Genomic DNA, 144,179 nt, shown 5'->3' on the forward strand with positions numbered 1-144,179 from the left:
GCGCGCCTGATTGTTTTCTTTTATTTCACGAAATCAAAACGTTTTCTTGTTATTTTGAGTTTACTCAAATAAAAGTAGTTGCAAATTATGTATTATTATTTTCTATATGACCTTAAATTATGAGCATTTTAAGTTGATACCACTGTTGATAGGAAAATACAAGTGTTCGCGCCCGCGCCTCCGTGCCACGCAGTGCGCGCTCCACTCCGAACAAACCATTGGATATGCGTCAAAATCTTGTGTTGATTTGTGATAATCAAATAAAACCCTGTATTATTATTGTCTAACCTGTATTATGACTGACATATGACGAATTGCTTTGTTCCTTTTTTGATAAAAGCGTCTTGTAAATATTGTTTGTTCTTATTTTTTTATTTATTTTTTGTCATTGTTATAAATAACAACGAAATAACATCAGAGAATCTTAGAATATAAGTGCAATAAAAACTCCATAAAGTGCAATCCGTTATATCACCAGTCGACAGGGAAATAACAATTGTATAAACAATATACTATGGATTGTGAGATGTAGAAAATAGTACAGCAATGCATTCCCAACTATTAAAGTTGTGTAGAGAGAGAATTTTGGTGTATGTGGTGGGGTGGGTATAAATTGGAGGAATATTTTTTTCGGCCCGTCCTCACTAGAACAGCAAGCGGTACGTTGTTAATTATTGTATATTGTGTATTAAGTGGAATACTTCAAATTGTCTTAGCGTGCATGCTTAAAGTGATTCTCAATTGTAGTGGGTACAGGAAAAACGAGGCCCTTAAAAAAAAGTTATCTTCATTACCTAGAGATAAAATTAGGGTATACAAAATACAAAAATTAGTCAAAACGCATAACAGAACATAACTTTCTTTTTTTTTCTTTTTTTTTTACAATATTATGTGCTTATTATTTTTAATTAACGAAATGTCAATCTTCATCTTTATAACAGAAGATACAATACAACAATCTTCAAGATACAGTATAATCTTCACGTAGCCTAGATTGCCACCTTTAAAACAGTCCTTTTCGTGTAGGAACAAGCAATGCAGAAATACATGGTTAGCATATTAATTTAATCTCTTTTTTTCGTTCATTTACTAATTAGGCTATATATGTTAACTCAACTAATGTAATGTAAATAACTGGATAATTACTATCCAATAAATAATAAATAAAAAATGTTAAATAAATGTATTGATTAGAGTTGCCATAGACTAAAGATTTTTGTAGTCAACTAGTAGTAATTTATTTAAGCAATTAGTCGACTAATCGCACGTTTATATTAATTAAATACTGGGTGCATGCATGGCTATAGCTCAAGCGCACGCATAAATCTTGCTGCAAAGCACCAGCAAAAGTAGGCTAATTATAATAAATGTGTCTGAAAAAATAAAGAGACATTTTAATTGTTTAAAGTGTTTTTTATTTTTTTATTCGTGTCTGCAAACATATCTCCTCCGCTGCGGATGCGCCTTAGAGAGAAAGACACTTTCGATTTGAACTTGTTCATTTAAAAGTAGCCATTTCAAACTATGTAGCCTATATTCCTCAAGTCTGACTGTGAGGCAGTGGGGCCTACACTGTTTCAGTTCATTTTTGAGACGCGCTCCAGTTCACGGAGATCATGCGGCTGATTGTTTTATTTTATTTTACAAAAGCACAATGTTTTCTTGTTATTGTGAGTTTACAGCTATTACAGGCTATTTTAAGTTGCTCCCACTGTTGATAGGAAAGTGTTCGCGCCCGCGCCTCCGTGGCATGCAGCAAGCGCGCTCCACACTTCGCACAAACACTGGATATGCGTCAAAATCTTGTGTTTATATGATAATCTTATATTATGACTGACATTTGACGAATTGCTTTGTTCCCATTTAGGATAAAAGCGTCTTCTAATTATGTAGCCTAGACTAGCCTGATATTAATAATTAATTATTATTATTTGCGTTTTTACCTATGTAAATGAGTTCAGTAGGCTAATGTTTTTCATGAAATAATATATGAATGTTTTATTTTTATATAACCTAGCCTAACCTTTTACAGTTTTGGAAATGTTTAAGAAATTCAAATAATAAATAGACACACCGTTTTATGATACTTTACTGTCCGAGCAGGACATGAACTGATCGATTATCTCTTTTAGTTACAGTGCATGAATGAATATCAGGATATGTTGACAAGAAACAATGGCAAACAAATATTTTAACATAAACATTTGGAATAAAAGCTATACATAAGCAAGGTAAAATCACTTAATTGCTAATAAAATACAACTGAAGATCAGTGGGAAAAAATAATAAAGAATGAGTGTGTGGAATGTGCTGGAAACCGCCCTTGCAGCAGACTATGGCAGACGCAGACGTCACGTTCGGCACACGAACCAGTGATGTGGCAGACGCAGACAAGACGTTCGGCAGACGCAGACGTCACGTTCGGCAGACGCAGACGTCACGTCCGGCACACGAACGAGTGATGTGGCAGACGCAGACGAGACGTTCGGCAGACGCAGACGTCACGTTCGGCAGACGCAGACGTCACGTTCATTGAGACGAGTGCATGTAGCAAAGTCATAATAAAGAGCCGATCGGAACGCCATAGCAGCGAGCGGGTGGTGTGTGTGTGTGTGCGCGCGCGCGCGTGTCGACGACGCCGACGGTAAGTTACCAGGGCTGTCTCTCTGCCACATACAAAGGCCAGAGTAAAACATTTTAATATTCCGTTTTTTGCCACTTTTTGTACTTTGCAGATAGATCAGCTATGCCACCCAAGAAGAAGAAAGGGGACATACGAAGCTTTTTCATAAAGCAGAGTGTAAGTAGGCAAAATAACTAGCCACACAAATAAACTAGCAGTAGTGGTGACTGACCAGGCTTTCAAATGCAGATTCTACTGTGGAAAATAGTATTGGTGATAGTATGTGTTACCCAGGAGGAATGTTGTTACAGTTAAACCTAGCAGCAGCAATCTTTCAACTAAGGTTAAGAGTATTGATTAGGCTGTGCAGCACAGGACTGATAGACTCATAGAAGTCGCGCTTTCATGATAGAATGCTACGTTAGCAAGTCACTGAATGTTAATTAGCTGACCTTAACTTAGAATCTTGCAGTCAACATAAACAGTGGATCTGAGACATTTTTCGTTTCTACATTCTATTTATGTAATGTATTTGTGAGTGAGTGTAGCCTAAGAATTTAATATTTAAGAATAGAATATATCAATAGAATTTGATATAGAATAGTAGATACAATTTTAGTATTAATGGAATACTGTAATCATGGATAATAATAATAGATAATAATAATGGATTTGTTGTGTTGAATGCATACTATGATACGTGTGTATTTTATTCATTTGTTCATTATTTAATTACATATAGAAAACTCAGACATCTTGTGAAGATGTCACAGAGCATGTTTAGGAAGAAGTAGCTGGACCTTCAGGGCTTCAGGTGTCTTTAAGTCTTTATGAACTATGTATGAATTATTAAAGCGTGATTAAAGGAAATCATGCATGTTTACACAGTCTCAGGTTTTTATTTTTTGAGAGTGCATTTTTGAGATTATACAGTTATACTAGCTCTTTAGGGACAGTATACAGGATGGTGTATTGGGGTCAGGATACAATATAATGAGATGAAGTAGATTCACTTCTGTATTGCCAACAGTCTGAAATCGCCATTAAAGCACTGGTATCTTACAACAAAATAATTCCAGGGGGAGGGGGAGGGGGGATGTCCCCACCAAAGCTGAGGCCAAACCTACGCCCTTGCTTGGTTTACATCTACCATGTAAAAAGGAAAATAAATTATTAACCTCACCTCAATAAGCCAGATATTGCAAAACAAAAAGTTGTGGGATAAGTTCAGATGATCAAAGTTTAATACTTAGGTCTGGTTTCACAGACAGGGCTTAGATTAAGCCAGGATTAGGCCTAAGTTCAATTAGGACAATTAAAGTAGCTTTTATAAAAAGTAGCTCTGCCTTAAAAAAAAACATTACTGGTGTGCATCTTGAGGCAAAACAATGGCACTGACATATTAAGATAAATAAGTGCAAGTTGCTTTCAGTTAAAACAGCTCAAACATGCATTTTAAAGCAATAGACTTAAACATTGTCTGTGAAACCGGGGGTTGTTCAAATCACCCTAATTTAAGTACTCGCAATACTAATACTGATTTTAGATTTTACATACCTCCGCTGCAGAAGACTCTCAAGGGGCTCCCGATGCTGCACATAATGAGGTGATATTTATAAATGACATTTTTGAGGTTGAGAGTCGACTTATTTTGAGAAGAGCCCTTAATACCATCCGTGAGTCACCCTGACTGAAGAAATACCCAGAATTCCTCACTGACACAAAGGAGAAAGAGTGCAAGACGGGGAGATTTCTCTTATGGATTTCCTGTTGAACCGCTGCATATCTCCGACAGATACCCTTGGAAGAAGCTGAAAAAGAGGAAAAGTGCAGATCCAAAGACAGACCACAGCACCAAATGCTCCGGCAAACCGCGAAAGATTCGTCGAGGCACATTTAGGTTTGTCTGGCCAATGACACCTAGTGGTGTGGATAGAACATCATGCAAAAGCAAACATTGTCAGTTACCAGTGAAATACACAACCATTCAAAACACATGAGAAATTGTATTGGCCTGGAAATTGGAAACTGGAACCACTTAGAAAATGTGCAAACAGTAATTTCTTCAAGTGTTAAACTCGTTACTCCACCTTTTAATATCAGTGTGTGAGCAATGGCACACAGGCAGTGAACCACAGAAGCTTAGAAATGAGATTGGAGTGAATCCTATTTTTATGAGGCTAGACTTGTATCTCAGCGCTGCTCTGAGAGGCGGACGGGGGATTTAAAAGCACACCGACTCTGTGCTGTCCAGCTGACATGTTAATCCATTTTAGCAGCGGCCCACGACAGGAGCCGGAGCAGCTACACGGAAACTGTCTCGCGCCCCGACGACAACACGGCGAAACGCAATCAGACACCGAACTTTATTATTCAGTAAATCCCTTCCTATTATCTCCACCTTGCTGAATCACTTTCATAACAGACAGGGGGGAAAAAGTTTGCTTGAGTTCTTAAAGGGATAGTTCTGTCATCATTTATTCACCCTCGAGTTGTTCCAAACCTGTATGAGTCTCTTTCTTCTGCAGAACACAAAAAATATATATTTTAAAGAATGTCAGTAACCAAATTTCAATGCCCAGTGACTTCCATAGTATTTTTTTTTTTTTTTCTAAAAAAACAACTGGTACAACACAACTGTTTGATTACCCATATTCTTCAAAATATCTTCTTTTTTATGTTCGGCAGAAGAAAGAAATTCATACAGGTTTGGAACAACTTGAGGGTGAGAAAATGATGACAGAATTTTCTTTTTTGGGTGAACTATCCCTTTAAGCTTCCTCATGAGCGCTAAACAAGTTACAAAGAAATAACGTTTAGATGTCATATCAACTTCTAATCACGGGTTAATCTGAAACAAAGAGCAACAACAAAGTAAGTGAGCGTCATGCACCAATATTAAAATGTCGATAAGTCAATAACATGCCCTGATAACTGTTAAATGGCCAATATTAAAATTGTATAGGCTACTATGTAAATCTCAAAATATATTTCAAATAAAATAATCTAGAAATAAAATTAATGGTTTTATATGCTACACAAGATTGCTATATAGCAGAAACTTTACAATTAACAATAAAGCAAACACATTTATCAGTGTTATTCAATTATTAGTGTAATGATCATGCTACGTGATGGCAAAGGTAATCTAAATGTACAAATAGATTGAAAACAGGGCACACAATTAAATATCCAGTATCAGCTGATATACACTAATACTGTTCAAAGGTTTTGGGCTGATTTGTGTGTGTGCCTCTCTAAGGCTTATTTATTTAATCAAAAAAATAAAGTAATAACAGTAATATTGTGAAATATTATTACAGTTTCAAATAACTGTTTTCTATTTGAAAATCTAATTTATGGTAAAACTAAATTGTCAGCATCAGTGTCACATGATCCTTCAGAAATCATTCTAGATTTGTTGCTCAAGCAACTTTATAATATGCTTAATATTGTTTTGTTTGTGGAAACCGCAATATTTTCAGGATTCTTTGATGAAAGCTCAAAAGAACAGCATCTTTTTGAAATATGAATCTTTTGTAACATCATCTTTACTGTCACTTTTGATCAATTTAATGCATCCTTCCTAAATTAAAGGTATGAATTTATTTACAAAAAAAGAATATTTTTTCAAGGTTGAGTATGTCAAAATAAAAAAAAAACAATCTAATATCATATATCCTATACATCATGCAACACCAGAGAGAATTTACAAATGAAATACACAAAAATATGTACAGTATCATACATAATACATGGATCTGTATTAACACTCCATTACAATTGCATATATTGGATATCTATTTTCCGTCTCATAACTCTGAGCTGCTCTTAATAATAGATGTGCCTTGTAGTATCTGTGAAAGCATGTGTCTCGGAAAAGTTTTGCAGGCTCGTATAGACAAGGTGCTCCGAGGATACCGTAAGACAGGACCGAAAACTCTTGAATAAAGTGCTTTAGGTCGTTCCAGCTCTTTGAACCATGTGAACTACAAACAGAATATCTATCGACGGCCAACAGAGCGGAGTGTTTTAACCTACAGCATAAATAATACATCTCCCCATATAGAATGACCTCTCATAACTTGTTTCCCACACAAGCCGTGGAACACCACAATGAAAAAATATTAGCATAGCCGTGTGAAATCGGCGCGGTTAGGCGAACATCAGCTAAGTTTCACCTCTCTCTCTAGCATCAGCATTGATCTCAGTGGGAAAAATTAACTCATCCTTAAAAAGACTCCCGGAGTAAATGGCAGCGAGAATGGCTCTCTCCGTCAAGTAGCAATCTCCGCAATGGAAGGCATTTCATGCTGCAAATCCCCCGCTTAAATTGGACTGGTGTGACAGCGTCAAATTTTCTCCCAGGGCGATATCAAAATGATTCAGATTTCTGCCAAGTGTTTGAAGCCTTTCACATTAATGCATACTTGAGTCTCGCTCTTTACAAACCCGGATTCGCCGAAAGTAAACACTGGCAGGAGCCCTGGGATCGCTATTCCAGAGGACAAGATTGAGGGCAAAGTAGGACAGGGGCGTTTCTAAATGAGAAGTTCAGCACAATCTTATTGTTATTAATGTCAGCGCTCAAACGCTTAAACAAAGCATCCGAGCTGATTCATCAGAGTAGGGAAATGTATGCGCCATTAAACAGAGGGGAATACGCCGCGACGATTTGGAATTCAAAGGGAGCCTCGGAGGTCGAGCCGGCGCAAATAAAAAGTTCCGGGAGCCGCTGAGACCGACTGGATGTTTTAGCATTTGATTTGCATAGCGAGTAGCCTGGCTGCTCTGATGAATAGGTAATACCACCCCTATGAGGCAAACAGGTTGCATTGTGGGACAGTAGCTGCGGGGTGTGTCATTCCAGTAGAGTGGATTTGCCTGACACTCCAATTTCATCGAAATCCTCCCAGTTTTGTCCTGGGGCTACAGGTGACAAAATTATACATTATGTATTCATTCATTTATTTATTTATTTGCACTTTTTTTTTTCTGTCCCCGAAACAAAAAGTTGTAAACATCCCTAACTCTGGCTGTCATGTATACACTAGGGCCCGCATTTCCAAGACGCAATAAAGCGTAGGTGAGCTGCAATAAAGTTGTAGCGTGCTGATATTGTTTGTCGTACCTAGTTGGAACTCTCACAGCAATATAAATCTCATTTCAGGCCTCACACACATCCAGAAGATTCACAAAATACAAGAGCGTAGGTGACAAAAACTCTGGCCAGCATTTGAAACACAGCTTTACTAGCGTATGTTGCTGTGGACGTGATATGTATTGTCTGCCAAACTACTTATAAATCAAAGCAGTTCAACTACAGTCAAGATATTCTACACGACAAACTGCAAGAGAAAAGCAGTTATCTTTTAGAGTCGGCATTAAACAGAAGTTGCGATAGTCTTTTTTTCCCCTATTGTGACGTATATCCGAGTGAAACGGCTTCCGGAACAAGGATAAATGTAGGGCGGGGCTTGATTTTGTACGTGGGGAATTGATTGGATGGTTGTGGTTTGCTATTGGTGGATCTCATGTGAGTGACAGGTTGCCCTCGTCATCAGAGAAGAGAAGCTGATTTTGATTAAAGATTATGAAGCACGTGAAATAAAAACAAATAATGATGTGCCTAGATAAATCACTTATAAGAAATACTGCAATATTACATTTAAAACAAGAATTGTCATTTTTGATTTCATGGTGGATTTAAAAAATATAGGCCTCCCTATATTATCTCTTAATTATAATTACATAATATAATTTCTTTAATTTATCTGGCACAAAAAAGCAATGAGAATTGAAATTAGCATCAAAATATAATTTCATAACTTACACTCTAAAAAATGCTGGGTTGTTTTAACCCAATGTTGGGTCAAATATGGACTAATATGTTGGGTTAAAAAATGCAGTTTAAAAATGGACAAATTGCATTTTGGACAAAATAAAAAATGGACAAAAATGCAATTAAAAAATTGACAAATTGCATTGGTTACATTAAAAATGTAACCCAACGGCTGGGTTTGTCCATTTTTAATTTGCATTTTTAACCCAACGTTGGGTTAGTCTATATTTGACCCAACATTGGGTTAAAACAACCCAGCATTTTTTAGAGTGTAGTAAACAGAAAAATGTACTGTAAAAAAAAGTTGTTGCCTTTAAATTTGTAAGTACAATTAACTTGGATGTTTAAGTCATTTCAACTTAAATGACATTAAACTGACATAAAAAAAAACATTCCTTAACTTATTTTGATGAGTTAAAGCAATGTAAAAAAAACATAACTTATTGATCATATACTTTTTTACAGAGTGCACGTAATAAAAGTAGGCGAAACACTAAACTCCATAGGCCCTATTTTACCGATCTAAGCGCTTGGTCTAAAGCAAAAGTTCACTTAGGGCGTGTCCGAATCCACTTTTGCTAGTTTTACGACGGGAAAAATAGCTTATTACTAGCAAAGCTGCACTGAACCACCATGACTAAATGCTAAATGACTTAAGGTATACATTAAATACCAAGCTACTTAGCTGCATTGTTACTTTAGTTAATAACTCCCCAACACTGGTCTCCTCAACCTAGAAATATGGACAGAATGCCTTCCATTGGTCAAGGGCGAAGAATATAATGCCCTCCTAATATAATGAAGGATGGAGAATCTAGATTAGATAATTAAAGCGGAAGCATTCTAATATCAGACATGCATGATTGGCTGGGGCCGCAGAGGTTAGAATGACGCAAATCTTCGAAGACAAGAAAGGTGACATTGTTCTCCATACTTAGCCTCACTGTGAGAGTGGGAGAAGATAAAAAGGTGCAGATTTTTAAATGAATGAAAGAAACACCGAGATCACGGTCTACCTTTTTTCCGAGCGGCTGCCGAATGAGGTTAGGCGATGTGAAGTTTCTATTGTGGAAACGCAGCTTCATTTTCATGGGCCATCTGTTTGAAAGACCTGAAGATGTAATTATGCTGTCTTCGTTCAGACAGATCATGCACAATCAAGTGCAATTAGGTGGCCTTCTGCTCCAATTCCCTCGTGTTATGATGTGATGGTACCTCATATGGAGTTTTGTGGAACGCTATTTATGCAAGTAAATACTTTTGTAGTGCAACGGCTTACACACATGATAAACGCCTTGCAAATGAACTCCTTCCTAAACTATAAAGAAAAAATTGTAACACTTTACAATAAGGTTTCATTTGTTAACATAATGTATTAACTAACATTGAGCAATACATTTGTTACAGTTTTTATTAATCTTACAACTATTCGTTGTTTGATCAAGTTCACAGTGCATTAACTGTTAACAAATACAACTTTTGATTATCTTAGGCCATGTTAACTAATTTAGTCAAATAATGTTAACAAATTAAACCCTATTGAAAAATGTTATTAAAAAGTTAAGTTAAATTAAGTTTTTTGTTCCATACAATATGATATATATATATATATATATATATATATATATACATATATACACACTCACACACTATACACTATATTTTCTGTAAAATATTTTATTAATATTTTATGTATTTATCTATTATATTTTTCTAAATATATATATATATATATATATATATATAAAAAAATATTTTATATATTTTTACAAACCATGATTTTTTACTAATGCTTAAATGTTACAGAACCATTTACTATATATATATACACATAGGTGCAAAGGTGCTTAAAAATGCATTATAATTATTAATTATATAAATATTATATATATATATATATAATTATAATGCATTTTTTAAGCACCTTTTCAAAAAATATTGTCATATACCTACTAAGCTAGTGAGCCAGAAAAACACAACACATATACAGATATATCAACACATTCCAAAGAATCAGAGAGATGAATCAGAAGAAGAGGTTTACGTCAGTGGACTGCTGAAGACTGGAAGAAGGGTTTGACCGATGAATCAAAATGTGAAAATCTTCGGTTCGTCATGCAGGGCTCGAGGAGGCGAAGGGACGGAGGAGGAACCTGTCAAACATGGAGGTGGAAGCGTGATGGACTGGGGCTCTTTTGCTGTACACAAAGTCTGAGAATGAGTGAGTGGCACCCTAAGCCAAAAGCATGACCAAAGCATTTTGCAGAGCCATGCAATGCCCTCTGGTATACGCCTCGCTGGTCAGGGGTTCATCCTACAGCAAGATAATGACCCGAAACATTCCTTCACGCTGTGAAGAAACAACCAAGTCGGAGCGTCCAGCACAGGCTACAGATTTAAACTCCATTGGGCTGGTTTGAGATGAACTGGACAGAAGAGAGCAAGCAAAGAAACCAAAGAAACAAAGTGCAAATGTGAGAACTTCTGCAACAATGTTGGGAAAAACTTTTCAAAAAAATATTTGATTTCTATTGTAGGATGTCACAAGTGTGTTCTGAAAAAGATGCAACTTTGAATAAAAATACAGAATTCTAACTCAAATTTAAAAATATATATTTATTATGCATATTTTTACTAAATATATAAAAAAAAAAAAATATTACAGTAAAATAAAATATTGCATATTGTTTTACATAGTAATTTTTTTCTCTTTATTTGTTCTGTTTTACTGTTACTTTATATGTATATATAATTAATATATTGTGTGTGTGTGTGTGTGTGTGTGTGTGTGTGTGTGTGTGTGTGTGTGTGTGTGTGTGTGTGTGTGTGTGTGTGTGTGTGTGTGCAAAAACAATAATTCCTTATTACATATATGATTTACTTATTACACTTATATACTTTCTAATAAAAATAAACCATTTGCATATAGTTTTTACTAGTTCTGCACGCGTGTGTGTGCGTGTGTGTGTGTGTGTGTGTGTGTGTGTGTGTGTGTGTGTGTGTGTGTGTGTGTGTGTGGTTCCATTAGACATTAATTTGATTCATTAATATTAACATTTAAACATAATTGGCCCATAATGTGCTCGTCCTGTCAGTAATGTCGTTAGGAGTATAACAACCTCGTCTGATGTCAGACATTGTTTGCTTCAGCTTTCATTTTGCAATCTAGCGAGCTTTTTCATCATCCTACACCTCTAAATAAACCACAACAGTGCTGAAGACGACATTTTGGGTTTTGCAGGAGTGGTGTGTGTGTGTGTGGGGGGGAAAAGGCACAATCTCAGCTTTTTTCCCAGACTGTTTTGGAAGAAATAGGGCAGTTTTATGAACACACGGCAGACTCATCTTTCCGGACAAGAAAACTTCTCTTTTCTGCTCCTTTGCTCCTGAAAGGTGCCTCGGGTCTCCTGAGAGAGCGTCTTCCAAGACAACAGCTGTGTCTTCCTGATTCTTAATTTAGTTCATTTATGCTCGGCCCGCATTCATCTGCGACGGACCAACGAGGTTACCTTGCGTAGATCTTCATTTCCAATTCAATAATGCTCTTCAGCTGTGTTAATTAAACAGTTAATATTGAATCTAGCAGAAATTAAACCAGAGTCCACAAGAACCCTTTGGCTCTAATGCGCGCGTCCCCTTGAGAGATTAGTGGCATTATAATGAGGTGGAAAAACAATTATTTCAGGTGCTTTTCATATACCAGCTTGATATCGTCGGGCGCATTATTGAGTTTTATTTCGTCTGGCTGTTGTTGTTGTTGTGCTCGTCATGTCGGTAATGTCATTAAGAGTATAACAACCTCGTCTGATGTCAGGGATTGTTTGCTTCAGCTTTCATTTTGCAATCTAGCGAGCTTTTTCATCTCATTCATTTCAATTAAAGAAGTGAGAGGACTTAATTGTTCTTGCTTAAAGATGGACTACGACGAGAATCACATTGATGAACAGAAGATGTTTGAGGAGAGATGGAAGGCTTCTGACAGCGGTTAAAGAGATGTGAGATTGGCAGATGCAACCCCAAAACACTGCCTCTGGAGGGATCGCTTTTCTCAGAACTGTAATTGAAATTAGCTTTCACGGTTTAGGAAAAAGTCAATGAATTCATTAAGGCGATCAAACGGCTCTGTGGTTTAAAACACGTGGCTAAAAAAAAAAAAAAAGAAATGACCCCTGTACAGTTCAAGTTGAACAAGATGCTTAAATAGATAGTAGTTTCTGATGTTTTACACACTAAACAAACAAGCAAAAATAAAAAAGCAAATAGCAATAAAAATCTAAAATATTATATATAGTATATATGTAGTATATGAAAATATAACTATATGTTTTAATATATATTATAGTTATTTTTATTTTATATTATATTTTATATTAAATAAAACTGTATATTAAATTTAGATAAAAAATAACAAAACTTTATATATATATATAAATATATATATGTGTGTGTGTGTGTGTATATATATTGTTTTTTTGTTTTTTTTCCATTTAATACAAATATTGATATGAGAAAAATTCTTGACATACATTTTTGACATTTTGTTTCCCAGTTAGTTATTGTTATTTTATATTATATTGTATATAAAATAAAATTTTATATTACATTTATTTAAAGAATTTAGATAAAAAATAACAGCACTATATATATGTAAATGTGTGTGTGTGTGTGTGTGTGTGTGTGTGTGTGTGTGTGTGTGTGTGTGTGTGTGTGTGTGTGTGTGTGTGTGTGTGTATAGTTTTGTTATTTATTTATTTTTCCATTTAATATAAATATTGATATGAGAAAAATTCTTGACATACATTTTTGACATCTTGTTATTGTTAGTTATTGTTATTTTATATTATATTTTATATTAAATAAAACTGTATATTAAATTTAGATAAAAAATAACAAAACTTTATATATATATATATATATATATATATGTGTGTGTGTGTGTGTGTGTGTGTGTGTGTGTGTGTGTATATTTTTTTTCCATTTAATACAAATATCGATATGAGAAAAATTCTTGACATACATTTTTGACATCTTGTTTCCCAGTTAGTTATTGTTATTTTATATTATATTTTATATAAAATAAAATTGTATATTACAATTATTTAAAAAATTTAGATAAAAAATAACACTATATATATATATATATATATGTGTGTGTGTGTGTGTGTGGGTGGGTGGGTGTGTGTGTGTGTGTGTGTGTGTGTGTGTGTGTGTGTGTGTGTGTGTGTGTGTGTGTGTGTGTGTGTGTGTGTGTGTGTGTGTGTGTGTGTGTGTGTGTGTGTAGTTTTGTTATTTATTTATTTTTCCATTTAATATAAATATTGATATGAGAAAAATTCTTGACATACATTTTTGACATCTTGTTTCACAGTTAGTTATTGTTATTTTATATTATATTTTAAATAAAATTGTATATAAAATGTATTTTAAAAATTACAACACTATATATATATAGAAAAGAAAAATATATAGAAGAGAAATATTCTTGACATACATTTTTGACATCTTGTTTCACAGTTAGTTATGGACAACAAGATGAAAACTTTTCCTCTACAAAAAATACAAATTCACAACCTGAATTACTGAAATCCCATCTAATTTGAAATCAAATTCAGGCCTCATTATTCAGACCATCTTGACTCATAAGATTTTAATACAGAAATGAAACATTTACCAGCAATCACAGAGGCGGGTTTAAAGCCTGGCCGCTCTGTCCAGTTCCGGCCGCAGGTTTTTTTTTTATTAGATTTTTCAATGAAACATTTATTAACTTTTTACATCTGAGGCCTATTAGATTTAATTAAATATGACGGCCTATAAAGATTCCACAATGAAGTTTGGAACCGTAGTGGCCAAAAACTGCGACACTGACATCATTCATTTCACTGGCTCTTACGGTATTCATGGGCCCGGACCGCAGCGCCTGGCAGTCTGTACAGTAACTCAATAGAGGGAACAGCAGATGCCTGTGGAAATACCAACCGGCCAGTGCAAACGCTCGCATATTCCAACCATCATATGGCCTCACCGCCAGCCAACGGCGTGATTCGGTGGAACCGGAAAGACCGAACGTGAGACACAGCTCAGCCATTTTTAATTTCCATTTTATATCACCCACTGACATATCTCCCGAATTAACTAATTCACTTTGCGGAGGTAACAGCAGTGCCGACTAATCAAATCGGACAATGATATTGCATAATGTCGTAATCTTCCATCTCCCCCACTGCTGTTCAGGGCAGTTAATGGCTTGTATCAGTCATGAATTCTGCTTGTTTAATGAGGAGCAGCGATGAAAAAGGGAAAAAGGCCAATTGGACGGTTTGTTACCCTCTTCCACCAATCAAGACGGGGTAAAGTGATGCCCATTATGATGTCATCAGGTCAAATAAGACACTCAGACAATCTGTTCAAGCATCTATCTAGAGAAGCAAACGCCAGAAACGGAGGGATTCAGATGATACTCGTCTTTCTCTCAAACCTGGCTTGTTTTGAATTCAGCCCACATGAGTAAAATGTTAAAAGCTGTCAGCCCTGAAAAGCATGACACAATCACAGGACGAAAAGAGAAAAACAGGCTGACATTTGAAACATGTTCTCAGAGATGTTATGCAAGAAGTTAAGAACGATTATATCCGCCGAGTGCGTTACTAAACAACTAAATGCTATTGAACAACCGCTGTGGTAAAATCACATCTTCTTCTATACATCAAGGGCGTCTGATCTGCCGAACTTCCACGTCCAGAAACCCTTTAAAATCTATTATATTTGAATTTACAACAAAAAAAAACATCATTTCATAAAGCATATCAATATAACATCAGATCAAGTAACTGCATTTTCTTCACTGCGCCGCAACAGCTCGAGGCTGTCTACACTAGACCCGACAAAGCGACCATTGCAAATCCTTTTGTTCTTCGTGTCAAACGAAGCACTTTAAGTACATCAGAAATAGAACTTGGCTTCAGTTTACTGTCTAATTTTTATCCAGAGTAGACAGCATGACTGATTATAATTGCTTTTGTCGCGTCGTGCCGCTCACATCCTGTGTAGGCGCGGTATTTGAGTATGATTCTCTTAGTAAACAACACTAATTGACAGATAAAGACAACTAGTCTTACATCTCACGTAACCTGCACTAAAGTAAACGTTACTATGGGAAGTAAAAAGGGGTCACTTGCGCTTCAGCCTGGTTGGTGCTCACGGAACAGGACGCAGAAATCAAAAGAGGAGACCCAAGGTCTAGCTAGGACCAAGGAGCAGGACCGGAGCACACAGCGTTTTAAGTGATTTTTATTGGTGCAAAACGACTAACGACGCACTCAGATGTAGACAAAAAAAAAAAAAAAAGTATAAGTATCAGTATAAAAGTATACATACAGACCCGCTAGCAACATGTATACAAGTGCCTCAAAATGTGAACTATAAAAAACATGAGAGGCCCAGGTTTTTTTTTTTTTTTTGAAGGTGTTTATTTATATGTATACACTTATTTGTGTGTTTGTTTGTTTTTTCTTCTCTTTCTTTTTTGTCTACATCTGAGTGCTTGTATAGGACTGGTTAATTGATGTACCACACCCACCTAGGCCAGTGGCCAATGCCTTGAATTTTGATTATTTAAAATCTGTACATCGTTGCCATTGACTGTTTGACTCTGAAGACGACACATGGGCGTCGAAACGTTAGTCGTTTTGCACCAATAAAAATCACTTAAAACGTTGTGTGCTCCGGTCCTGCTCCTTGGGTCTCCTCTTGGTTACTATGGGAAATATTTACATTTATGCATTTAGCAGATGCTTTTATATGAAAGCTTGTTTCCGCCACTGAATGAAAAATACAAAGTAATTATGACTTTTTATCTCACAATTCGGACTTTTTTTTTGCATGATATAAAACTCACAATTGTGAGATATAAAGTCAGAATTGCATGACAATTGTGAGTTATAGAGTCAGAATTGTGAGATATAAACCCGCAATTGTAAGAAAAGTTGTAAGAGGTTTTTCCCTCAGAATTGGACTTTATAAATCTCAATTGCAAAATTATATCTCACAATTCTGAGAAAAGTAGTTAGAATTGCGAGATAAGAACTTTAGCCTATTCCTCACAATTGCAAGTTTATATCCCGCAATTCTGACTTCTTTTCTCAGAAGTTACAGTATATCTCGCAATTGTGAGAGAAAAAGTCATAATTGTGAGATAAAAAGTTGCAATTGTCTTTTAAATGTTTTTATTCCGTGGCGGAAACAAGCTTCCAAGCTTTTATCTTTCCAAAGGAGGAACAAAAGCAATTTTTCAAAGAGCCAACAATATTCATAAAATACAATGGAAGGTTTACTGTCTGTCTTTCTGTAATGTGTGTGTGTGTGTGTGTGTGTTACTAAACAACTAGATTATGAAACGAGCTAGAGAAGTAGATAAATTCAGCATACAAATGCATGCTAAGCCAAGCCTTAAAAAAAAAAAAAAAACAGAAAAAGTTAAGAAAACAATGAATTCATGGACAAAAATATGTTAATAATGATAACTATCAAAAGAAAAAACTCTGCTTTTGATGTCAACACCTAAACAGACATGTAAATACCGGTAAATAGCTGTGAGTAAAAATTGACAAAAATCTAGGTTTAGAGATATTTTTTTGCTTAACATTTTATTATCTTCTCCTGACAACTGAACACCCACAATGACTGCAAATGGTTCCAACTAAAGAATGTTTGGTTGCTGCCAGAAAAATATCTACAAGTCTCTAAAGGTTCATTAAGACAAGCCCAGAGGATTTCTAGTGCAGGTGTAAATGAGATGATATTTAAAGATTATTTTTAGACTGCATTATCTACAACAGTATCCTTAAGCAGTGCTTAAATAACATAAATCTGCCTTGATAATGTCGGCCAAAAAGAAAATATTAAAGGTGCATTACAGAAGATTTGCTGGGGGAAAAAAATATATTTTTTTTGCTTTTCAACCACAGAAGGCAGATAAAGAGGCTAAAGTTCCTTAGTGCACTTTTTACAGCTTAAGAAGCAGAGCAAGTTTTAAGAAAGATTACAAATACTTTTTTACGTGCATTAAGAAAGTAAACACTTCGATTTTCCCCTGACTTCAAACAGAGGAATTGGATATTCTTGTACTTACCAGTATTTACCAACGACAGACTGTAAGGAACTAGATTAACCCCTTATGATTTACTAGTCTAAACCGATTCCTTAAAAGATATAAAAACAAACCAGTGACATTGAGAAATGCATGCGCAGCCTTTCAGACCAACAGCCTCAGGTCTGTTGTATATCCTGGCTTTCCATTGATTTGTTTCAGTAATTGACTGTCTTGAGAGTCCTCTAACCTGGAACTCACACCATAATCAGTTTGTTCGTGGATAATTACTAACACCTGCCCTCGAGCCCTTTGACTCACCTCGCCAGCTTCTGCGGGTTGCGTTGAGTCTTCGCAGGCCTCCGTGGATTCCTCTTCATCCAGAGGCGTCTCTGCGCAGCTTAAGTGGCTCCCGTGTTTGTGCTGATATCATATCTGACTCATGTGATGCAGGTGGTTGTCACAGCTATTAGATTTGGCTCTGCCAACATGGTTGATCTCTCATGAGCGCTTGGTGAGACAAGTTCAACAGACCTTCTGTTTGAGTTCAGCACAGGGAGCCTAGAAAAAATAGAAATCACAGGGTTCAATTTATGATTACAGGTATCTGTACCCTTGATCTCAGGTTCCCTCCGACTTTATTTATATAGTGCGTTAGAGGATTGTTTTACAGGGATAAACAGGAACATGATGATTCAATGAGTTCAATAAATAAATTAGTGCCATTGTTCAGCTGAAGTCGGCTTAGTGTTGATTCAGTTTCGCTAAATAACTGTGTAAAGAACATTAAATATGAAATGGGTTAAATCATCAAATTAAATGAGTTCAAATGAGTCAACCTGGTTGAAACTGGTAGAATACCTTGGATATGCTGGTTGGGAACAGTTTGTGCTGGTTAATCATGTTTCAAAACCTTGTACTTTCTAAATACACATTTTTGGTAAAATATTATATACTCCTTGACATAAAATCCTTAACAAAAACATTGAAACATTAAGTCCATTCCTGAAGTTTTTGCTTATTCATAATCCTGTTTCCTTTAATAATACATTCATTAAAGAAGTAAAGTGGGTTCATGTTTACTTGAAGTTGATGTGCCCTGGTTTTTCCGGCTGGGTTATGATTTTATCCGCACGCAAAGTCTTACAATAACAGGACAATATCTTGTCTAAAGCTTCAGTGCATTTCTGTATATCTGGTACACAAGCAAACACACTCCAGCACACTGAAACTCTTTAGCTGTGTCAGGCTTTGGATTACACGAATGATGAAACTGCTTTGCTGAGTAAAGCGAATTTCTCTATTTGCTATTCATGTTGGCAGAGCAAATGCTTTGTACTAGGACATGGCCTTGACCTCCAATGCTCTTGGATCATATATACAGTATATATGTAAGGAATAATTGACGACGGCCCGTTGAATTATTCAGAAATAATGCATACCCCAGGTGGTAATGCGGACACAACGCGAAACGAACCTCGGGTGTGAATTATATATAAGATTATATAATAATTCAACGGACCAGAATCAATTATTCTGCTTATACTTCTGTTACCACACCTCAAGACATTGTTCAGATGTTGTATTTCAAGACACTAGTCCTTAAAACGCTCTTGTGTGTAGAACTAATTTCTTACGCATCTAATCTCAACCCTCCGGTGCTTACTCCAAAACATATTTTTTGAGCTTGTAACGGAAGCTTGAGCCACTGATAATAATAATAATTCGTTACATTTATATAGCGCTTTTTCTGAGACCTCAAAGCGCTTTACATACTGTAGATGGGGGAATCTCCTCAACCACCACCAATGTGCAGCATCCACTTGGATGATGCGACGGCAGCCATATTGCGCCAGAACGCCCACCACACACCAGCTTACTGGTGGAGAGGAGACAGTGATGAAGCCGATCAGTATATGGGGATGATTAGGAGGCCATGATGGACAGAGGCCAAGGGGCAAATTTGGCCAGGATGCCGGGGTTACACCCCTACTCTTTTTCGAAGGACATCCTGGGATTTTTAATGACCACAGAGAGTCAGGACCTCGGTTTAACGTCTCATCCGAAGGACGGTGCTCTTTTGGCAGTATAGTGTCCCTGTCACTATACTGGGGCATTAGGACCCACACAGACCACAGGGTGAGCACCCCCTGCTGGCCTCACTAACACCTCTTCCAGCAGCAACCTGGTTTTTCTCAGGAGGTCTCCCATCCAGGTACTAACCAGGCTCAGCCCTGCTTAGCTTCAGTGGGCAACCAGTCTTGGGCTACAGGGTGATATGGCTGCTAGGCAGTCTAATACAGTTAATAACGAGAAAGAGAGAGAGATTAGGCATGTGTGAATTACCTGAGTCTGAGCGTCTCTCAACAGTGTTCCGACAGCAGCGTCTCTACGAATAGCAAAACTGTAAGCTTTCCGTATACTAAAACGTAATTTTTTGGCAAAAAACATGGAAATAATTTGTCTTTTTGATCCTATTGTTTACTATATTTATTTGTTTGGTCAGTGTCGTTGTGGGGTTTGGTTATTTTGCTGTTCTAGGCTGTACAGACCTTTGAAATAACTGAAATCATTTGGCGAAGTGATGCCTCAAAACCTGCCTAGAACTACTTTAGCCGTGCGTTTCCCTGGAAATAATTACATACGTTTGTCAACCAATCAAGATTCAAGCATTCAACAGTCCCGTATACAGTTGTCACTCCCTTTGTTTTCTTCAGCGGCTCTTTCTTTCTCTGTTATTTCTGCCGATGTGCCACTGCTCTTCTTTTCTTTGTTGTTTCTGGCCTTGTATTTCGCCGGAATCAAGTTGAATCTCTCCCTCACTGACCTCTGCATAACCCTGAATTTAAGATCTCGAGAGCAATTCAGTGTGTCTGCTATTGTAGACCAGGCCAACACTGCCCTTCTTGTACCTGTATGGTTCTGTGAGCAGGATTTCAGAAGTAGGGGAGAAAGTAACGCGGGACGAAAGTAACAAAGCGATTTTCTCAGAGCCCTGACTATATTAGCATTTCAAGCTATGACAGCACGTTCAGTACGCAACCCTTGACGGAGCTGCCAAATATCACGTGATTTCGTCATCGTTTCCCGCGGTTAGGTCCGGAAAGCAGTTTTCGAGTACGATAAGTAAATTACTGAAACGGTACTTTTTTTTCTAATTACAAGCTGTGTCTTTCGTTTCATGTGTCACACAGTAATGATCAATCTACAGGTTATTAAGTGCTGTGACACATCCTGAAGTTTGCCTGTGCTATGCATAAGTTTAGACACCCATGCTAAAGTTGACTAAAAAGAGGAATAAAAAATCATCTTTTGGAAATTTTACTTAATGCCTTAATTAAAAAATTTTGGAAAAATCCAGCCTTTAAGGACACCAATTTTCTTTGTGAATAAATAATGTATCGTAAATAAATAAATGTTTTTCCTTAAAATACAGGGTGCATAAGTTTGGACACCCCTATGTTAAATTCCCATAGAGGCAGGCAGATTTTTATTTTTAAAGGCCAGTTACTTCATGGATCCAGGATACTATGCATCCTGATAAAGTTCCCTTGGCCTTTGGAATTAAAATAGCCCCACATCATCACATAGCCTTCACCATACCTAGAGATTGGCATGGTTTTATTTCAGTTAGCCTAATAGCTAGTTTGATTTGCATTGAGAGATGATCTTATGGAAAGTACTCCATGCCAATCTCTAGGTATGGTGAAGGCTATGTGATGATGTGGGGCTATTTTAATTCCAAAGGCCAAGGCATTGCCAATAAAAAAAAAATATTCTAAACAATTCAAGTTTGTAATGTTGGGTTACTTTTGAAACACTGATGAAACTGAAATTTTAAATGTAATTTTTTTTGCAAAGATAAAGGCCAAAATATGTTTGCAAGGTCATACTCAGGTATATTTAGGCTAATAAAAAACAACAAGAGTAACACAAAAAATCTAGCTTGTATATTGTTGTGTTACTTTTGACCCACCTGTGTGTTACTTTCGTCCCAACTGACAGGGTCGAAAGTAACATGGGCAGTCTTAAGTTCAAAGTGAAATTATACTGAAGTCGTTCAAAATACCACCTGGTATTGATAGACCACATTTGTGAGTGACTGACTACAGCAAAAATATATCTCTGTCTAAAACATCATATTTTCAAATTATGTTTTTCTGAAAAAGGTTACTTTCGCCCCTGCTCTTCCCTAGATCATGTTGCTCTGTCCACTCCATAGGGGCTCTAATCAACCAGAAACATGAAGTAGCTATAGCTAATTTTTAAAAAGTATAATTAACGGTCTTGATAGATAACTAATAATAATAACTAATCCATTAATCTAGTTCTAATATGTTAATCTACTTTACCCAATATGAAAAATATTTGAATAGCATAGTAATACATTTAACATGGATTTTGAAAAGGATTATGCAATACTTATATTGTTCGCTACACATCATCTCTAATCTCAATGCTACCTGAGGTGTTGTTGCTAGCAGCAGACATACCTTTGTACAAATGGAAAATTATATTGTTACAATTATCTTAAGTTTAAAACATTTCAACACAGATTATATAAAAGACTAGTGGTACAATCAAAAACTGATGCAATTACAATGTCACATGCCATAAAACATTACAATCTATTATTTACCTAATCTTTCCATTGTAGCGACCACGGCAAATCAGCTGTTCTTCCGTAGTAGCATTTAAAGTCACACATGCGCAATACAACGCCAGAATGCCGTTGCTAAAAGGGGTCATATAATGCCATTTTTGTACAAGCTAATATGATTCTTTGGGGTCTAAATTAAAAGTTTGAAAAATATACTTTAATTAAAAAATTCTCATTAGTATTGTAAGAAAACACTATTTTTACCTGGTCAAAAACAGCTCTGTTTTCAGCATGCCATTTAAGTGCATGTGTCTTTAAATGATAATGAGCTTTGCTCACCCCGCCCCTCTGTTCTGTGCGTACACCGTTTGTAACACAATAACACAATAACTATAATGCCTGGTTCATTATAAACGTGGGATTCTGAATTATATTGAGAACTTTGTACATAGAAAACATGCCGTAATGTACCCTGAGTGTAAACAGCCGCATTCATCGTGAAGCGTGCAAGCGATTTGCAAAGATTAATATAAATATTAATATAAAGGTTAATAAAACGTTACACTCACTTCTTCTTCTGGAGGTTCAGCAGGAACACGAATAGTTGGTACCGATCCTTTTTTCAGGAGCAGCTTCTTAGCAAAACCAGCTTTATAACGTTACTGACCTCGTTTGTAAAGCAGTCTGGTGTGTGAAATGATTAGCGCAAACATGAAAGCATTGACATTGATCAAAATCAAAATGACTGCTGTGTTGCTTATTACACCCAAGAACAGAACACCACAATCGCTTAGACGCCATTCTGCTCATAGACAGTGCTCCAGCGTATCAACAATGACCGCGCCGGTCCGTGCGGACTATGATTGACTCACGAGCGAGGGCGGGTCTGTGTTGAAACGCTGCTGTCAATCAACAATCGTGGGAGGGGCGTCGATTTGAGACAGGGGAAAACATATAAGAAGATTTAAAAAAAAACACTGGATGGATTTTTATCATTTTATGATGGTTGTGTACAGGCACTGCCAACACACATTTCAGTACAATCAACTTGTAAAAGTGCATGTACAGTACCATTATATGACCCCTTTAAGGTGATGAGACACAGGGCAACTTTTTGAGCAATGTTGCCGTCAACGGGCAACCAGATGAGACACAGGGCCCACAACCGATTGATATATACTATGGGGCTGTTGAATGCTTTATATATATATATATATATAGTGGTTTGAAATTAACACCCACTAACCCGCCAAATGTGGGCAAAAATCAACTGTAGTGGGTAACGCTGTCAAATCACTAGCCAATTTGGTGTGTTATTATGTTTACTCACTTTTCTGGGGAAGTTCGTGTAAGCCAAACCTGCACAGATTTAGCCCAAATAGGCTACTCAACTCTTGAGTCATCATGATATATTAAATACAGCGTATTGGGCAGAATCTTGAACATGTACGTCACTATGCAACAAATAACGGCACAAAGCATTTGGTTAACAGAAAATTATAATTTTGTATGTTCTTTGTACTGTATTGATCTGTCTGTCCACCTAAAATTACACTACATTTTTGCGTGATGAGGATGAAAGAGGAAGGGAGGAGATGGCTGGATGACAGGATTTTGTTTAAATAAGAAATAAATGTATAAAATCCACATTTTATAATATAAAGTGATGTAAAGTTTCAACTTTGACATTCATACATTTGACATAGCCTACATACTTTGACATACAATGACACTGAACTTGACTTATGTGTATGTGAGTTTGAAATGGCAAAAATCATAAACTGATGCATTAAAGCAATCGCCAGGACTTTCTCTATTCTAATCTCAAATGCATGTTCCAATCGCCTCGCTATTATTTTCCCCATGTACACCTTCTACTTTCTTGCTTCTTAGCAACCTCGTAATAGTCCTTCGGTGAAGCTGTCAGCAATGCGTTTCATGCTGAGGTCAAAGCTGCACGTGAGAGGTCCTCGAACCCTGACATGACTCATGTAAAGGAGCCTGAAGAGTTCCAGGGGTTTTCTTTACTCATCATTCCATGTTTTCCTGTTTTTATCAGCATTTGATGAAATGGCGGCCCTGGGCAGTACATAAATTATGATTTATATTTTAATCAAAGTAAAGCCTGGTGAATTTATGTGGAGGGAGTGCGTGACATATGGGTAGCCACTGGCAGAAGGCCATGTTTGTGATCTTATATACCAGGGCACAGAGGTAAAACCACAGCCGTTTCTTCTTTTGTTTGGTCATGGACGTGTTAACTTTCACTCTCTCCATCAGCTGATCCTGTGTGACTGTGGGATGCAGGGCCTAAAACACACTTCTGCAAGGACACCTGAGCGAAAGAGTACAGATGCTGAACCAGATTTTATAGAAAACATAACATTAACTACAGCAATGATACAGGTATGAAGGTGTTTTCAGTGGTTGCTCATTCTCAGTGAATCAGATACAGAATTTTCAACTGTTTTATCATCTGACAGATGAAATCTTACGGTGTAAAATCTGATTGCTTTAAAAACTAATAGCATGACTTGAAGTATCAGTCATGACAGTAACATTGATTTACACACTAGAGTTTGATATGTAAAGTCAGCTAAAAGTAAGTCTGTGAATATGTGGTGCTTTCAAAACACTGACCTGTTTGATTCTGTGTCCCGACGCATCAACTTCTGGCTCGTCCAGTGGCGTGATGTATCGATGAAACAGCAGATGGGAAATCTGTTTGGAAACAATCATTACTGCGTTTTGCAATTCAGTGGCAGAAAAATGACATACTTAACAGGATCTAATCTAATATTCTCTTCAAATGATCTGTAAACAATATCTTTAATCATGTAAACAATATTCTCACAAGATAATAGTAATGACTATCATGGAAGCGTAAATCAGTTTGTAAAACAGATGTTGCATCAAGTAATTTCATTTAACAATAGCTATATATCATCTATCTATCTATCTATCTATCTATCTATTATCTATTATCTATCTATCTAGCTGTCTGTCTGTTTATCTATCTATCTATCTATCTATCAGTCTGTCTATCTATCATCTATATGTCTGCCTGTCTATCTATCTATCTATGTCTGTCTATCTATTATCTATCTATCTATCTAGCTGTCTGTCTGTTTATCTATCTATCTATCTATCTATGTCTGTCTATCTATTATCTATCTATCTATCTATCTATCTATCTATGTCTGTCTATCTATTATCTATCTAGCTGTCTATCTATCTATCTGTCTGTGTGTGTGTGTATCTATCTATCTATCTATCTATATATATCAGTCTGTCTATCTATCATCTATATGTCTGTCTATCTATCTATCTATCTATTTTAATGTACTTTTTATTATTTATTTTTTATTGTTATTAAAAGTTATCTTCATAATTTTCTTTTATTTGTTTGTTTATTTTTTATTCTGATTCTCTTGGAATTATGTGAGCTGATTAGTCGTGTACAGTAATACCATGAATGTGTATTAAAAATAAAATAGGTCTGATTACATGTTCTCTTTAAACCCCCTAAGAAAATCATCTCATTACTGAAAAATAGTTACGTTTTCACCTATCAAACATGTTTATGTATTCATGCTAGTTATTGCATTAATATTTCAACAGGCTTTGATGTGAGAAATGGCAATATTTCTTGGACATTAATTCAGAAATCCACAGTAATCATTAACTAAATCCTCTCAGGGGGTGTTACATTTTGGTTATCTCAATTAACTATTCAATTATTGATAAGTTAAAGTGGTTTAGCTGCCATAAGGTATTCAGGCTGGTCTTGATCAATAAGTAGGAACACACTGCCACCTGCCGGCAGGATCTATGATGACATGTTTCTAACAGGTGATTAAATGTTGACAAATTTCAAGATACTGTTCTTCGAATAGTTAGGCCAGCTATAGCTATTTTACTATCATTATGAAAGAGATATTTGGACAAAATAATAAATCTCATGTTGCATTTTTAGTCCTAGAAGTGAAACTTTGGCTGGAATCTTATGTTTGGAATTATTATTATTATTTTAGAATAGTGGTTTTCCCACATTTTCTGCATAAAATACACAGATGACCCACTACATTTGCCAAAAAGTTCAGTATACAATCAAAGCACACTATGATGGCATTCGCAACCTGATAAATGCTCCCTTCGCAGGCCGTAAAAATTAAACAAGTAGTGAGATCATGTGACAACAATGTAGGATACCACCATATGAAATGAAGGCTTAGATTTCAGACTTTTCTAAAAGTAGTCACAAATATGCAGCAGAAACTGTGCAATATGCAGTACACTAAAGTTACACAATACACAGTGAAAGCCTTTGTTTGAAATCGTTCAACTTGTGCTAATTAGGATCAAGGGAATTGCAATGAAAATCAAAAGGCTCATAAAGCTTTTGTTTTGGTCTAAATCAATTCACTTGCTAAAAAGACCTGGGGATCCAGATCCAAGACATGCCATGTGTTTCTGTTTAATAGGAGAAATTGATCTTTATGGGCCATGTCATACAAATAATGCCTCTGGGCTGCACTACCTAGCACACATTCAAATATATTTATTCTGCTTTTACAGCTTGATACTAATTTGTTTTAGAGATACAATTTCAGTTAATGCACTATTGCAAAAAATAATGCATTATTGGTTAATCAATAGCCAGTCTGTGATTTCTCATCTCTTTCTTATTGCTTGTTCTCAAAACCGTATCATCTAAGGTGTGGACCGGATTTATGGAAAACCACAATAATCTGACATAATGTGTGTGTATATATAGATATATAGATATATACACACACACACACACTACTGTCCAAAGTTTGGGGTCAGCAAGATTTTTTAAAAGAAGTCTCTTCTGTTCTTAAAGCTACATTCATTTGATTAAAAATACTGTAAAAACAGTCATATTGTGAAATATTATTACAATTTAAAATACCTGTTTTCTATCTTAATATATATTACAATTATTCCTGTGATCAAAGCTGAATTTTCAGCATCATTACTCCAGTCTTCAGTGTCACATGATCCTTCAGAAATCATTCTAATATGCTGATTTGATGCTCAATAAACATTTCTGATTATCAGTGTTGAAAACAGCTTCATATTTTTCATTCAATAAATGCAGCTGTGGTGAAAATAAACTTCAACTTAAAACATTTTAATTATAACTTAATTATGTATACTAGAGCAAGAAAATAAATAGGATGTAAATAAAGATCTAGTTAATGAGGGGTTGAGAGTTTACATGTGGACATCAAGGTCATTTTGATTTTAAAATAGTTTGAAAATGTTGATATCAAATCCATTTGTGTGATTTTACCAAACAGGTTTGGTGACACAAACCAACTAATGGCACAAAACAACACATAATTCATCTAACCCATTGCTAATACTTACTAATGTTGGTGCTGTTGATTTCCCACAAAAATAATGTCACTTCCTGGAAGATGATGTCATCAAGTAGGCTAACTGGTTTTCTTAGCTGAAAGGATTTTACAAAAGATACGAGTTAAAGATACAAACATTCCAAAAAAAACTTGTAAATAGATAAACCGTTCAGTAGAGAAAGGAAAAATAAAGACACACCTGGAATATTTCTTAATAAATAACCAATATGTTTTATCTCAAAAATGCAGCACCCAGAGACAATCTGCCAAAACAGTTGAAAATCTATATAAATTCATACTTTAAAGTGTTTCAATTCACGATATAAGTACAGGTGCTGGTCATAAAATTAGAATATCATCAAAAAGTTGGTTTATTTTAAGAATTCAACTTAACAGGTGAAACTAATCTATTATATAGACTCATTACATGCAAAGTGAGATATTTCAAGCCTTTATTTGTTATAATTTTGATTATTATGGCTTACAGCTTATGAAACCCACAAAATCAAAATCTCAGAAAATTAGAATATTCACACAGTAACTACACAGTGATACCATGGTCATTGAAGCAGGTTTTGGTTCTTTTGGCAGTGTGGGCAGGTGCAAATCCTGCTGGATAATGAAGTCAGCATGAAGTGCTCTGAACATGTCCTGGTAGACGGCTGCGTTGACTCTGGATTTAATAAAGCACAGTGGACCAAAGTCCTCTTTTCTGATGAGAGCAAATTTTGCATCTCATTTGGAAACCAAGGTCCCAGAGTCTGGAGGAAGAATGGAGAGGCACATAATCCAAGATGCTTGAAGTCCAGTGTGAAGTTTCCACAGTCTGTGTTGGTCATCGGCTGGTGTTGGTCCACTGTGCTGTCCACTCAACGCAGCCGTCTACCAGGACATGTTCAGAGCACTTCATGCTTCCTTCAGCAGACAAGCTTTATGGAGATGCTGACTTTATTTTGATTTTCCAGCAGGATTTGCACCTGCCCACACTGCCAAAAGAACCAAAACCTGGTTCAATGACTGTGTGATTTCATGTAATATTCTAATTTTCTGGGATTTTGATTTTGTGGGTTTCATAAGCTGTAAGCCATAATCATCAACATTATAACAAATAAAGGCTTGAAATATCTCACTTTGCATGTAATGAGTCTATATAATAGATTAGTTTCACCTGTTAAGTTGAATTCTTAAAATAAATCAACTTTTTGATGATATTCTAATTTTATGACCAGCACCTGAATTAAATCTGGACCTATCATCACACCACTTGAAGAGACTTTTGCGTTTGGATCTAGCATAAATTACACACAAGAATACTAAATTACAGAGGGAATTGGTTGTCATTATTAGGGGTGGAGATATCAATTCACATACATACCAAACGCGATTCTATCTTCTGCCGATTCGCATCGATTAACAAAAAAAAAAAAAAAAAAAAAATCGATATTCTAAAGTGTTACATTTCTTAAATTTCGCTGTACTGTTTCAAGTTATTGACACGTTAGAGTGTTATTAATAACAATAAGCCGTGAAAATGCGGTGTTCGCCCTGATGAACACAGCTGAAGCGTGCGCACAGATTAGATGCCGCCTCTCAGATGCACACGGTTCCGAATTAAGTTCTCTTTCACAGTTTATTGCTCTTGAACGGTCAAATACACACACAATTATGTCAAAATGCACATCGTGTGGAGTTTTCATGTAAACACAGTCTGTTATGACCTATGCGAAAGTAAACAGGAGTACATTAGGTCCGTGCATTTGTTCTTAAAGGGACAGCAGCCTCATAAACTGTTGCCATCCGTTTCATTAAGGATAGTTCACCCAAAAATGAAAATTGCCATTATTACTCACTCTCATTTAGTTCCAAACCCGTAAGACCTTTGTTCATCTTCGGAACACAAATTAAGATATTTTTGATGAAATCCGAGAGCTCTATTCATGACCTCAAGAATCGAATCGTGAGATACCAAAATATTCCCACATAATTATTATTATTATTTTCTTTTTAACTCAACTATTAGTATATCGTAAAACCTTCCGTTTTGGCCTACAAATTGTCATCACGACTTGAAGGTCCAGTTCATCCAAACAGCTGTGGGGGCCATATTGATTTCCATAGTGGAAGTCAGTGGTTCAACTGTTTGATTACCCATATTCTTCTAAATATCTTCTTCTGCGTTCAGCAGAAGAAAGAAATTCATACAGGTTTGGAACAACTCAATATTATCCATATCTATGATGACCAGGGGGCCAATGTTTCGTAAAATATTGAAGCTTCCCCGGGCGCCGCCATTGATTAGCGGACCCCCACCTGCTGTTAGCATTCCATTGACTCCCATTCATTTTGGCGTCACTTTGACAGCGAATAACTTTACATCTGAGGCGTTTAAAGACTCCATTTGTCCATTATTTATTTCTAAAGAAACACGAAAATGTATAAAAGGCTCCATTACCTTGTATCTTACATTATGGCCCCGTAGAAGCAGATTTTGTAAAAAAATAGGCTAACGATTGCGTCATAACCACGTGACTCTCTGTCACACAGTAGAGAGATTACCGTATGGACAGGAGGAGAAGCTCACGGGCAATCGGGGGGACGTGGAGGCAAAATGACAAAATAATTAATCAGAATACTTAGCAAAAGTTTCTCCTGCTCCTGGCTCATGGACACCTCCTACTCACACTCTCCGTCTCTGCAAGATTCGGAAGGGAATGATTCAGATTTCTCTTGGCACAGCTACTAGAAGACAGACGGGATGCTCACGTCACATCAACTTCGTCAAGCTCAGTTTGAGTCTGCGCAGTACGCTCAGCCATCAGGAAGTAAGAGCTTTTAATTGACTTCACTTTTCTCCATTGAGTCCAATGGGGTCGCTGTGTCCAGTTTATATACTGTCTATGATGATGATAGACTTTTCATTTAGGGTGAACTATCCCTTTAAGTATTTATCTAAAAAAAACAATGTGTTTTTGGATGGTGGCCGCGCGAGGTCGCTGTCGGGCTTCGCCTTCTTTGCGTGAGTCGTGACGTCACCGGATCACGCACAACCAGCGCGTGTGTGCGGAATGATAGAAGAGCTAAACACGCTTCTGTACGGAGGGAATTATGAAATCAAACCGTATTCCAGCACTGTGTTAAGAAAACAAACATTCTCTTGTTAAAATATCTTTATGAAGTAACCGAGTCAGAGGAAAAGACGCTTGAAATCAACATCGAAAAATAAACAGGCCCAGGACTGATTCAGATCCAGCCCAGCATGGACGGTATATATAAGCAACTTTAATTTCGCTATATTAAATATGATTCATGCAGTCACGTAATGTTATGCGGTGTATTGCGTCGCTTAGAAAGTAAAGCTGATATTCCCGACACGTTTTGTGGTCTGAAATGCTTGGAGATTGTTAAATGTGTGTATGGTGATTGTGATTTAAAGCTGCTCTTGAATCGCGAGTCATGGTGAAGCAGAAATAAGGTCCCACCTCTGTGTCTGATGCATGTGTAGATCGTCAGATGTTTGATGCTGCTGTGCTCAGATGTTTGGCACACACTGCTGGACACAGTCCTGATCAACAGCTCGTTCTCAAATCCATGTGAACTCACTGGATATGTCTGTGTTTCATGAAGATTTCTCGATCAGAACTGTTTGTTGAAGTGGACACAGATAAAGGGGGGTTTTAATGTGGTCCTCGTGTTGGACATACAGTGTGAATTTGTCTTCGGTTCCAGGAGATGGAGACGGCCAGAGCCGCTGGTGTCTGTCCCAGGTCAAAGGAGCCGTAGATGATGATGTAGCTGAAGGTAAGACACGTCCCTGACACCACAATAAACCCACAACCCCAAAACACCACAGTTACTGCTGTAAAACAATATTAAATTAACATAGGATCTTCAAAATTTCTTCTCAGTATCATTTTTTGTGTGACAGTGCTGGATATTATCCCAGTTATCAAATCTGTAGTTTTGTAATGAAATTGTTATTATTTTTCTAAGTCTTTTACCATCTTTGGTCCTGAATTTTATTATTAAAAGAAATATGATATATCATATCATATTATATCATAAACTTCACAACCAAAGACAAGTAATAACGAATTTATTAGTGCTTTCAAATCGATTAATCGCATCTAACATAAAAGTTTTTGTTTACATATGCGTGTGCATAAATATTACTATATTTATTTATATAATATATATATATATACCAGTATATATGTGTATGTATGTATGTGTGTGTGTGTGTGTGTATATATATATATATATATAGACACATGTCATGTGCACACACATATAATATATATACACACGCATATATTATGTAAACTAAAATGTTTATGTTAGATGCGATTAATCACGATATTAATATTAATCAAATATTTATGGAAATCTGTAAAAACTTGACATTTAAAATGAAATGTAACATGACAAGTGGAAATAATATTTGTAGATTTGTACATAAGATTTGTATATAACTTTTTATTTACTATAAAATATTCTATCAGCTACAAAGTGCCCTTTTGAGTGCTATATTTATCAAATGATAATTTAGTAAGTAATTATGAATAAACCTTCAAGAGCTCTGAGAATGATGTTCTGTAACAGTTTTTAAAGTTTAGTGGCGTTTCAGTTGTGAATTCGGACCGTTCGTGTCAAAATATGTTTCGTTATGTTTATATATATTTATATATGAGGTTAAATTGTTGTAAACATAAAGGATTTGTTCTCTGGGTTGAGTCAGAACATGGCACGGCCCAGCACCACGCTGTTGCCCGTCACAATAATACGACAGACAGACAGAAAGAGAGAGAGATTGTTATTCTTGGGGAATGCTGGGATGGGGGGTTGCTGGATGGCACTGCGTGTGCAGATGCCTGAGATGCTTTTAATGCCAGGCTCCGCATGTGCCCGCCCACACACGCACAAATACAAGAGTCACTTATATTCTCAGAAACATTCAGCGAAACAATATGGTCTCATAGTTGATCTTGTCAATTATTCATTATTGTGTGTGTGTGTGTGTGTGTGTGTGTGTTGCAGCTGACATCATTTCTGCGGTGGAGTTCAATCATTCTGGGGAGCTTTTGGCCACAGGAGACCGGGGCGGAAGAATAGTGATCTTCCAGCAAGAGCAAGAGGTGAGATGGATTACTGGTCATTACGCAGAACAGTTGAAGGGTGGAGCGTAAATGGGCTTGAAATTGTTATTCAAAATGCAATAGGAGGCCATATTCAACCCTGGCAACATACAGAATGTTATTGGTTCTCACGTGCCGACACGCCGGGTTTGAATATGCAATATTAAAAGCTTCATTTATGGATGGATTATGCCTTTAATAATATGCAACGCAGTGGTATTTTAGCGTTACTTGTGTACCATTATTACACGGCTCTGTGGAATACTTGATTCTGATTGGTTAATCGCATCCGGCAATATTTTATCCCCCTATAATAACCGGTAAACACTAATAACACAGGCTCATCTGGGTAACTGAAGTTGGCGCTTTACGCTTGCCAGTAACGGTTGTTCCTCGTGGAAGTTTTGCGTTTGGTGAGCTAATAAAATATTAAAATTCAAATAAATATTTTGTATATAGTTATTTAATTATGTCATCCGGTATTGCGGATTCACTCTTTCTTACGATTGTTTTGTACACTATAATGGATTATAATATAACAAAAAAGTATGATTTTTAAACAGTTTCATCTCAAATCAATATCTCTTACTCTCATAATTATTTATGTGGTGAAATACCGTGTAATAAGTTGAATGAATGTACCATATCCCTTAAATGTCCGTCTAGTTTGAGCTTACCGCTTGCTAGCAACTGCTTTTTACATGGAAGCTGTGTTTAAAGAGCTGATAATATATTACAACTCAGATCAATATTTCTTATTCATAGGCAACGGTTTTATTCAGAGGCTGTTTAACTGAACAGTATCACCTGAATTTCTGTCTAGTATTAACCCTAAAGGCATAGTTCATCCAAAAATGAAAATTCTGTCATTAATTACTTACCCTCATGTCGTTCCAAACCTGTAAAATTTTCGTTCATCTTCGAAACACAAATGAAGATCTTTGATTAATTTAAACGTGCTGCGTAACACGAGAATGAACCTCATTGGTTCTCGCAGAAGCTCAAACGTGCTGCGTAACACGAGAATGAACCTCATTGGTTCTCGCAGAAGCTCAAACGTACTGCGTAACACGAGAATGAACCTCATTGGTTATTGCGGTAGCTCAAACGTGATGCGTAACACGAGAATGAACCTCATTGGTTCCTGCGGAAGCTCAAACGTGATGCGTAACACGAGAATGAACCTCATTGGTTCCTGCGGAAGCTCAAACGTGATGCGTAACACGAGAATGAACCTCATTGGTTATTGCGGAAGCTCAAACGTACTGCGTAACACGAATTAACCTCATTGGTTCTCGCAGAAGCTCAAACGTGATGCGTAACACGAGAATGAACCTCATTGGTTCCTGCGGAAGCTCAAACGTGATGCGTAACACGAGAATGAACCTCATTGGTTCCTGCGGAAGCTCAAACGTGATGCGTAACACGAGAATGAACCTCATTGGTTCTTGCTAAAGCTCAAACGTTCTGCGTAACACGAATTAACCTCATTGGTTCTCGCAGAAGCTCAAACGTACTGCGTAACACGAATTAACCTCATTGGTTCTCGCAGAAGCTCAAACGTGATGCATAACACGAGAATGAACCTCATTGGTTCCTGCGGAAGCTCAAACGTGATGCGTAACACGAGAATGAACCTCATTGGTTCCTGCGGAAGCTCAAACGTGATGCGTAACACGAGAATGAACCTCATTGGTTCTTGCTAAAGCTCAAACGTTCTGCGTAACACGAATTAACCTCATTGGTTCTCGCAGAAGCTCAAACGTACTGCGTAACACGAATTAACCTCATTGGTTCTCGCAGAAGCTCAAACGTGATGCATAACACGAGAATGAACCTCATTGGTTCTTGCAGAAGCTCAAACGTACTGCGTAACACGAATTAACCTCATTGGTTCTCGCAGAAGCTCAAACGTGATGCATAACACGAGAATGAACCTCATTGGTTCCTGCGGAAGCTCAAACGTGATGCATAACACGAGAATGAACCTCATTGGTTCCTGCGGAAGCTCAAACGTGATGCATAACACGAGAATGAACCTCATTGGTTCCTGCGGAAGCTCAAACGTGATGCGTAACACGAGAATGAACCTCATTGGTTCTTGCTAAAGCTCAAACGTGATGCGTAACACGAGAATGAACCTCATTGGTTCCTGCGGAAGCTCAAACGTGATGCGTAACACGAGAATGAACCTCATTGGTTCCTGCGGAAGCTCAAACGTGATGCGTAACACGAGAATGAACCTCATTGGTTCTTGCTAAAGCTCAAACGTTCTGCGTAACACGAGAATGAACCTCATTGGTTCTTGCAGAAGCTCAAACGTGATGCGTAACACGAGAATGAACCTCATTGGTTCTTGCTGAAGCTCAAACGTGATGCATAACACGAGAATGAACCTCATTGGTTCCTGCGGAAGCTCAAACGTTCTGCGTAACACGAGAATGAACCTCATTGGTTCTTGCTAAAGCTCAAACGTTCTGCGTAACACGAGAATGAACCTCATTGGTTCTTGCTAAAGCTCAAACGTTCTGCGTAACACGAGAATGAACCTCATTGGTTCTTGCTAAAGCTCAAACGTTCTGCGTAACACGAGAATGAACCTCATTGGTTCCTGCGGAAGCTCAAACGTGATGCGTAACACGAGAATGAACCTCATTGGTTCTTGCTAAAGCTCAAACGTGATGCGTAACACGAGAATTAACCTCATTGGTTCTTGCAGAAGCTCAAACGTGCTGCGTAACACGAGAATGAACCTCATTGGTTCTTGCTAAAGCTCAAACGTGATGCGTAACACGAGAATTAACCTCATTGGTTCTTGCAGAAGCTCAAACGTGATGCGTAACACGAGAATGAACCTCATTGGTTCTTGCTAAAGCTCAAACGTGATGCGTAACACGAGAATTAACCTCATTGGTTCTTGCTAAAGCTCAAACGTGATGCGTAACACGAGAATTAACCTCATTGGTTCTTGCAGAAGCTCAAACGTGATGCGTAACACGAGAATTAACCTCATTGGTTCTCGCAGAAGCTCAAACGTGCTGCGTAACACGAGAATTAACCTCATTGGTTATTGCGGAAGCTCAAACGTACTGCGTAACACGAGAATGAACCTCATTGGTTCTTGCTAAAGCTCAAACGTGATGCGTAACACGAGAATGAACCTCATTGGTTCTTGCTAAAGCTCAAACGTGATGCGTAACACGAGAATGAACCTCATTGGTTCTTGCTAAAGCTCAAACGTGATGCGTAACACGAGAATTAACCTCATTGGTTCTTGCTAAAGCTCAAACGTGATGCGTAACACGAGAATTAACCTCATTGGTTCTTGCAGAAGCTCAAACGTGATGCGTAACACGAGAATTAACCTCATTGGTTCTCGCAGAAGCTCAAACGTGCTGCGTAACACGAGAATGAACCTCATTGGTTCTCGCAGAAGCTCAAACGTGATGCGTAACACGAGAATGAACCTCATTGGTTCCTGCGGAAGCTCAAACGTGATGCGTAACACGAGAATGAACCTCATTGGTTCCTGCGGAAGCTCAAACGTGATGCGTAACACGAGAATGAACCTCATTGGTTATTGCGGAAGCTCAAACGTACTGCGTAACACGAATTAACCTCATTGGTTCTCGCAGAAGCTCAAACGTGATGCGTAACACGAGAATGAACCTCATTGGTTCCTGCGGAAGCTCAAACGTGATGCGTAACACGAGAATGAACCTCATTGGTTCCTGCGGAAGCTCAAACGTGATGCGTAACACGAGAATGAACCTCATTGGTTCTTGCTAAAGCTCAAACGTTCTGCGTAACACGAATTAACCTCATTGGTTCTCGCAGAAGCTCAAACGTACTGCGTAACACGAATTAACCTCATTGGTTCTCGCAGAAGCTCAAACGTGATGCATAACACGAGAATGAACCTCATTGGTTCCTGCGGAAGCTCAAACGTGATGCGTAACACGAGAATGAACCTCATTGGTTCCTGCGGAAGCTCAAACGTGATGCGTAACACGAGAATGAACCTCATTGGTTCTTGCTAAAGCTCAAACGTTCTGCGTAACACGAATTAACCTCATTGGTTCTCGCAGAAGCTCAAACGTACTGCGTAACACGAATTAACCTCATTGGTTCTCGCAGAAGCTCAAACGTGATGCATAACACGAGAATGAACCTCATTGGTTCTTGCAGAAGCTCAAACGTACTGCGTAACACGAATTAACCTCATTGGTTCTCGCAGAAGCTCAAACGTGATGCATAACACGAGAATGAACCTCATTGGTTCCTGCGGAAGCTCAAACGTGATGCATAACACGAGAATGAACCTCATTGGTTCCTGCGGAAGCTCAAACGTGATGCATAACACGAGAATGAACCTCATTGGTTCCTGCGGAAGCTCAAACGTGATGCGTAACACGAGAATGAACCTCATTGGTTCTTGCTAAAGCTCAAACGTGATGCGTAACACGAGAATGAACCTCATTGGTTCCTGCGGAAGCTCAAACGTGATGCGTAACACGAGAATGAACCTCATTGGTTCCTGCGGAAGCTCAAACGTGATGCGTAACACGAGAATGAACCTCATTGGTTCTTGCTAAAGCTCAAACGTTCTGCGTAACACGAGAATGAACCTCATTGGTTCTTGCAGAAGCTCAAACGTGATGCGTAACACGAGAATGAACCTCATTGGTTCTTGCTGAAGCTCAAACGTGATGCATAACACGAGAATGAACCTCATTGGTTCCTGCGGAAGCTCAAACGTTCTGCGTAACACGAGAATGAACCTCATTGGTTCTTGCTAAAGCTCAAACGTTCTGCGTAACACGAGAATGAACCTCATTGGTTCTTGCTAAAGCTCAAACGTTCTGCGTAACACGAGAATGAACCTCATTGGTTCTTGCTAAAGCTCAAACGTTCTGCGTAACACGAGAATGAACCTCATTGGTTCCTGCGGAAGCTCAAACGTGATGCGTAACACGAGAATGAACCTCATTGGTTCTTGCTAAAGCTCAAACGTGATGCGTAACACGAGAATTAACCTCATTGGTTCTTGCAGAAGCTCAAACGTGCTGCGTAACACGAGAATGAACCTCATTGGTTCTTGCTAAAGCTCAAACGTGATGCGTAACACGAGAATTAACCTCATTGGTTCTTGCAGAAGCTCAAACGTGATGCGTAACACGAGAATTAACCTCATTGGTTCTCGCAGAAGCTCAAACGTGCTGCGTAACACGAGAATTAACCTCATTGGTTATTGCGGAAGCTCAAACGTACTGCGTAACACGAGAATGAACCTCATTGGTTCTTGCTAAAGCTCAAACGTGATGCGTAACACGAGAATGAACCTCATTGGTTCTTGCTAAAGCTCAAACGTGATGCGTAACACGAGAATGAACCTCATTGGTTCTTGCTAAAGCTCAAACGTGATGCGTAACACGAGAATTAACCTCATTGGTTCTTGCTAAAGCTCAAACGTGATGCGTAACACGAGAATTAACCTCATTGGTTCTTGCAGAAGCTCAAACGTGATGCGTAACACGAGAATTAACCTCATTGGTTCTCGCAGAAGCTCAAACGTGCTGCGTAACACGAGAATGAACCTCATTGGTTCTTGCTAAAGCTCAAACGTGATGCGTAACACGAGAATGAACCTCATTGGTTCTTGCTAAAGCTCAAACGTGATGCGTAACACGAGAATGAACCTCATTGGTTCTCGCAGAAGCTCAAACGTGATGCGTAACACGAGAATGAACCTCATTGGTTCTCGCAGAAGCTCAAACGTGATGCATAACACGAGAATTAACCTCATTGGTTCTCGCAGAAGCTCAAACGTGCTGCGTAACACGAGAATGAACCTCATTGGTTCTTGCTGAAGCTCAAACGTGCTGCGTAACACGAAAATGAACCTCATTGGTTCTCGCAGAAGCTCAAACGTGCTGCGTAACACGAGATTGAACCTCATTGGTTCTCGCAAGGAGGAAAATCAGCAGCTGTGCATTAAAATCATGTAATGCACATCTAGCTGTGTTTCATCCCTTACATGTGGCATTTCTGTGTCCTGTCAGAGTAAGAACCTGCCACAGTGCCATGCGGAGTATAACGTCTACAGCACGTTCCAGAGTCACGAGCCAGAGTTCGACTATCTGAAGAGTCTGGAAATCGAGGAAAAGATCAACAAGATCCGCTGGCTTCCTCAGAAAAATGCTGCACACTTCCTGTTGTCGACAAACGGTGAGCTAACCGATGAAGTGAAGTGTTATTTCAGTATTTCTTAGATACTATTATTTATTAATATTTTGAATTCACTTTTATTTTAATTTCAAAAGTTGTCATTTTGTTACATGCATTTGTCATTTTTATAATTCTATTTAGTTTTAAAGTCATTTTAGTCCTTCAGGTTGAACCTATTTAAGTTAATTTCCCAAGATAACGTTTCTTATTTTCTTTTAGGTTTTTCATCCAGTGTTTATATTTTATTTGAGCTTTAGTTCAATTACTGAAAATTGTTTTAGTTTAACACTGGCGCAGATACAGACTCATTTATACATGTAGCCAGTGCTTCATTATTGTATTGCATACAGATAAAACCATCAAGCTCTGGAAAATCAGTGAACGAGACAAGAGACCAGAGGGGTATAACCTCAAAGAAGAGGACGGCCGCTACAGGCATCCGTCATCGCTCACAACACTACGGGTGTGTTCAGACTCACACACTCTCAGGATTATGTTAATGCGTTAACAAACCCATTGGAGTAACACGCTTTGCTCCGCACAGGTTCCCGTGTTCCAGCCGATGGATCTGATGGTGGAGGCGAGTCCACGGCGGGTCTACGCCAACGCTCACACCTACCACATCAACTCCATCTCAGTCAACAGCGACAACGAGACGTATCTGTCCGCCGATGACCTCAGGGTCAACCTATGGCACCTGGACTTCACCGACCGAAGCTTCAGTATCCTGTTTATACATTTTGCACTACTGTCAGTAAGATTTTGGTTTTATATGGTTTTGAAAGTCTCTTCTGCTCACCAAGGCTGGAATTTTTTTTTTTTTTTTTTTTTTTTTTTTTTTTACAAAAATACAGTAAAAACAATAATATTGTGAAATATTATTACAATTTAAAATAGCACTTATTCTATTTTAATATATTTTAAAATGTAATTTATTCCTTGTGATCAAAGCTGAATTTTCAGCACCATATTCAGTGTCACATGATCCTTCAGAAATCATTAAAAAAAAATTCCCGAAAGATAAATCGCACCATCTTTGAGAGACAGAAAACACAGATAAGTTGCGTCGGTGTGTCACACTTTATTACATTCAGAAATAATGTAAAATACTGGTATATAACACAATAATACAAACATTATAAACACTGCAAACATTTGAGTTCCCCTCACTCAACAACAAATACTATAAATGTAATGATATTCAGAACAGAACAGGAATGAAAAATATAAGTATAAAACAAACATAAATTATAGTGATATTCGCTGTGAACAACATTTTCTGCGGGTCTTAAAAAGTTATTAAATCAGAGCTGAAAATCTTAAATTCATAAAGGTAGGGCATTCAATTTTGCATGAAATGTAAAAAATGTATGTCTTCCTCAGTATTTTTGTCCTGTTTTTTATTTATTTACATCGTCTTTGATACATTTACCTGAGATGCATGTAAAATTAAGTCAATTTAACAAAATTAAGTGAGTTTATGCTTAAAACAAGAACAAATGTCAATGAGTTTCCCTTTGAATTAAGTCGATTTTTCTGCAGATATTTGTTCTTGTTTTAAGCAAAACTCATTTCATTTTGATCAATTTCACAGAAAACAAGACTATTTCATGTAATTTTGCATCTCCAGTGAATGTATCTTGATGAATGTTTCATAGTAGTTAGCAAAGCACTGGTGATTGGGTGATTTACCTCTTCCTTTGAATTGTTTTTCATGTTTTTTCCTCATATTATACACTGTCTTACTGAAGTTTAGCCCTTAACCACTGACTCAGACATTGTTGACATCAAGCCGGCCAACATGGAGGAGCTGACGGAGGTGATCACGGCTTCAGAGTTTCACCCGCTCCAGTGCAACACGTTTGTGTACGGCAGCAGCAAGGGCTCAGTGCGCCTGTGTGACATGCGGGCGTCCGCTCTGTGTGACCAACACTCAAAATGTTAGTCTCTGAAGTTTCACTTGCCTTTCACTGATCGAGTAAACCCTTCAGAACTCATTTATCGTGTGTTTCTGCGTAGTGTTTGAGGAACCCGAGGACCCCAGCACACGGTCCTTCTTCTCTGAAATCATCTCATCCATCTCAGACGTCAAGTTCAGTCACAGCGGCCGATACATGATGACCAGAGATTATCTGACCCTCAAGATCTGGGACCTTCACATGGAGAGTCGGCCGGTGGAAATATACCAGGTATGTCTGTAGAGATCATGAATTTTGTGCTGACGATTAATTGCCATACCAAAAAATTGTGATTAATGATTTAAATATGTTTTGTTTACATCACAGTGTAAGCCTAACACATTATATCCTCCTGGGACCCAGGAATAGACTTTTGTCCACTGTAGTGTACATTATATTTTAGTGAATTTCTCTGACACCACACGTCACAACCTGGGTGTCCTGTAAAGAGCACATTAAGGGCTTTTCAGAGATACCAAATGTTTGGAGGTTTCACCATGAAAACAACTTCTCCTTGGTCTTTAAAAATGTCTGACATTAATTTAGTGATCAAATGTAGCACTCTTATGGAAATATGATAATATATTGTAATTGTAATTTAAATCGGACTACTTTTCAAATTGTATTTCATAAACCAACATCTCAGTAAAACGTTATGGGGTTTCAAATAAAAAAATGACTTTCTGTTATAGAACAGGGCATTGATTTCATACATGTCCACTGTAGAGGACATCAGGACTTAAATCATGTTTATCAGGCATTTGGGGAGACACAACAAGAGAATATGGAAATAAGTTATACATCAATATTCCAATGAAGTATTAAAATGTGGCTAATTATTACTCCAATTATTACACTTCTTTTTTCATTAAATGTTGCTCCAAGAACACATTAATGTGCAAATTAGATACAGTGTATAGACACATTGTATTGAATGGGAATATTAATTTATGGCCATTTTACCCACATATTGCATAAAGTAAAATGGTGTATCAATTCATTCCGTTATCTTTCATAACATAGTTGAGAATCGTCTTTATACAAATTTAGTACAAATTATACATGTATAATTCTCTGAAAATTAATATAGTATTATGCGGTCTGATTAAACCCACAATCCTTAATTTTGTAATCTTTGGTACTTAACTTTTTCTTTTCTTTTATTATGTTCTTTGGCAAAATAGTTGGGATTAGATCGAATAACCACGATCCTATGATTTATCAATAATCGTTGTATGATTATATAATAATCGTAAATGTCCTGCTTTTATTCATGCACTTCATTTGGACTGGGGATTTAAAATTTAGAAAAGCATTATTAAAGTCGCTTATGGTATAAAATGGTATAAAATTTAGGTTTAAATTTCAGGTTTTTAGAAGTCATACCTTGTTTGAGTATTTAAATATTTTCCCTCATTATCTTTAAATTCATCTTTGGCGTCTTAATGAAACGTTGCAATGCCCAGTTTGTGAACCAGTCGTTCTGTTAAATTGGATCTTTGTAAAAGATGAAATGGTCTGAGAGTGATTCGTTCTCGCATCGTGCCGATCCAGACTCAATGATCCACTTGCAGCAGTTAAAGACTCCCTGGATTATTAACAAGTAACAACTTAAATCAAAGATATTTTATGAATTCAGAAGAATTGGAAAACAGCATATGAACCGCTTTTCTAATATGTTTGTGTTCTTTTTAACCGTGACTCTACATTAATTGTAATTACATGGGAAAAAAAACAGCCAAGACATTCTTTAAAGTTTCACCTTTTCCATGAAAGAGGCTTGAAACTAGTAAATGCTCATTTTCTTTTTGTGAATTACTCCTCTAAACAAAATACTGATTTAGCAACATTGACCACTAGGTGGCATCAGGAATTTACTTCTTGTTCAAATTTTAATGTGGTGATTTTTGCATTCCTTGAAAATATCATTTTTCCATAATGCAAGTCTTTTGGCTCAGAATATTCAGCAGTAAGTTAAAGGAGAAGCCATCAGGATGTAATTGGATTATGAAAAGTTGGCTTATGATGCACTACATTAATGATATATTTCAATTAGTGTTAATATAAATTCTGAGCTTTTTGCACATTGGATTTAGAAATAATTAGTCTGCAAAAGTCTGTAAGCTCAAAACATTTTAGACCCGTTTACACCTGTATTGGGCGTCATCCACTTGTGATCCGATCGACCAAAACGCATCTTAGCACCAGATATAAACAGGGCCTGAATCATAAACGAGCTTTCTTTGCTATCGTGTCCTTATATCAGAAGCACTGAAGTACCATCAGCGTGTTGTGTGACTTTGATCTCTCTCTCTCATCAGGTTCATGGTTATCTCAGGAGTAAGCTGTGCTCTCTGTACGAGAACGACTGCATCTTTGATAAGTTTGAGTGCTGCTGGGGGGGCGACGACAGGTGAGGAGATGTTCTGAGATGAGATGAGTGACTAAAGCATCTTCAGTTTATGATAAAAGCAAATGCAAATCAAACCTTGAATAGGCATGAGCTGTGTGTTCTCACTGCGGGGTCTTCCCTGCCAGATCACTGTGAACAGTTTATCAGACTCGAGCTTTTATCTTTGACTAACAAATACAGACACACACAATACTGTTTCCGAAACGTCCTGATTTTGAGCTTAAGTACATGAAACTACATTAAATAGAATATTTATGATAATTTTGGGGGGGGTTTGCAGATATTAAAGATAACAATTTTATATTTATAAATGTATTACTGCCATTGAAATGTTTGGGGTCAGTAAGAGGTTGTTGTTTTTGGTTGAAAGAAATTGATACTTTTATTCAGCGATGATGCATTAAATTGATCAAAAATGACCGTAAAGACATTTATAATGTTACAAAAGATTAAGTAAATGCTGTAATTTTGAACTTTTTATTCATCAAAGAATCTTAATTCTTTTTAAGTTTCTTGAGCAGCAAATCAGCATATTAGAATGATTTCTGAAGGATCATGTGACACTGAAGACTGGAGTAATGATGCTGAAAATTCAGCTTTGATCACAGAAATAAATTACATTTAAAAACAAGTGATTTTAAATTTAAATAATATTTCACAATTTTTTTTTTTTTTTCATATAAATGGTGGGCTGAAGAGACTTCTTTCAAAAACATTAAAAGATCTTATCGACCCAAACATTCAAACATGTCAGTAAAAACTGCTGAAGTGAATGAAATTAAACACTTTATTTTACACATTTATTCTGTTCACATTTGAAAAGAAAAATTGTTAAAAATATTTTTGCCTTAGCTTAGTTATCGAAAACTGGATATTTTTTTAGCCAATTTTTCACTGTACTTTGCAGCAATGGCTTTTTGGCTAAGATATACACACACAAATATATATATATATATATGGGTCAATGACGTGACGGGTCATTTTTTTTTTTGTCCAAAGGCCTTAATAATAATAATAATAATAATAATAATAATAATAAAAAACAAATATATAACATCCAAAGTATGTAAGGTAGTACAACTTGATCTCTTTTACTGAATCCAAAAGGTTTTAATTATATTTTACTACATATAAAGGTATTTTAAAGATTTTGAAGTGTCAAAAGGTCATTCGGTAAAACCGATATAGTAAATATTTAAATGGAATAATATTGTTTTTAATAACTAAAGGAACTACAATAATACAAATATAAAGCAGATAAGGCTCTTTTTTTTACATTTCCCCTTTTCTCTTTTCCCTGTGCAATGTTTTACTTGAATATGTTGGAGTCCAATAAATGATTACATTTATGAGATCAGTGATAATTTTATTTAATATTTCTTCTGTGGTACACACTATATACTATCTCAACATCAATGTCAAATCAGTTTCTAACTTTCAAATCAGTGGTTAAACCAAATGACTTTTTTGGTGACACATTTTTTCCATCTTGTAAAAAAATGACAAAAAACAGTGTTAATTGATTGTACAAACCACAAAATCTTATTGTTAACACCTAGGTAAACTAAAAAATGGTTTCAAATATAGTTATATCTCCATTCTATTTTTTTACACTTTTAAAAACCTTATTCAATGACCCACATATATATGTATATGTATCTCGGTCAGCCCTACATTTTAATAGATACATTTTGCTAGTAACTTTTCAGACTATTTAGATCTGCCTATTTACTCTCTTATTTTTCATCTCCATTCTCAGTGAGGTCATGACGGGGTCCTATAACAACTTCTTCCGGATGTTCGATCGGGACGCCCAGCGCGACGCGACCCTCGAGGCCTCGTGGGAGAGCGGCTCCCCCGGCCTCCCGCTCAAGACCTGGCGCGTGTGTGCGGGGAGCAGACGCAAGAGGAACGAGATCGGCGTGGACTGCCTGGACTTCAGCAGAAAGATCCTCTACACCTCCTGGCATCCTCAGGATAACATTGTTGCGTTGGCGACAGTCAATAACCTTTACATATTCCAGGAGAAACTGAATTAGGAATTTCAAACTGCTTCGTCCTCATTCCTAGCTCCAGGAGTAAGGCGGGATACATGCTAATCTGGTATCCATGCACAACCTCTCTCCTGAAACTCATAGTCTTAATATTAACCACTGTAGTACACGAAAAAACCTTTGGATTATTCTATTACGTTAATTGATACACTGTAGGCCGGAGAAGGGATTTTTAGTTGTATTACTGTATTTGTTTTGGGGTTTTTTTTATTTTGCACATTTTGATCTGTCCGTTTTAGCTTTAATCCGAAACCCCATGCACTGCTGGGTTATTTTTCCACGTCTCGAACACGCAACCAAAACGACCCTCAAGCAACCCACAAAATCCCGTTTAATAAGTTTGCATAATCATGATTAACACTGAATCAGTTGTACAAAACCTCATGCTCTGATCGCTCCCTTCTGGCCTGGTGCAACAGGACGTTTCCTTCACCTAACGCTCAGTCTAATGCCTGACATTTATCCACAAGTGCAATTGACTTGAAGTTGCAGGGTTCCCGAATAGCTACATTTATTCCCTACATTGAGTCCCTAATGGGTACAACTAATTGTGGCATTAATTTTATGCAATATATTAGTCTTTGTGGGAAGGGAGACTTTTTATCTCTTTTAATAGGGACACACAAATATTTTAAGTCTTAAGTAATTGTTTGTGCAGATGTGCATGTTTTATAATGTCTTATGATTTTCGGCATCTTATGATGTGTGTCGTTTTATTTGCGGCTTTTTAATACAGAATGGTTCCTATGAGGTAAAGAATGCTCTAGATATTTTTATATAAATTTTCGCAAATTTAAATCATGTCCTTGACAGTATTCAGTGTATTAATGCAGTCATGTGACTGTCTTTTGAGCTGTTGATTGATTGGTGCAGAATGATTCTGTATAATGGAGTGCGTTTACATGGAAATCAGGCCTGCTGTATATGAACAAACCCAGAACTATGTTCCCTTTATCTTAATAGTTGTAAAACCCAAATGTAAAAATAAAACTTAATTTTAAGACTGAAAAACTAAACTTCTTGGGGTCATTTTTCCAGCAAAGGAGAATCCATTACAATGTAGTTTTATTATAAAGCAGGTAAGAGAAGATTATACAGAGTAGAATCACTTTTCTTTGAACATCTGCCCCATATTTAGGTTAGCAGGAACAAATAGGACATCCAGAAATGAATCTGTGCCTGAGCTATTTTAGGTTTTGGTGATCTGTGAACTGTACTAGTGGGTTTTTAGGTTGTCATTATTGCAGTACATGTAGACATTGTATGTTGTCTTTCAATTTAGGGGCAACATCCGTAATACGCATATAAAAATACAGACTGTCATTGAAAGTAAATAACATTATTTTCAGGATTTCAGCACGTTTATATCAGCATTGTACATTTATCTCGATCTGTCTATCTCTATATGGCTGTATCTGTCTATCTCTATATGTCTGTGTCTATCTGTCTGTCTATCTCTATATCTCTTTGTCTATATGTCTATCTCTATATGTCTGTGTCTATCTGTCTGTCTATCTCTATATGTCTGTGTCTATCTGTCTGTCTATCTCTATATCTCTTTGTCTATATGTCTATCTCTATATGTCTGTGTCTATCTGTCTGTCTATCTCTATATGTCTGTCTATCTGTCTATCTCTATATGTCTGTGTCTATCTGTCTATCTCTATATGTCTGTGTCTATCTGTCTATCTCTATATGTCTGTGTCTATCTGTCTGTCTATCTATGTCTGTCAATCTGTCTGTTTATCTCTATATGTCTGTGTCTATGTCTGTCTATCTCTATATGTCTGTGTCTATCTGTATGTCTGTGTCTATCTGTCTGTTTATCTCTATATGTCTGTGTCTATCTGTCTGTCTATCTCTATATGTCTGTGTCTATCTGTCTGTTTATCTCTATATGTCTGTGTCTATTTGTCTGTCTATCTCTATATGTCTGTCTATCTGTCTGTTTATCTATATGTCTGTGTCTGTCTATGTCTATATGTCTGTATCTATCTGTCTGTCTATGTCTCTGTCTTTCTGTCTACCTGTGTCAGTCTATCTGTCTGTGTATATATATAAATCTCCATCATATTTGAATCTGTCTGTCTATTTAACTATTTATCTATCTGTCTATTTATGTATCTATCTTTTATGTTTATCTGTATCTGTTTGTCTGTCCATCTATGTCTACATCTACTAAATAAATGAAAAATGCACAAAACAGGGGTATAATTTTCTGTTGCCTATACTTCTGTTTTGTGCATTTTTTATTTATTTAGTAAATGTTATTGAAATTAATGTTCTGAATGTGATGACGTCGCGCCTGCGTTCAGGTGGAGCCATTCAGGGGCCGCAGATGAATGAGCACGCGCGCGTTCACGAGCAGGGGACGCGAGTGACTGGAGAGGCAACATGTCCACCACAGCCGCCGCGCAGCTCAACAACAATGAAGAACAGGGACTCAACGGTAAAACCCCGTCCATGTTTCTGCAGGGAAAAGTCGGGAGGGATCCTAATGTCGCTTTAAATCTGTTGTATGTGCAGGTTTTATTTTTCTATGGAGCTTTAAAACGCTGTTATGCAACATCTATTGTCTCACTTGGCTCAATGGCTGGAATTTCCTCCTTTCTCTTAGGGGAGGGGTTAAAGGGCGGGAGATAAAGATGGCGTCATAACGCGATATCGAATGAGAATGAATGATGTGGCGTTGCTTGGCAACTCTTAATGATTGATGGAACGTTAGCCAACCGTTAGCTTGATTTTAAGTTCGAGTGCCGTGGAGGCGGGGCTACGTTGATATCAAAACAAAGCGAAGAGGGGTTCTGAGAAAAATGGAGGCGGGGGCGTGTAAATAACTAATGAAACTGTAGGAGAGCTTAATTTATTTCGCCTTAATTTAACTGGCTATGGCCTTAATATTTTACTGTTCATTGTGTGCTCCATTCTGTTTTAGTTTTAGTAGCTGGGTTATTCCAGTTAAGCATTACTTCATACCCCCATCATATGGGTCATTACATATTGAATAAATTATATTTTTATCTTTTTAAAAACTGAAATCTCATTAGTTGGTTTCTTTTATCAGAATACCACAATTAAGTGAACACAAAGGTTAATTTGAAATAATTTAGTAAATGTTGTGTTTGCCCGCCCTGTCCTGAAAAAGGCAGTCTATATTGAGACATTTTCCTGTGTTGTTTCCCCCTCTTTTTTCATCTTTGTGTATTCAAAGCGGTCAGATGACCTCAAACCTCAGCACATTTTCTTCATTTTTCACATTCATTCTGTACCTCTGAACAATTCCATTGGTTGCACTTGCACATACGAAGTGAAGTGCAAACCATATTTCCTTATTTTGTTTGTTTGTGCATTACAATATATGGTTTGGACTTGGAGTGCATTTAGTTGCGTCCTCTAGAACCAAATATTAACTATTACTCTTAATTCTTGCACAAGCATTGTAGATTTGAATATAAAGTAGATGAATCTTCATAATGCATTTCTGCATATTTCTGCAAATGTTATAGAACGTGGAGAATGTATAAGTGTGCTCAGGCTCAATCAGTGCTTATTTTTGGGGTAATTTCTTCGGAAGAATGCTATTGTTAGATGCTATTAGTTAGCCTAAAGCATATTCAAATTAATATTTAATGCATATACTGGTTGCACTAGTTGTAAAGTGATGTAATAAAGTAATTTAAGGTCCATCATGTGATTTGACAGGTGGCAGTATCTCTGAAACCATCTGGAATCTTTCAAGAAGCCCCAAGGAACATGTCCAAACAAGTCAGCATGATGTGTAAAAAATAAAATAAAATAAAAATTCAAATGCAATTTTATTACACCTTTAATACACCTTCATGTTCTTGTCGTGTAAATTCACCAATGCACGTTATTCTGAAGAAAAAATATATATATATTTTGTGATCTTTTCAGATTTTCAGCTGGTCTCATCAAGCCCTCTTACTTTTCAGCTCCTCATATAAAATCTCACTTTTCACCATCCAATCAATTCCTGACGTAAAAAATCAAGTCCCATCCTGCAATCATTCTTGAATATTCTGTTGCACTCGGAAATTTGTCACATTACAGTGGTAAAGTTATTCTGGCTTTGTTTACCTATCCGATTTACACTCATAAACCTAGTGTTTTGCCTACCTACCTAGACAGCATGTATACATCCCTATGATGCCCAAAATGCTGTCTAGATAGGCAATTTGATAGCTTTTGAGATGCACTCTGTCTTCTAGAGAGCTTTCAGATGGTGCAAACTCATTAAAATGAGTCCTTCTGTTTACTAGTTATCATTTAGTGGTGGTGAATAGTAGGTTTCTCAGCGTCTGTGGCACACAGACAGATCTGGGTTACAGACACAGCGGGGGGATGGGAGAGGGAAAGCAGCGAGTGGTTTGATGTGCCAGAGATTACATAATCCCTCCCTTCCTCCCGCTCCTGCCCTGCAGTGAATTCCATCGGAGCTGCTCTAGGATCAGTGCAACTAGAGCTGGTGTGTTATAATATCTGTGCATTCATTTGAATATTTTACCACATCGATAGTCAGTCATTCATCACTTTTTGGCCTAGGATGTGGCCAAGTTAGTGGCCTTTTTATATATATTTTTTAGAATGTGAGTGGTGCTCGCCCATGCAGAACTCATCAGCATGTTGTCAAGGTGTTGCTATGCAGTTGATATGGTGGTTACTACGTGGTACCAAATATGGCCTGGGTCCCTTCTTCAATGCAAGTCTGTGGGAAGTCTGAGGTTTGTTGTGATGCAGTGTGACAACAAGAGCTGGTGGAAAATAGTCTGCCATGGCAACATGCCCATAACTGTGGGCAAATACGAGAGTTCATTGTTGTGGGCTGGCCTAGACTAGTGAAGGATTTTGCCATAATAAGATGATCAGACATGCTCATTTAAACAGCATGCTGGCTTATTAGTGCTGCAATGTTGTTGATTATTTCCCTTGATGTTTTAAAAGGTTAGTTGTGATAATGATTAAATTAAAGGGTTAGTTCATCTAAAAATGAACATTCTGTCATTAATTACTCACTCTCCATACCCGTAAGACTTTCGTTCATCTTCGAAACACAAATTAAGACCTTTTCTAAAGGTAGGGTAGGCATCTAGACAATTTTCGGAGAGGCTAGCAATAGCTTTGAAAGCATAAGCCAAGCCTCCTTCAAAACATGATCGCGCACAGCAGAGTTTGCAAAATGTCATGAGATGAGAGACGGCGTTAAACTACCTCATGTCTCAAAGCACATAACATTACAATAATAATAAACATAAACAACTTAAAGAGCACTGGCCCGTACCACCTGACTGCTGTACCACCTGACTGCTGCAGAGTCATTTCGACGTTGATAGTGTTGGCACAGAAACACGCAAATTCAAGTCACAAACTGCTCCAAGTATAACCTCACGGGTTTCCATCTCTTCCAGTATTTACGGCGTGAACGCAGCATAAGCTGGTTGTTTTGGTGCAGGAGGAACTGTATAAGGCGGCTGCTGTTTCGTTTGCGGCGCTCGGTGACTGATGTCTGTCTAACTCTGCATAGCATGAAACGCGCTGATGATGTCACGTGATGTCTGCGCGAACGTGCACGGAGATATGGAAATACATATGTCGACAGGCAGGTAGGACATCATACCATTAAATTTAGACGACCATTTTATGGTCTTTTGCATTCCACAGATCATATTAGAGCTGAACGATTAATCGCAATAATACCGCACGCGATTTGGCAAAGGCTGCAATTATTTTATGCGCAGCTTGTCGGTGGAGTGCGGCTGATTGGTAGTAAATACTGCCCCATTTGAACGCCAGAGGGCGCTCTCATGCAAACACGATAAATATGCCCTGCCGCAGAAGTACAATAATGGCGCATCATTCCAGGAAATCCCTATCGCTGTATCTGAATAAACAGAAGATTGAAATGCTTTGATTAAACATGACTTATAAACACACGACTGCCTTATTCTGTGTAAGAAGCACATCATCTCACAGAAGGAGGAGCTCAGCTGTCGTTATGAAGTGAGTTTGGAGTAAATGCATGTTATTAAATGTTGTCTATTGTTGGACAAGAGGTTCATAAATGCTTCTCATGTTTTGGAAAGATGTTTGACGCGTGTTGTTTTTTCAAATGCACGTTATAAGCGACTCAAACTCACAGTGCTTTCAGATGGAGCAGCGTTTACAGAGCCGTACATCAATGACAAACTGCGCATAAAAAAATAATCGCAGCCCTTGCGATTTTAAAATCGCGATAAGCCATCTCGATTTAAGTGCGATTACATGGAAAGTGCGATTAATCGTTCAGCCCTAGATTATATATACATATACATATAAATACTTAGTGATTGCTATCAGGATGTAAAGAGACTTTCAACCAGCATTACAAAAAATCTTTCTGGAACAAATCGCCTACCCTGCCTTTAATGAAATCTGAGAGCTTTCTCTCCCTCCATTGACAGTCTACGCAACTACCCCTTTCAAGCCCCAGAAACATAGTAAAAACATCATATTTTTTTGTAAAAGTGGTCAATTATGTTTTTTGCGCAAACAAAGAACTCGCGTCACTTCATAAAATTGGTGTTAAACCACTGGAGTCACATGGAAGTAATTAGGATGGTTTTACTACGAAAGTCTTATGGGTTTGGAACGACATGAGGGTGAGTGAGTAATGACAGAATTTTTGTTTTTTTGGGGGTGATTCTTTAATAGAATTTACTTTTATTTTGTTTGGAGCAACAGCAGAAACTTGAAACCAACCACCCAGAACACCATAGCAGCCACAAAACAATGCCTAGCAACATCCCATCACTCCATCATGTTATTAAAGCATCATGGGACCCGTCTGTGGATCTCTGTGTTGCCTAGCAACAGTGAGGTTCAAGTGGGACGCATACGTGTCTCGTGTTTGCACCATGTCAACAGAGGATGTGTGTTCTTAGAAGCCAGTCTCATATTCACTTTTGAGCAAAATGTGTGTGTTTTTGGCTCCCATTTGTCCTGTCCTGATGTCAATCCCACAATCCCCTGAATGAGTCTGCCTAGAGAATGAATTGAAAACGCCCGCTCAGCTCCACACCAGCGGACACGTACACTAAGGGTTAGAGAGAGGTTAGAAACTCTCATGAAAGACTAAATTATTTCACTGGATTAAAATCAAACTACGCCCATTTAAATGCAGGAAGTGTGGAGGAGCAGGAGCTGATGCGACTGTTTTGTCTTTTTAGGGTCCTGGGTGGAGCTGGAGATGAACGGAAACACTCAGCAGCAGAACCCCAGCTTGCCCTCGCTGCTTCTGCTGGGGAATGGGAACCAAGGCGAGTCCCAGGCTTCACAGGCCCTGGAGGCCGTGCAGGAGGAAGAGGAGGTCCTAACAGGAGGACTGGAGCACGTGCCTTCCTCCTCCTCCATCCATAACGGAGACATGGAGAAAATCCTGCTGGATGCCCAACACGAGTCCAGCCCCAGCAGTTCATCCTGCAATAGGTATGACAGGTTTGCTCTTCAAACTCTCAAAATGATTGACAGGAAGAGAATGTTTCTGATTGGCTAAAAATGAGTGGACTACTCCCCAGACCAGGGTTATTATAGTGTATTAGCCCCCGCCCCGTTTTTCAGCGGCGCTAGTTCCGGAAGTATTTTTTCCATTCATTTGTCCCATAGAGATTTTTAAAGAGTCTTCGGTAAAGCGTTATAAGCCATGAACCGAGCCAATCAGCTACGAGATGTATATCAACATTACAAACTTTAATCTGAAGCAAAAAAGTTTTTGAAAATCATACAAAAATACAAAGGTGCAAGACTGTGTTACTTAATGGCTTTAGTGAGTGAAAGAACTACAATCCCATGAAACACTGCAAACAGCATAATAGGATATAAAACCACGCATTTAAACATTTTGAATATATATAAACAATATATTTTAAGTTTATTGCTAAATAAATATACTGAAATATTGAAATATTCTGAGAGTGTAGAGAGGCCCATTTACATTTCGACTCTGATTGGTGGAATGTTCTGTACAGCATCATGGGTAATGTAGTTTTTCACCACGAATTCCGCTGTTAAACACGATGATTTTTAAACTACGTTGAAATAATGCTGGCTGATGGCTAAAAATCTTCTTTTTTTTAAAAAGCTCTGTGTGTTTCCACATGTGCAGAGCTTTGATTTAGCACTTTTATTCTTAGATCTGCAGCTTTCAATACGGTGTAATTCACTCCACACATGATGATTCAGGCGTCTGATTTGGTTTGTTTCTCTGATCTGTATTTTACATTTCTCTGATGTGTGTTTACAGCCCACCACGACCACACAGTCCTGACCAGGATGAGGGGCAGATCATGTTTGATGTGGAGATGCCCAGCGAGAGAGAGTGTCAGGTACACCATAATCTAGAGTCTGAACTACAGTGATCTAGCGTGATAGTACTGTTATTTAAGGAGCACACCTTAATGAGTGCTGTCTTTTCTCATCTCTTTCAGTCAGATGATGATAGTCTGGAGAGGGACAAAGAGGATGATATCCTCATGAATAAAGGGGAGAGTTGGGTGGCAGACTGGTCCAGTCGACCAGAGAACATTCCCCCGAAGTAAGAACCCATATTAAACCATTTTGTGTGTATGTTCACAGTTTCATCATATGTGACACATTGCCACATGGAAAATGTCTTCATTTCTAAACAAATCCAATATATATACTTATTTTATTTTCATAAAATATTCTATTTCCTGTGAAAATTAAATGTTTTTTTCTATTTAATTTGATAATTTTTTATTTAAAATATTTGATTGATTGATTGATTTTAAATATTATGTATTTCTTAAAAATAGCTTTATTTCTTATTTATTTATTTTAAAGTCCCCGTGAACCAGAAAACCTCCGTTTTGTGACGTATATAAAAGTGAAACAGAGTATTGAATAGAGGGCGGGGTTTTACTTCAGCACACGGAAGCAAATTTTCTGATTTTGATTAATGATTATCACAACAGTCTATTTTTTTTAATGTGTATTATCTTGCATGGATTAATTGTTTACCTTAAGTGTAGTAATGTGCGCTAAGAAAGTAAATAGGGTAAATTTTGATTTCATGACGACTTAAAAAACAATTTTCTCAATAAATATTAAGTTTTATTTTATTTATTTTATATTTATTTAATTATTTAAAAAATGTTAAATATTATAATTATTATATTATGTTATATATTATTATATATTTAAATATTTGTTATTTATTTAAAATATATTTTAAATTTATATTTATTTATATATATATATATATATATATATATATATATACATACACATATATATATATATATATATATATATATATTTATTTATTTATTTATTTAAATAATTGTATTTATTTATTTAAAATGTATTATTTTATTTTGATATTTAATTATTTAAATAATATTTTCTTATTTTAAATATTTAAATACAGGACACCTCAACACCTCAGTAAGGTGCTAACAAAAGTGTTCTGCAGTGTAAGTGAGACATTAGTGTAATGGTTCTCTTTGACCGCTCACAGGGAATTCCACTTCCGCCACCCGAAGCGTTCTGGATCGGTGTCTCTGAGCATGAGAAAGACCGGTGCTATGAAGAAAGGAGGCGTGTTCTCCGCTGAGTTCCTCAAAATGTTTATGCCCTCGCTGCTGCTCACCCACATCCTGGCTCTGGGACTAGGGTGAGTGCTAACACACACACCATATACTGCTCCAGCTCAACCTGTCCTGTGCATCTCACAATAATCACTACATGGTCTTACATGTAATTTTAGAAGTAAAAACGTTTTGGCAGGTAAAATGTATTTATTTGTACATTAAGCTTATATTTTTCCCCTGAAGTGCACTTATAATGTTAATCAAGGTTTCCTGCACCAGAAAGTCGTAATTTAATTTTATATGCCCTGACCCCTGCCCCTTTGTACGACTTTTACTTGTTAACCAATCTGAAACGAGCAACAACATCCCCACCAAGATGCCAAATATTGAATATGCGTTATTATGTAAATGTGGGTGGTCATACACTACCTTTCAAAAGTTTGGGGCGTTAAGATGTTTTTCGAAGAAGTCTCTTCTGCTTACCAAGATAAAGAAAAAATGAGAAATATTTTGAAATATTATTACAATTTAAAATAACCCTTTTCTTTTAAAATATATCTTATAATGTAATTTATTCCTGTGATCAAAGCTGGATTTTCAGCATCATTACTCCAGTCTTCAGTGTCACATGATCCTTCAAAAATCATTAAATCAATTGTGCTGCTTCATAGTAATATATTTAGTATATGTATCTATTATATTTAGTTTTATTCCAGTATGCATAATTATATATATTTTAAATTGCAATAATATTTTTTACTGTATTTCTGATTAAATAAATGCAGCTTTGGTTAGCAGAAATCTTACCGACCTCCAACTTTTGAACATTAGTTTGTTTGTATTAAATATTTACTGTATTAATATTATATTATACAAATATTATGTTCTTTTTTTAGGGTCTACATTGGGAAGAGGTTGACTACGCCCTCCACCAGCTCATTTTAAACCGGATCAGACCCCAGTGCCTGGACGCCCCATCATGAGCAGTCGTGGCACAGCGGTGGCCAATCGCGTGATGATTCCTCTCTCTCTCTCTCATTCTTTCCCCTGTCTGTCTTTCTCTTTTCTTTGAATCCACGCCCCTGGTTTCCCATCACCCCCTCTGACCTTTATCAGTGTCGCAATTCCTTGCCCTCTAACGCCGTGGCTTACTGACATGTTTTATATGTTTTTATTTGGACATGTTCTGATTTATTCACTGACGCAAGCTAAAACCCCAGTTACCACTCCATCACTAAAACCACGCCATATTATCTTTTATTTCTGCATGACGCATTTCATATGCAACTAATATGGAGTCTCTGTGTGTGCTCCTGGGTGTGGCCAGGAATCTTGGGAAATTGTAGGTACCACTGGACCGATACACAGTATAGTGCCATCTTTATATCGAGTTCATTGACTCCTAATAGGACATTTAGTGAGGTTTCACACTAGAGAAATCATTCTAGAGAGATAATTCTGTGCGTTTGAATTGCTTCCCTTCATGTGCGACAGAATCATAAACGCATGTTAGAGTCATTTCGATTACTTCTATAGGAGAACGGCCGCTTCATGAGACCGTTTGAAGTCATTCTTTACATAATGTGCGCTTGCTGCATTATGTTGGACTGTTAGTTATTTTCAAGACTTATTTGATGTAGAATGTAAACCTTTATAGGTTTCTCTCAGTTCTGTTTTTGGGAGTTTCTGAATATTCACTTTGATCTTTACTTCCAGAAAGATCCAGTATGACAGATACAAAACTCAAGCAAACTTTATTTCACAGTGTCATTGTTACTCGTTACATGTAGTTACTGTTGTAATAACTATAAATGATGCACAATTACATGCAACTAACCCTAAACCAACCCCTATTCCTAACCCTATAGTAAGTACATGTGGTTAATTATTAATACTCAGTACTTCTATGTATAACTACACTGTAACACGGACACCTTAAAATAAAGTGTAGCCCGGCAGAGTATAAAAACATAAGTAAATCACAAACTTACATGTTTTTCTAATCAGAAGACCTTAAGCTAAAGAGATCAGCATGGACGTACATCTGTTTAAGAGCCAAACTGGTCCGGTTGTAGTTGTTTTTAGAGTTTCTAGGAAAGCTACACACACACATACAAACTTACGCTCTCTTCTTTGCCTTGATGCATATCCTTCTCGCAGCAGTTTCTGACTGTGTATCTCAGTGCCAAAGGGGTTTCCACCGCCAAACCCAACACGAGTCCCTCGCACTTCTCGTAGACTCTGCCTGGTGTGAGTGGATTATTTGTCCTGTCGGTCACTTCATTTTGACAACACCTTACAAGGCCTTTGATTTTACTGTGAACACCCTGTTGATATTAGTCATAGTGTTTCTAAGGTTGTGTATAATACGCTGTTGTACGTACTTTTATCAAAACAACAGATCCACACTCCGTCTACATATTTTTAAGTGTCGTTTTACAGATGAAACTACTCGTTTAGAAGACTTACTCTTGCCGATATACAGAGGAAATCTGTGTTGAACACGTCCGGCTCATATTTCATCCCATGATTATATTCTAATTTATAAAGACCTAAGCCAGGTTTAAGATATTGAGGTATTATTTGCATGACAATTAAGCAAATGTTCTCATTATCATATTGTGAATAATTTATTTTTATTTTTTTTATTTATACACATTTATGCCCTTAAATTAATGCTGTTTTAATAAAATACATAACTATGTATTACACTAATTTTTATTGTAATACAGGACAAATGTCATGGAAATAATGTCATAATTAAAACAATAATAATAATCACTCATATATATATATATATATATATCCCCAATTAGGGGAAAAAGATAACCTGGACATTTTCTAGACCGGTGTTTCACCCTCACATTATCTAGTAGCACTTCTACTAAGCAAAGTGTGTTTAAAAGACCTTGAAACCTCATAGCTGAATAGTCCAGTGAGAGTTCTGCTACTTTAACCAGTTAACAGCTCACCCTTTGCATTGAGGCCGTCTGTGTCATTGTGCCACGCTTTACTTCTTTACTCTGTTTTCATGCTTTTCATGCTGTCTCGGAGGGGGAGTGGAAATACTAGAGGCCAATTTAGTGTCACTTCAGCCGTGCCTCGAGTTTTGTTGTTTGCACCTTTTCTGAGCCCCATTGCATGCGTGTGTTCAGAGAATCCACATCAGGACCGGCGGCGGAGGTCAAGTTAGTTTTCCCCTGCGTGGGGCGGAAATGACGACTGTGAATGGAATAGCTGTAGCTCATGTCAGATATACGATAAGCTAGCCCTGCCTGGTCTATGTTGGGTGGGATGTTTTACGCACATTATTATGTTTTCTTTCTCTGTTATATCTCTTGTTGTTTAGAATTTTTGCTTTAATCATGAGTATGGATACTGGAGGGCGGGGCCCTCGTGATTGACAGCTCTACAATGTGTTTCGTTTGAATTCCAATCGTGACTGGAGTGATGAAGCAAAGAACATGTAGTTTCTCGTATTTCGCTGGTATTGGAGGAAAACTGAACTGATATTAAAATATAACCCTGACATTCATATTTTCTTTTGTTGTCTTTCCATTGTTGGTTTGTGTCCATGTTGAACATTTCTCATTTGTTTTGCTTTTGCCATGTGACAAGTTAGGAAGTGATATGAAACCCATTAACTTTTCCTACAATATTCATTCATCAAATATTCTTGCACTAATCTACATGTGGAACTAAACAAACAGTCCCAACTTTTTTTGTTGTTAATATTTCAATAATGTAACAACACATTTGCATGACCGCAAATCATGATATCAGTAAATGTTCTCGTAAAATGCAAGTAAACTAAATATTTATTATTTTTTAGTAATTGTTTGTTTTTATTTTTACACTTCTAGGATTTAATTCATTTTTAGCTTTATATCAATTCACGAAGCCTCTGCGGTTTCTTAACAAACCCCAGTTTCACCGTAAGGGTGCTTTAATAAACCAGGAATTGTTGACAGTCTCAAAAGCTTCATATTCTGTAGTCCAAATTCTTACCAAATACCATTCAAATCAAAAGGGAAAATGATGGTTGCCCCCAAACTGAAACAAACTCTTTTTTTCTTAAATTGAGACTGGTTTATTAGAATGCTGTTCCAGGATTTCTATAATTCAAACAGTAAACCATGGCGCTAATGCCAAGATCATGGGTTTGATTTCCTGGGAACACACGCACTAATAAAATGTACCTTAAATGCAATGTATTATATAAAAGCATCTGCCAAATGGATAAATGTGAAAGACCAGCATGTGTCTTTAGCTTTATCATTTAAACCTAATGGCCTAGAATTTTTTTTATGAACTTATCCTAGTGGTTTAATTTCCGCCAAACTAGTTTTTCCATCTCTCGACAACTTTGCATGTTGGTCAAACCATGTAACGGATCAATGAATTAACTAACCAGGAAAGACTGGCTGTATTAGCATGAACACCAAATAGCATTTTATATATGATTGCCAGAATGACTTGATGCATACAAGTCAAATTTGAAGACTATGGTGAACAATTTCTCAGGTTTCACCCTATAGGCTATTTAATGGATTTTTTGCACCTTTTTGTTCACGGATAACCCTTCTAAATGTGTCCAATCTATGCCAAAATTGGCTCAAATCCTATTCATATCAAGCCTCATAAAAGACACCAAATTAATGTTAGGTGTTCAGTACGATTCTCCAAAAACACCTTAATGAATTTGTCGGTGAAGGCACAAAACGGCAATTTAGGAAGTATCAGAAATGGTGTCCTAGTAATTAATTTGATTACAGGTCTGAGTTCTTGTCAAATGCTATAAGGTTATTAAAAATGTAAAATCTACACTTGGCCTTTGAACTACTTTTCCTAAAACTACCACTTGGAGGGCTGTAACCAATCCACTCAACATGTGGCATTGATGCATTTGTCCCTGCATGCAATTCTTAATAAATCAATGGCAAACACATTCAAGCATTTTCCATTCATCTGACGTTTATATTTATCCATATTTCTTGCCATTTCTGAAGGTAAGATAGTAGGCTACCACCATCATGAAAGTTCTCGATGGACTAAAAGCTAATTTACTGGTGCACGAGTGTGTGTGTTTGATGGAATGACTCGCGCGTGAACTGTGAATGCATGTGATTGTTGAGCACTATGAATGTGGGGTTTTGTGTTTTATTTGGTGAAAAGTCTCCACAGACAGGCAAGCATGCGACCTGCGCTCTGACTGGTGGTCTCTCCTGTCCTGATGCATGTGTTACAGGTACAGAAAACCGCATGGTACAGGATACTGTTACGTGCAAACTTTAAATATGAAAAGCTAACAAATGCTTCAGTGAGAGTCAAAATGGCGTTATTTTTAAAGAGATAGTGCACCCAAAAATTTGAAATCTGTCACTCGCTCTCATGACGTTCAGATTTGTTTGACACTCTTCTGTGAAACATTAGAGTCTTCACAAAGCTCTTTTCTATAAGACAGCTCAGTGACCACATGCAAAAAAATAATAATTAAAGGGAAGATGGCTTAAATTTGGGTCTGTTCCTCGCAAAAAGTACAGAAAACATCAGAATTTAGCGCATTTTTGTCTTATTTTTATGGTTTCTCTCTGCCAAAAGAAAAACCTCTCCCCCATGTTTCCTTCACTTGCCTTAATTATTGCATGCTGAACTTTTATTTTGTTTATTTGGATGGTTGGTCGAAACACAACCAGCGTTTGTTCTCATAAGTCACTCACTGTGAATAATTTTCACAACAGATTCAGTAACATTTAGATCTGTATTGATTAGGTTTACTTAAGTCTGTTTAGTGATTACTGTGATCTTTCCATGTGTTCTGAACCTGTTTTTTTTCTCCTAAAATCTGTTCGTAGATGGACAGAGCTGTAAGCTTTCTTTTGCCAAAGCATTTTTGCCTGCCTTTGTAAAATATAAATTCACGACACTTGTGTATATCATGTCTCGTGTTTTGTTTGCATTAAAAGTAGATAAATGATGAACATCAGAGTTTCATGTGATTTCCGAACGTGTTTATATTTCTTAAAATGTAACTGAATCTCATCTGCTAAAAGAGCATTTCGAAGTAATTTATTCTCACTTTAACATTTGTGTAACATGTCTGATATTTAATATTAGAATACTGCATATTATACACTGTAACAATGAACTTAGTCATTGTCACATGCAGTGTTGGGGAAAGTTACTTTTAAAATAATGCGTTACATTATTGCGTTGCTCCCTAAAAAGTAACTAATTGCGTTACTTACTTTTTGTAAAAAAGTTATATTATGTTACTTTTGCATTACTTTTTCTCTCCTAGGCTGGGTTTGCTTGTTTGTTTTTTAATAAATAAATGAAAATTATTCTAAGGCAACGTAGATACACGTTACTGCATGTACTTATAGTAATAACAGTGAATTATGCATAATTACAAGTAAATAACCCTAAACCATCCCCTAACCCTAACTCTATATTAAGTGCTTGTTAATTAATATTACTCTCTACTTATTTGAGTAAGTACAATGTAACTATCACCTTAAAATAAAGTGTAAGCAAAAAAAAAAAACAGTTCTGTTTTTGGCTAATGTAAAGGCCATTTCACACCAAAAGTGAAATGAATAATGAGTAACTTACTTATTTTGAAAAAGCAACTCCGATATTTTGTTGTAAATGTATCAGTAATGCATTACTTTACAAGTTACTTGAAAAAGTAATCAGATTACGTAACTCGTGTTACTTGTAATGCGTTACCCCAAGGACACATGACATGCATAGGCTATTGAATTTGAATCACGCCCATAAAATAAAAAGTTATTTTGTATTTTTAATCTGAATTGTCGCCTAATCGTATGATAAATCAATAAAGAAGAGTAAACATTGCACATTATTTACACTGATTCTAGGAATCAAATATTTAATTAGTATAAAAGATTCTATTGGATACAAAGAAATTTATACTGGATTTTTTTAAACTAGAGGTGCATAATTTAGATAAATTGTGCCTAGTATACATAGTGCAGGAACAGTATGTTATTCTAAATATAGTCAGTGATAATTTGCACATTACTGCCTCCTAATGCCTGAAAACTGTCATTGGCCGTAAACAAACATCCTTCCAGATCCACAGATACTAGATGCACACTGTGATTTTAAACACTGAGAAGAGCAAGTGGAGGTTTCTAACATGCTTGTAGTTTGCATGCTGGAGCTGGTTTCAGCTTGTAAAGCAGCTCACTGGTTGTTCCTTTTACACAATCACATTGTCTTATTCTATTCAACAATGTGAGATGCTTCCAAATAGTGTGAACACTCATTTTGGTCACATTAATAAAGAACGATTAGCCATGCAGTGAGACCCAGGCCATGAAATACCAAACGATCTCACACAAGAGCAGGATCCATTGTGCTGCCGGTGGTCTTCATTTATGGATGACAGGCGTAGAGGATCAGCCTATGCCCAGTTACCCACGGCAACCATAGAAACTCAGTGGGAGGAGCCTGTGGGCTTCCATTCACGTGATTGGCTGCTGGCAGGTGTTCTGAGGTTGCATATGCTGAAGTGGAGGGGCTGAGTGTGTGTGAAGGAGAAATGCTTAATTCATTATTTGTCAACATATTCCCTTGTTATCATTTTCCCCATTATAGGCTATTTAAATATGAGAGATCTCAAAAGCGAAATCCTTAAAAATCTGACTTATTGACCAGCAGGCCTGACACATTCAAATTCCTCAATATATTTTCATTGACATATAAAGTCACACGTACTGTTTAATACAACAAGGCACAAAGAATCAAATAATCTTCATCTGTATTATACAATAATATTATTATTAGTCCTAATCAAATATATTATATTGTTCAATGTTTTCATCATTTAAAACATCAGACCCATAACTTACTATGCTTTATCCCACTATATTCATAAATCAATCAATCAATCAAGCTGCTAAACATTAAAAAAAACAGCTATATTAAAACTTGTTGTCGACACAATATATTTCCCAACAGCTTTTATTTCATAAATTTAATTAGGTCATTAGGGATAGACCAGGCCAGAAGACTGGTTTGTATGAATGCTAATAGTTTTATTTTATTTTACTTTTGAATTGTCTTGAATTGTTTATCTGAACAGCAAACAAAACTAAACAAAATCTGTATAGTTTTTATACAAAATGTATATTATCCCCCCCCAAAAAGATACCAAAAAAGATTATCAACAACCAGGGATATGAAACATTTTTATCAGTTCATTTTATACAGAAAATGTTACTCTTCTGAAAGCTTTTATGTTTCACACAAGTTTATCATCAAAATAAGTTTATGATTGTATAGGAATACATAGAAAATCTATAGAAATAGAATTGATTCCTTAACGTGCGTGTGTGTGCGTGCGTGCGCGTGTGTGCGTGCGTGGATCAGGGTGGGGTGTTGCGCTGCGCATGCACGGTGGCTTTGGCCGCGTAAATCTCCATCAGTGTCTGTCTGGAACGTCCTGCCGCTGCGCCGGAACAAGAGAGAAGAGCCCGTCTCCTGAAACCGAGGGGAAACTTCATCATCCACCTTTAGAATCTCTGCAGGATTGTCTGGAAACATCCCACCATCGCATCCGGGTTGTTTAGTGCCGACAGCGGCGGGTGTCATTGAGCTTCTCCAAACGCGCATCGGGAACCATTACGCGTGCGGATCTCCAGCCATCAGCGCAGAGATGTCCGGATACCAGGGCAAAAAGAACATCCCTCGCATCACTGTGAGTACAGATCAACACGAACGATGGTCTGAAAGCACTCGCGATTATGAATGTGAGGTGATGAAATGATGACAGCGACTCCTAACAGGAGCGGAGATTCCTATAATGGCATTTCAGTGATGAAATGATCAAGTTAAGCCTAATATATGCAGTTTGCGGTTTTGTGCTTTCACGGTGGTCCAGTTATGCCAATACCTTTACATCAGATGTTGGATTACTGTCACCTCTCATTTCAGTGTCACACACACATCAAACGGGGTTCTTTGTGGGTCAGATCCATTGAAGCTCCGCTAGGTCCCACTGGATGAATATTTTACCTTATGGAAAGCTGTCGTGCATGCATTATAAAACAGCCTCGTTTAAATACAATATAATGCATTATCCCAAGCCATGAACATTGCAATACTTCAATTTATTACATTCAATCCTATTTTGTTGCTATATCATGTCACAAATGCATATACAGTAATTCATCACTGGTGATTTTTTGTGACTAGTGTCTCTGTATGCATTGAAATCATCCGCCATCAAAAGTATTATTATTTTTTTCAACATTTAAAAATGACTGTATGGAAAGCTGTTCAGCATTCATGCATACATGTATTATTTTAAGATCCTAGGAGTATGTCTCATCTTCCTAGGAATATCTTATCTTCAGTGAAGCGTTGCATCATTGCAGTTCTTTGGAAATCTTTGTGAATTATGGTTTCGTGTGCACTGAAAACTTGAAAAACTAGCTTGTGAAAAGCATGCATACATCCTTCGGGATATATCATAGCCTCAAATCAGAGAATCCAATCGAGCATTATTCACTATTCCAACTGAGCCTTCAAATGTATATATCTATCGCAGAAATGTATCTTACAATATAGGCTATATCTCCAGTGAATGATGGCTTTGTCAAAATCCACTTTCAAAAGTGCAGTTCATTAATGTAAAAAGCAGCTTCGGTTTAAGTGCCGGAGCAATGGCCTCCTCGTACACCCCCGCTGGTTTGACAGCCGTGGCAAATTCAGAAAACCGTCTCCAGAGGAAATGGATGAAAATCCTCTTCTGAAAAGTAGGTCAGTGAATGTAAAGTGTATGTCATGGTATGTGGTGACACTTGCCTGTAATACATGATCCGTCCACCACTGGCCTATCACAGTGCAAAGACAGTGTGCACTGCATTCGATATTCTCTGGGATTGTTTCAGAGGCGGTGATCTGGTTGCAGAAGGCCTGCAGGAACGGACAGATCTGGGACAGGAGGGAGAAAGAGGAAAACTCTGCCTTTGCCGGTAGATCTTGCCTTTAGCTCTTAAACGTCAGCTAAGCTTCAGCCATCTTAAGGGATGGTGATAAGACTGCCAGTGGGTGGCAAACGCTGATACTATGCTGCACTATACTACACACTCAAAGACTTAAAGGACTAGATCAAGATCACGTTATGTCATTGTTCCAAATCTGTATGCTGTTCGTTTTTCTGCGGAGTGTTTGAATATTAATACAGCTCTTTTGCATACAATGATATTTTATACTGAAATCAACTGTCAAGCTCTAAAAGGAACAAAAAAGCACAATACAGTAACCTACAACTTAGTCCATATGACTGATGTACTATATCTTATGATATTGTTTATCGGCTTTGATGAGGAACAGACCCACATTTTTTCTTCGCAACGATTTTAAATCTCATTTGCATCCATGTGTTTAGAATCAAAAGCTGCCATGCGCTATTGTAAATTAAAGCCGAATGTGAATGGCACCCCAGTTAATATATGTGGAAATGTGAATGAGATTGTATGGGAACGATCTGCATGAAGATTCTTAACCATGTAAAGCCTGATTTATGAAATAATAGGCAGAGGAGTTTAGTGAACCAGTTTAGACAATATATATAACAAGTTTGTATATGTGTTTTATGTTTTGTGTCATATCTGATACATCAGGCTTTTATGGATCATATATGATGATATAGTGAGAATATGAAGCTCATACTCGAGGAGTAAAAAACACATAAATTGTGTTGGCCCAAACTGAGCAAAAATATGCAATTTGGTGCAAATGCTGCTGATATTTATAAGGCCAATATAGGCCAAAATAAGATGATATTCTGATGCTTGTAATGTAAATCAGTGAGATATTTATAACAGTACAGCAGATACTTAGATAAAATGCATATATCAGATCTCACTCTATATCTGCCAGTCTTAGTAAGATGATATTTAAATGCTTAGTTTTATGATCAACGCTCTGTAGTTTTAAAACATAAAATGCAATACAATATAATGATGATTGAGGGGATGAACAAATAAACCTTCATTAAAAGCCTGATGGATCATGTTTGATACTCACATGATTTTTCTAAAAAATGATGTATGTATAATCAAGTAAACCTCAGTTGCTTCAGTCCAGTGAGTGTTTATCCTGAAATATTACTTACTATTTGAAAGTTATTCTTATGTTTCCTCTATAAAAAATTATTTCAAAGCAAAAAGACAAGACGTTTTTACAATTATACTAAAATTATACTTCTTATACTTCTTTCTCATTTTATCATTGTTTTACAGTGTCACATCGCCACATCACTCATGACAAACATGGCCTGAGCACTCGATCCTTTCCCTCTGAAACACACACACACACACACACACACACGACCCACTTTCTAGGCATGTTTTCTGCAGCAATCACATTCCCACAGCCCAGACAATGTTCTGCTTCGCCTGACTTCATCATCCGCAGCGTATCGAATGTCTGAGGGATCTGCTGGTTTTATGTTGTTCTCTCTCATGCTCTCATTGATTTGATAAAAGTGCAGTCGTTCATTCCCTTTGACTCCCGTTTGAACTGGTGACAGCAGTGAAGCTCACCTTAAAAAAACTCAGATGTGTGTCATCAACCCATCATGATAGAAGCTCTGAAACTTTAGGTGCATTCACACCATGTCGTAATTTCGAGATTTCAATCAGGTTAAAGCATTCACGCCCTAGGATTTACAACTTGTAAGCTGGGAATATTCAGAGAGCTCCTACTTGTACCATGTGACCGCTGTACCACCTGACTGCTGCAGATTCATTTAGGCGTTGATTGTGTTGCCATAAAAAAGCTAAACTCGAACAGCTCCGAGTAGAACATTACTCGAAATTACGGTAATTATGGCATGGCGTGAATGCAGCATTTTATTGTTCAGTGCTCAGCAGTTCTGATAGCATTCTTAGTAGTATCAGCCTGGTCTCTCCTATAATAGAAAGAAAAGAGTTGATTGGCATGGACCCAGAACGTTCCCATTAAGTTATAAAGACTAACTGTTCTATTAATGTTTAAAACGTCCAATGTTTTTTCTTGGTTATGCGAATGTTAAGGGAACGTTCCATTTTATCATTTTGCAAACATAATGGGATTGTTATTTTTCTAACCACACATCTCTTCTGAAACCCCAAGACCGAATGTGAGATTATCTGAGAAACGGGAGACTTAAACAGTTTGCTCTCCGTTTAATCTCACAACACATGATATCTAGAAATCTCCTTTGTGATGTTTTACATGTAAATGTAGTCCTGGGGCCCAATCTTACACCCAGCGCAATTGACTTTGTACACCGACGCATGTATCATTCCTATTTTGCACCCGACGCACAGCAGACTTTTCCCTCCACAGACGCACGTCGGTAAATTAGGGAATGAACTTGCGCTCCCGGGGGCGGATCAGCGAAAAGAGGAGGCGTGTTCCGGCGCAAACGTTCCCTGGTGCTATTTTGCAGTTTCAGAAAACAATTCCGCCACAGACCAGGAGAAACCTAGTCTAAAGTCAGTGGCGCGTTATTCAGATGCTATTTTAACGGCACTTGCTTGTCCATAATGTAGCGTGTGCACAACACGCATACACTTTGCTTCTCTCATCTACACACAGACGCAGCAGTTCCCATTTTTGCAAACCATACATAATAACAAGGAAAACTATTCCACACGAGGGAAATCATTGTTGTGTCCATGAAGATGTGGAAAAAATAGGCATAAATCTATCTTACACATTTACCAAAATTATTATACGCCTGTTTAACTGAAGCTTATTTGGGTGTGTTTCTCCCATCCCCAATGTCACTTCTCTGTGTTTTACGGTCCTGACGAGAACGTCGGTCTCCTCGGCTGTGAACCGCTCCTGGCGTGCGTCTGGCAAATCCGCCGTTATAATAGCAACCGCCATGGAACAAGCACACCTGCTCTTAAAGGGAATGTGAGATGATGCTCTGATTGGTTTATTTCATGTTACGCCCAAACCACACCTATGAGTAATGTAGCTACTTCAGACCAACCCAAAAAGTTACTTGCGTTTCGCGTTTGATACTTGCGTTTCAGATCGTTAAAATAGGGCCCCTGGTGTGTGTGCTTCAAATGTGTGGTTAGAAAAATCACTGAAGTGAATTGTTGAGTAATAGCACATAATGATACGTCTTCCTGAGAACAATGTCGGCGCCAATAAACTTGATTTCAACACCTAATGTGCTTTTGATTGCTGGCAGGTGTCGACAAACTGCTCACTACAATTTCACACGCGTTTGGTTAAAACTGTGACATTGTTATGGCCTCAACTGTCATGATAAAGATCATTAATCTCTGACAGCACACTGATCCTGATTACACTGATTGTTAGTTCAGAACCCGAGAACGTCATTCTGATTTGCAGCTGAACTCACGATTAACCCTCTGGATCAGAAAGACTCCAGATTTCCAGCTATAGCGCAGAGAAGTTGAGCTCCTGGAACACAGCTAAACTCAGACTTTTCATTTTCACTCAGAAATTGCAAGTACATTTCACAAATAATTACAAAGAAATTGCAAATTCCACATTGAAATGAAAGTGCACAGACTGAATAATCAGTGCTGTGATACAACAGTGATAGTCAACTTGCTGTTATTTAGGAAGAAGTTCTTGACCTGGAAATAATCTGCTGTGGCTAGTTTGGGTGATAATCTTTTTCTGTGAATGAGATGAACAGAAAAATGGCCACATTCACCATTTTCCTAGTGTAAATATTCACGTATGGAGTCAATTTTGTTGTTTGCATGAAGCTCTAGCAATCTCAGTGCTGAATAAGGATATAGAGACCCCTTTAAACCATATGTGCAAGCTATAAACATCAAATGTAGAAGAAAACAGTTTATACTATTGCTCGTTGTAGCACCTAATGTGACAATGCTGAGAGTGCAATGCATACTTGCATTTTGTTATGCATATTGTTATATGTTTTGTTATTTCAAACACAATGTCCTGCATTCATGTAATTGCGTTAAGTATGATTCAAGTATGATTAAGTATGTCGCACGGGTATATTTGTGGCAATAGCCAACAATACATTGTATGGGTCAAAATTATTGATTTTTCTTTTATGCCAAAAATCATTAGGATATTAAGTAAAGATCATGTTCCATGAAGATATTTTGTAAATTTCCTACCGTAAATATGTAAAACATTTATTTGTGTGAGTGAATGCAGCACAATCGCCAACATAAATGCACAACTTTAAAGGGGATTTTCTCAATGGTTCGATTTTTTTGCACCCTCAGATTCCAGATGTTCAAATAGTTGTATCTCGGCCAAATATTGTCCTATCATAACAAACCATACATCAATGAAAAGCTTATTTATACAGCTTTCAGGTTATGATTATATGAGTATGATTGGCAAACCAGCTTTAACCTGATTAAATCATTTGTCAGTGGACATTTATGAGGCATTACTAAAATAATTCTACAATGTCTATGGTCTCTGTTATTTATTTATTTTAAAGACCCTCAAAATGTTGTATTTTTTTTGTGTTTAGACCTCATGCATACACGCATGCATACATGTTATTCTTGTGAAGACGTGAAGCACAAACCTGATCAGCCACATAAACGCTTCCACCACTGCTAGATGTGACCGTATACCTTCACCAATCTGAGTGTGTTTGACCCAGTTCTCTTAGTTCTCAGTGCACATTACTTTCGGAAAGGCAGTTTTCCTGGGAGCCCCCCTGGTTGTCAATTTGAGTAGTGTGTCTTTAGGATAAAAGTATGCACTGGATTTGCTGTAAGTGGGTCGCAGGGATTTGGTCTGGTATGGATGGGCTCTCTGGAAGCCATCATTAGCGACCTCTCACGCTCACTGCACTACACACTACGTGGGGGGAAAAAGAAGAGAAAATGGCTAAGTGCTGCATTTGTCTCTTTACTCTAAACAGAGCGGCACTATGCACTCTTAGCACGTCGGAAATGTAACCATAACAAGCGTTTAGTTCAGCATTTTAAGTTCAAGCACTATTTGCACTGCTTGATCTACTAGAGGAGGGATCTTTCTGCTGTTACGTAATGACCAATTAAGCCCATTCACAGGCTTTACGATGGATTAAAGGAATATTCTGGGTTCAGGACGAGTTCAGTGCGATCAACAGTATTTCTAACCACAGAAAAAATATTTTAACTTAGTTTTTTGCAGTTTGAGTAATACACTACTATAGTAAGCAGTGTCAGAATCCTCAGGAATTATGAATTGAAATATGAGCACTGAAATTTGTGTGTTATTTGAGCTTCTAGAGTTGTTTTTGGTGAGTCTGCTGTACAGATTGGTGTCAGCTTTTGTTTTTTATGGCTGTTTTTTTTGTTGTCAAACGTCATAAACATGTAAATACATGTAGAGACGAGTTTACGTTCTTCTGCGGATTCAAGACAACATTCTTACAACAAAGTTGCGTAATCTTTCTTCTTGGTATTCTTGTGCAGACCTCATGCAAAAATGTATCAGGATTAGCGGGTTTGGAATTTTGGAATTTTACACAGACAAGATCATAGTCTCATATTAACTAGCGGCCATATACTGGGTGTATTTTAATGTTTATTTTGTCTGTATAATGTTTATATTTTTTCACTACATTGTACACTGTCCATTCCTTACCATAACTGTTTTTTCTTTCTTTTTTTATTAGAGATGGGTAGAACTATATTGTGTTGTAGACATTATATATATTTACATATCTATTTATTTGTACAATATTTATATCTGTCCTCCATTTGATGAAAGAATACCTTAAAAAAATGTTTGATTGAGATGATGATTGTCTCAGATATGCCTCATGATAATTGCATGATCTGATTCTTCCCCAAGCCGTTTAATCCTTTAAGGGTTAATATGTGAATTGTAGTTTTTTTATAGATTTTTTAATAGATTTTTTTCCACTTACTACTACTACTACTACTACAAAAAAACTTATTTTGGCAATAATGAAACATAATAAAGATCTAGTGATGAACATAAGGTCTGATGCTTTATCTGTGCATATTTTTTTTTTTAACTGTGTTGCCACAGAGAATGCTGGGAAATTTAGTTTTCATCATGCCATTTTGACGCCTCATAAACCTGGTAAATAAGTGATATTTTCTATCAAACTTGATTGCTAGTCATCAACAGTACTCAGAGTGTGTACATACTAAATTGTAAAGTCAACATTGACAATAACAATTTGTTTCTTCCACTGTTCTTTTACTAATATCTCTTAAATACACCATATCCAATACGCCATTCATGTGTGCTTGCCTCTTAAAATACAAGATTCTGATATGCATCTTGAATCTTAAGTCATGATATTTCGGATATTATTTATACAATACAATATTTATATCTGTCAAAATATTGGTGAATACATTTTTTAAAAATTGCAAATTACAATTATGCATATTTTTCCTTCTAACATATTTATACTATTAATTTGCACCTCAAAACGTAAGGTGTATGTTTACATAATTGTGTTTTTAAAATTGTGCCACAAATATGGTCAGTAGAGCTGAAATAGCTGCCATTAGTGAGGTCGAAACCTGACAGTAAAGAATCAATGGACGGGTCATCTAGCACAGGGTCTGGTTTATACACTACGTCTGTTTGTTCCTACTGATCTACTTTACTATTAAAAGCAAATAGCTTAATATTTCACTCATGTAAAGCTCTGATTCTTTTTAGGAAAGGTGCAGTCAGAGTTCAGTGTGTCATATGTATCAGCGGAGGGTATTTTGGACACAAGGCTTATCCAGATCAGATCTAGGGTCATAAAGGTCATGACATGGTAACCTCCTGTCTTTGCCAAGCACGGATGGACAGCAGCTCTCCAGCTAACAGGGAACCTTCTCAGAACTTCAGCTAATGTTCCGCCAACGTTCTCTCAACGTTAAAGGCAAGCGTTCTTCCAGTAACATTAATAGAATGTTCATTCAAAGTTATCTGGTCCTGAATATTCCTGAATGCATTAGGACATTAAACTACTGCTGAATAAGCCGAGCGCTCAGCAGGTCAGCAGATGTAAAGGTCTGTTTTAATGAGCCTTTAGGCTGCAGAATGAGCCAGCGTTTGTCTAGACACAGCACTAGTAATGGATTTGTGTTGAAGAGTGACCAACAAACAACTACAGAGCACAAGTCCTGTCACGGTTGAATAAAACGAGTTCATCTTGATCTCAAGCTCTGTATAACCATCACAAATAGCCCACGTGATCGCTGGAGTCCTTCCACTGTGACTAACAAAGTTAAGATGGTTTTGATGTGTGCGAGATGTTTTCGGCTAACAGCATGAGCGAGCGCTTTGTGGCACAGCCGACTACGAGGATACATGTGGTCTGAGCTACTGTGTGTGTTATAGTAAAGCAGTGAACAGAGAGGCTTTGAATCAGAGACAGATGAGGCCTCATTTCCGTTTGCATGTTTAAGTAAAATGATCATTCTTTCTCGAACTGTATACTCTTTAAGAGCTGATATGCTGTATACATCGATTATGTTAGCTAACTGATGTGGAAAATTGTCAGGGTACTTTTGGTCTGAATAAAACAATTCTCTCTTTTCCACTTACTAACAACAGTTTTAGCAATTTTAGCAATAATGGGACATAGGTTTGGGCGATATATCGGTAGAGAGGATGAACCGTAAGAGATTTGTCATCCGGTAGGGTAGAGGTTTTGAATTTTCTTTCTGTTATATTTATTTGTGCTGTTGCTTGTAATTATTATTTTTGTATTAATTTTTTTGTAAAAAATTTTTTCTTGTTTACTTGGATAAGGCTAGAATTCATTTTTTCATTTGATATAGAAATTGGTGTCAAAAGTGGTGAAATATCAATGATATCTGATATCTATTTTGTCAAATTAATATTAGAGTATGTTTTACAAAAAAATACTATTTCAGTTTTTCTACTTCAAAATTTCTTATTTTACTTGCCATTTCTTTGTACTTTTTGTGCAATTTACTAGCATTTTCTGAGTGAAAATAGTTTCAAAGTAAATTCTACAGCATTTTACTTACTTTCACTTTTCTCATAATATATCGTTTTAAAGAAATAAAATTATTCATATCATGATATAAGATTTTGGTTATTTCAACCACCCATAATGGAACATATAAGAGCAAATGATGCACATTATGGGCCAGATTTACTCACTGCTTGCTCCAGCGCAAACCCTCTTTTGACATTAAAAACTACTGTTAGGATTTACTAAAGACACCGTGAAAAATTTGCGCTGAAAAGGCGTGGACAGGGTTATTTTTGCGGCTGACCTTATTGAATATGCATTTGTTGGAGTTTCCCTTTCAAAAGCAAAATTTATGAGAGGAGAATATTTAAATGAATCACGCAAGGTGATTTACGTTTGCGCTAGTCTATTTACTGGTATTTACACCATTATTTAACGCCCCCAAAAAAGCATGTCTTAAACCAGACGCTGTGTATTTTATTGTTTATCATTTTAACTGTGTTGCGACAGAGAATGATGGGAAATGTAGTTTGTTGTGCCTCTATTAGGTTAGTTAGTTAGCTAGTAAGTAAGCTAGTTAGCTAGTAAGTAGTATTTTCTATCAAACTTCATTGCTAGTCATCAACAGCACTAAATATGTGACATACTGTACTAAACTGTAAAGTCAACATTCATTTGTGCTTGTTTTGTAAAATAAGAACCATTCTGATATGATTGTAAAGCATATTAAGTTTAAGTGTGGTCAATCATAAATATATTTTATCTATAAATACTTCTCTTTTTAGCAGTCTTTCCAGCAATGTCTTGTTCTCCACAGCACAGGCTCTTTTCTTACAGTAGAATCTTGAACCACGGCTCAACGATAGCTACTCATTAGCAGTCAACCAGCGACAGAATAGGACTTCTATGACAATTATCTCTTCAGGTCATTAATTACAGAGCACAATGCAGCTAAGATCTTCTTAAACCCCCTACAATCCCCATCATGCCTTTGGAAGTCACTATCACGATGGGTTAAAGTGGCAATACTGTGGCATTCAATCATTTAATATTGATTGAAAAATAATTGAACTGTGTGTCTGAACTGAAGGAAAGCATGCGGGCTGCAGTCAATCACGGTGTCCTTAAATAACATTTGTGCCCATGATCGCGTGTCACAATCCATTTAGCATGATAAGAATCACTGTGTTTTTCTGATGTGCCTTAGCGATCTTTATGCTTCATCTGTGATTGAACTCCATGTCCAGTGCTTGTCTGTAAAATAAATTAGTGCACGGAGTGGTTTATAACAGGATTGTTATAGTCTGCAGTTTAAGAGATCTGCATCTCATTTAGATTTTTCCTACAGTGACCTTGTCATGCAAAAGCATTTATTAAATCACTTCATTGTCAACAACAGTGGTGACTTTTTATAGCCACACACACCCTGCAAGGTTTATAGTCAATTGCCTTAAAGTGCCCCTATTATGCTTTTTCGAATATTACCTTTCATGTAGTGTGTTATAGAGCTGTTTGTGAATCTAAAAGGTCTGCAATGTTTTAAAGATCAAAGTGCAGATAAATGGAGTTATTGTCTTCCAAAAGAAAGAATCGATTCTGAACTGCCTGAAACGAGTCGTCAGTAACTCTAGTCTTACTTCCTACTCAAACCTACATGGGTTTGTAACAAATTTGCATAATGTCAGTGTGAATGTCTACTTTGACCCGACCTAAAACACTGTAGTTGTAGCAACTGAAAGAGTTTGGTTCGTGTTACCGACATCATGTCGAGAAGACGCTGGTTTCTGCGCTGCCAAAGCAAATCCACTTTGCTGCACTTCCAAATCATGACACTCGCTGTAAGTGATCGACCAATCACAACAGACTGGGCATCTGACCAATCAGAGCAGAGTAGACCAATCACAACAGACTGGGCATCTGACCAATCAGAGCAGAGTAGACCAATCACAACAGACTGGGCATCTGACCAATCAGAGCAGAGTAGACCAATCACAACAGACTGGGCCATGTGACCAATCAGAGCAGAGTAGACCAATCGCAACAGACTGGGCCATGTGACCAATCAGAGCAGAGTAGACCAATCGCAACAGACTGGGCCATCTGACCAATCAGAGCAGAGTAGACCAATCACAACAGACTGGGCATCTGACCAATCAGAGCAGAGTAGACCAATCACAACAGACTGGGCCATGTGACCAATCAAGAGCAGAGTAGACCAATCGCAACAGACTGGGCCATCTGACCAATCAGAGCAGAGTAGACCAATCACAACAGACTGGGCCATCTGACCAATCAGAGCTGACCAAAAAGTCACTCCTGAAATTACAATTGTTTTGAGAGATGTTTATGTTGTGTGTGTGTGTGTGTGTGTGTGTGTGTGTGTGTGTGTGTGTGTGTGTGTGTGTGTGTGTGTGTGTGTGTGTGTGTAACCTATATTGAGCAGCAGTGGGTATGTGGCCTTTAAGAACCACCAGTGAAGGAGATGTTACTGTGAAATATGCACATGCATTTTTGTTTTATTGTTCATACTATGCAAAAACAAAGTGTCTCTGTGCTTAAACTGAGAGCATGTGAGACCTATTGAGTTGCAGTCAAATTATTGTATAAATAGTTGGCATACAGCTGCTGGGAATAAATGCAGTTTTTGTATGACTCTCTGTCTCCCTTTCTCACAGAGTGACCGTCTTCTAATCAAAGGTGCGAAGATAGTGAACGATGATCAGTCTTTCCATGCCGACATCTATATGGAGGATGGAGTCATCAAGCAAGTGTTTTAATTATTATTTAATGTCATTGTTTTTCTAGTCTGAAGTATTGACTGACAGTAGAGATGACCTCTGTTGACCTTTGTGACGCTTATTTTCTCTTTCCAGGCAAATCGGTGAAAACCTCATAGTTCCTGGTGGTGTGAAGATCATCGACGCCCACGGCAGGATGCTGATCCCAGGTGGCATTGATGTTCATACCCGCTTCCAGATGCCCGACCGGGGCATGACAGCGGCTGATGACTTCTACCAGGGCACACGAGCTGCTCTCGCTGGCGGCACCACTATGATCAGTACGTCTAAAATAAATTATAACAAGACCATAAAATAATTTATATGTGCTTTCCTGTAGCTCAAACAGTAGAGCACCTGCGCTTGCAACGCCAAGGTCATGGGTTCGATTCCCAGGGAAAGCCAGAACTGATAAGAATTTAAAATGTGTACCTTGAAATGCAATGTAAGTTGCTTTGGATAAAAGCGTCTGCCAAATGCATAAATGTAAATATGCAATGTATAAAAAAAATATATATGAAATTGTATTATTACATATAAAAATTGTTTGTTTATATATATATATATATATATAATAACAAATATATGTACAGTATATATGTACAATATTATTTTTATATACTGTATATACACAATATTATATATATTTATATATAATTGTGTTTAAATATACATAATAACAAAAATAATTATAAAATAATGATTTATATGCAATTTAGTTATTAAAATTATGAATCATAATCTCATGATATTTTGTATTTAACAGGATTAATTTTTTATTTTTCAGTAATTTGGCCCTAATTATAAACTTTTATTTTCAAAATGTAATACAAAATGATTCATATCTAATATGTTTTGGATGATAGTCACATTTCTACATATAAAGAATGTACATTTTATCTGAATTTGATTTATGAATAAATTAGACATAGCAGCTTTATAAACTGATCATATTGCTTTATAAACTGATTCAATTACAATGCAAAGTTCATTAAATTATGAAAAGTAATATGAAAAATAATCAAATTATGAAAAATGCTTAATTCAGCTTTTGGTATGTAACTTTTTTACTCTACTAAAGCATAAAAATACCATAATATGTTTGCAGATATTCAGGAAACATGCTAAGTTCACATACTCGGTTTTCTGAAAAACACTTCTACGGCCAGTTATTTAACTATTTTACTCGTTCTGTGTTGTCAGTCGTTTTTTGGTTTTGGTCTGTGTGGTCTCGCCCATTGCCAGTTCACCCAATATTATTTCGACACGCCTGGTGGCCAGTCGGCAGAAATGCAGCGTATTGCAGCCTTGGAAACAAGCAAACAAACTGGGTCATTGCAGATTCCACACAACCTAAAAAGCCTCGATATCCATCTAAAAATCTTTAGGAATGAGAGCATTATAAAACGCGGATAAATCATTTATTGTCAATTGCGCTCGTTCCTGTCGTGTGTCCTCAAACTGGCAACCCGTGTGATCGTTGAATCTGAGGAGGAGGGGGCGGGGACACAACGATCTCTGATATTTTGAATTTGGACTACAGTACCTATTTCCACCACTAGCTAACATTCTTACAGACAGCAGCTTTACAGAAGCCAATAGTGTCAGTTCAGTGCTGATTCAGTTCATTTTAATAACAGTCAGTTGCCTCAATTATGAAACAAATTCGATTCAGCTATAAAGCAGCTCTATTGAAGACTGTTCTCTTTATCCGGCTCAAGTTTTGTTCTCATCCAATAGTATCAGTACAGTCTGGACAAGTTGATAATATCACTGAATATTAAGTGTCTTTTAAACCCCAAAATGTGTGGGACGAGTAAATGTTGAAGTTTAATATCCTTCCATTTAATTCTATAGTATATACACAAGTTTCCTCGCTTTAAGTATATAGGATCAATATATTTATATTTTGATGTGTATTTTCAGTGGATCATGTGGTTCCGGAGCCGGGCGTTAGTCTGATCGCTGCCTTTAACCAGTGGAGGGAGTGGGCCGACCACAAGTCCTGCTGTGATTACTCTCTCCATGTGGACATCACGGAGTGGCACAAGGGCATGCAGGAGGAGGTCGAGGCGCTGGTCAAAGATCACGGTATGTGTAGATTTGAAAATCATGCTTTCCCCGTTATGGTTGAATCATGGAAGCTACACCAGTTACTTTGCCAAGAGATCTCTTATTTATTATGTATCATACATACGAGAGAAACAGGCATAGATGAATAAGGCTACAGGCGAAGGTGGTGGTCTTCATTCAAGATTTCTCTGTTCCCCATTTCTCTATCCTCACCCCATCATGCCAGCTGTAATGGTTTCTCTATGTTTCTCCTTCCTCACCCCCTCATCCCTATGCTTCTCCTTCCTCTCAGCCCGTCATGCCTTTATGTTTCTCTGGGGTGGTACAGTAAGGATTGAGCTTATATACACCACTGAGTGACTTTCAACTTCCTTGTAAGATATCAAACCAAAAATGGAACGTATACCTCATGCTTACACATGGTGCAATCCACTTTCCCACTGTTTGTATACATTAGTGGTACATTTGCATCAGTTGAAACATTCCTTTCCTTGTAAAGAACATGCCAACTGTACACATTTGACGTATCATCATTAGTGGAACATTTCAGTGAACGCTGCATTGCACACATACCTCTAAGCAAAATATATAACTCTCCCAGCTCCCCTCCTTGTGTCTAAAATATGATCCTTAAACACATGTGTCCATGCAATCTATAGTCTAACTCATGCATTTTAAACTTCATAACATAATACAACTGATTATGAATACTAATAAAGAATAATACAGATACATAATATTAAATAATTACATTTTTGTCTTCAGTATGTTCCTCACACATGCGCCTGGTGCAGATACAGTGGATGGGTTTATTATAAATGAGACAATCGTGTTTGCTCAAGACAGAATGTTAGCAACTCAGTTGCTTTCTCTCATGACACATAGCAACACAGCTAAAAGTATTTCTAATATGTTGGACCTTTTAACTTTTGAGACATGCCTTCACAAGCGCGAGAGGCGCGACGCGCTAAAGAGGTGTTTGTAATTCAGCTTAAATATGTGCAATGAAAGTGTAAGCAAGATTTTACTGTGTTATTACTACAGTTAAAACTCAATTCAAAATTCACCCAGAACGTACAAGGTATTATCATTTATATAAAAAAAGTATATATCAAAAAAAAAATATATATATATTTTTTTTTTTATAGTATTAATCCATTTGCAATGTTTTGGGAATTTTTTGTGCACTGCTTCTAGGTGAAACCTGGCCCAAATGCAATAGGAGGATTAATTGTCATGAAAATAATGTCACAATGCAGCGGTTACATCAGTGATTAGGTTTATCCACCTAGTACAGTATTCCCACATGAAAGTGATGATTTAGGCACTTTAGGGCTCAAATTGCACACATTTTCGAAAGGAAGAATCATTACAAGACATCTTTACAAGACATCATTACAAGACATCATTACAAGACATCATTACAAGACATCATTACAAGACTCCGCTCTGCATGTGTGTCCATGTCTGCCCATACACAAAAGAAATATATTTTCTGGATATGTTTTGGAATATATGCACATATTTGAAATTGGCCCAATAAATATATTTCATACTTATATTTCATATATTTTTGTTATATTTCAGAATATATTTCAATGTATTTTTTTCTGTACGGGTCCCCAAAAGTGTCAAAAATATATGTGGCATATATTCCAAATACATTGAAATATATTCTGAAATATAACAAAAATATATGAAATATAAGTATGAAATATATTTATTGGGCCAATTTCAAATATTTGCATATATTCCAAAACATATCCAGAAAATATATTTCAAATATAATTCTTTTGTGTATGGGTGATGATGTCTAACATCCTGGTCTTTTTTCTCCCAGGTGTCAACTCTTTCCTGGTCTACTTGGCTTACAAGGATATTTTTCAGCTAAATGACTCCCAGGTATGACTGTAAAGCATGATCTCTCATGCATATGCCTTTAATTGTGCTTATAAAGTTGGATTAAACACTGTTTATTTAATTGATAAAGCCTAAATCTCTGTGTTTTCGGTGCATTGAGAATGCAGTAATGATGAGTTCTACATGCACTGATGTGATTCGAGAGAGCATGTTCACCACGTTTCCTGAAGCCGTAGATCCAGAGCAGACGAAAAAACACAGAAAACACACCGAACATTGTTTCTCCTGTCTGTTATAGATGTATGAAGTACTCAGTGGGATCAGGGACATGGGAGCCATCGCCCAGGTGCACGCAGAGAACGGTGACATCATTGCTGAGGTGAGCTCAACATATATATAATATACGAAATATACTAACGGTCACTTCTGCTCACCAAGGCTGCATTTATTCGATCAAAAATAGAGTAAAAACAGTGATATTGTGAAATATTATTACTATTTTAAATGACTGTTTTCTATATGAATATATTTTAAAATGTAATTTATTCCTGTGATGGCAATGTTGATTTTTACATTGAATTTGATCTACAGTACTGTATATCACCTCAAAAGATGGAAAAAATATGTATATTTTTGTGATAATTAAGATTTTTTGAATTGTGACATTTTTAATGACATTTATCATCCTCCCTTCCACATTTCATGCAGATGAAAAGAGATTATATAATATTAAATGTAGTATTTGTAAAAAGTAAAATGTCTGCTTTTGCTGCTTTGTTTTATTTTTTGTTTTGTTTTTTGAGGTGAAATCCATATAAATCTCTTTTAATCTCTTTTTGCTTTTAGGAGCAGAAGAGGATTCTGGGATTGGGTATCACTGGTCCAGAGGGACACGTTCTGAGCCGCCCAGAGGAGGTAAAACGCTTCAAATGCACCTTGACTATAGTTTAGCAATAATCTAGAGCACACCACACCACACCAAATACACCATCAGAACATTCAAACTGCAAAATTACAGCTGTGCACCACATGGAAGGAGGTTTTTAGACATTGGCCTTACACGTACATCGAGACCCGAGAAACGCTTCCAAAATAACCTTCAAACATGCTGCACTAAAACACATTTATGGTTTGTTTCCCTTTAGGGATCAGGGGAGTTCAGACTTTCCACTTTCCCACAGTTTTTGCTGCCAAAGTCATTGATCATTGGTATCAGCCTTCCAGAAACCTTTAGCCGAGTCCGTTGGCGCACATAAAGTGCAGTCAGCGTTCAGGAGGTGCTGAGCAGCACTTTACCTCGGCTGCGTCTGTAATTTCAGCTGAAGGTCAGTGAGTGTCGGCCGATGTTTTATAGGTGGAGGCCGAGGCCATCAACCGGGCTGTGACCATCGCCAACCAGACCAACTGTCCGCTCTACATCACCAAAGTGATGAGCAAGAGTGCTGCTGATGTCATCGCCCAGGCCAGGAAAAAAGGTACATCAGATGTTTGATATAAAAGTCCTATGAACTGATCGACATCCGACTCAACCCTTGGATGAGCTTGGAAAAAGCTGTCACATGGGTTTTATTCTCACATTATCAATAGACTCCTACCTAGAGGCCATTTGACACTGACGATGTTCCAAACACTATTGACCTGCCAACCCAGACAACATTTTTAAGCAATTTCCAACACAGATGCTGTGCCAAATAGTAATACTAGTAAGCCTCTGCTGAAAAATATCAGAATAATATCAGCTAAAACCAGCCTAAGCTTAGCCTTAGCTGGTTTTAGCTCTATCTAGATGGTTTCCTTAAATATACTCAAATGTATTTGAAATACATCCATTTTATGCTAAGTATACTACAAATACATTTAGATATTTATGTACTTAATGTAAATACCCTGCAATTATAATTGCGGTATACTAAATTGATATACTTTAAAGTCTACTGAATTGGAACAACTAATTTTAACTTAATGCACTTTAGTTATCCGGAAATAGTGCTGAGGTCCAACTAAAGATATACTTGAGTATATTTGATATTGCTGAAGTGGAACTATTGCGAGTATTCTTTAAGTACACTTTAAATATCTTGCATTTAAAGACTGATATTATACAGAGATCATACTATCCTTACTAAAAGTGATAAAAAAAAAACACCTTTTAGGCTTAATATTAAGAAATGTGCATTGTGCAATAAAGAAGTACTCCACATAAAGTTGAATTATAATTACATCAGTAAGTCTCAAGCAATATGTCAGTGTATATGTTAATGGATTTGTAGTATCGTTAGCCTCATAGCATAATTGCCTAAGTAAATTTTTTTTTTTAAAGGACTTAGGCAATTATGCTATGAGGCTAATGGTATAGGCCTACTTAGTATGAAATAAATATATTTTAAATACATTTTGTTATAGGTTTTTTTTCACTAGGGATAAGATCTGGTCTCCCAGTCTGAAATAATTGGCCAAAACCTCTCTAAAATAACCCTGTTAAACCAGGATTTTAGCTTTAGTTTTTGTAGGTTTTTTTTTTTTTTTTTTTTTTTTTTGCAGAGCAAGTACATTGCCTTATGATGTATCTTTTCACATATTTTTTTGTAATGAAAATGTAATTTTAAAAATATTTTAATCAGTATCTATAATAAGTGCAATGAACAATTAACTGTTAAACTAACTGTTAGCTTAGCATCATGCTAATGTCTCTTAGAAGGGAGTTTTTATTAGTCTTTTTTTACTTGGTTTCCAGTAAGGGATAATGACAATGCTGAAAAATAAAACAACAACAGCTAAAACCAGACTAAGATGGTTTTCCAGTCTGGTCATTGCTGGTATTAAAGGGGTTTTCACACTTCTTTTGCAGGTAAGATTGGGTGACTAGCTGACCGACCATCTAAAACCAGCTTGAAAAGCTTAAAGGTATAGCGGAGGATTTTCCCGAATTTTAGAAAAGAACCGCCCCCTCACTTTTTGAAAAAATGCACATGCGCAACACTCTACCTGCTCCCGAGAGGGAACGCCTATTAAAGGAGTCATAATGTAGAAATTTCACTTTTCCACGAGAATCAATGTATGTTATGATTGCATAATGATTGTACACTGGCCGGGAAGCCGATATTTAAAAGTGAAGCGTTTGTTTACCTCAGGGTTTGTAAAAAAGGCCACGTGCACGCGCACGAAAAAACGAGATTTTGATTTCTTCCCCCTCTTGACGTCAAGACGGGGGAGGATATACCAAATATGGACACCGCAAACCTATGCCGCGGGAAGCCCGCCCCTCTCCCCCTCAGATTCAGTTTAGTCGACTCGAGAAAGATGGAGAAACCGAGTGCACACCTGAGATGCTCTGTGGTTGACTGCCACAAACAACATGCAAATGTGTTTTATCTACCAAAAACGGACGAAACTATCAGGGAACAGTGGAGGAAATTCATTTTTAATGACGCTGTCCCAACAACTCTTTCAAGTGGCGTATCGTTAGGTGTGTGCGCTAAACATTTTACACCGGAATCATTTACAAATTTGGGGCAATATCAGGCGAACTTGGCCTCGAAGCTCCGTTTGGGAAAAGGTGCCATCCCAACCACCAGGGACTTGCCAGAAATTGAAAAGGTAAGACTGTGTTTTTATTGCTCTACTGTGGTTAACAAATAGCAGCTAACTGCTAATGCGGCTATTGTATGTAACGTTACCTTCGAGGTAAACACGGGGAATGGACTCTACGAATGCTAGCCACATCTTTCCACTTTGTTTTACACTAGCAGCTACAGTAGTGACGGTACAGGAGTCCATGCTCAGTGGCTAAAACTGTTTAAATGCAAGTATGAAAACAATATACCACTAAACATTATTAGCCAAACTCATGCAAAACATGCAGTTTAAAAAAATAGCTTTCAGTTAGTGGGGCTTCTGTAAGAATGTATATGGCAATGGTGTATTTTTTCTACGACCAATCAACGCGCCCCTCATTTGCATTATTATAATGACCGTCCACGACAGCCAAAACATCGCATCAGATCTCGCGAGACAATAATGCCTTTAGAAATAAGGGTCTGAGGGGCTCTGTGTTGATTTTTTTTCCACTTTTCTTTTTTAGAAGTGCCTGAAAGACTATAATAGAGCATTGGGTATCCAAGGTAACACAACATTATGACTCCTTTAAACGTGTGCACAAGAGAGCATGCACGAGCTAATCATAGCTTACATTAACTTTTACTAGCAGTGATTTTAAATGGATTTCTCCAAATAGCATGCCAAACTTTACCTGTCGAGTAGAAACTTCGCGACTGAGGGATCAGTGGGAAGCCCAACCTGTGTTCTGAGCGCACGCCATCGTGTGAATCGTGTGCACAAGCACGTACGACGGCCTTACGTAAACATTTTACCAGAATGATTGACACTTAGGAGGACCAATAGTCTTGATGATCCACCCGGAAAAAGAAAATCCTCCGCTATACCTTTAAACCAGCTACGTCGAGCCATCCTGCATTGACTGGTTTTAGCTGTTTTTCCAGCAGACGTTATACAGCAAAACAACTCTTTAGACTTTGAAACAGAGCATCGTCTGCTTATGAGCACTTAAGTACTTAAGTATGAAGAACAAAGTAGCTCTTAAAGGTGCTCTCAGCGATGTCACACGTTTTTTAGGCCGAAACATTTTTTGTCACATACAGCAAACATCTCCTCACTATCCGCTAGCTGCCTTTCCCCTGAACACACTGTAAAAAAAAACGCGGTCTCTGTAGACAGCCCAGGCTCCACAAATGGCCCTGTCCCAAATGGCACACTCCGGACGTGTGGACTTCCTCAGAGTCCACACTTTGGTGACGTCATGTAGTGCAGACCTATAGGGCCCTTGGCGCGAGTCCACAAGGGCGCATTGAGAGGTATTTTTGGGACAGACTCGATCGTCAAGCCGGAAATAACGTTCTGGTTGTTGTTGGACAGGAGACATCACATTTTTGCGCTCCGACGTCTCATCTCCATGTCAACTACACAGTCTAATCTTACAGTTCTGTATTTTGACATTACGCATGCCACCTGGGCATTAGACAATAGATACATCATGCTTATTTAAATGATTTATACAGTTGTACATAATAATACATAATGTTCCATTTGAACTAATTACAATTTTAACACATAATGAAAATGTGCATGAGTTTCAGATGAATTTACAGGTTTCAGTATTCATACTATGTTTACATATGATATGACTCAGTAAAGCCCTGACATTCAGTTCTATTGATTTAATGAATCATAATGCGATCGTATTATTCAACGCGCTATTATTATGTTTGAGACATCAACCACTGGTCGGTGACCATAATGTTTGTATAAACTGTAGGTATCAACTGGTAAAATGTACATCTAGGTCATAAAAAACGTCATATTTTCTTCTCAGCCATGTTAAAAATTGTCCGTGAGCGAAATCTCCTCCCATCTGTTGTCTGATTGGCCTTTCGCAAGGATTCCTGGGTAGTTAAAGTGTGTGGAGCCTGCATCTATGCGGGCTTCGCGGAAGACCGCTTCAAGGGTACAAAAGGGGGCGCTGCTGAGCACACTTCAGAGCGTTAAAATGCTGAATGGGACGGCCTACGGAATCATAAACTTGGCGAGCACGCGCAATTTAAGTCCACAAGACCGAAAGTCCACATGAAGTGCGCCATTTGGGACAGGGCCAAACTGGCCCAGCCTGGACCACGAAACATAACAAACAGTGTTCCAGCCAATAACTGACAAGAATGATTTGGGGGTGGGGATTGGGGGGGGTTAGTGCGCGTGCACATGAAGGGGGGGTTTGGGGAGTGGAGGATAGAGCAGCATGAAGAGGGAAGTTAGCTAGAGGAGAGATGTCCTGGACATTGACAACGACTAACGTTAGAATTATATTCTCTTGAATTTTGATATGGCCGACACACGACCAAAGAGACGACGTTCCAATGAACAAATAGCAAAGGGGAGGGAGGGTCGAGCTAGCCTCCGTTTTGTTTGACAATACTTCGAACGTCAACAAGAAGTCCAACATCACTTAGAGCACCTTTAAATCTAGTGTGCTCACTGAGCAGCAAACAGCTCTTCAAACCATTGTAGCGACCCTGACCCTGTGCTTTCCCTGCTCAGGTACCGTGGTGTACGGAGAGCCCATCTCAGCCAGCCTGGGGACAGACGGCACTCACTACTGGAGCAAGAACTGGGCCAAAGCTGCAGCCTACATCACATCTCCACCCCTGAGCCCCGACCCCACCACCCCGGACTATCTCAACTCCCTGCTGGCCTGGTGTGTGACCTAGTGCATTATGGGACATAGATTACAGGGGGTATTTGGATCACAGTGAGTGTGTGAAGAACATTAATGGGATGATCACTAGAGGGCACCATTATACAAAGAACGGCCGACTGTGAGCTTTTCTCTACACAAACGAAGATAAAATACAAATGATTATGAAATTACTTTCCTTACAAAAATACTGTGGGAGAAGTTTCAGAGTAGTTAACTAAAACTAAAGCAAAAAAAAAAAAAAAACATTGTCTTTAATTAAAATAAAAGTTAACTCAAATAAAAAATGTACATATAAAAAACTTAAACTTATTATATTTCAGCTAGTTATCAAAATGTCTTATTTTCATTTTAACTTGATGTACTAAAATAACTAAAATTAAAATTGTTATTAAAATGTATAAACATTTTATAGACATTTAAAAAAAAACTAAAACTTTAACTAAAATGAAAATGGAAAATATATAAATCAAATCAAATTCAAAATTTGAATATAAAGCTATAATATTATCTTAATTATATTAAAATAACACATGGTACAGCGAATGTATCTGATGGTTATATCAAATGGGTTTTTGATATAATTCCACTGACGTGTTTTAACTAACAAATATAATAAAAATGTATATGATTTATAATGGAAAGTGTATTTCTTATCCTATAACTGATCACATTTTCACCATTTTAAACAACTTGTTGCCTTTACTAGTTCATTTTAAACGGTTGTGTTGTGACAGGAAATTATATTTCTCAATTAATATGCAGTCATAAAATTGCATGTATTATTATAAAATAAGTTGATGCATGTTTTTTTACTAACAGAAGTTCACATGGAGTTTAGCAACACACAACAGAACATATTTAAATACCATGGTATTCAAAGGTTCTTCAAAGGATACCTTGGTAATAAAAAACATTATATTGCCATGTTTGTGGTTGTTTTAACCGGCTGTTCTCTGTGCAGTGGTGATCTGCAGGTGACTGGCAGCGCCCACTGCACCTTCAACACCTCTCAAAGGGCCGTCGGCAAGGATAATTTCACCCTCATCCCGGAGGGAACTAACGGCACTGAGGAGAGAATGTCCATCATCTGGGACAAGTGTGTGGTGAGAGACGCTTTATCTGCTTTATGCGTTCATATGGTTTGTTACAGATCCAGATTAAACCAGAATTTGCTGTTCAAAATCATTTGTTACTTTTTATGGGCTTATCTTTTTTGGTTTATTGCAGCCAAAATGTGTATTTAATAATCAATAGTTTAATCTGATTAGATGGGCCATGTTGCATTGTTTTGATTATTATAAATATAATAATTATTGTTATTATTATAAGGTAGCAGGTTATTTACAATAGTTTCATCTGTAAAATCAGATCAGATAAGCCATGTTGCATTTTCTTTTTATTATAATCAATATTTTTATAAATAATAAATTACTATTATTATTATAAGGTACATAAACATTTTTTGTATTCATGTTACCTATCAATTAATAGTTTATTCTCTAAAATCTGATTGGATAAGCTATGTGACATTATTTTAAATTATTATAATCAATATTTTTATAAATAATAAATTATTATTATTATTATAAAAAAGTTATTTATCAATTATTAGTTTATTCTCTAAAATCTGATTGGATGAGCCATGTTGCATTATTTTGATTATTATAATTATTATTATTTGTATAAATAAATATTATGCTTATAAACAATAATACATGTTAGCATTATTTATAATAATAAAAGGTACTTTTTATTGCATTTATTGAAGTGATATTCTGTTTCATGGCGTCCACAACACACTATACCTATACTTTGGTAAAAAAATAAATAAAATCAATGTAACTTTCATTACTGTATCATTCCCGTAACACGTGTCTGACCTTGTCCATAAGATGAATGTTCTGCTTCACAGGTGACAGGTAAGATGGATGAAAACCAGTTTGTGTCTGTGACGAGCACCAACGCTGCCAAGATCTTTAACCTGTACCCACGGAAGGGCCGTATCGCCGTGGGCTCTGATGCCGATCTGGTGCTCTGGGACCCCGACACCACCAAAATCATCTCTGCTAAGAGTCACCACCTGGTGAGAAGAGTTTGGGTGCAATAATGTTGGTGTTACATTAGTTACATCATCACAGGCTGTTTGTCTGTCTGAGGGCTCTTTAAACGAACCGTAATGTGGGCGACACCATTAGTTCTGGACCAGCTCTGACTCCCATGATCCTCTGCTCTGAGCTGTTTTAATATTCTGCTGACTCGCTCGCTCTGTCCGCTCATGTTTGTCAGCGAGGCCGATCCTGCGGTCTACACCGATTTAATTTGACTGGAATGAGATGCTGATGCGGTCAAACATGGAGAGAGTGAACTATCATGAGGTCACACTTGCTGTCACTGAGCGCTGGTGACCTCTGAACAGTTTACGGTCGGTGGGATTATTTTTGGAAAGAAATTAATACGTTTTACTCAGCAAGGATGCATTAAATTGATAAAAAGCGACATTAATAAATGTTACAAAGGATTTCAAATTAAAATAAATTCGACCGATCAAAAAATCCTGAACAAAATGGTTCACGGTTTCCGCAAACGTATTAACTATTTTCAACATTGATAATAATCAAAAATGTATCATCATATTAGAATAATTTCTGAAGGATCATGTGACACTGAAGACTGGAGTAATGATGTTGAAAATGCAGCTTTGATCACAATATATTCACATAGAAAACAGTTATTTTACAAAACAGTTATTTATTGTAATAATATTTCATAATATTACTGTTTTTACTGTATTTTTGATCAAATAAAAGCAGCTTTGCAGAGCAGTAGAGACTTCTTTCAAAAACATAAAAAAATCTTACCAACCCCAATTTTTTAAAGAAACGACAATATTTTTAGTATCGGTCAATATAATATGAATCAATAATACAGATTTAGGAAAAAGTAGTTTTTACATTTATAATTGTTTTTATACAACATTTAAATTGCTCAAAAAATCACTTGAAAATATCTGAAATGAGAAAATGTACAGTACATAATCTATTGTTGGTAGATTATATATAATTTGAACAATATTTTGATAAACTCTGTCATGTTGAGTGTGATTTATTCATGAAAATGTTATGATGCCAGACAGAATAAATGCAGCGGCAACACTTTATTTTACAGTGTCCTTGTTACATATTTTACATGTACTTACCATAGTAATAATAACAGTAAATTATGATTAATTACATGCAACTAACCCTCAACTAAACCCTAATCCTACCCTAACCCTATAGTAAGTACATGTAGTTAATTAATAATCCTCAGTACTTATATATAATTACACTGTAACAATGACGCCTTAAAATAAAGTGTAACCCCATAATGTTTTAATATGTAATTGCTTAAGGGATGTGCTACAGATTCTGTTGAAAGTACACAGACTAGACAGACATTTGTAGAACGTAGTGAATAAAGATCTGAGCGCTTTACCCGTGCTCTGTCGTTCTCAGGCGGTGGAATACAACATCTTTGAGGGGACTGAGGTGCGTGGAGCTCCTCTGGTGGTGATCAGCCAGGGGAAGATCGTCCTAGAGGACGGGAATCTGCACACTACTGAGGGTTCTGGACGCTACATCGCCCGTAAACCCTTCCCAGACTACGTCTACAAGAGGATAAAGGCCCGCAGCAGGGTACATACACATTATATATAAAGAGAGATGCATATACACACATAAAACTCCCAGTTGAACTCATCACAAGTGATTAGAGATCACGATTTGGAGTATTTAAGGCGTCTTTCTTCACAGCTTGCTGAGCTGCGCGGGGTCCCGCGAGGTCTATACGACGGCCCCGTGTGTGAGGTCACTGTGACACCTAAGGTCATGACCCCTATCACTTCTGGTAAGACTTCTCCAATCAAAACGGCTCCTCAACCAGTTCGCAACCTGCACCAGTCTGGATTCAGCCTGTCTGGTGAGAATACAACTAAATGTCCTACACTTAATTTACAACAAAGGGACTTTTCATAATGGCATACTAACACTATTTTTGTAATGTGCAGTATATATAGCATTTCCTGTCATGTGCAATATACAGTACAACCAGATCACACTGTATCCCACAATGCATTGCGCTCCACATGATCTTCCATTCATTTCCAGTGTGACGAATAAAGCATTAGCAGCCAGGATTTTTTGCATTCCTTCTATTGGATCACACTGCCAATTAATGTGACATTTTTACATTAAAGGGTTAGTTCACCCAAAAATGAGAATTCTGTCAGTAATTACTCACTCTCATGTTGTTCCAACCCCGTAAGACTTTCGTTCATCTTTGGAACACATCTCCAGTGGCGTAGTGTTTTAGCGCAGCGCGTCTGTGTTGCACGTCACCACGTAGGCTCACTATTGGGCGATGCTGGTCATGTGTATGATGATGTGTGGTGACGTGCAACACAGACGCGCTGCGCTAAAACACTACGTAAACTAACTCGAGGCACAGAGAGAGAATGAAATGAATAGTGGAATAAAGTCGTTATTTTTGTTTGTTTTTGCGCACAAAAAGTATTCTCGTCGCTTTATAAACTTAAGATTGAGCCACTGGAGTCACTTGGACTATATTAAACGATCTCTTTAATACATTTTATGGGCCAGCAAGTTATAGTGTCCATAAGCCTGTGGAGGAGTGAGCCAGCTCTCAGATTTCATCAAAAATATCTTAATTTGTGTTCCAAAGATGAACGAAAGTCTTACGGGGTTGGAACAACATGAGGGCGAGTAATTACTGACAGAATTTTCATTTTTGGGTGAACTAACCCTTTAAATTAGGTTAAAAATGCATCTTATTTTTATTTATAAGATACACACTTAGTAATTAGTATGCTCACATAAAGCAATAAATACTATATAGCAAATCTCTGATTGTTTATATCCTTGCAAAATGTAAACTGTATTACCTCCCAGCTCTCTCTATATAAAGTTGGATATATATGATCCAACACACAGTGCAGTCTGATAAAGCATTTTGTACTCTACAGCAAATCTCAACTGCTTTATTTCACTGCAAAATGTAACTATAATATCGCCCGGCTCGTTATATAAAGTTGGATATAAAAGTACTGTACGTCCAACTTTATCTGCATGCAGACAGAAAACTCACGTTGGGTGATATATACTGTACTATACTGTATATTTTAAATGCTTGATTGCCAGTACCGTCACAAAATGTAAACTATATTACCGCCCAGCTCTAATCTGCTGAATGCATCAGTAAGGCATGAAGATATTATATACTGTACATTAACATCATGATTTTCTGTAAAGCTTTTTCTGTTTTGTGAAAAGCACTATACAAATAATATTTACATTTTGATAACTGTTCAACACTCAATTTTTATTGTTGCATACTCTTTGTTTTCTCACACATTTTATGTGTGCTCCATCTAAGCCGTGTGTTTTTTCATGCTCTGTTTCACAGGGGCTCAAATTGACGACAACGTCCCTCGTCGTCCCACTCAGCGCATAGTGGCGCCCCCCGGTGGCAGGGCCAACATTACCAACCTGGGATAAAATCATTTACTCCACAGAGAAAAAAAAGAAGGGGTGGGATGGCGGGGGGGTTAAAGAAACTTGGGCTTTTTCTCCGGGACTGTTCCAGTCATCTGGACACGCGTCCCAACAAGCACACCTCCACTTCCGTTCATCCACCCCCAAACCTCATCCTTCTAGCGTCCTGTTCTTTGAGTGTGTGCTACTTAGATGAATACGTTTCAGGATGACTTGGCCTTATGCTCTGGAACAGTTGGCATATGTTGCAATGTTCGGAAAACACTATACTAGCATACTAATTTTTCAGTATGTATACTGTTCATAGTATGAGAGTTTTCTGTGTGCGCCGAACGACCTACTACATTTTGCAAAATGTGCAGTATGCAACAGAGCATATTGCACTGTGTACTGTATCCCATAATGCAATGCAACCTTCCATTTCACATGTGATGAATGAAGTGGAAATAATAGCATTTGTTTTGTAATTTTCTTCTTTGATCAGTGACTAAATTAGGATTTTTTTTTGTTTGTTTTACATGCAATTAGATTAAAATGCAAAATAAATGATTTATTTCCGCCTTGATAAATGACGTAAACATGCAATGCATGCTTCGAAGAAAGACATTTTTTGTTTTTTTTGCCAAGTGTTTCTGAAACTTTTCTGGCTAACCAAGTAAGCTGCGTTCAAAGAACAGGAACTAGTACTGTATCCGTCATTTGCCTCCATACTTAAATGTTTTTATTCGTTTGCATTCTGGAAAAGAACGGCACAAAACTCTGTATCGTTTAGTATTAAACGTGCTGTGGCCATTTTGATGATTTGTTGTTTTTCCTTGTAGGAAGAGTCGATGAGTTATTTATTGTTTAGGATGCAAACCACATTTGTATTTTACATTTTTGCAAAAGTGTCAACTTTTCCACAAAAGCCTGATTTGTTAAACGTTTTTAGAAATGTTGTTTTAAAATGAACTTAATAGTTTGATTCTTTTTGTATGTGTGTCATGATTTCGGTTTCAGGTCAGTGTTACACCGCTCCCTGAAATCCCCGACGTTTGTCTTCCTCACGTTCTTTGCACTTCTTTATTTTCTCGTTATGTAACTGCAGTTCTTGAGACGTTTTAGAGCAACAACAAAACAAAAACAAAAAAACTAAAAAAAGAGAAAAGCCTAACAGTGGTGTTCTTGGCCGTGGTGCGCAGTCATGTGGGGTTTTGGTGTGATTTGAATTCACTCATTTTTCGCTGTAAATGTCAAACTGTCCGTTCCTACTTTGTCCCAGTGTTTACACAAAGGGGGTCTCACCAGAAAGAATAGGCCCTACAACAATACGAATGGAAACTAATTGAATACTCCCTGGGCGAACAGTAGATCGAGAGAGAGCTGTTGTTTTTCACCCTTTCATTTGAGTTTAGGATGAAGGCGGTCACCATGGCAATGGTCCCGATCGCTCGGCATGGATGCTGATTAGATACGACAGCCGTGCCGTGTTGGAGCATTGCCCCCGGTAACCTCTTCTCACCGGGGGTTTTTATTCGTACCCGTTTCCCGTGACGTCACAGCCACGACCCCTTTACCGTGAGGACATTTTGAAGGTTGCAGTGACTCTGTCTCTCAAACGGATCGTCCGGCATGCGTAAGGTTGATCAGTGTTAGTCTGAATTAAACGTTTGGTCACAATGATTTTCTTACGTTGCAGTTCTGCTTTGTTTTTATAAATCGTCTTGCCTGCCTATTCACCAAGTGATACAGTTCTTGATTAATGTCTGTGAGTGTAATGACAAGCTGAACATTTCTCATGGAAGATATGTACAGAATTCACCATTCTTCATGTCTTTGATTGTTACAATAAAATGCAGTTGTTGAACAAAACCTGTACAGCTTGTCCATTGTCTAACACATTTACATACATGTAGTATTTGTACTTCACCTTCCTCATTTATGGTATCAGATAGTAATACAGAAAAAGTGTGAAGCTAATAGAGTGCTTTTAATATTAATTCCCACACACAAAAAGAGGCAGTAAAGTTTTTTAAATCTTTGTTTTGAGACAGCTTTCATATCATATGCATACTGATTTTTATAAATTATCCTGTGTCTGGGGTTTTAATTAAGAAAAGTCATGTTGTGATCTCTCGTGTGCATTTGTGAGAGGTTTTGATACTATTTTCACTCCATATGTTACAATTATGCTGATAGATAGATAGATAGATAGATAGATAGATAGTGACTTCTTTTGTCACATACTGTTTTTCGACCTACTATATAGTAGGGAAGTATGCGATTTTGAATGCAGCCTTCAAGTATAAGTATCGACATTATTGGCCACCTGATCACTCTCTGATTGGATGATTGTTCTAGTCTCCTCCCACTCCAATCTAATAAATAGCCTGATAAATAGTGCCTTCCAAGGTCGGCCCCAAGGTACATCTACACTAACGTACCCCATAGGGCTTATTATTGGACCTCAAGGTACATATATGTACCTTTTTGAGGGTCAAAAAGCATTAAAAGGTACATATATGTACCGTTTCTTTTAAAGGTTAAGGTACAATATTGTACCCTTGAGGGTAAAGCCCCAGTGACAAGCCATCGTACCCCCTAAACGTACAGTTATGTCCTGTATTTTCTGAGAGTGTACCTTCATCTGATCGATTTTTGAAGGCAGCAAAAGATGTCTCCATCACTGCCTTTGATATCCCACAATCCTGTGCTTTCCATTCTGTTAGAGTTCAGCTAGAAAAATAAAGATGGCGTCTGAAAGTTGCGGCTGGTGGTCGGTTTGTGTGTAAATGTACATTTCTGATCAACGTTGATGACATCAATGATGTCATTTGCGAGAAATGAATTGCATTCATTAAATATTCACCAGCTCGCTCTATTTTGCTGTAGAAAATTAAACCATTACACTGCCTCAAATGTCTGTCCGAAATCATTTTCGTGAGGTACCTTTGTGCGCAAACGCTGCCTGCAAAGTCATTACCTGATAAGTCAGCAGCCTTCGTTTTCCTTTATAACCAACTCTCCTGTCATTTTATTTTTATATTTTACTTTATTTATTATTAGGCCTCTTTAGTTGGTGTTGTTTCACCTTTTTCTCCACTTTCACGGTCTTCCTCAACCCTGTTCCTATAGGCTTCACCATCAGTGCACATTTTGGATGTGTCTATTTCTGGTCTTGGACTCTTTACGAACGATCTGATGAGTTGAATCAGGTGTGTTTGGTTGGGAAGAGTTGGAAAATCTGTAGTGTTGATGTGCCGAAACACTGATCTACTACAGCACACTAACAATGCTGTCAAGTCAACATTGCAATGTCTTCTATAGTCTGGATATTCAGAGCATATATACTACAAAAATGTAGTATGCTATTTTGAACAGCCAAAGTATTGAAACTCTGTGTGTTATACTCGCATTAGAACAGTAGGAGGTGTTGTATGTCAGAAAAAAAGAGCCATACACTTCCTTCACATCTGGACCTGTGGATCATTATAAAAATACACAACCAATTATGAGTGGATAAACAATCAGCACTTAAAAAATAGTCCAATCAATTCAACCTAAATACATTTACACCTACAAAACGAATTTGTATGGGTTTAATCAGGTAGAAATAGCTCTTTGAAGGAAACAATTACAGGCTGCCAATTTTGACAATGCAGTATCAAATGAATACCATATTCATAAATCATGATATTCAAGACCAAGATATTCTAAAAACCATTGTGTTGTCACAGCACATGCCCAAAGAACATATTACCATTGTTCAAAAAGCTATGATTTTATCATAGTAGCCTACATGTCCAAAATGACCACTTGTTAGACAAAGTTGTCTTTAAAAATGTGGTAATGAGTACTTTTGGTACATTTTGCTCGTGTGTGCTCAATTGAAGGCACTTTGCAAAGGGAGAGTGAAGGGGCACGAGGGGATTTCAGCCTCCCACATAAGAGAGCATCAGAAAAGTGATGCAAATGTACATGAGCTCCCATTTAAAGTTCCTGTCGGGTGATGTTGAGCAGGCGCTTGTCTTCCCCCGCAGCTCCAGGACTACAACACTAATGACCCTGACAGGTCTTTAAATTCTCCTCCGCTGTCCTGCGGCAAGAGCCGCTATAGATCATTACATGATGGGCTATTGTCTGATCTTCTGCATACAATATTCATTTATTAGCAGTGGAGGTGGGTGTAAGCCAGGAACTTTTCTTCAAAACGAGGGGCTGCGTTTGCCCCCAGAACTGATGTTTAAGAGCTTTTTTTTTTTTACCTTTAATGAGGATCGTTTTGTCCTTGAGCCATTTTTCTAACATTCATGTTGTCCATTTTATACTGAATTGCAATTCATTAAATTCTGAAAATGAACCATGTTTGACTGTTAATTAGCCTACACTGTAAATGATTTATCAAATCTGTAAATAAAAGAGATTTTAATATTGGAGTATATTTTGCAAAATAAAAGTCTTTCTACTTCAAACTTTTGTGTTTAATTCAGTGTGTTAGTCTACTAGCTGTTTCTTTGTAATTATTTGAGATTTTTCAAAGATTATTGTAGTAAGTTTTTATTGTAGTTCTTTAAAAAAAAATTACTTTCACTCAAAGTGTTCTACATTTAGGAATTATTTGTGAAATTTACTTGCGCTGTGAAAGAGAAAATTGTTTCAAAGTAAATCCAAAACTTTTTTTTTATCTATTTTAAATAATAATGCACCATAAAAACCATTAGTATGTGGGTTTTATATAGGCTAGTTGTGAGGCAGATGCATTATAATGATAAATAATGATAATAATTGTTCAACATTTTCTATAGACCACATCTGAGAAGAGAGAGTGACGCTGATTTAGATTTGCATTTTCCATAAGAAATCTGGTGTACATGTGCAAGGATAAATCTTTGATTTCAGTAATGTGCATGTTGAGGTTGATGTATACAAACATACATTTGTACACATAAATCACACCATTCGCAGAGCCCATGATCATCATCATGGAGGTAAATGGTGCTCTGGGGTCTAAACACACAATCCCTCGAGCGAGGGCTGGAATTTTAAGCAGAGATTGTCATGTTGCCATGTTTCTGTGGGCGATGGCTTTCTCATGTGCTCTATGTTTGGAGCGGCTCTCACGAAGGCCTGAATGAAGCGTATCTCAGTCCCGTGAGAACGCCGCGTTACCCAGACCCAGGAAATGTGCAACCTTGGTGTGTCAGACCAATGACAAATTCAAGACAGACTTGCATGAAGAAAAAGATAAGAAAAAAATTCCCTGCTTTCCCTTCAGATATGCAGACAGATTTATATTGGGCTGTTTTATTGGTCCCCTTCTTGAGGGACTTTTTATTACGAAAGTTAACCATGGTTTTACTACAAATAAAACAAATAAAAAACATAAGGCAGTTTAACCATGGTAACCACAAATTAACAATAGTTTAACCTATTAAAACTGTGGGTAATCAATCTGCCAAAAAAACAAACAAACATGGTTACTACACTTTTACCATAATAAAGCCATGGATAATTTTTATAAAACGTTTATTTATTTAATCCAAAACACGTAGATAAGAATTCAATTTCTTTTGCATGTCCACATATACAAAGTTGATTTTTCGTGAACATGTGGTGATTTAAAAAAAAATAAAAAAAAATAAAAATTAAAATCACACAAAGATTTCAGAAGACTAGTGCATAATGCACTAAAATCTTTGTGATTAAAAAAAAAATAATAATAATTTTTTTTTTTTTAATCACCACATGTTCACGAAAAATGTGAATTATGTTATGTGAATGACCCATGCACTTGTTATTAGCGACACCGTTGGCCGTAATGTGAACTGCAGTCAACAACTTACTGCTCGTGCTCGCAGTTTCGTACTCGTCCACACGACGTAACGTACAAGAGACTGAAACGTGATTCAATGTCCACATATAATCAATCACGGCGAAGTACTTTTTAGTTTTTAGTTTTTTTTTTTTCGCTTAGAGTAAAAAGAAGTTGGAAATAGCCTACCTTTGCGGCGATATACTTTTAACCAACATCCAGACGGCGCCCGCGCTGTGACGTTTAGATGAATATGTAAATGTAGTGCGCGCACTTTCCTCTCAATAACAACATAATCAGAGGACAAAAACGACAGCAGTGAAGAAAACGTCTGATCGTAGCGATGTGGATGTTTGCACCACTCTGCACCGGCATCATGTCGAGAGATGAGGTAATTAAAATAACACTGTTATGATAGATTGATTATAAATAGAAGATAGGCCTATAGATCTGGCTGTGTGAAACTACAGTTTGAATGAATATGTTTTCTTTGCACAACACATGACAGTACAGCACAGCTCTTTTGTCATAATCCTCCTGAACAACATTAATTTCATGCGTCATTGAACGGAATTGATTCTCGCGGGAGATAATCAATTATAGCGATAGTGCTCCTAACTGTCACAATTTTTTGATTTTCCCGGCAAAAACGTTCTGAGTTCTACAAGGCCAATTTTCTAGGTTGTGCTACAGGCTTTCATAGACAACCTAGGAAGTTGGTGAAGGTCTTGTTTTTTAAGTTCGTTACAAGCTGTTCGCACATTGGCAATATAAAAAGATGAATACATGAAAACTTTTACATATAGCCTAGCCTCTTTAACATCTATGGAACCTGGAAGGTTCTTTGTAATAAAAAAAGGGTTATTCAGACTGTTGTTCTCACTAAGAAAACTCTTACTTTTCTAGCTTTAGTTTGTGTGTTGCTGTTTGAGCATAAACAACATCTGCAAAGTTACAACGCTCAAAGTTCAGAGCAAAGGGAGATATTTGCTTTTAAAGAAATTGCTTTTTAAGGACTTCAACAAACGGCTGGTAGAGACTACACTACATTCCTCCCGGGTTAGTGACATCACCAACCCTAGAATTTACATAAACCCCGTCCCCCTGAACATGATTTATAGATTATCAAGACAGAATATGCTAATCAATGACTAGAAGATACATCAGCTACATACATTCATCAACTAACCATTCAGAGATGTCCAGGGGCGCGGGAAGAGGTTTTAGGTTGGGGGTGCTGATTTTTTTTTGGGGGGGGGCGTCACCACTTTTGAATAAGAAACAATATCAAGACTATAAAATTCGTCAAATCTCCGCGTATCACAACAAACGTATCAGTGAGAACACTTGTTCAAATAGCACACACTTAAACCTGACTGCACATCACATTTTTTACTTTATTGATTCTGCTTTTATTCGTAACGTAATGGACCGGTCAACGGGACATAAATTAATCCTTAAAGGATGGGACTTTATGGGACATTTGCACAAAAATAATAAATAACTTACCGTAGCCTATTTTATAAGTCGCTCCAGAGTCGCATATCAGTCAAAAAATGCGTCACGAGGAAGAAAAAACATATAGGCCTATTAGCTTAAGTCGCACTGGACTAAGTCCCATTTTTTTAGAAATTGATTTCACAAAAAAAAAGACAAAAACATGTTACAGACAGTTCTCAGCTACGGACGTGAGCGCTCAAAGCGGCACTAAACGAATGTTTTAAAACTTTCACAGAGACCTCAAACTGAAAGCACAAAGCCTGTCTTTAAATTTAATTTCGTTTTGTATTAATTGTATCTTAATTTTAATCGATGTTTCATCAAAAAATTGTCTGGTTTTAATAAATAAGAAGGCTATTAGAAAATAGATTATCAGGACACGGAGGCGCTGGCGAACCTGGAGCTCATCTCATAATGAACCGAAACTCAGCGTAGGCCTATAAGGTAGCCTATCGCCTCACAGACCTGAGACATATAGATAGCTTGAAATGTCTACTTTTAAGCAGAACAATTCAAAACGAAAGAAAACAGACTGCGCTGCTTATGTAGGCCTAATTCGTATGAAATGTGCATTTCTCTCTGGCGCGGCGAAGATCGCGATTCGTCAACTTCATGGCTATAGCCCACACTGACATAAAAAAAATAACTGTTTTATTAGTAAACAATTAAAATGTCTCCTGCTATATTTTACATATTTGCCTGTTCCTTACAAAACACTAACAGTGGGGTTTTTGACTGTGTTTTTTTTTTTTTTTTAGCTGCGTACAAATTCTTTCGACACACACACACCTACACACTGCGCTTATGTTTTAAAAAACATAATTTAACATATATAACAATTTTTAAATAGCCCACTTAAAGTGTTTATTACAAATAAATGACTAAATGCTAAAAATGAATACATTTTAATGAACTAACATATGCATTGCATTTACAATTCTGTGAAAACAGGGGGTGCTGCAGCACCCCCAGCACCCCCACTTCCCGCGTCCCTGGAGATGTCTTGTTGCATTCTACAATGTTGTCACTTCTTCTTGAGTCTCTCCATCATTGACTCCGTTGACATCATCTGACTCCGGTTTGAACATAAAAGTCTAAAAGTTGTAGAAATTTTCAGTGCATGTCTGTGTGAGGTAAAAGGACACAAGCTGTTGAAGCTCCGCCCCCTGTGCCGGGAGCAGCAGCTCATTTGCATTTAAAGGGACAAACACAAAAACGGTGAGTTTTTGCTCACCCTCAAAAAGTGACAACTTTAACATGCTATATAAAAATATCTGTGGGGTATTTTGAGCTAAAACTCTGGGGACATCAAAGACACATTTTACATCTTGTGAAAAGGGCATTATACCACCCCTTTAACTGAAATGTTCTTTATGGAAGCAACAATGGTTGATCTTAAAATCGTAAAATCTTAAATCTTAAAAATAAAAAAAAGATTTTCATAGAGATGCAATAGCTCTACGAAAAATGTTCCAAAAGCAGTTTTATTTTTAAGATTGTAGACCTACTTTTATGATGCTTTTTTGTTTAACTTGAAGTCAACAAGAAGTTATGAGCAAATTTACACTCTTAATAAACATTTCTGGTCTCATTGTGGACAGATCTTCCATGCACATTATTCTAAATTTAAAATATACCCAGACAGCAACATGTTGGCCCAGATCCAGCCCACATCTGGGCCTTGTGGAAGCCACGTGTACCAGATGTGGGCCGGACGATCGTCAAGCCCTTCTTGATTTACGTCTCTCTTCGGCAGACTGCTGCAGACGCATCCCTATTGAGGATCACTTCTTCAACAGGCTTCCTCTATCTTTCCTGTGATCAACTGTTACTCGACGGGCTGCTGTCTTCATCGTAAAAAGCGTGTCAGAAAACGAGGAAAGTGCAGTGGACTTATTGTTAGGCTAAAGAGATGCGGAGCTTCATCGCCACGGTTTATCCGCGCCTGGCCTGGAAGCTATTGGCTGCCTAAACATAACCGTGCGTCTGAGTTACGGCCTTCTGGTCTCAGCCTGGTCTCCTTCTGGTCAACTTGTTCCAGTCTTTCCGGACTCGACGACCCCCTTTCGCCAATCATCAAGACAACGCTGCGTCAAGAGAGGTGTCGACTTTCGGAACCTTTGCACTTTGGAATACGTCAACGGACATCGGTCTACGACATGTGAAACTGGCGCTGGTAAACGTGAGATCTATCTGTAACAAATTGTTTATTTTAAACGATTTTTTTACATCTCATGACCTGGACTTCTTATTTTTGATGGAAACCTGGCTCAATGCTGGTGAGTTGGATTCATCGACAGACTTATCTCCAGTTGATTGTGACTATTTCAACTCTCCCAGGTTAGTGGACCGTGGTGGAGGCGTGGCTACACTCTCAGAAAAAAAGGTACAAAAGCTGTCACTGTGGCGGTACCTTTTCAAAAGGTACACCTTTGTACCTAAAGAGTGCATATAAGTCCCTCAAAGTCCCTCATATTGGTACCAAACGTGTACATATTAGTACCTAAATGGTACATATTAGAACCCTTTTGAAGAGTACTGTCCCAGTGACAGCTTTTGTACCTTTTTTTCTGAGAGTGTACAGTTTTTAAAAAACGCTTTAAATGTAGACTCTTGCCTTCCACACAATATCGTACATTTGAGTTGCAATTATTTACAATTCAGCTACCCAGCCCAGTGACTTGTGCCCTTATTTATAGACCACCAAAATATAAAAAGGACTTTATGCAGGAATTCGGGACTTTTCTGTCTAATATAGTCCCTACTGTGGATAAATTGTTAATCCTGGTTTTAATATCCATGTCTGTTGCCCTTGCCATCACTTGGTGAAGGAATTTCTACAACTCATTGACTCATTTGACCTCACTCAACATATCAACGGCCCCACACACGAACACGGACATACCATCCCAGTAAACAATTACCTATTGTTACTGTCTATTATTGCTAAAATAACGGAGAAAAACAAACTACCAAACCATGTTCATTATTATCTCAGATAAATTTAAAGAGTTTTACATATTCTATCAAGACGTTGAAGATCGACCTGTTTTCAACGTTGAAAAGTTGTAATTAGACGTTGAAGATTTATGTCTATTCAACGTCTAATAGACGACTTTTTGCTAATTGACGACTTTTTTTTAATGAGACATGTACAAATATTCTAGACTCACTTGCACCACTAAAATCAAAGGTTTCTAAACGTAGCTCACGTCCATGGTTCAACCCCCATACCCGGGCTCTCAGGCAGGAGTGCCGTAAAGCAGAACATAAATGGGAAAAAAAGATAGGCTACAAGTCTCCTTGGAGATTTTCAAGAACCGCCTGTCTACCTATCAGTGCGCTGTCAAAGCAGCTAAAATTGAATATCTCTCAGATTTCAACAAAAAATTCACCTAATCCAAAAGTACTGTTTAATACTTTTGATAAAGTGGTTAACCCTAAGCCTTCTTCACATCCAGATGCTACCCCCGGTCCCACTACATCCACTTGATAAGTCCTGTTCCAGCCTTGTTAAGTGTCTCGATGAAACTGATGTTGTTGTTTTTGGCCCTCTTAGCTCTTCGCCACTTATCTCTAGATACTTGGGGCCACTCTCCAGAAATGTTCACCCATGCACAAAAAATCTGGGTGTATTTTTTGACTCTGAATTGAATTTTGCAAAACAAGTTAGTGCTGTGGTGAAAACTAGATTACAGTTTTTCTCGATTGCTTAAACACGTTTCTTGAAACTATGCCTCGTATTCTCAAAACTGTAAACACAAATCCATAACGTCTCACCCAATTCCCCAAACATCCTATTTTCAGGTCAAAATGAAGCTCTACACTCAAAACCATTCACTCTTGCTGAAAAACCAAACTTTGCCCTCAGACAGGACACACAAGCCCTCAAAATCACACACACTACAACATAGTCTAACACACTGGTGCAATAAATTCAAAACAACATTTCCAAAACTGGTAAGATATGTTGCTTGTGGTCCCCCCCCCCATCTCAAACCTTTTCACATGATGAACACAAAAGACACAACCAATGGATACATTGGCACATTTTTATTCATTCATGTACTACACAGTACAACACACACACAACAAAACAAAACAAAAAAAATGTTTTACTTCTTTTTTTTTTATTCTCTCCTCTAAATTGGTTTTTATATTTACTTACAGTAAGATGTGTGTGACCATCATACGACAGTAAAAGAGCACACACAAACCTTATTCTAATATGGAATTGTATTGGAATGGTAAAGAGTGTTGGGACGTGACAGGAGGGCCTCCACTCAAGGACACAATATGATGAACACGTCTAAGAATGTTCCACGTATGGTTGAAATACCATCATTTGCCTAGAAAGATAACATTCTGGGAGTCAAGACTATAAAGGATGAAGGATGCCCTCCCTTCACTGTCACGCTCTGCAGCCACTCTGTGTGACTGTACGACTGCTGGCCTTTTCTTGCAAGAAAATACACCTCATCAAAGACTATTGGAAATGTTTGTCTTTTATTCAGTGATAGAATTTTGTTTGCCACAACAATTATCCCTCCTAGCTCTCTTCCTTCATGTCTTTCTGGATCCATTGTTCCAAAACTCAATAAACTGATTTGGGCCCTTTTATCTATCTATTGAAGGATCTGATTGATGTGTGATCCATTTTGACTCTTAGTGTTTCCACCTGGGTAATTGTGTGCTAACTGAGCTGAAGCTGTGCTGACTTGAGTGAACAATATTGAATGCTAGTGCTTTCTAAATGACAACGTGGTGTAGGCAATGAGAAATGAAGGGATTCGTGTGTAGAGTTTTGCAGTGACAGTTCAACAAATCTGACTCAAGTGTCAAAACAGGGAATAGTGTTTATAGTTTAGGAAATGGGTGTGCCTTTTTGATAAATGGCATTATGGTTTTGAAATTTTAGTTCAAAATCCTGCGAAGTGTTTAAGCAATCGAGAAAAACTGTAATAGCTAAAATGAAACCTATGCTCTCATTTAGAGATTTGGAGATGATCATCCATGCTTTTATATCATCCAGACTGGACTATTGTAATGTGGTGAATCGATTGCAGATGGTTGAAAATGCCGCTGCTAGACTATTGACCGGTATGAGAAAGAGGGACAGAATTACCCTGATTCTAACATCTCTTCAACGGCTGTCTATCAGATTTCGGATCGACTTCAAGGCCTTATTGATAATTTTGACATTTTTAAATGGTCTCACGCCCTCCTATCTGTCAGATCTTAGTATTCCGCACCGGCCAGTAAAGAATCTAAGATCGGCAGACAGGGCCGTCGCTAGTGGGGTGAAATGTGGAACAATTATAGGGGCCCCGCAAAATCCAGCAGTTATACTATATAGGCCCCTGTTGTATGAATAATTCTAATATTTATATTAGTTGTATGCCTGAGATTTAAATGAAAACCACAAAAACATGCAATTTGGTTAAATATTTTTTTCCAAATGTTCTCTTACCTCCCTATGGTTTAGTCCGATCTAAAGTATTTATTAATTATTCAGTCAGTGACAAACATCAGATGGACCCAATAAAATTGTAAGTCCCACCCCAGCTCGTGAACAGAACCAATCACAGTTGAGGTGGCATGTGTCTGAAGTTAACGATGAACTTGGTGCAAGAGCGGGAGACTGACTGACAAAATGTCGCGGAAAAGAAAACATAAATTAGGGTAGCAGAAACGCCATGAACAGAATGAGAGGGAGGCCAGGAGAGTTGTTGTATCCCAGTCGATCAAGACGTCCTTAAAGACAGGTTGTATTGTTATTTCGCTGTGAATAAGAAAACTACCATCTACAGCTTGCCGGGTAGGCTATTGTCACTCTTCATTATCGATGGGCACCGCAATCGACCGAATGATTACGTGTTCAAAATCCCTGTCTTTTGTTAAAAAATTGACACGAGTCACGACGCATTGCATTATGCACCTAACCTGCCGGCTGATGATGTATTTATTACATCAATAAAACACGAATACACTCTACACTTGAATGAATAAATTTTAGCTTTATTTAATAATATTTCTTTATTAAAAAATAAGACAATAAATGACTTTATTGTTTAAATTTGACTGCATTCTTGTCAATTTATAAATGTTTACTTTTTGATTTATGAATTATAACAGACGTTTCCCCTGATGGGGGAAAAAAAACATTATTTTGCTGTTACTTTTTTAAAATTGATTTTATTATTATTTAACAATTTCTTTTTATTAGTTGTAATTTTTACATAAATTTTACTTTTAAAATAAAGGTTTTACAACAACATCACCTTCTTCTGTTATATGTGGGCCTCCATGCTCATCTATTGTACAGTATATGATATTGGTGGAGGGTGGTGGGGGCCCACATAAATATTCTTTCAGGGGGCCCCGAATCCTCTAGCTACGGCCCTGTCGGCAGATAAATGATTGCTCCAGGTACTGCGGTCCCGACTCAAGCGAAAAGGTGATTGCGCCTTTTATAGCTTGGCGTTTGACTCTGACCCAGGAGAGAACTAAATATTAATTTTATGTTGTTGTGTTTTGTCTCTGTGTTTGGTTTTATCGATGGCTTTGTACAGCACTTTGGGCTGCACTTGAGGCAGTAGAAATGTGCTTTATAAAAAAATAATACACTAAACTAAAGAAACAATTGGAAATTCTATAAAACTTCGGTTTCATTTCATGGAAGAAAGAAAGCCATATGACCTTTAATGTCATGAAGGTGACATTTTTGCATAAACTATTTCTTTAAGACACTGAGATCTCCTATGACAGAGGCTCAAGGTATGAACATACTGTCTGATAAACCTGCTCTCACATTTGATGCTGAGTTCCACAGTGACTGTATTAATAGTAGCGTCCCGACTGCATTTGACCTTTTATGCCTGGGTAATATATTAAATTGAACTAAATGTACATTCCGAAGTAAAACGTTGGCCTGATGCCACATAGCAACACAGGAATAAAGAGCTTGGGAGACGGTGAATAGTACAATAAACGTCTGCTTGTGCTTGAGAGTAAGTGGTCAAATGTGAGGCGCCATTAACAGTACGAGATCAGATCGAAGTGATCCGAGATGCTCTCTGAGTCTCTTCATCTTCAGAAATGCTGTGAACGGTGCTGATAAGATGTTGAAGATATAGGGGTGTTTGAACTAGCCACAACTATACTTCTACAAAAACAGCATTCCCCAGATGACTCGGTTTATGCTTCCGTAAACAGGCCTTTTCTTGAGCACGGCCATAAATCAAAAACAGCCATTCTGAGATGCCACAAGACCATATTAGTGCTGAGACAAGCCTCATGATTGCTATTGCTGAGAATCAGAGTTCGTCCTGAATTCAGGCATGAGTGACACTTCAAATTGTGCAGCTTGTTGAGAAGTATATTACATCTCAAGGCTTACTTGTGATTTTCAGACAATAAAGCAGGCTAACAATAAAATGAAACAGCAAGGACCCGAGCCATATCTATTGACCAGAATATCAAACTGACTTCTGGATGGACTTTTGACTAAATAACCACATAGCAACCACCCAGAAGACCTTAACAACCACACAATTCTATGGTATTGTGTTTGTAAAGAATACATATTATGCTGATTTAGAATTTGGCTCATAAAAATGCTCATAAAACACTAAATTACAGATGTTTTTGATGCAACAATCCTTGACTAATCAGGCATGTTTTCAACTAAAGACCAAAAAAAGAAGCAAGACCTGTTCTTCCTGTTGACTATACTATAATAATAATAATCAAAATATGTTTGTTTTTTATTTAATAAAATCTTAGTAGTTCTGTAAAATGAAATAATAATAATAATAAATAATTATTATTATTCAAATAGTTATATTATTTAAATTAAATTATTGAATTTTAAATTAATTGAATTATATAAAAACAAATGTACAAAGTCAATAAAAAATAACTGTAACATTGTAAAATAAAAATGATTTATTTGAATTTTATTTTACAGATCAACAGTAAAATTACGGTGTGTGTGTGTCGCGTTTCCAAATACTCATTATAAATGACTCGGGGAAAAAAATGTGTATAAACATTGAAAAATCACATGCTTGCTAAAATTATATGTGGACTTAAGGGAAAAATTACATATTGTGAAAAAAACTAAAACAAAAGTACAGTCATAACTGTAAAACACATGGTCTTGATAAGGCTGTAGCATCCCATGAGATCCATGTTTGAACCCAGACTGCATCGTTTCCCGAACATCCCCCTCATCTCATTTCTCGTGTACTTTCACAGGCATATAAACCCCCAAAATATTAAAAGTAGACACAGTTCTTATTTATTTCTCATCCTTGATGGTTACAGCATGACACATTTCCATGTAATTGTGAATAGCCGCCCGTCACTAGGGGAATGTGTGTGTGTCCACGGCTGAAATGTCATAGAAACCACGAAAACTTTCTCATGGTGAGTGGTTCCGGACGCTATGCTGTAAGTGGGACGCTTCATCGGAAGTTATTCCCAAAACGTATGATTCAGTATGTTTTATTGGATATTATTATCCATATTGGAATCGTATGATTTTCTTTCATTTGAGAAACAAACACAATAACAGAAGTGCCACTTGTTATAAGGCATTTAAGCAACATAAGTTGGTCCTTTTGAGGTCATTACATATTCATTGTTATCGTCAAGTATCAATATCACATGGAGATTTGTGCATTTTCCAGATCACAGTAATAGAAACACAAATTATGGGAAGGGTGACTGTTGGTCCCACGGCGAAACACATGGAAAGCCGTGTCTGACACTCGTGGAGCCATCAGGTGTGCACATATAATAAGGTGACCATGCAGGAATACCAAAAAGACACACTGAGGATCAATTCTCTGTTCACAAAGGTTTCTGTGCATCACGATTAATGGGTTTTCTGTAAGACTTTCTGATTATACTCAATGGCCATTAACTGTATAGTGCAATTTCAGAAACTGAACTGGTGAGCGAACATTCGAAAATATAATAATCTTTTCTTTTGTATATATATATATAGACACACTCATCAAACATTGGTAAAATAACTGCAGTCAATAATAATAATAAAAATTGCTGGTATTTATCATCACAGACCCATGCAGAATGATGTCCACCATAATGTCCAAGCAAACAAACACGTGCACTGCCTCCTTTTAAAGGAATAGTTCACTCAAACATGACTTTTCTGTCAGTATTTGTTCATGCTCATGTCATTCCAAGCTTAAAAGCATAAAACAATGTGCCCATGTTTGTCAAACAAAAAAAAAAAAGACAATAAAAGCAGCATAAAATAGTCCATAAGACTTGTGCGTTATATATTCAACATCTTCTGAAGAACATGATAGCTTACTGAGTTTAACCCTATAAAGCCTACTGTATCATAAATGTCTAAGGCCTCTTAATCATCAACATGATCAAAACTTTGCTGTAAAACCTGTTGCACACAATCTACTACATGGCTTCTGTCGTCTGATTGATCGTTTGTACTTTTTTTTACATGTAAAAACGGTCCCCTTTTGTGTCTTTTTGCTGTGAAATTACAGATTTTTTTTTTTTTTTTAGCAAGTAAACGTAAGAATAACTTTAATATTGTTGGTAATATTTCAAGATGAACACTTGCTGGACTGAAGCAACATTATCCATACATTTTCCTTTAGAAAATCATGTTCAAATGTGTCTCAAATATGATCCATCAGGCTTTTGAGGAAGGTTTATTTGTTGTTTTGCATATGTTTTAAAACTAAACGGAGATTGATCATAAAACTAAGCATTTAAATATCATATTTCTAAGACATTACTGGCAGATATAGAGTGATGACTGATGTTTATATGCATTTTATGTAAGTATCTGCTGTACTGTTACTGTTATTTACATTACAAGCATCAGAATTTCATGTTTTTGGTCATATAAATATCAGCATCTGCACCAAATTGCATATTTATGCTCAGTTTGAGCCTCTGAATATTAAGACTTTTTTTCCTCCTCAATTATGAGCTCGATATTCTCAGTATTAGCAATAAAAGCCTGATGTATCAAATATGATACAAAACATAAAACACATATGCAAACTTTTTTTCCCCTCGATTTTGTTCAATAAACTGTTCCATTGCAGTAATTAAATTTGTTCTGACTATTATTTCACAATTCAGGCTTTACAGGGTTAAGTCATTATGCATTTCCCTCCGTTGAAGCTGCGAAACCTCATGCGTTTTAATCCTGACTGTCCATTGACAGGTTTCGAACAACATGAGGGTGAGTAAATAAAGACAGTTTGCATTTAATGGTAAACTGTCCCTTTAATAAGCATCGACGGCATTGCATCAGCTTTCAATATTCCCAGCGCAGATTGTTTCAACCCAAAGCGTCTGGCTTTCCTTCGTCAGTTTGTGTTCTCGAGTCTGAGACTCAAGTGGCATCACAGTCAGAGTGAGTCTCCTTAAAGAGATTTCCCCAGCGTGCCGCTCATTCACACCGCATCCCCGTCCTCACACAGCGAGAGCTGATGGATTTTGATGACGGGAAGTGAGTTGTGCGCCGGCGGCTCGGGCTGTGGCGAATCCATTACCACCGTGCAACACGTCCTCAGCAGGTTCTTACCACACATTCCCGCCACTTTGGCTCCCACGCTGACCCCGGTCGTCCCCACCGACGAGGTCCGGGACGGGGCCTGCCACTCCCTGGAGGAAGGGCTGCGGGACAGCACTATAGAAGAAGACGGGCTCAGATGGGACGGATTGTCACGGCTCGACAGGCCCAGGATCTGAGACTGGCCGTGCCGAGGACTGGTCTGGTACAGCGGGTGGGGCGGCGTCGATCTCTTGCGGAGGCAGCGCGCACCCAACACACTCAGGAAGGCTTTCTTAAACTCCTGACTGGAGCAGGGGTAGATGATGGGGTTGATGCAGCTGTTGAAATAGCCCAGCCAGAACGTTATCTTGAAGACTGTGTCCGAGGGTCTGTACGTTGGGAAGATGGAACCTAGACAGACGAAGAATGAATTTTAGGAGTTTTCTTGATATTTTCAATAATCATTAATGAGTTACTGAGATGCATCATGGATCATTACTGCAGTCTTCAGTGTCACATGATCATTCAGAAATCATTATAATATGATGATTTGATGCTCAAGAAACATTTCTGTGGCCAGTTGCATAAACTGTTAAGACTAGTCTTACAAGTTAGTCATCCAATTTTATTCTTTAAAACTGTTAATAACCTTTTAAAGTCAGTAATTTGACACCGAACAGTAAGACTGATTACCCCTAACTAACTTCTAGTTGATCATACTAGTTCTTAAGACACAGTCTTAACATAATGGCTATGTTTATGCAACTGGCCCCTGATTATTATCAACGTATCTTTGTGAAAACTGTTGATCTTTTTTTTTTTCAGGATTCAAGTGAAATAGAAATCTTTTGTAACATTATTAATGTCTTTACTATCACTTTTGAACAATTTAATGCATCCTTACTGAATAAAAGTGTTAATTTCTTTAAAAAAAAATCATACTCTACCCAAGCTTTTGAACAGTAGTGTACAATCAGTGTGTTTACATGAACAATAAAACAATCTGATAACTATCAACCATCATTGTAAGTTAATTCATACTTCCATTATCTGACATATTTCTAAGTGATACACATTCATCGGTATTTATCGATCATGGATTGATTACGTGTCTCAGTATGGTAGATGGAGAGGAGACATCAGATGAAATGTGAATATTATGAAAATATGAATTCTATAATGTGCACTGAAGAAACAAGCAGGTGAGTTTCCATGCAAAGTAAAGCCAGTTCCCTGATAAAAGAACAGTTTCAGGTGAGTTTCCATGTCTCTACACTGTCTGCGTAATATGTGCATGTGACCGCATCCAGTAAAATTCATCTGGATTCGGATCATAATGGATTGCCAATCGATAAATTAAGTAAGGCTCTTAAAAGGTTTCAGCTGTTTCACTCTCTGTGAAAAAGATGGGAACGATTAATGGGACCTGAAATGAATAGATAAGGAGCAGAAAATGAGAAAGGTTATGTCTGGAAAGGAGAAAAACGTGTGGCTGCTTCTGAAAGCATCTTTCTCACCACCGCCGTCTCCGTCCGTGTGACAGGACAGATAACTACGTCATGCGTCACAATGCCGGCCAAGTCTTTTTATAGAATCTGATCTGATCTCTCGCTGGAACGTTCCTCCGTTAATCAAGGTTAATAGTTTTATTCAAATTGCCGTCATAAATCCGGCTCAATATGATCAGAGAAGGACCCTTCAGAGGAAAGGAATTGTTCAGCGGACGCAGGCACAGAAAAGAGAATTTACATGGGTATATATTTAACACTGGGTTCACACACCCAGTGGATTTTTCTAATGCAATGCCGGCCGTACCATTAAAAGAATTAAAGCGTCTATCAAAACCACTTGGCCTAGAGACGCCGCATCTGTCTTCAGAGCGTCTCGTAACACACTTTAAGAGCGAGTCTAGAGGGGCTTTTACGCACACAGGGTAGAAGATAAAGGAGAGCCAGAGACTGTTAGACGGGGCTGTGGGGAGAGAGTCTCTGAACGCCACAATTTAATCATTACTATCTGCAGGCTAAACAAGAGGAAGAGCTTAAACTGAGGTTCAGTCATCTACGTTTCAGTGACTGTCCACCAGTAACGTATAACGTTACATATTTCACCTCGAAATTAAGTTGATTTATTTTGCATGAAGAAAATTAAGCCTACTTTTATAGGACCATTAACACTTTTGGGTTTGTGAAATTATTTTCATGACAATTAAACCATTTTAAACAAATTCATAAATTGAAAAATGTTATAATTTTTACTTGATTTCTTTTTTTGTATAAATAAATGTACATTTTATTAATTAAAAAATATTTATTTTTATCATTATTAACATTAATGAAATGTGAGCTGGAGTAAGTGCTTAAAGAATTTTTTGCATCATGTTTGAAAAAAAAAAATGGTCAGAGGACAATTTGTATAAAAAAATGATGAAAATGAATGATCCTAAAAATTCCCCAGATAGATAGATAGATAGATATTACCATAATTCTAATTAAATTTTACTTTAGTCTCTTTAAAAATATTTATATATATATATATATTAGTCTTGTGAGATGTGAGATTCGTCCAGCTACTGATGGTCCTCACAACTGTTGTTCAGGAGTCACAGTGTGTTTTAATGTACAAAGAGAGAAGAAAATATAAAAATGGAAAAATTAAATGACTGATGTTCTATCCCGAGTGATGCTCGTGGAAATATAAATAGTGGATCTGACTAAATGATGCGTCAAATTGAAGGAAGTCAAAATGAGAAAACAAAAGCGATTTTGTCCGAGCCCATAATGATAATGACTGAAGCGCAAACGCTTTCTACTGGGAAAGTGTGTTTCCTCGAGTCAGACCCTGAGACTTTCTGTGCTCTCGTAAAAAGCCTGAGCAATGAAAGTGGCTGTTTATCAGGTCAGATTCCATCAAAAGTTATGTCCTCAGCGCACTGAGGTGTGGTTTAAAGCTCTTTACGAGGCGTAGAGGATGGAAAGAAACAACCTTTCATCTGATGCTAAATCAAGCCACCAGGTCCTGCTGAAGCATCACATTTCATATGCATAACAGCACTGTCCTTGACTGGAACGACTGTTAGTCATCATTAGAAAGGGCCGCTGGGTTTATCTGGTGTTGTCAAAATTTCTGTAAACGACACACAAAGACCTCTGACACGGCCGCACGGTGCAATCAGTGCAGGGATTGACTGGGATATTCTGAGGAAACTATTTTTGTCTTGACATTTCAGCAGTTTTTCCCAATAATAAGACTCATGAGCCCCTTTCACACAGAGATTCTGGAAAATACACGGATAAAGTGACCCGGGATTTGATCCGGGTTCGTTTGATTTTGGTTCATTCACACTGCCAGTGATTTTCCGGAATCATTTCCGTTCACACACAACATTTACATTTACATTTATTCATTTAGCTGACGCTTTTATCCAAAGCGACTTACAATTGCTATATATGTCAGAGGTCGCACGCCTCTGGAGCAACTAGGGGTTAAGTGTCTTGCTCAGGGACACATTGGTGTCTCACAGTGGATTCGAACCCGGGTCTCTCACACCAAATTTACAACCCGTAAAAATCTCGTAAAGACACATGACATCGATGTGACTTGTAATGTCTCAGCAGCGTCTTATGCCTGGTTCAGATGACAAGATTTTTGCGTCTGTTACGATAGTCACGGTGTCAGATTACACGATTTTGACTCCTAAAATCTTGTCATGTCGTGGACAAGAAACATGTCAGAAAACACGTTGCTTTCCGACCAGTCATCGCGTGCAGTCACACGCACACATTCACTCGCACACATACACACACACTGTAACAGTCACACGCTACACACTGTAGCTCGCTCACTCACTCACTCTTGACAGAACCCGTCGTGGAGGACCGTTAAAAAATGAAACATGCTAGTCTTTCTGTCGTGATGTCGTGAAGCATCGCAGACACGCCCACTAGTAGGTTGTCGCCCACTATGACACACTATACGAGATGAAACGATCGAATCTTGCGTCCCAACGCCCAGGCCCGTCGCGACAAGGCAGGCAAACCAAGCAATTGCTTGGGGCCCCGAGCTGTCCTGGGGCCCCAAGACAACGACTGGTTAAGAATAAAATGCAACGACAAACTGTGTGAGCGCCCCTTTGATAGTCAATGCAGTAAAGTGCAATGACACTGTTATCGGGATCCCCCTCAAGGGGGCCCCCCTCAGTAGTCGCTGACAGCAGCCAGCCAACTGCGTGATCTCTGCTGCCGGCAAAATACAAAACCTCCTCGGCAGTCATCATTAAGCGGAATTATGCTTCAGGAAGCCAGAAAAGAATGAAGAGAAAGGAAGAGCAGGATAAGAAAAAACAATTTAGTGGTAAGTAGGGGTGTAACGATACACGTATTCGTATTGAACCGTTCGGTACAAGGCTTTCGGTTCGGTGTTCGGTACGCATTTTCAAACCGATCGGTTGGTTGGATCATTTTTCCTGCCGACCAAAATTTCGTTATTTCAAATGTAGGCGCGTTGCGCGTGGCAAGCGCGCTCATAATGTAGAGACGCCGGCGCGACTACAACATTGCGCCCACCATCAAATGGCAAACGTAATGCAAGCGGAACGAAACTGAGCTACTCGTTATTATTGTGTGTTGACGGACCGTTGTTTATCAGTTTGGACCAGTGCAGCGCGAGCCGATCGTGATCATGCGACACTGTTACTACGCAGCACTAATAAGAGATCCAGTAAAGAAAGCATTTGAATTCGCCACAGAAGTAATAACATCGCTGCGAGATCTAGTGAGTATGGAAGCCCGTTTCCGCCACGTTGAGTAAAAAAATATAATTATGTAAGTCATAATAATGAGAAACTTTCTCATAATAATGACTTAGTATCTCATTATATTGAGAAACTTTCTCATAATAATGACTTAGTATCTCATTATAATGAGAAACTTTCTCGTAATTATGACTTAGTATCTCATTATAATGAGAAAATATCGCATAATAATGAGAAACTTTTTTCGTAATAATGACTTAACATCTCGTAATAATGAGAAACTTTCTCGTAATAATGACTTAACATCTCGTAATAATGAGAAACTTTCTCGTAATAATGACTTAACATCTCGTAATAATGAGAAACTTTCTCGTAATAATGACTTAACATATCGTAATAATGAGAAACTTTCTCATAATAATGACTTAACATCTCGTAATAATGAGAAACTTTCTCGTAATAATGAGAAACTTTCTCGTAATAATGACTTAACATCTCGTAATAATGAGAAACTTTATCATAATCATGACTTAACATCTCGTAATAATGAGAAACTTTCTCGTAATAATGAGAAACTTTCTCGTAATAATGACTTAACATCTCATAATAATGAGAAACTTTCTCGTAATAATGACTTATTTTCTCGCACTTCTACGCATGCGCAAAGCAGCGGAGCAGAAGGGCGTGCCACACTAGCGACATCCGCTGGTCAAAGCCGTGTAAATGCATCACAGCAAACATGGCACGCTCTGCAGTGAATAATATTAATGATAAATAAATGATCAGTATATGAGACAGGCTTCCATAGATAGTCTTTTATTTGTAATATTAATGTGTATTTTTGTGTATGAACAAGCAGCAACACAAGTGTGATCCATGGATTTCAAATAGATGGAGGAATGATAAGACAGCACACCTTTCCAAATCTGTTTAAGAACACTTCATCTGGAAATCTGTGTAAGGGTCCGTTCATACAGAACGCGCTTTTTCATTGCTTTTCTAGGCAAACGCGCACTAGACGGACGTTGCGCTCGCTCTTCTGCAGCGTCTCACACATGAAACGGCGTTCTAAAAACGCGGCGCTCAATTGAAAAGAAGTTCAGCTTTTAAAAACACGTCTCGACCTTGCGTTTTCCCCCATTCCACTGCCCACTTATGTTTAAATGTCCCCAAAGTCATAAACATCTTAAAGGTGATTTTTGTATTGATATCTTCCAGATGAACCTGCACATCAAATATCCTAGAAGCATCTGCAAAATACGTGTTATATTAACACACATGTGTTACACTTAAACTTGACGAATAAATGTAATATTCCAACTTTAATCTGATAGTTTTGTAAATTCATGTAACAATTTCCATCGGTGCGCACAAGCAGGCGTCCTTCGTTACCATGGTAACCGTCCTGCTGCTTCTGCATTCCACTTTCACACCTTATCGTGCGCATGGAAAAGTATGGAAGATATAGGCCTACTGATGATGTTATTTAATGATACTACAGATTGCACTTAGTAGATCAAACTGACTTTAATGAAAACAACTGTTTTGCAGAGCCTGCCATGTTTGCTGTGATGCATTTACACGGCTTTGACCAGCGGATGTCGCTAGTGTGGCACGCCCTTCTGCGCCGCTGCTTTGCGCATGCGTAGAAGTGCGAGAAAATAAGTCATTATTACGAGAAAGTTTCTCATTATTACGAGATGTTAAGTCATTATTTCGAGAAAGTTTCTCATTATTACGAGATGTTAAGTCATTATTTTGAGAAAGTTTCTCATTATTTCGAGAAAGTTTCTCATTATTACGAGATGTTAAGTCATTATTATGAGAAAGTTTCTCATTATTACGAGATGTTAAGTCATTATTACGAGAAAGTTTCTCATTATTACGAGATGTTAAGTCATTATTACGAGAAAGTTTCTCATTATTACGAGATGTTAAGTCATTATTACGAGAAAGTTTCTCATTATTATGAGATGTTAAGTCATTATTATAAGAAAGTTTCTCATTATTACGAGATGTTAAGTCATTATTACGAGAAAGTTTCTCATTATTACGAGATGTTAAGTCATTATTATGAGAAAGTTTCTCATTATTATGAGATGTTAAGTCATTATTATGAGAAAGTTTCTCATTATTACGAGATGTTAAGTCATTATTATGAGAAAGTTTCTCATTATTACGAGATGTTAAGTCATTATTACGAGAAAGTTTCTCATTATTACGAGATGTTAAGTCATTATTACGAGAAAGTTTCTCATTATTATGAGAAAGTTTCTCATTATTATGACTTAAAGAATCTTTTTTTTTTTACTCAATGTGGCGGAAACGGGCTTCCATAAGTGAGAAACATTCACATTGTTTGGCAGGAATAGTAGGCTATAATGCCTTCAAGTAACATTACGTCGGTTTTATTTTGACATTATGAATACAATGCCCTCAAATGTTAATCTTAACTAAAATAAACTACCATTTATAACTACTACAATATTAAATTTATTTTTTTCCAAGGAGCTGTTTTGTTTTATATGCTCCTAAGAAGAGTCAATTATAGCTCCAGAATTGCTCAAAGTAAAAAGAAATAATATTTTATGGTGCTAGTTTTAATTAAAAAAAGAAAAATAAATAAATCAAGGAAATTGGCATTTCTTTCTTTTTGCTGTATCGAAAACATACCAAACCGTAACACGTGTATCGTATTGAACCGAACCGTGAATTTTGTTACACCCCTAGTGGTAAGTGATAAATTACACTGGATAAAATAGCTCCACTTGTCTTGTACAAATGGTGTAATTTTGCAGCAGGTAGGTTAGAAAAAATATGTTTATGTTAGATACCTGCCTGACGGCAAATGCTGCTTGTAACAAACAGTTAGTGCAACTTTTTTTTCGAACGGACGGAATATGGTTACATATTATAATATGTTTTTTATTGGGGGGGCCTCCATGTCCATTTTGCTTGGGGCCCCCAAATTCCTTCAAACGGCCCTGCCAACGCCCATTGTCGTTTACGAATCCCCACGACTCCCTACGTCAAACGGATCGTGCCAAAATCGGGCTAAAATCGTGTAATCTGAACCAGGCATTAAGTTTGCTTATGAGCTGCGATTTCTCGACAACGCTTGAGCATTTTTTTTCTCTGATTCGATCATAAACTTGCGCATTACGTATTGTTTCACAGCTGGCGAACGATCCCGGCTTCAGCGTAATCACTACGACATGGCATTAGTACGGCTTTTGTTCACACAGCGCGCGTTCCGGGACTGAACACGGCAATGTTACTAGGTCTCCAACCCGGCATTGATGCCGGCATCAATCCCGGGTCGTGTTTGCGTTCACACAGAAGCCGTTCTGGCAATTTGCCGTGATCATCGCGCTGTGTGAAAGGGGCTATGGACTGAAGTCATCAGGCCCAAGTATTTTTTTTTAGAAAAATCATGTTAAAATATGAGTATCAAATATGATCCATCAGGCTTTTGAGAAACGCTTATTTGTACATCATTGTATTGCATTGCATTATACGTTTTAAAACTACAGAGCTTTTGATTTTTTTTTTATAAAATGATCCACTGACTATAGTTTCATATGTCAGGCTTTACAGGGTTAAACTATTACCCTCTAAATATGTGGTTACAGCCTTGCAAAGTACAAGCTGCTAAAGCACTACATGATTTACTTCAGTAAGTTTGTAATACATATGCTTCAATCATTTCAATAGATAACCAAGTCAATTCTGGTGGTTTTATTCACATTAGAAATGTTAAAGGGTTGAAGGTCAGTGCAATAACAGCCTTATGAAAGTGTTGTAACGACTGAGACAATCAGACACAACTATTTGTTACATTTAACAAATAAGCTTCAACGCCCACTCTTAGGAATGAAACATCCCCCCAAAAGAGAGGGATGCCAGGGTGAAGATCAGGGGCCGTATTCACAAAGCATTTTATCTTACCACTAGGAGTACTCCTAAATCGCACTGAAAGATTTTAGCTAGGAGTTTTCTCTTAAAAGTTATTCACAACGCCTTTCAGACCTACTCTTAGTAAAGAAAAATGACAACTCCTAAACTAAGAGTGAGTCTTCGTTGCTATGGATGACGTCAATACTCATGCACGAACTTGACTGAAGTGACCACCTTGATTGGCTGATGATTGTAACGCGGGAATGATTCCAAACCCCTCCCCTACGATGATGAGTGACAGGTGACAGGTCTGAGAATGCATGCGCTGCACAAGTAGTGCGAAGGACGGAAGATGATGAATAACTGAATAAATAGCCTAAATGAATAAAGAGTAAGGCAAAACAAATAGCCTAGTAGCCTAATGAAACATATGGATTGATGCAATATCTTTGCAACATTATTGAATTAATCTGTCACTATATGCCTCTGCCTACGTTTGCAAAGAGAAGAACATTTTAATTTGATTCACAATGAAACGTTACAATTAGTTTACATGCAATGAGTAGCCTAGTTTTGGTTGTTGTTGGTGGCGTTATTGCATCCCTAGTTATGCCTACAATGCTAAATTGTTCCCTCGTGATTGTAAGCTCCTGTAGCCGCCGCGTACGCATTTCAAAACATCGCAACGTGAAATGCCACAAAAAGCGGTTTGTGAATAGGTCTTAGTGAGTTAGGAGTCCTCTCGACTTCTTTTAAGCTGTCCCAGGCTTAGGTGCTACTTTTAGGGCTAAAATGCTTCGTGAATTACTCTTAGTCAAAAAAATTAGGAGTCCTAAAGTTACGAGAGACACGCCCATTATTTTTAGGAGTTGCTCCTAAATTCGCCAGTTAGGAGCTACTTTTAGCCTTAAAATTCTTTGTGAATACGGCCCCAGATAAGTAGTCTTAATTGCTGTGAAAAATGTGGTCATGTGGTCAAGACCTAGGCCATAGGAAAGACCTGCAGACCTTAAAACAGACTTTCCTGCATTCATTTATCGACGAACTGATCTATAAATGAACATCCCAGAACATTTTGTGAATGATTTACTGTCTTGTGTAATGTCCTTTAATACTATTATTTTTTGATACTGTGTAAATAGAATCAATGGTAAATGTAACCTCACCTATACCATGTTTGGTCTCTATAAATTGGTACTTTGAAGATCGAAATGATCATGTATATGATATGTTGTTAGCTGCACAACATATTAGTATTACAAGAATCTTTCATATTTTCTTCATCAGCAACCAATCCAGTTGCACATGCAAATGGTCACGATTGAAACAAAAGATCCCGCTTGGAAATTCCACCTTTCTCATTGGTCAAGCAAACCCGGAGAGGTGGGAACTTTCTCAGGCTTTATTAGAGACAAATTCACAGTGACCCTCTCTTCTTTTCCTGGTTTCTACTGCTGCTTCTTCATTTCTTCATTCCAACTCAGAAGAAAACTGCAACTTTACCATCACTGAATGGACAACCATCAACTCTTCCGACTTTCTCCCTTCTCCTGGTTGCTCCGCGTGGCTTCTCTGTGCTAGGGTCGGCAGGCCACAATCTCATGGAGAGAGAGAAAACCTTCAACCAGAACACAGTCAAACAAACCATTCGAGTTCGTCAGCATTTTTTTTCTTCAACACGCAAGAAATCGTTTGAAACTCATGGAACCATCAAAATCCTTCTTCAGGAACGTCACGAAATGCTTTCACTGCAAAGGCCATGCAAGTATACATTTAATGAGGTGCTCTGAAAATAATATGCTGATGGATCTTTCCATAGTCCCATTTCCTGCTTCCGGTTTCATACTGTCACTTACCATTTTAGTGTGTATGTGTGTTTAGATTAGTTATGTTTGTAATTGAGTTAATAAAACTTGTGCACAATACATATTTGGTTCTGATTCTCTGCTTGCAAAAAAGTTTATTTTACGATTTAGATTTTGACTGCAGGCTCTTATTTCCCTTCCCCTAATTAAATTAATTCTGTTAACAGATCCAAATATTCATAATTAATTATTACAAGTTATGATTGATTATTAATATTTATTTTGAGCTAATTTGCTACAGTGTATATCACTGCACCACACCACAATAGTCAATCAATATTTTGTACTCTGTGCCATGTGCCAATTTACACATAATCATAATGAAATACTGATCAATTGTAAAAAATAAAATAACTTAAAAATATTTTTTATGATCTCACATCCTCAAATAAATATGAAGTTTGAAAGATGCCACAGAGAAAGTGGAATTATCATAATTGTATTATTTTTTTTTTTTATCTCACTTTTTGTATTCCTGAAGTTAAATCTGTCTTAATATTATGCGACTTATTTTAGCACCCTGTTCATTATATCAGTAAGTCATGGATACACAAATGCCACTGTTTGAGAATGATCCGACTGCTCTCAAAAACTTGTAGACATAAAAATGTTTGCCTGTGCTTTTCTTAATGTCAAGCCACCGCTGCTCTTTAATATTAGCTCTAATGTAATATTAACCACAGTGGATACTGACGCCCATTATTTATTAAAGCCTCACAGATCCCTACTGCATTTTATGTATCCACTGTGCAAATGCTTCCAAAAATACAGGATGACTGAGCTCGTTTTCAATTTCATTTTTTCAGCCTGAGCAGTTTAGTACCTCCTGCCTCATTCCCCGTGGTTCCTTGTCAGGGCAAATGATCAGAGAAAAGAGAGAGTTTAAGCCATGTGAGAATTTCAGACATGAATTCAATGTTAAAGATTGACTCATGCTGTCTGACGCAGGTTTAACTGGATATAGATGGTACATAGAGCACAAGTCTAGGAGTCTCTAAGAGAGCTTGTTCACACACTAGCAAACCCTGAAACAGACTCGGCTAAAAGTGATAAAAACATGCGGGGCTGTGTTTCCCAAAAGCATCGTTAGCCAATAGCCAACTATGGTTGCAAGTTCTGTCGTTGCCAACGCGAACTTCTCCTCAGGGAATCCCCGACGCCATTTTGAAGTGCGTTCAACTTCGTCAAATGGCCGAGGGAAGTGTATTTGGACCGACCCGAGCGAGTCTACTCAACATGTACACTTCAGGCAGATCCATAGACCACAATTCAACATGACTGTAGCTTCACTGCAGATCACGCTTAATTTCCACCCCAACACTCTAGAGTATGATATTGGAGTCATTTTGACATTTAACCGCATGATACTTGTAGCTACCTTAAGCTGACTGTTATAGTTTATTGTATTGTTATCATTTTTGTTATTTTCTCCAACAGCAAAAGCATACATACAGGCCTATAGAATGGTTCATCAAACAAATTCATAAGACAGGTAAACAGGTAAATAATAAATCATAAATACTTTTTTTGATTACATTTTTGGTAATTATTTGTGAAAATTCGAAGTAAATTTTTTTTCAAAGCCTATATATATATATATATATAAATACAGTATCGGTTTAAATGTAAATACTTTTTTTAGGGATGCATAGTAAAATTGTATATTATGTCACAATTTAAAATTAATATATATTGATATACTCACTTAAAAATGTTGGGTTAAAAATAACCCAACGGCATAAACAAATAACCCAACAAATTTTAAAGATAACCCAACATAATGACCCAACATGCATACACCAACGGTTGGGTTAAAAAAATAACGTTTTTAAGTGTGTGTGTGTGTGTGTGTATATATATATAAACATTTTTTATTTATTTTTATTGGTGTTTTTAATTACATTTAGGCATGGTTATTATAGTTAACTGAAACTACAACTAAAAACAAGATTATTATTTTTTTTTTTTTTTTACATTTCTCATTTTCATTTAGTTTAATCTGATGGACAAAAATAACTGAAACTATAACTGAAATAAAAATGTATAAAAACTATATAGACATTTATTTAAAAACAACAAAATTACTAAAACTTGTGATAGATGATGATGAAAATGGTGACAGAAAATATAATATCCCTGTTATATGACACCAAAGGCAATCTAAATGTAAAAATAGAAGAATAAAATGTAAATATCTAAAGTATATACTACTGATATATCGCGAAGAAGATTTAACAAATTAAGAAATAATAAATAAACAGAGCAATTCCAATAGGGTCCTCACATCATCAGTGCTCGGGCCCTAAAAATGAGTGTTCACTCATGCAAAACTCAGTGTCTTGTTGCTATGCGGTTGCTAGGGTGTTCTCGCTAATGGTTGCTTACTGACTCGCATAAAGACTTCCAACCCTATATAAAAATCCATAACTATTGTGCATGCACAATTATAATATGGTAGACTGTTTACCATGGTGATTTTTCCCTGGCTGTTATATACAAGTCATTGTGTTCATGCAGTATTATCACACTGACTTTAATGCAGTGGATGTTCTTGAGACACAGCCAGGCTTAAAAGGAAGAATGTCTGTCCGAAGGGCAAATCCGTCATCCTAATACCCACGTTTGACAGCAAAATCCCCCTGATAATATACAGTATGTCTCCACCTCACAGCATCTACATGAAATATTTCTCCCCTGGGCATCCAGTGGATTCTGTGATGAAAATAGCATGTAATTACTTTACTGGGAAAACAATTAACTTGTTGTTTTTAATTATCACAGATTAAACTGCGACTTCATCATGAATGCGAAATGTCTCTCTGCTCCACCGTGAGATGCTATACATGCAAAAATAGAGTCGCATCGATCACCGTAACATTAAACGAACAACTTTCCTATTGAACGCAGTGTGTTAGATTTCACTGCTACTACAAATGTGGTTGCAGAGCGAGAGCGCGGACTGAGTCATGCTGATAAGGTCATTGAATCCCATGAGCTTTATTAAACACTCCATTATATGCAATTTAATGCCAGTTAATTAGCAAGCATTTCAGAATCGTGCAAATCACGTTTCTAACAAATCGACACGCAGATTCATAATCATTTTTGTGTCCTTTTGAGTTAACAGACTCTCACAGATTCATAAAACTATGCTTATTTGTTTGCATTGGCTTTCCAATAATACCATTTACTGGATTCTTTGTTTTTTTCCTGACCGACTCTATTTTGTGGTTTAACTCGGACTGACCTTGAACCGAAAGGTCTCACAAGAGCCCTATTGCAGGGGTGGGAAATATAATAACAGCGCAAAAATTCATATCTGGGGAACTCGAGAAGCTCTGCTGTGCATTAAGAGAATTACTGATCGTTCTGACTCTCTGTGAAACTCATTTCTGGAGCCAAACATATTGCGTGAACACTCGTGACCCTGTTGTCTGAGAGAACGATCGAAAATGAAGGTTTAAACAAACATCTTGGCATAACAAATACACAAGCGAGTTGATTCTTTCGACCTGTATACAGGCTAAACTTGCGAGATTAACCATGAGCGCGCATGCTAAATATTTTCCTGATCTTCTCCATTCTCCACATGGCAGCATTTTACCCACTTGAGGCAATTAATTTCCCATCTTCTAGCACTTGGAAAAATCTCTGTGCATCTGAATTTCAGACAGGAAACCTAAAAAATGTCCCTGTGCATATCTGTTAACTTACTTCTGTCAAGAAAAAGTGTGAAAACCACACATAGAGACCAGATATTTCACACAATGCAAAGAGAATCTCAGCTCAGAGGTCTCTAAAACTCTTCCTCTTTTAATGATCTTCAATCTTATCGTAATTCAAACCACACTGTCCACTGACAAAGTCCTTTTTGAGGTAAGCTGGTTCACTTGGTGGCCATCTTGGAAACGCAGTGCACATTATAACTCCTAGCAATCTGAACGGGGAAATGTCGACATCTCAAACTTTGCCACGCTTTACATTTCAATAACACAATTCAAAATCGGCAATACAATCAGGCAAAACTGATTTCATAATTCTTCCGGCTAATACACATGCACGTTCTAGATCAAAAAGAACAGGCCGTCGTGCTTTTGCCAAACAGTCTAATTGGCATTGTGAAAAATATGGTGACAAACAAATAGTGAAGAACAATTGCATATAAAATGCCTCATTAAATAATTTCACTCTATATTGTTTCGCACATTGTGATAAAAGCAAAACTGTGAAAAGAGAAAAACAAAATAATTATAATATCAATTATTTTAAAAGAAAATTGTCACTTTTTTTCAATGATTTTATCAATGTTAAAAACGTCTTTTGAAAAAATATACAAAAGCTGTGGAAAAATACTTACAATGTCAAAGTTCAGAAGAAGGAAATAATGGGCTGTTTAAACGGTGCACATGGTGGTTTTTGCACAAATGTTACTAATTTATGTTTAATTTATTTTGCATATGGTTTACTTAAACATGTCATTGGTGTGACATTGTTTAATGTTAGTAAGAAAAATTCTAATTGGGAAAAAGAAGATTTAAAATAAAGAAGTCATGTTTATTTTGTAGAATGATCCTTAACTGAAAGATTGGACTTATTTTTGAGTCAAAGACATTTTTGGCTTAGATTTTCATCAGTCAGAGATATCTACACTTCCAAAAATCTGGTATTTGCCTATAATCAAATGTAAAAAAAAAATGAGACACTTACTGATCGGAAGAACCAGGAAAAACGGAAGCCAACAAAGGATAAAGCATCCAACAACGATGCCCAGGGTCTTCGCGGCCTTTTTTTCCCGTGAGAACTTGAGCAGACGCAGTGTGAAGTTTGTCCGGTTGCGCAAAGCCTCGTCCTCGGACACCGGCGCGTTCCCTCTGTGTATCCGCAAGGTTACGGCCTCGGCGGCGTGATCAGACTTTTCCGTTTTCTGTCCACTAATCAGTCCTCGGGTCTCCCTCTTTGCGACCACGTACACGCGGCAATACATTGACAGAATCACCACCATTGGAAGGTAGAAGGACCCCAATGCGGAGAAGATGGCGTAGCCGAGTTCCTCGGTTATCTTGCATATGGATTCGTCCTCTGGCGCCGGTTCCTTCCAGCCGAAAAGAGGTCCAATGGAGATGGTGATTGATAGAGCCCACAGAACAATGAGTGCAAGCAATGCCCGTCGCTCCGTCATGATGGACGGGTACTGCAGAGGATAGCTAACGCCAATATAGCGGTCCACCGAGATCACGCACAAGCTCATGATGGACGCCGTACAGCACAGGACGTCCATGGCCGCCCAGACATCACAAAACGTCCGCCCGAAGACCCAGCGACCCAGCATCTCAAAGACTGTGGAGAAGGGAAGAACCGTGGTGCTTAGCAGAAGGTCCGCGACCGCCAAGTTCACGATGAAGTAATGCGTAACCGTGCGTAGATTACGGTGGCAAGCCACAGAGAGGATAACCAGGATGTTGCCCAGAACGCCGAAAACGATGAAGATCGCCAACACCGTTCCCAGAACGACGGCTTTCATGACGTTCAGCTCCGGGGCGAGAACTTGGCTGCAGTTGCTACAGTTCTCAGAGAATGACTCCGGGGTCATGTTGTCTTTGAGGGGAACCATCTGTTCAAGACTTCCAGGCATTTAATAATGGTCTGATTGTCAGCCACGTGGCATCCAGTTCAGTTTGCACCTTAAATATCGGATTCTCTCCAAAAAAAACAGTACTACTGCATTGGCCGTGGTACAAGAAAATCAAGGCATTTCCAGTAGAGCTGTGAGGGAACGTAATGAAATTTAAACCGTCTCATTTCTCATTTCTCAATGCCCTAGATGGGCTTTTAATGATTCACGGAAAATAGCTGTGGGTGAAAAAACAAACATGGGGGAACTAAACATATTATGCTGAGGAGAACACCAGATTCTTTTGTCATAAAGTCATAAATTCGAAGGATGTTTTGACATGTTCATAACCATGTGCAGCTGCAACATCTTACAGAACAATGAAAATGACACAAATGGCATTGTGCTTTCCAGGCATCAGGTTTGATGCATGAGCGATCTGTTTTAGATGTGCATCAATGCGTCGATGTGTGAAGGTGTCAAAACGCTCTGCGAACATCCACGTCGCTTTGCACATTCATAAAGCACTGTAAATGTGAAGACAGGCTTCTCATCTTTTTTTGCGCACATCTGCGATGGTTGGAAACAGTCCGCATGGTTCTGGCGGTCACTCGTAGATTCACGCTGAAAGTCTGGCTGGCGTTGCCACTGAGGTTGCAAAGCGGAAACCAAGGACAAAGCTAAAAGCTCTTTGGCATGTGCCGAGGAGATATTTTTAGCTGAAGAGCAGTTCTTGGTGAGTCACACAAATTTTAGGTGAACAGCTTCAATCAGAATAGATTTGGCCGTAAAGCATCCATGCTGGTTCGGTCTGAACACTGTTGAACCCTGGAAAACAGAGAGAGGAAGTTTTATCAGTAAAGTGGATTCATTTATCAGACAGGGAACTTTTAAGCCATTACTCATGCATTATAATGAAGTGTGCAATCGTTTGGCATAAAATTATGAACCAGTACCAGTGGATGATATATAGATTCATTAATTCATATTTCTCTGATAAAGGACCTGCAAATGGATTTCTCTCCATGAGAGATCCTCACCAAAACAAATGCTTTTATTTATATATTTCTCCTGGAATTATTCATGATGTCAAACGCAAAATCAAATTGGATAAAATAAAATCAATGGTCACTGTTGATCATAGATGATCAGCCCACGTTTTCCTAGGCCGTACAAGACAAATAACGTATATTGACAAAGCAGTCTAAATAGGACATATTTCATTTTTTGAGTGGAATAAAAGATTATGCAGTCATAACATTTCAGCCCATCCAGATATTTTATTGAAACTAAACTGCAAAGACTGTATTAACACCTGTTTAATATTCAGTGAACAACAAGCGTGCATTAGTGCAATCATAATAAAGGTAATTTTCATACAGAAGTCTTAAAGTACCAAACAGCCTGAGAAAGATGCAGTGGTGACTCATTTCTGTACCAGAAGTTAGCAATAGCATCAACCTGGTTCCCTTGACAAAAAGCCAATAGGATTTTTCCATTGACCTTTTTGTAGCACTCTATAGGCTATGTTCCAATAACGTTATCTAGAGTGCTCTGGGTTCGTTACGGTAATATATATATATTATATTAAGGGGAAAGTGAATGAAAGCTTTTAAAATCACAGAATGTAAATGTAATCAGAAACCATGAATAAATACTCAATTTGAAATACTCAATTGTTTCCCTTTTACTTGAAGATTAACTAAAGTTGTGAAATGTTATCAAAACAGTTATCAAACACAGTAAATAACTTTACATTACTCACAATGAAATGGATGGAGTAGAGTATATTCAACACTTTCACATCACTTCACATTTCTTTTCAGACAGTTATTAAAATTTCACTGGGCCCAGACTTTTGAGAAAATATATAAAACTGACAAAAATTGTCCGAATAAAGTAAACAAATAAGAAGAGTTGCAGGCCTGAACGATGCTCGTGTGCGGTGGGGCGGAAAAAATACAAATCGCCGCTTCACTCTTACTAGAGCCAACAATAATGTAAAGTAATGTTACTACTCACGATCGTCATGCTCACATCATCATAGTCCCACGACAAATGGAGCAACAAAGAGAGCGACAGGAAGGAGAAAGACTGCTGCACCGAGCAAAACGTTCAACACTCGCCGTGCGGTCCCGATCTGGGAATCTAACGAGGCCAGGGGAACTTACAGGCAATCCAGGGTACCTGAAGCGCTACCTGGTGATGAAATCCAACGTGGCCGGAGGAGCTCAGTCTCCGGTTCACCCAAATCACTCGTGAATAACTAGTGTGTCACATTCGCGAGTATGTACTAACTTGCATGCACTCATGATGAACTAAAGTAGGAGATCAACACTTTAACTTCTGTACGAAATTATATAGACTCACTACTATTAATAAAACAAAGGAACGCTCAAATTGTAACTGCGTCACACTCTCTGTCGACGTTGTTATTTTTTCCTTCTATCTCCTCTTCTTCTACCTCTCTCTCTTCCCACTCTCTCTGGCCTATCACATTGCTCTCCAAACCAAACTGACATGTGATATACCCAATCAGAGCCTAGACAAACTTTATACACTTCTAACAATATAAATTCGTTTTTTAATACACATGAGAAAAATAAATATACAATATAAATCAAATAAACAAAACAATATAAAGATAAGATTTGAAGAAAATATTATAGATAATTTCAACAGGGCTACACCCTCCCCCTTCTAAAAGGTCTTCATGTCCCCATGAGACTTAACAGGGAACTCAATTGTCTACTCTCTGACAGGTAAGTAATGAAGATAAGAAAGGTATCAATGTATAGGCTAAATTGTGAGACTTAAAGTTCTTATTGATAAGAGATCTGAATCATCATGCCCCTATGTATTATCGTAATTGGTCTGTCTGTTGGTTTTCCAGGTTCATCGTAACTAAGGCGGATGACAGGCTTCACTTTTCTACGTTCTTTTGGTTCAGATATAGACTCCACCTCCTTATCCAAGACACTAGAAGCAAGGACGTCTCCCCCATCTAGTTCTGTGTCCACCACAGGTTCCAGGACAGGTGATAGAGGATCCTCTGTTCCTCCACACTGAATTAACTCTTCTTGTTCATCCTCTTCTTCTGATACATCTGAAACTGGAGGTCTTTCAACAGGAACAACCGGAGTATCGCGTGAAGCAGGTAAGATATTATCAGACTCAACGGGTTTATCCCATAACCCAGTCCTTTCAAAGGTAAGTTGTGGTAAAGGATAAAGATCTTCCTCTTCAGACTCATCTTGTTCTTCATGGTCACCACTTTGTGCTGAACTTTGATTGTTTGATTCTCTTAATCTTTCGACTCCTTGTGCTCGAGTCATTGGCCTCCGGCTTTTTGGTGCTTTGGGAACACTCACTGGCATCCTCACCAGATAACCAATTGGCAGTAAGTGATTACGGTGTAATGTTTTCACAGCGCCCAATCCCCGTTCAGGCTTTACTTTGTAAACAGGTAGGTGAGGAAGCTTTTCTATCACCAGGTAAGGCAATGGATTCCACCTATCCTGCAGCTTGTGTTTTCCAGTGATCCCCAGGTTACGCACCAACACTCGATCACCTTCTTCGAGAGTCTGATTTCGGACTCTAGAATCATAATGCTTTTTGTTTCTTTGATGATTCTTAGAGGCTTCCTCCATGGCCATCAACCTGCAGATAATACTCTTCATCTGGCTGTCTTTCTCTTCCTGCTGTCTGCGCAGACGGTCCTCGCTGTCCTCCAATCGAGCCTTGTATTCTAAGAGCAGCTTCTGCATCTGCTGTTCCTGTGCCAGTAGCCGTCTCTCATACTCCTCTAGTCGCCGACTAGATGTCCGCAGGCGCTCCTTCAGCTTTGAGATTTCCTGTTCGTACTTCTCTACATGTTTGGAATCGTCTTTGCTCGTGCCTTCCTCTTCCTCATCTTCATACTGGCCGTTATTCAGGATCCATGCGGCAGTTCGCTCCACTGGAGACATGGTGACCGACTCTACGGGTGATTGGACCTGTTTGTTGCCTCGCCCTCCTGGTACCGAGCTTTCTTTGGAGCATGTGGACTGCTGCCTGGATCTCTCACCGCTCTGCTGCATGGGTTCTGTGTTGACGCTGCCACTACTACGGAGGGAAGTACTGTGAGGGAGCGACCTTGGGGTTCGTGCCCCTGGGTTTACTGGCTGCCTGCACTCGCACAGCACAATTTTACTTTGCATGTAAGAGTAGTATTTTTCATCCCTTACTCGTACTCTCCCAAAAACTTTTACTGTTTGTGCCAATTCTTCAATGTCTGATACATCTAAATCAGTGGGCACTCCACTTAACACAAAAGCATGGGCGGGGTTAACTCCTAAACCCTCACACCATTCAATGAGTTCACCCATGGTTAAATTTTTGGGAGTATCCATACTGGGTACTATATGTCTCTCACAATAACACACTATGCTATGTGGTAGAAAAAAAAAAAGGGGGGGGGGAATCCCAGCGGTGCCTCCAATTTATGTAGCACTCTATAGGCTATGTTCCAATAACGTTATCTAGAGTGCTCTGGGTTCGTTACGGTAATATATATATATTATATTAAGGGGAAAGTGAATGAAAGCTTTTAAAATCACAGAATGTAAATGTAATCAGAAACCATGAATAAATACTCAATTTGAAATACTCAATTGTTTCCCTTTTACTTGAAGATTAACTAAAGTTGTGAAATGTTATCAAAACAGTTATCAAACACAGTAAATAACTTTACATTACTCACAATGAAATGGATGGAGTAGAGTATATTCAACACTTTCACATCACTTCACATTTCTTTTCAGACAGTTATTAAAATTTCACTGGGCCCAGACTTTTGAGAAAATATATAAAACTGACAAAAATTGTCCGAATAAAGTAAACAAATAAGAAGAGTTGCAGGCCTGAACGATGCTCGTGTGCGGTGGGGCGGAAAAAATACAAATCGCCGCTTCACTCTTACTAGAGCCAACAATAATGTAAAGTAATGTTACTACTCACGATCGTCATGCTCACATCATCATAGTCCCACGACAAATGGAGCAACAAAGAGAGCGACAGGAAGGAGAAAGACTGCTGCACCGAGCAAAACGTTCAACACTCGCCGTGCGGTCCCGATCTGGGAATCTAACGAGGCCAGGGGAACTTACAGGCAATCCAGGGTACCTGAAGCGCTACCTGGTGATGAAATCCAACGTGGCCGGAGGAGCTCAGTCTCCGGTTCACCCAAATCACTCGTGAATAACTAGTGTGTCACATTCGCGAGTATGTACTAACTTGCATGCACTCATGATGAACTAAAGTAGGAGATCAACACTTTAACTTCTGTACGAAATTATATAGACTCACTACTATTAATAAAACAAAGGAACGCTCAAATTGTAACTGCGTCACACTCTCTGTCGACGTTGTTATTTTTTCCTTCTATCTCCTCTTCTTCTACCTCTCTCTCTTCCCACTCTCTCTGGCCTATCACATTGCTCTCCAAACCAAACTGACATGTGATATACCCAATCAGAGCCTAGACAAACTTTATACACTTCTAACAATATAAATTCGTTTTTTAATACACATGAGAAAAATAAATATACAATATAAATCAAATAAACAAAACAATATAAAGATAAGATTTGAAGAAAATATTATAGATAATTTCAACAGGGCTACATTTTGATAATAAGCTTTGAGACCAGGAAATTGGTTGATTCATCAAGATAATCGTCACAAATGAACAACTTTTGAAGCCTAAATACAATCGCCAGAGGTAAAAAAAAAAAAAAGTGACTATAAAAAAATTGCACCATGGTTCAACATCACCATAAGCTTCCAACAACTTTTTCCAACAATATTTAAAATCTACACGTCGGAGAGTTTTGAGGTAAAACAGTTTGCAAGAGCGCACGTATAAACACAACAAGGCTGTGAAAATGTAAAAAAGCGAGTTTCAGATTGTCTCTGGGCGAAGGAAGCCACAGATGCAGAAAACAACCTTTCACAGGGGTTTTAACAAGATTGTGTCCTGTGAGACTCTGGCCAGTTCAGAGCGAACTGAAACAGCAACACATTTTTTTTTTTTTTTTTTTTTTTGGACATTACAGTTGAGGAGAAAAAAGCCTGCGCCCACTGGGCAAAAACACAGACCGACTCAAAATCAGAGAACGTTTTTATGTTTGGCGTTTTCATGCTCTCTAATTCCCACTTTAATCAAGCCAATTCTTGCTGCTTGCCATAAGACACAGAAAAAGCCTGGCAAGTTAAGAAAACATATTTAATAACATTCAAATATTTCATGATTTCAGGCAAATCCCTCAGCTGCACAACCAAATCTGTTTTCTTTTATTTTGCTGTCTGTCAACAAAGATGTATTGCTTTGTTTCTTTTGAGAGATTTTTGCTTCCCGACCTTTAGAAATCAAAATATTATGTTCTGTTGTGTCATTCTTCCTCCTTTAACCAGTGTTCTGCCAAATCGCATGAGCACAATCAGACAGACAGGAAAATTGATATTTTTTTGCCATCTCCATTTATAATGTTGTCAGAGTAAATTCAGCTGTGCAATGAGTCTGCACACATGCGGCAAACCACTGATCATAAACCGTGCACATGCTTCATTAAAAAAAAAAACTGATCTTTTTCATTACTATGCTATTATTTTTCCAGATTGACACTAATTACTTCTAATGAGATCGCCTACCATCCGTTTGTGACTCTATCAATTAACTTTGAGAGGAGAAATGCACACAAGCTTAACACTCCTACTCAGGCGCTCGCGTTTCCGACATTAGTCAGAATATTGATCTGATTTCCAGCCTAATGAGGCACAGAGGTGACTCTCGCTGCTGGCTGGACGCTGCCGAGGTGTTAGGACACAGAAATACTCCTGCTGTTCCCGACTGTGAACTGCCTTTTAGAAAACACAAGCTGTGCTGAAACACAAACACTGCATTGTTTTCTTTTGGATTCTATTTTGAAATGATCAAACTATTGCACTTTAAAGCAAACCTATTAAAACATTCTCTTTCTTCTGTTAGACATAATAAGGCATTTTTCATTTATAAGCCACGACAAAGTAAATTTATTCATTTGATTGGAAATGAATTAATCAATTTGAAAATGACCAGCATTGAAGTCTGTAACTGCATTTATTGATACTACCGTTCAAAAGTGCGAGATTATTCAGCAAAATGCATTCAATTGATCAAAAGTGAGAGTAAAGACATTTATGTTTCTATTTCAAATGAATGCTGTTCTTTTGAACTTTCCATTCATCAAAGAATCCTGAAAAACAATCACAGTTTCCACAAAAATATGAAGCAGCACAACTGTTTTCAACATTGATAATAATCAGAAATGTTTCTTGAGCAGCAAATTATCATATAATTAATCATGTGACACTGAAGACTGGAGTAATGATGCTGAAAATTCAGCTTTGATCACAGGATACATATTCAGTAAGAAAACAGCTATTTTAAATTGTAATAATATTTCACAATATTACTGATTTTCCTGTATTTTTGATCGAACAAATGCAGCCTTGGTGAGCAGAACATAAAAAATATTACCGACCCCAAACTTTTGAACGATGGTGTATACTACAAATCAAGTCAAGTCAAGTCAAGGTATCTTTATTGTCCCCGAGGGGCAATTATTTATACAGCCAGCAGATAAACACAAGGACACAACACACAACAATACAGCATAATATAGAATACTAATACAAATACAAATGTCTTAAATCTTGGCAGTCAGATCAAATAGCGAGTTTTTTAAAATCATGGATTCTACTTCTGATCTGTTCGTCGTCACACTGGAAATGGAAGCTCTAGTTGAGCGCATTGCATTGTGGGATACAACATATACTGCACATCGAGGTATTCTATGCATACAGAAAAGTCATATGCTAATGTATGCATTTAGATCAGGATTTCACTTCTCAGTGTACGTTGTGCTCTGAAAAGATTATTATTTTTCCCACTCTCCTGGACTTGTCAGAGAGCGTTATTGCATTTTGATGAAAGACTAAAGAAAAGAAAAAAAATGCATGGATGAATCACGCACAACAATGAATTCACGTTGCCTAAAAAAATATGTTTTTAACCCAAATCCCCTTGCATTATCTCCCTTCCTCTTCTTTGTGCATGCCAGCATTCATTTCCTCTGTTCCTCTGGCTAAATGCAACTGCCTTATAATCCACACAGGCGAGAGAAACAGAATCCCTTCCTTTTTAACAGACTCAGCGTGATAATAATAGTCCGAGGAATGAGATTGTGGAATGCAGCGTTCATTCAACGGCCTCTCCGTCTCTGATCTCCCCATCACGACATCACGCGGCGTCTGACATTTGGGCCTCACCGGAGTGTCGAGTGGAGCTCCACGCTGACAGACCAGCTGTTCAGAGCCTCATCTGGATGGCTTTGAGCTGCCATGCTGCACTGCACACCAGCCCTCCTGCCTGCGCTACACCGTCCTCTCCTGAGCCGCTATCAGTTCACTTATACATATTAATGAGCATCGCTCAATCCCATCGACAAGACTCCTAGATTTAACCTATAGTGAGGGACGCGACTGAAGCACTTGTTGTTTTAGTCCGCCATGCAAGCCGTAAATAAAACTGACAGCCAGATGATTCCCACTAACGTCAGTAAGAAACCTTGAGCTTCGCCAGACTGGCACCCATATGGTCGAGCGCAACAATCGATTCGACAACACAGCTCATCACCTGAGCTATAGCAAAAGAACATCAGCGAGTACTAAAACACATCATTCTTTAATGTCATCTCTCTCCATCTCGATTTATTTATAAAGCACGGTAAAAACAACAACAGTTGACCGCTGTGCTGGACAACATCAACTAAAAAAGCTAGCATGAAACACCATACAGGAGTAAACACAACACAAACACATAAATGATGCATAGACCAGCCCCATTAGACTTATTGACAGATTATTGATTTAACCCATAAAAAATGTGGTTTGTTGGTATAAATTAATGTGTTTAGGTTGATTCAACGATGTTAAATAATATTTTTTGATTTTAGTTCATTTAGAATCTAAGCATTTATTTCTTCGTTTATATTTTGAATTTAATTTATATTTCTTTATTATTTTATATTATATTTTAAAGGTTTAAGTGGTTTTGTCCATGCACTGGAAGTCAATGAGGTCCAGAAAATCAAAAAAAGGACATAAAGGAAGTGAAATTAATATCACTCAAATCAAAACAGTGATCAATACGTGCATTCATATAAATAAGACATAATACATACCTATAAATTTAATGTCTAGTTCAATGTGTTTTCACTCAAACCTCAGTTTTTCCGTGATTTCAACGTGATCAACATCTTTGTTGATCCTGGAACAACAATCCAATCAACCAATCAGATTTGAGGGACAAGTTTACAGGTTATATTAAGTTTAGGCTTCTCTACATCACTGATATTTCACCTATCATTTCCCTCTGATTTTAGGGATAACTTATGTTAAGTTTAGGGGTAGGGATAGGGTTAAGACTATACATATTTGGGACAAGAATGTTGTTCCAGGATCAACAAAATTTCAGTGATCACAGAATCATCAAAATTTGCAAAGTCACGGTGACCGTTCTGACACATGACCGAATATTCCTCACACAAATCAAGCACACGAATTCTTCAGAAGACATGGACTATAGCATGGAGTACCCCAAAAAAAGTGCACGTTTCAGATGTCTCAGCTGTCTCATTAGTAGAGACTCAAAGACCTGAAATGGGTGTCAGACAAAGTAGATACTCCAAATGTGTTGGTGGGGGGGGGAACCAGGACAAGAGAACCACAGAAGAGTCTCTACCATTCATTAACAGGTTGTGAAGAAATCAGCCTGCGGGTGGTCCGAGAGTCTCACTCATCATGGAAACAGTCGATCTGTTGAGTTTGAGCTCGGTGTTCCCTCCACGGCTGTAGGCCACACTCACTCCGACTGAGATTAAATCACAATTATTGGTCTTTTTTGCCTAGTACTTATCACAGGCCTGCAGGGGCGAGCAATAACCGGAGCCGCAGCGCTCTCTCTGTAATCGCCAATGCCACTGGTGAAATGAATGGATACGGTTGCCTGCTTTTACATAAAGAGAGGCAAATATTTAGGCTTCGCCGGTGAAAGGTAATGCCAGTCGAAGCGTACTAATGTACAGGCTTCAAAAAGACAGAAATGAGTCCCGTCACTGGCTCTGTGTTTATGTAGCATCAAAGCGTGAGGGTGAAGAGGGCACGCGGGCAGTGCCATATCTCTGCCGACTGACTGAGAGCTCAGGTCCACGGCTCTCTACAACAATCATCTTCAGGAACACGTTATTCTTTCCTCTCTGTCATGAGCGAGAAATAGCGGAATTACTCAAATTGAAGGCGGTCTATGGAAATTTGCCAACTACATCTGAAACAATATGCAAATATGTATATTTATGAATGTTATCTAATTATAAAAGTTTTAAAATGTCTTATAATGAAATATAAGTTTCTTGTCATTTATAATCATCTTGTTTTTGCTTCACTGACTTATTTAAATGTTGTGTGTGTGTGTATGTGTGTGTACATTATTAGGACAAAATGTCTGAAATCCTTGACATTTTTTGGTCTCCATGAGGAAAACAGCTTGTAAATCATACTAAGTGATGTTTTTTGAAAATGTAGAATTGCAGAGTTTTCTGTTCCCATAAAACATGAAAACAAAATGTGTGTGTGTGTGTGTGTGTGTGTATTTATTGTTTAAATATGGGCAGTCAATGTGAAATATTAAGAGGCTTCTATGTCTGCATATTAATTAAGAGAAATTGAATATTTGTACTTTTAAAAATGTATTGTTACACTGAAGTACCAAAATAAACCAGCAGAGTAAAAATGTATATATATATATATATATATATATATGTAAATCTTTACCTAAAATCTTAATACTGCAACAAAAAGCGTATCTTATTATTAAACAAAAATTGTTAACTACTAATAAAATCAGAAACTCATTAGAACACAATGTAATTAGAATTGGTCTATTTAAGCGTTAACCATCTGCTCTATGATTAGAGCAATAACTGTTCTGCATATAGTTGCAATTCTGACTAGTCTATAAATGAAAAGCTACAGCATCTTTATGCATTTATGTGTTTATCCTTTTTTTTTTTTTTTTTTTTTTGAGAAGACAGATTCTAACGAGACATTCTGCTTTACAATCAAACAATTTTTGCCCCAGTTAATGCAAAACAACACGAGTATCCTTTTCATGTTGCCCATCATGCATAAATCATTCTGACAGCTGGAGGGGATGCAGAAATCTCTGGAACACATGCAGCTGATCGATGCATTACATCAGTATGCACCAATACATCCGTTAAACAAGCAAACACACTCAATCCCTCATTTTAAAGAGCGTAAACTGAAAGCGACTGCAGATTTTGTGAAGTTATCAGAAGCAACCTGTAGACTCACTCCAGCGCACATCTGCCTCCGTTACATCACACGAAGTTTGTGAACGAAAAAAAAAACGTTTTATTCTGTGTGATGCATAACGATTGCCTGTTCAATATAGTCTAGCAGTTGTACGACTGAATGGACACTCACCTCAGCAGCGTGTCAGCGAACGCGAGGACTCGATCCGGAGGTGTTTGAGTAGATGGACGCGCAGCGCGTCTCCGGTTCGTCGTGCCACACTGTCCTGTCATCGCTGTGCAAACAGCTGCAGAGCTCGAGTTCAACGAGTCAAGTGCAGTTCTGTGTTTCCACACGCATGTTTGAGCGCAAGGGTCTTCGGGACATCAGTATTTCTCAGAGGAGGTGACAGTGAGTGAGTGAGTCATGGCGCCGCGCCGCCTCCTTTACGCACAAACTTTGCTGCGCTCGGAGCTCGTGGATGTGGACGTGGCTATTGGCCAGCACTGGAACATCACATCAGAGACGAGTGAATCAGCTTCTGACGCGATTTATGGTTAAAATAGCCTACGACGTAGAAATGAGAATAGACATGAGAAGAGTGGTTTCCCAAAACTTGTTGGTTCAAACTCCACAAGGTTCATGAACTGTTCTTACTGTGATCCTAAGCGAGTCACGTTTCACTCCAACATAAAAAGAAAATTAAATTTCAATAAAGTTAATGAGGACATGGTGAGAAATGTGCTTAAATGTCATAGAAGTGCAACATAATCATATTTTTTTCTTTTTTTTATGTAAATATGGAATGAAATATAACCCAGACGTGTTTTTGTGAGAGTCACCCGTGAAAACTCGCCCTTCTGTTTTCCCAAATGGTTTCTTCTCTGGGACATAAAAGGACACATTTTGTAGAGTGTCCTGCTGCTGTCCATAAAATGCTGATTTATACTGCCATACTGAAAAAACACCATAAACGTATCAGAACTGACTTGTTGTTCACTGATAATCAATACCTCAGTAACTGTGTGTGTGTGTCTGTGTCACTATTAAGAGTTTGTTGTAAGAGTTCTGCATTTCAAACCATCAGTTTTACAGTAGAGGTGATGCAGTAGTGTATACTCATCTGTAAAAGTTTTCAATTCACAGTGTTGCTTTTCAATGCCTAAATCGCTCCAAATTTACAAAGACTATAGCTTTACAAAACCCCAGCAAGCAAACTTGTATGCAAACATTCATGTTCAACCTAATTTTCGTCTAGAAAAGATGAAAATTAGGAAGAAACCAACACAAACTGACTGTGTGACTGGCATTTAAACAGATGTACATACAAAGATTTCTACATTTAAAAATCGATGTCACTGCCAGCTGTGGAGGTGTCACTGGATTTAATGTGACCATTTATAAATCCGCCTACAAAGATTTATTGTATTGAATCTTGCCTTTTGGATCAATATTTCAAGCAAGGCATTCTAAGACCATAAATAATTGATGTCTGTTAAAACATTTAAATCTAAAATTCTAAACCTTTGACTCTTAAAAGCATTCCTGGAACAAAGTGCTTGTGGTGGGATATGAATATGAGTATTTTGCATACCCATTTATAGCTCAAACTAGTTTTTTACTTTGTCAAAAGAAACTGTGAAAAACTCACTGTCACAATGCTATAATGCTATGTTGTGCGGTTGCTATAGTGTGTTTTGGTACATGTTTACTGACCCAATTATAAAAAAAGTATCACTGTAAAAAAGAATACATTGATTTTATTGATATCTAATCAATAAAATTGAGGCAACAGATTACAAGCAATATTATTAATTAAATTTAACAAATTAGAATTGAGTAATAATTCCTTAAAAGTTAACCATTTAAAATGAGTAAAATTTACCAAATATCTTTTATTGCCAACATTGAAGACACCTGGTGTTAACAAGCAGAATCACTGAAGGAGAAAACCATAATTAAAGTCACCATTATGGTGATCAGTGTTTGTTTTAGTTGGGCTCTTGACCCTTAAATTATTAACTTTAAGTTTTGTTTGGCTGCTGTACATGAGTTATAACAGCCAGATGAACAAATAGAAAAGGTGATCTGATGGTGTTGGCTGTGTTTTAACATAATCATTATTTCACAATCATTTGACCTGAATCACTGAACTCATATAGAGTCCAATTTAGTTAGATTAACTCTATTATAGCAGCACTGGCCTTGTATGGCATAATATTTATAACTTTTACAATATAATCCAAATAATTTCTAAAAAGTTTCTCTTATACAAAAAAGAGACACACAGACATCAATAACCAGCCTGTGAATCTCAACAATGATGACATTTATAAAGCATGTTGCAGTGCATTCTGGGTGCCACCAAGCAAAACTCATTCATGGCTCCCATCATACATTGCTGCATGAATAAATAATGAGCTTATGTTCAGAGTTGATCTGTTTGTCACCATTACTGAGATTCATACGCAAAATCTTGATGTGTGTGTGCCTAAAAAAAGTATATATATATATATGAGTTCTCATAGAGTACTCTATATGAGTTCAGTGATTCAGGTCAAATGATTGTGAAATAATGATTATGTTAAAACAGATCACCTTTTCTCTTTGTTCATCTGGCTGTTATAACTCATGTACAGCAGCCAAACAAAACTTAAAATTAATAATTTAAGGGTCAAGAGCCCAACTAAAACAAACACAGATCACCATAATGGTGACTTTATTTATGGTTTTCTCCTTCAGTGATTCTGCTTGTTAACATCAGGTGTCTTCAATGTTTGCAATAAAAGAGATTTTGTAAATGTTACTCATTTTAAATGGTTAACTTTTAAGGAATTAATTTGATTAATTATTACTCAATTCTAATTTGTTAAATTTAATTAATAATATTGCTTGTAATCTGTTGCCTCAATTTTATTGATTAGATATCAATAAAATCAATGTATTCTTTTTTACAGTGTATGATATTTTGGCCTCTAGATTTAGATTTATAAAGTCCTTCCTATGGGACTTTTTGGCCTATTTAACAATAACAGAAGTCAGCAGATGTATCAGTGTACAGGTCTAAGAACCACGCAGTTAAACAATAAGTGTATACTGTATACGCATGACCAGGCAGTCATTCTGAAATGTTCATCACTGTGAGAGAAAAGCAGTGGTTGTGTACCTGAGCCACAGATGCTGATAACTGTCCACCCACTCCATTAGTCACTATAAAGCTCTGTTCTAAAAACAAGTGGGCTGTCTACATCACAGGTGCGCTCCGGAATCTCCGAAGTCTCCGAAGTCTCATTCTGGACAAACTGTAAGGAAGGCAGTGTGCACATCCTTCACCAAAAAGGCAAAAATGCATTGCGATAAATGAAATCCATCCAAGATGCCAGCTAGAATCAAGAGAAAGTATTATAAATATATTTCAGTAAATACCGAAAAACGATTAATGTATAATAGACTAAAGTATTTTTATAAATTGATAGAACTTGTGTTGCCGTCATGGGCCGTTGCTATGACAAACAGTGCATTTTGTTTTCCATTGGCTACATGAGAATTACAAAAAATATATATATATATATAGATACTTTTTGTAAAAATTGCAATGTTCGTAACATGAGAATTGTTACATGGGAGTGTATTTGCTTTGTGTTGTTGGGGAAGATGTATATATTGGTGGTCTAGTTTTCCCTGGTGTGTTTCTCTCTCTCTCTCTCTCTCTCTCTCTAACTGTAATGACTCACAGGTGGAGCTGCTAACGAGTGACCTGATGGTGACGGGAGTGATTGCCACTGTACTTAAGTCTCCTGAACCATGGATCTACAGCTCTCCGCTCTCATGGCTTCCTTGACGGACAGATGTGTTCATTGTTTATGTATGCTGTACATGAGACATTTGATGTAAACCATTACCTTTTGCTACGTTGTGATTTGTTATGTTAAGCCTTATACTTCATCCTAATCCTTATCGAATCGGATAAGTACAGTTTTTTCATTAGAAATGTACTCGAGTTCAAGTATCCACATTTAAATCTACTATTAAAAGTACAATTTTACCAAAAAAAAACCTCAAGTAAATGTAACACGTTACCCACCTCTGAAAGTGTGGCAATGATAATCTCAGGTGTTGTTTATGTGCTTTATTTAATGTTAAAAGTGTGTAATGTGACTTTGAATATCATTTAGTGTTGTAAAAGCAACAATGGATAATTCACCTCAGATCTTGAAATTAAACAAATGGAAACAAGAACGTTCAAGCTGTGAACAAACAAGTGTATTATTAAATGAGCTTCTGTTTATCACAACTGATGTGTGAGCTGAATGTTTATATGTGAATAAAAGCCTAAATTCAATCTCATATAAAGTGATTATATCTCTTCAGAAAATGTTGACTAAACCACTCAATTTGTATTAGTTTTACGATCTCTTTATGAACATTCTGAAGCGTCAAAGTGTTAGGTTGCGTAGGAACAAAAAGCTCTCAGATTTGATTAAAAAGGTCTTCATTTGCGTTACGAAGATGAACGAAAGTCTTATGGCTTTTGAACGACATGAAGGGTGAGTCATTAATGACACAATTTTAATTTTTGGGTGATCTATCCCTTAAGCTACACTTTCCATAAAGTCTGCATAATGAGTTCAGTTTTGATAATGAGTAAAGCAATAAGTGACATTCTCTTTGACTTCAAGGCATCACAGCTGTTTTTCAAACCTACCTTCTATATGTGTTTTCTTTTTCTTCATATTTCACCTTCTTCCTTTATCACAGTCAATCCCGGGGGACCCGAGTCAGTCTTCCTAAAGCTCAGGTCAGGCTATGATTGGATTGACAGGCTCGTGTTCAGGAGTATTGAGTTTGGCTTTTGCAGGGTTTGGTTCAAGGCTATATTTGTCTGTCCTTCTCTTTGTGATTCATCGACTGCCCTTGAGACGATTTACATTAGATGATTGTGAATCTTTGAAGATGTATAAACTAACTGAATGAGTGCAAGCGCTCTTGATCTCAGGTGTCTTTTGCTCTATTGTTCAATATTTGAAAGGGTCAGATTGTCAGGAATCTTATCAGAGATCCACACATTTATTTGTTGTAGTTGAGCGCTTCACTCTCGGGTGAAAGGAAGCACATTTTTAAATTCTAGTCTTTCTAATAAATACGCCACTAAAGGTGACGGGACGTATTCAAAAGCACTTTATTAGACCGCTTCTATTTATCCAACGGACTAACGGAGCATCTATCTTTTCTTCACGTCAAGTCGTTCCCACAGACCGTCTCCCTACCCATCAAAACGCACACACAAACCCATTCTCACTCCAGCCCTAATGTGCCATCACCATTTGTCTCGCAGTTTCATCTTAGAGGGAAACACAAACTAATCTAGTGGGTTTCTACACATGATCATGCCCTCCAGCAGCGGTATTCCGTGTTCTCTTTCTCTCTTTCTTGCGCTCGGTGTCTCTCATCCTCCTCTTTGTCTTTGTCTGCGCCCTCCTCTGCCTCAGGAAGCGTCTTATCGCCACCTCCCAAATCTAAATCACCATGACAACTCTAAGGTTGTATTTATCTCCTAAATCACTGCTCAGGAATAGCTTTAGATATGAGAGGAGAGGGAGGGTGATATGAATCTTAAGAAAATGATTGCAGTCTAGGGCCCGCGTACAATCGATGCCCCCACCCACACATCCCAATCCGCATGGATATCCATCAAGGGTGGCGCGACTCATCCTGCAGTCGAGGAAAAGATGGCAAGAATGAAACGTATTCGACGTGGAGTGATTTGAATAAACAAATGTCATGGGTCTGGATTTGAGGACCGGTATCATCAGCAAGCGTGGAAATAAGGTTTAAAATTGGACCCTCTCAGGTCCGTTCCAGACAAATAAACAAATGAAAAAAGTCCATGAACTACATAGCTTTGTGTGAAAAACAAATAATTTTTTTTAATTAGCAATTCTTATTTATTCTGCTAAATTAGAAATAAACTGTTTTATTTAGAAAATTGTCCAACAAAACAGAATGTTCAAAAAAAATCCAAATTAGTAAAGGAGGATCTGCAAATTACTACAGATCAAAATATGTTTTTTTTTTTTTTGTTTCTTTTTACCTTAATATGCTGTTAACTAAATAACTGTGAAGAAATGTGTCACACCATATCGGGTAAGTTGTCACAAACTCACAATAGGCACCTACTGTTTGAAATATGAAATGAAGTAAAAATGCCATAACATGTTTGTATCAAAAGGATTGGTTCAACCAAAAAGAAAAGTTTGGAAAGACATCAGTAAATGAGAATTGTTCTTTTAAAATGTATTATAGGCTTATCAGCCATTAAACAAATATGTAAAACAATGAATATGAAAAATGTCATATAGAAAAAATGTCAAAACATTGTTCTAATAAATATATTTGTTAAAAACTACAGACAAAAGGTCCACCTTGCAAATTATTACCATCTGCACATTGCTAAATTAAAATGTTTAACTGTTTCTATCATATGATTTCATATGGGTCGCTTATTTGACATGTTACGAGTATTGTTTCTGTTTTTGATGGGTTTTGCACGCGTTTCATGTGTTTCGGTTAGTTTCTATGGCTTTTCATTGATTTGATTATCAGTTGCACCTGTTTGTCATTGGTTTGGTCTTGTGCTTGTGTTCAGTCATTCTTTGCAGTGTAAAGTTGGTTGTTCCATTCATGTTTGTGGAGAATAGGGGTGAGACAAAATATCGATATGGTGATATATCATTCTCCTTCTCCAATATATAAGATATTAATCAATATGCTGATGCCAAATATCTATATTTTAATTCACAAAATAAGGCGCTCTAAATATATTTCCCTGGACGTACTTCCGCTTGAATACCATTGATGGGGCAAACATGTTGTAAATAGACATCTTTGACGCTGTTCACCGAGGGCTTACACAGATACACACGGGAGCGTTTGAAAGCATGCGTCTATCAGTGGATTCGTCTATTTAATTAACTTAAAATAATCAATTTAATGAAAAAAACTGAAAAAACTTTTTGTGCTGTTTTTTAATAAAGAGAGAAAACCTGCACTTAACCTTTTCACAAGCATTTTGATTTCATAGTTAGACCGATATCGTGATGCATCATTATAGGATTGTCTAGCAATAGGCCTATATACATTTTCGCAGAATTGCTGTATCGTGATATTATCATGAGCAGTATCGCGTCGTATCATGAGGTAGCCTGTGATTCCCACCCCTAGTGGAGAAAGCGTTAAAATAAAGTCTTAAAATAACATACTGCATGCGAATAGAGTTTTCATCAGCACTTCATCCAGCTGTGACAGTCATTTTTTAAACCTTAGCTTTTGCCGCATGGAAAAGAGCAGTATGGATATTCAAAATGTATCCT

General features: G+C 37.4%; 4 protein-coding genes across 5 annotated transcripts; 3 read left to right on the forward strand and 1 right to left on the reverse strand.

Annotated features, from left to right (window-relative positions):
• The first annotated feature begins 30,518 nt into the window (after positions 1 to 30,518).
• Positions 30,519 to 46,331, forward strand: ppp2r2aa (protein phosphatase 2, regulatory subunit B, alpha a). Of its 2 annotated transcripts, XM_084389051.1 has the most exons (10): positions 30,519 to 30,803; positions 31,267 to 31,338; positions 32,575 to 32,672; positions 38,735 to 38,900; positions 39,251 to 39,363; positions 39,445 to 39,622; positions 40,676 to 40,840; positions 40,920 to 41,089; positions 43,180 to 43,271; positions 45,031 to 46,331. In XM_084389051.1, the coding sequence occupies exons 1-10, from the start codon at positions 30,797 to 30,799 to the stop codon at positions 45,308 to 45,310; spliced, it is 1,341 nt and encodes a 446-aa protein (XP_084245177.1). In that variant the 5' UTR covers positions 30,519 to 30,796; the 3' UTR covers positions 45,311 to 46,331. The 2 variants fall into 2 exon arrangements, with proteins under 2 accessions (XP_084245177.1, XP_084245176.1); XM_084389050.1 differs by lacking the exon at positions 30,519 to 30,803 and having other exon boundaries at positions 31,128 to 31,338.
• Positions 46,332 to 47,656: 1,325 nt separating this feature from the next.
• bnip3la (BCL2 interacting protein 3 like a) lies at positions 47,657 to 58,465 on the forward strand. Its single transcript, XM_084389124.1, has 6 exons — positions 47,657 to 47,774; positions 52,549 to 52,807; positions 53,622 to 53,703; positions 53,806 to 53,912; positions 54,858 to 55,013; positions 55,827 to 58,465. The coding sequence occupies exons 1-6, from the start codon at positions 47,720 to 47,722 to the stop codon at positions 55,873 to 55,875; spliced, it is 708 nt and encodes a 235-aa protein (XP_084245250.1). The 5' UTR covers positions 47,657 to 47,719; the 3' UTR covers positions 55,876 to 58,465.
• Positions 58,466 to 63,313: 4,848 nt separating this feature from the next.
• On the forward strand, positions 63,314 to 92,748 carry dpysl2a (dihydropyrimidinase like 2a). The gene is made up of 14 exons (XM_084389941.1): positions 63,314 to 63,658; positions 75,583 to 75,671; positions 75,781 to 75,965; positions 77,611 to 77,775; positions 79,598 to 79,659; positions 79,916 to 79,996; positions 80,464 to 80,532; positions 80,972 to 81,092; positions 85,726 to 85,882; positions 86,847 to 86,988; positions 87,798 to 87,968; positions 89,380 to 89,559; positions 89,677 to 89,842; positions 91,346 to 92,748. Exons 1-14 carry the CDS (start codon positions 63,617 to 63,619, stop codon positions 91,435 to 91,437), a joined length of 1,722 nt encoding a protein of 573 aa, XP_084246067.1. The 5' UTR covers positions 63,314 to 63,616; the 3' UTR covers positions 91,438 to 92,748.
• Positions 92,749 to 106,658: 13,910 nt separating this feature from the next.
• adra1aa (adrenoceptor alpha 1Aa) lies at positions 106,659 to 137,341 on the reverse strand. Its single transcript, XM_084390503.1, has 3 exons — positions 137,002 to 137,341; positions 124,512 to 126,243; positions 106,659 to 109,700 (listed from the first exon to the last, which is right to left on the reverse strand). The coding sequence occupies exons 2-3, from the start codon at positions 125,434 to 125,436 to the stop codon at positions 109,189 to 109,191; spliced, it is 1,437 nt and encodes a 478-aa protein (XP_084246629.1). The 5' UTR covers positions 125,437 to 126,243; positions 137,002 to 137,341; the 3' UTR covers positions 106,659 to 109,188.
• Between the last annotated feature and the right edge of the window lie 6,838 nt (positions 137,342 to 144,179).

This window comes from Rutilus rutilus, assembly GCF_951802725.1.
Source record: "Rutilus rutilus genome assembly, chromosome: 19".
NCBI classification, from domain to species: Eukaryota; Metazoa; Chordata; class Actinopteri; order Cypriniformes; family Leuciscidae; genus Rutilus; species Rutilus rutilus.

Bases quoted from the DNA above. Each gene is read 5' to 3' on its own strand.
- dpysl2a (XM_084389941.1), top strand. From the start codon at position 63,617: ATGTCCGGATACCAGGGCAAAAAGAACATCCCTCGCATCACT. The intron at 79,997-80,463 runs GTGAGCTCAACA...TTTTGCTTTTAG, and splicing joins ACGGTGACATCATTGCTGAG to GAGCAGAAGAGGATTCTGGG. The intron at 80,533-80,971 runs GTAAAACGCTTC...GATGTTTTATAG, and splicing joins TTCTGAGCCGCCCAGAGGAG to GTGGAGGCCGAGGCCATCAA.
- bnip3la (XM_084389124.1), top strand. From the start codon at position 47,720: ATGTCCACCACAGCCGCCGCGCAGCTCAACAACAATGAAGAACAGGGA. The intron at 53,704-53,805 runs GTACACCATAAT...CATCTCTTTCAG, and splicing joins CCAGCGAGAGAGAGTGTCAG to TCAGATGATGATAGTCTGGA. The intron at 53,913-54,857 runs GTAAGAACCCAT...GACCGCTCACAG, and splicing joins CCAGAGAACATTCCCCCGAA to GGAATTCCACTTCCGCCACC.
- adra1aa (XM_084390503.1), bottom strand. From the start codon at position 125,436: ATGCCTGGAAGTCTTGAACAGATGGTTCCCCTCAAAGACAACATGACC. The intron at 109,701-124,511 runs GTAAGTGTCTCA...TCGTCTGTCTAG, and splicing joins TTTCCTGGTTCTTCCGATCA to GTTCCATCTTCCCAACGTAC.
- ppp2r2aa (XM_084389050.1), top strand. From the start codon at position 31,218: ATGTGGTCCTCGTGTTGGACATACAGTGTGAATTTGTCTTCGGTTCCA. The intron at 32,673-38,734 runs GTGAGATGGATT...GTGTCCTGTCAG, and splicing joins TCTTCCAGCAAGAGCAAGAG to AGTAAGAACCTGCCACAGTG. The intron at 39,364-39,444 runs GTGTGTTCAGAC...TGCTCCGCACAG, and splicing joins CATCGCTCACAACACTACGG to GTTCCCGTGTTCCAGCCGAT.